The following is a 144,179-nucleotide window of genomic DNA, read 5'->3' on the forward strand; positions in this document are numbered from 1 at the left end:
GCCATCAACACACAGAGAGAAAACAGGAAATGCAAGGTGACAGAGAGGTAATGCCATATGGCAAAATCTAGATGAATATAAATTAGTTCATTTAAGTTGTAAGAGCTAGTTAGTAATAAGCCTGAGCTATTGGGCAAGCATTTATAATTAATACTAAGCCTCTTTGTGGTTATTGGGGAGCGGACTGCTGGGACAGAAAAGTCTACCTACAGGATGGAACCACCTATCCAACTTCAGTCCATGAACCTGAGTCATGACAGCATGAGCTAGAAGGCTTATGACATTCAGCCCTGTCCAGCTCCATATGCAACATGGAAGGTTCCACTCATGAACATTCTGCCTTCAGAATGCTAGAATTAAAGGTGTGCATGCCACCATTTTCTGGCCTCTGCTGTTCTCTTCCCTGACCCCAGATAAGTTTATTAGTGTGCACAATATTTTGGGGAACACAATATCACCACATTTCCCATTTTTTGTCTAAAATTTATAAAAGCTTATAACTAATATAAGAAAAACTATATCAAATAAGTATATACAATATATACAATAAAGAATTACATTAACAATGTCTAGTCCATTAATATTTGACAGATTCAGACAAAAACTCCATTATATATATACAATGTCCAGTCCAGTAACATTTTATAAACTCAGACAAAAAATTTCATTACTTATCCTATTTAAAACAAGTAGTTCCTTTTAAAAAGTAGATTCAATAATTGACCTTTTTATCTTATCATATTCATATTCTCTCTTTTTTCTTTTTATAATAGATTCAATAATCTACCTTTTGTCATTTTTATATCTTCCCCTTTTCTTTTTAGAAATGTTTTAGGCTCTGTCTAGGATTAATGTTTCCCTCACATCCGTCATAGGTGTCTCCAACACCTCAGGCTCAGGAGCGATGACACCAGCTGCCTCCAACGCCTGCACCTGCCTAGAAGCTGACACCACAGTGGCTGCCAAGCACGAAGGACTTCCCACTTCCTAGGCCCACACAAGAGCGCAATACTAGAGCCGAGGGTCCTGCTGTAAGGCCGGCGTGAGAGCCCTAATGCCGGAGAGTGGCACCTGCTGTCGTCACCCCTCCTGCCTGACGACCGCTGCCCACGCCGAGGGCTACAGGAGCCGCCAGAGAGCAGAGCTGGAGGAACTTCTTGACTACCCAGTTTCTCTTCCACAGAACACAAGGACTCTAGCCAGCTGATTGGGAACAGTAGGGCCCAAATATGACCAACCCCAGTTTATATCTGCCGGTTAAGACTTCTCATGGGAGAAGTTGTCACTCAGTGAAGCTGAGGTCAATCAAATAAAAAGCATCAGCAAGCGCTTTCTCACATCACCAAGAGGACCGGAACAACATGGCAGTGAATCCGACCTCTCATCTCGACGAACCTTCCTTTCCGTGATGCTATGGAAAGAGCAGTGTTGTTGTAGCTTATGTGGTGACTTCCCCTGGGTGCTGAACAGACTGTGCCTTTGTATCCTCAGAGAATTGGCCTCCATCTCTTTTTACCCCATGTCAGCCCTCCAGCAGTGTGACATCCAGCAATGTAGAATCTACGTGCAAGAAATGAACAAGACACTAAAATTAAGGATGATCACTTAAAGAAATTCCTTTTGGAGTTTCTTTTTTTCATTCTTCCTTTATTTTTGGATTACTTAGGTACTATTATAAGCCACGGGCCCACGTTGGAATAATTAGGTCAATTAGCCTTCGTACAGTAATTACCATTCTGATGGCTTTAAATACTATCCTTTCAATACAGATGCACCTTGAAAATAGACAAGCGACTTCAGCCTAGTCACGCAGTAGCATCAAGGGACATGCATTTTGCAGTCCTCCTGAAGTGTGGCTTTTGGCTTGGGTGATATTTACTAGGTAGATGAAGCTTAATCTAAGTCTTTGCCTTGATCAGCTGATTATAACCCACCACTGTTAAGAACCACATGGGTGCTTCCTATTCAGAGGGGCTGTTGGTGACCCTGCATGCTCAGCCTGCCCTGCAGCATTCCTCTGTCAACAGCAATCCCCACATCACAGACTCACACTGGCCTCACCTAAGTGCAGCCTCCAACAGCCAGGGCATTTGGAATGGCTAGCTGTCTGCTTCTATTTCTCCTTCATTTCTCAATAGTGGTCACCACACACTGAGCATTTGCTAAGTGTTAGGAATTTATACTCATTGTTCCTGTTTCTTGGGCAGCTCACTCATAATTTTTTGTTGAAATATTTGCTCTAGTAGCTGGAGCTGCAACCAGTTGAAATTCTTATCCTTGGGGACCCAAATTAAAGGAATTAAGTGATTTGTCCAAGGCCCTTCCACATGCAGGTGTGAGCAACAAACCTCTGCCTCTCAAGTCTTACTGATGTAATGTGATAACTCAATTCACTCCATTGGGCTGCTCTGGCTGGTCCATTGGAACTTGGCTTGGTCAGGACATTTGAAATTGCATTCAACTATGTAAGGTACAAGACAACCCAAAGAGTTATAATCTTAAAAAAAATTAATAGTCACTTTAGGAAAGTGTTGAGAAATACAAGCATTTCCCCTGTTAGTAGTTAAAGCCTTTGCCTTTTGAATGCTAGGATTCTGATGGACATAGTGAAAAAACATCGATGTTTTGTGAAGGGAATTCATATAGACAGGATGAAGTTCTAGGCACCTCCTTTCAGTTTTCCTCAATCCCAGATGTTAAGAATGGCTGTAGACAATGCTAAAATGTCCACTGTGCACTGGCATTAACATGTTTCTCAGTCTTTCATTCTACGTAACAATGAACAGAAAGGGTTCTGGGTAAGTGGTTGGTGGCTGAGAACGGGGTATTTGGATGGCTAAGAATATGTAGGTAATTTGGATTTTGATAGTTGTTTTTTCAGGAGGAGGGCTGTGATAGACTGTTACTATGTAGCTGAGGCTGGTCTGGAACTTACCATGTAGCTCAGACTGTCTTTGAGCTTGTGGTGAGTATCCTGCCTCGGTCTCCTGAGTGCTGAGATCACAGGCATGGTTAGTGTATGAGCTGACTTCATGGTATGGTTAAGGGGCAGGTTGTTATTGGAGATGTTAGAGGATGCCAGAGGCATCTGGGCAGAGTCGAGAGCAGAGGAGTCAAGAGCAGAGGGAGAAAAGAGCAGACTGGACCTGGCCATGAGAGAAGCAGGGGCAGAGGTGAGGGAGAGAGGGAGAGTGAGGGGGAGCAGAGAGAGGAGGACAAGGCCAGCCCCACGTTGGGCACCACTTGTTATGTGAACACACAAGAGTCTGTAGAAGGATCTCGGGAATTTATTAAGATATAAAATGGGGATAATACGCTCACAGATACAGAATGAAATAAACACCACCTCTTATCCAGCTGTTGGCCTCCGTTCTGCCCAAGGGGGATGGGAACCAACTGCAAGCTGCTCCATGCTGCCTGACCTGGTCCTCGCTACCCAAGAGAGCTAACGGGCACCACCGATGGCCATTTGTCCCTCCTACTATGAGGGAAATGGCTCCTTTAGTAGATGGTAACTGGCTTCACAAGTTCCTGAGCATGCTGGAGTTTGTCTAACTGCCAGACTTTGGGGAAGTGGAGTTTCCTTTGGACCTTACAGACCGGTCAGTCTGGTTGTTGAGCTTTTGTAACAAGCACTAAAGTCTTTACAACTTGTAAAGTCACAAGTATCATACTAGGAATGTGAAAATGATACATTTATGAATAGTAATTTGATAATTGGTTTCAAAAGAGTAAATGTATGGCTGGGTGGCAAATGTATATAATTTTAGCATTTGGGAGGCTGAGGCATTGCTAGTATGACCTACTGCCTTAGTCACTGTCCTGTTGCTGGGAAGAGACACCATGACGAAGGTGACTCTTATTATGCCGGGCGGTGGTGGTGCATGCCTTTAATCCCAGCACTCGGGAGGCAGAGGCAGGTGGATCTCTGTGAGTTCGAGGCCAGCCTGGTCTACAGAGTGAGATCCAGAACAGGCACTAAAACTACACAGGGAAACCCTGTCTGGAAAAAAAAAAACAATTCAAAACAAAACAACAACAACAACAAAAGAAAACATTACAGTTTCAATGGCTTAGTCAATTTTCATCCTGGCTGAAAGCATGGCTGCAGTGAGCACGGTGGCAGGCAGGCATGGTGCTGGAGAAGTAGCTGAGAGCTACAACCTGATCCACAAGTGGAGAGAGAGAGAGAGAGAGAGAGAGAGAGAGAGAGAGAGAGAGAGAGAGAGAGAATGCTCCGGGCCTGATATGGGCTTTTCAAACCTCAAAGCCCACCCTGAGTGACACACTTCCTCCAACAAGTCATTACCTACTCCCACAAGGCCACACCTCCTAATCCTTCTAATCCTTTCAAACAGTTCCACTCCCTGGTGACTAGGCAGTCAAATGTATGAGCCTATGGGGCCATTCTTATTAAAACCACTACACCTACAAAAAACAAAATGGCAATGTGCATTCCAGCAAAGGAAAAATAAGGTTGTATCTATAACAGTGTCCATAGCAACACTGGTTGTATAAAAATCTCAAGATAATTAAACACAAGTCAATAGGATGGTCAGTAAATTATGCATATCTACAAAAGTACTGCATGAATAATGATTATATGAATACATTCATACTATATTGCTAAATAAAGATTAAATGCAACTTGTATTACTTTATAATGTGTCTCTTTGTGTGTGCATGTGTATCTTGGTGGGTTATGATTATCACCAAGTCCTGGGATCAAGAGTGGTTTTACCTCCTTTGTACATTTCTGTATTGCCTGAAAATTCTTTTATTCTCTTTTATGTCCACTTCCTACCTAGATTACTCAACCCCTACCACACTTTCCCACACATCCACATGGACAACTCTGCTAAGGTGTCTCATGCAGACATCATGGTTTGTGTGTATATGTCGCCCCCATGACTTCCTCATGGACCCTCTGCCACTAGTCTGCCAAGAGGTGAGTTGCTTCACAGTACCGCACATGGACCCAGAAGCCACAGAGCCAAAGGACCATGGACGAACACTCCTGAAACTAAGCCAAAATAAATTCTTCCTCTCTTAGCTGCTTTCTTAGTGACAAAAAAAAAAAAAAAAAAAAAAAAAACAAAAACAAAAACAAAAAACTATCATAGTAGGTGTAGAAAATCCAGGGCAATAAGCAAACATTTCTCCCAGGTAGACTGTGAAGTCTTTGACAGATCCTAGGAGGCAAAAATTTCAAAGGACAAGTTATTTTGGAAGTGGAAAGTAGTGAAATGAACTTATCACAGTGTGCCCTCACTATATATGAAAAATGAAATTAATATCATGTAAAATAAAAGAAACATGACATTATAATGCAAACAAAAATTAAGGAAAATTCCCAACGGGTAGGAAACAGTTGATGGACAGTACAGGAAAATGAATAGACAGAGGAAGTAATAAAATCAATTGGGAAAATCTCAAAGTTTATATATTGAAAGTTCATAATTTCAAACTTAAGAATCTAATAATAACTGCTAATCCCTTTCTTTTTAAAGTTTAATTTAAGGATAAAGTAGAAGTTCAAGAGTAACTTTATTCAGCCATACTCTTCATAACATAGATGTCAAATAGTAACAATTTAAGTTTCGCTTTCAAACTTTTCTTAAGATAATATCATATACCCAGATGAGAGGTCTTAAAAGTCACACATGACTGCACATTGTGAGGAAAAGGTGGTATAGAGTTCCATGTCAAAGCAGACGCTGCCGAAGTGACGTGATGGCAGAGAACACCAGGAAGACCATTTTCTTTTCCTTCCTGCTTACACAGCAGAGAAGCTGTATGACGTAGACGTTGGTAGACGATCCCCGCTTGCCCTCTAAAAGACTTTTTTGTTGATATCCGGCTTCCAAGGTGGCAAGATGTCTCAGTGGGTAAACGTGCTTACCACATGAGCCTGGGACCTCCATTGACCTCTGAGACGCACGTGCTGGAAGAAGAGAACTGACTTCTGCATGTCTGGTGCCCTGCACATGTGCTGTGAATTCCCCACTTCAATAGCACCATCAAGACTAACACACAAGAAAGGTTACATTTAAAATGCTATTTCAAGTCCCCATCGTACTAGATGTTGGGAAACAACCTCAGCCAATTCGAGGCTCCCAGCCTGTGCCAATTATGCTTTCCAAGTCATACTCCAGAAAATTTAAAATGTTGAAATGCTGACACTGGGAATCCTGAAGACTCCAATTCCTCTGGGGGCAGAGGAAGAACAGCTACATGAGGGTGAAAAGCTGGATCCTAGGGAAGAGACTGGTCATCTCTACAACAAAAACTTTGTCTGTCTGCATTGATGTTCCTCTCAGCTGATGAAATTCCAGGAACTTTAAGTAAATTAAAGTAATATTTGTCCAAAGAAGCCAGTGAAGGGTGTTATTTTTTGTCTCAAGTATAGTTCCTGCCAAGTCTGTGGTCTACATTCCAGCACATGCAGAATGGAGTTCTTCACAGCCAAACATGGCCATATGTAAATGCATGCACAGATGGGAAATTCAATATGGAAGTCTCATTTGGTGCAAATGAAATCATTACAGAATTTGAAAGGAGAGGGGTACATAGGAAGAAAATGTGAGTGTGTTCTGCAAGAAGTCACACCCTGAATAAAGAAAAGCAGAGACACAAGGCTCCAAAGTATAGCTGAACCTGGAAGCTGGCCAGCTCTTAACAACACCCTTATTAATGCCCATACCCCATTTGTGTAGCACACTTTTGTTTTCTGAGACACGGTTTCTCTGTGTAGCCCTGGCTGTACTGGGATTCATTGTGTAGACCAGGCTGGCCTCAAACTCACAGAGATCCACCTGCCTCTGCCTCCCGAGTGCTGGGATTAAAGGTGTGCGTCACCACAACCAGCTACACACTTTTTCAGATTTCAGGTTTTTCTTTTAAACTTTGTTCCCACTATTCTGTCAGCATTCATTTTTGTAATTTGCTGTGCTCTGTATTTCACTTTTACACCATTTCTAATACTGGAGGAATGCTGTGAAAGACTTTCAGAGTTTTAATTTACTTCCTTTGCAAATTTGACTCAATAAGAGCATGTTATCACAACAATGATGGCTTTGTGTGTAAGCACTGTTTGCGTACATAAAAATGTAAAAGCGGCCGGGCGGTGGTGGCGCACGCCTTTAATCCCAGCACTCGGGAGGCAGAGCCAGGCGGATCTCTGTGAGTTCGAGGCCAGCCTGGGCTACCAAGTGAGCTCCAGGAAAGGCGCAAAACTACGCAGAGAAACCCTGTCTCGAAAAACCAAAAAAAAAAAAAAAATGTAAAAGCTTAATAAATGAAATAAATGAAGACATGCCCTGTTTTCACACTTGTGGGAGAGGAAATTCCCCAGACCTTGGCTCCATGGAGTTCAGCATGTGCAGTGGTGACTCCTCGGCTTGATGAATCCTATCGGGGTACTGTAGCTGCCCGAGGTATTTCCCAGGGCCACATAAAAGCAGGGTGCACACAGCCACTAAACATACTGATATGCATGTATATTTCATTTTTTGTCCAGTTCCTTTATGAATACTATGAACGTGCTCCTAACAGTTACATCTGTATAGTTATCACAAATACATCTTTGTATTTACACTTGGAAAAACGTAAACTACTATTATTTTATTGTGTAAAGTTGCATCCTGTCATGTTTCTAAGTTTCACAAATAAATCCTCTTCAAAATGTTAATACCTTAAGTATGTCATTTAAATAACTTCAAATTGCTTTTTCCACAATTATTATTTGAGGGTTATGATATTTCTGGGTTTTAGACCTTTGGAATTTTGATCTCTAGATTTCAATGTCTAGGGTTAGGACATTCAGGATGGTATGCTGTGGGATGATCTTTCTGTACGATGTGAATATGTATTGCTACCACTGGTTAATAAAGAAGCTGCTATGGCCTATGGCAAGACAGAATAGAGCCAAGTGGGGAATCCAAGTAAAGATACAGGTGGAAGTTAGGTAGAGTGAGGAGAAGCTGAGCGCTGTCGGGGGAGCAAGGTGTAATGGAACACAGGTAATGCCACAAAGTCATGTGACAAAACATAGATTAATAGAAATGGATTGAGTTAAGTTGGAAGAGCTAGTTAATGATAAGCCTGAGGCATAGACTAACAGTTTTCGAGTAGTGTAAGCCTCTGTGTGTTTCCTTGGGACCAACAGGCTGCAGGACACAGGAAAGCTTCTGGCTGCAATGGTATCTCTCCAGAAATATGGCCTAAACTGCGCATTCCACTGAGATGTCACATACACTCCAGAGCGACCACCTGTCATCATCTGGCTGTGCTACTGTCCACGGAGGTATGTGTTCTAGTTTTGACAGACATTCCCAGAAGTCCACAGGCTTGGTGACCGATGAGTGGGCCATGGAGAGATCTACCCCAGCCCACTCGTAGCATCTGTCTCCTTGTAAATGGCAACTGCACCACTGTGCTCGGGCAGGACACACAGCATTCTACTCGGGCACTGCAGCCCCACCCCTTGAACTCAACAGACCGAGCTCTGTGCTATATCACTCCTACGCCACTCGAGAGCTACAAACTGGAAAAGGCCGGTGTTCATAAACTGGTGAACAGATAATGAAGATGCAGTGTATTTACACAGTGTTACTAAGAAAAATGAAAATTTCAAGTAAATGAATGGAACTAGACAAAGTCATCCTATGGAATTCAAGCCCCAAAAGAAAAATATCATATGTTTTCCCCCCTTAGTGTGATGTTGTTTTAAGTTTTCTATATGTGTGCTACAATACAATCTGAATAACCACAGAGGTTAGGAACCTAATAAGGGACCAGAGAGAAGAGAGGCTCTTCTAAGGAAGGGGAAATAGAATACAGTTTTTCTGGATGATAAAGGGGGAAACTAGGGGGATTAAACTGGGGGGGGGGGAGAAAGGTAAAAGAGGGGACATGAGGGAAAACAAATGCTAAAGGGCATTACTTACTATTATAGAAGCTGCCTAAAATATATGCGTATATGAAAGGAATCTATATGGTTCACCATATAATGGAGAGATGCCCTAACTAAATATCTTTGTCACCAAGTAAAACCTCCAGTTCCAGGGATGGATTACACATTGTTGGCCAAAGGCATTCCATGGGACCTCCTAAACACCATCGGCTCTTGCCAAAGCTGTAGCTGCTAAGATCTGAAGGAAAGGCCCCGCTGCTGAAGACAACACTATGTGTGTCATTGAACATGGAGAAGCTGAGGATCTGCCTAACTAGCAGCTTCTCCCCAACTACGTAAGATAATCACCACTATACCTAGCTATGAACCCACCTGTTATACACGGGTGTAAGCGTGCACCAATAGCGTAATACTGGCATACTGGTGCAACAGTGCACAGATTTCATGGGAGTAACTGACCACCGATTGGTTTAGAGCCAACTCCATGAAATGGAGCCATTCCTGACACTGCTAAAGTGACCCAAACCTGAAACTCGATAGGCCATGGCCTAGGGAAAAACCTAACACTAGTATTCTGCCAAGGAAACAGAGCAATAAAACGACTCCTAAATGATGTTCTGCTTTATTCACAGTGTCTCACTCAGCCCACATGTGAGAGGCTTCTTCTTGCAGCAGGCAGGAACTAACACAGAGACCCACGACTGGACAATGTGCAGAGATGGAGAGATTTTGGAACACCCAGTCCTAAATGGGATCTTCTTTTCATCAAAACCCTCCCCTTAAGGAACAGGGATCTGTACAGAAGAGAAGGCAGAAATGCTGTAAGCCAGAGGTAACGGTTGGTGTTTCCAAGGAACAGTGTCTTCTGAGGCTCATGTGGACTCACTGGCAGCCGGCACAAGACCTACACAGGTTCAAGGCAGACGGGGTCCCAGCTGAGACTGGGACATGGACACAGCCCAGGGTCCCATGCCTAACCAAGAAGAAAATCAGTTCTCTCCCAGAGGATCACTGAGAATACCAATTACACTCCAGGGCAGGCCCCATGGCCAGGATTAGTCCCGACATAAAGAGAACTCCGTGTTTTGCTTCTTAAACTTTCGTTTTAGCATTTCTGTCTTATTGTTCTTTTGCTTGCTTTTTTACTTTTGTCTTTGTGGGTTTTTTAAGAGAAAGTGAGGGAAGGGTTGGGAGAGAGAGAGAGAGATTGAGAGAGAGAGAGAGAGAGAGAGAGAGAAAGTTAGGAGGTGAGGCAGTTTACAAGGAGTTGAGGGAGCAAGGAAAACATGATCAAAATGTATAAAATTTCTTAAATAAAAAGTAAAATTTGCCAGGCGGTGGTGGCGCACGCCTTTAATCCCAGCACTCGGGAGGCAGAGGCAGGTGGATCTCTGTGAGTTCGAGGCCAGCCTGGTCTCCAAAGTGAGTTCCAGGAAAGGCGCAAAGCTACACAGAGAAACCCTGTCTCGAAAAACCAAAAAAAAAAAAAAAAAAAAAAAAAGTAAAATTTTCTTTATACACTTTATATTTATATAATTTTTGCTCAAACTTCAACTATTATTAAACAATGTATTTCCATGATGTACTGCCAGCCTGCTAAATGAGTATGCCTCATTTGTTTTCAGTCTCTTCCCTTATCTGTCAATCTGTCCCTCAGTGACCTCTTGTTCCTATTTACTGTCTTCTAATGCCCCTTTATACTCCATTGTCTAGAGACTATGCAGCTTTGCTACTTGTAAAAACTGGCCATGTCTGTACAGTGTCTTCTTAAGAAGTCCAGACATACCTCTTATAAGAATCTAGAACAAAAACTTTAAATCAGAAAAAAATGGTAATAAAATTTGATGGGCATAATGTCGATTTAAAAAAAAACTCTTAGCCAGGTGGTGGTGGTGCATGCCTTTGATCCCAGTACTCTGGAGGCAGAGGCAGGCGGATCTCTGTGAGTTCAAGGCCAACCTGGTCTACATAGTGAGTCCCAGGACAGCCAGAGCTACACAGAGAAACCCTATCTTGAAAAAACAAAAACAAACTCTTGATAACGTCACCCATATCTTTATCACATTTTGATCAGTCACCTATTACTGATGACCAGGTCATATTCATCTTTCTAGGACTGCAGGGTTCAGCTTGACATAGCTACAGCCATCTTGTTATCAATGCCATTTGACCTTCCAGGTGATCCTGGCACCCACTCCAAACCCTGAAACATAGTTAGCCAGGTCTGGATAGTCTCCTGCCCGGTGTTCGACACATTCACAGTTTTTGAGAAAGCCCAGGTATGCTCTAGCTGGCCAAGTCCCAGATTTGTCTAGCCTAATGTATAGTAGCTGTTTAACTAGTATTTACTGCGTAAAAGAAAAGAAAGATGTTTGTCTGTTTTCAAATAAAGCATATCAAATACATTCAAATATGCATATATATTATATCTGAACCTCAAAGCTGTAAACACAGCTTGGGTTACAGACAAAACTGTGTCTAGAATGGACTTATTACAGGTCACAGGTAGAAAACAATCCCCTCACACATTTAGGACAACACAGCAGAAGAGTTCATTTTACATTTACATTTTACATTTCAGACCGAGTTTGTAAGTGTGAGCATTGAGCTATAAGCCTTACTATTAGGATCTAAGTTAAAAAAGTGTGGAACCAACCTGACTTCCAGTTCTGGCCTACCAGTTATTTGCTAAGAATCCAGGGACAAATAATTTAGTGTTTTGAAGGGTTCTTTCTCACCTAAATTGAAGCTTTGAACTATAGTTTCTGTGTCATTTATGGCACCATTCAATTATTTCCCTTACTTAGAATTATATCAGCTAATGGTAAAAAGAATAAAAATATTTTTATAAGCAAAACTCATTAAAATTAGTTGTTTAAAAATTTTGGTAAGTTTTTTTTTTTAAATAAAAAATAGTAGTAAAATTATTTGGGCTAAAGGGGCTGTTTCTGTTTTGGAGATAAAGCTTGGTGGTACAGAGCCTGCTTGGAAGGCCCAAGGCCCTGGATTAAATCCCCAGGGTAGATGTAAGGGTAAAGTTCTAATTTCTAACTGGTAAAAGGCTTTCAGTTTCCAAACTGATCAAAACAGAAGCTCACAAAACAAAAGAAACCAAAACACAATAGCGTTATTGTATATGCAGTTCCTAAAGGCCTGCAACCATCTTCTGTCATAAAGAGGCAACATAATCAACTATAACTCCTTTATTATTAAAATTAGTATTTTATGTGCATGAGTATTTTGCCTGCACATATGTCTGTGTACCTCACTGCATACCTTCAGAGACCAAAAGAGGGCACTGGATTCCTAGAACTGAAGTCACAGAGGGTTGTGAGCCACCATGTGGGTGCTGGGAACTGAACCCAGGAAGAACAGCCAGTGCACTAAATATCTCTCCAGCACCCTAATTCCTTTTATTAAATAAAAAAAAATTCTAACATGTATGTGCAAATACCAGCTAAAGTACATTTTTTCTAAATCATTTGGAATGAACAAGTATGAGGTTTTTGTTTGTTTCTGTGGTTTTTTGTTTGTTTGTTTGGTTGGTTGGTTTTTCAAGACAGGTTTCTCTGTGTAGCCCTGGCTGTCCTAGAACTTGCTCTGTAGACTAGGCTGCCCTCAAAGCCAGAGATCTGCCTGCCTCTGCCTCCAGAGTGCTGGGATTAAAGGTGTGTACCACCACCACTTGGTGTTTCTATGGGGTTTTGCTGAAATGTGTAAGGCTCACTGAGGGATATATTAGGCTAGGGGAAGGTTTTTAAACTGAAACAAAGATGACTCTTCTGAATTATCTGTTTTTATTAGGCTAATTAAAATAGAACTCTAGAGCCCTTAGAACTTTGAGTACCCCTCAAACTACACACCGAGCTGATGCACGAGAATTTTAAATGTAATTACACAGTTGGTGAAGAATACCTACTCTGAAAGGCAGTTAAACAGAGCTCTGTCATTATACTGTAAGTAGGAAACATAAGCAGGGCATAGTGGTGCACGCCTTTAATCCCAGCACTCGGGAGGCAGAGGCAGGCGGATCTTTGAGTTCAAGGCCAGCCTGTTATAGAGCAAGTTCCAGGACAGCCAGGGCTACATAGTGAGACCCTGCCTCAAAAGAAAATAACAAAGAAGGAAACGTGCAGAAAATAGGAATAATCATCACTCTGAATTATGTCTTTTGGAACAGATTCTCTTAAAATTCTGATATTGCCTCCTTCCTTTCATATATAGGAGTTTCTTACACTTTAAACCTTGTTAACATTCAGATTCTGACTGAGGCCTGGCTTTCCCATCTACTGGCTCCCCTTCATAAAGGGTGTTTGCTTTGCCCTGCTGACCACAGCCTAGGGTGAGTCCCAGCTTGACTATGTTGTTGGATGCTGCGCCCCACTCTTCCTTGCCCTAACTTCTTCGCTGGCACCTTTATATTCCCATGGGAGCAAATGTCTTCATTGCAGACACCGGTTAGAATCCACAACTCCATAGGTAAATATGACCCCACGGCCTCAGGCCTTTCAAAGAGTGTTTCCTACTATGTCTGATGAGGATATTTATTAGAAATAGGCTCAGGACAAAGAAGTGATTCTACTGAGGAGTAAATCAAGCCAAAATTTAGAACAATGAACAATTCAAGTTCTTTGGTTCTAGAATAGAATTTCCAGAACTCTTTTGTAATTACATTTTATTTATGCTAATAATAATGATTTATATGTTGTGATTACACACCAACTAATAGTGTTGATGAGGAGCAGATATGGGTAGTGAGATATGTCTGAAAGGACCAGAAAGTTCAGGAGTGAGGTTTAGGAACAGTATTTTTATATGGAAGATACATTCTTGAAGGTTTGTTTCTCAAGTCCTTATGTAATTCAAAGGAATATTCCACTATCTCCTCCTACCTCACTGCTCAATAGAACATTTAAAATGTTTTTCAGAAACGTGTGTGTGTGCGCGCGCGCGCGCGCGCGCGCGCGCGCGCGCGCAAATAGCTACCACTTACTAAACACAAACTATGCATCCGTTTTTGAACCAGAAGTTTTTATGCAATGACTTATTAAGTTCTTAAAACATACCTGTTAGATGGATGCCATTATGCTAACAAGATGAAAAATATAGCCCACTGAGGAACATCTCAAATGAGAAAACTTTTGAAAACATTTAGCTCTTAAAAGAGATTTTTAATTAATCATTTTTTATGTGTATGGGATTTTTTGCCTGCATGTATATCTGCACACCACATGTGTGCAATACCTGTGGAGGCAGAAGAGGTTGTTGGGTCCCTTGGAACTGCAGTTAGAGGTGGTTGTGAGCTGCCATGTAAGTGCTGGGAACCAAACGTGGGTCCTCTGCAAGAGTAGCCAGGGCTCTTAACCACCAAGCTGTCTCCAGCCCCACAAAGAGATTTTATTAACAGCTCTAACATATGGCTCATTCAATGAATAAACAAAATCTAACTTGTAAATAGGAATATTTAGGATGATTATTCATTTTATGAAAAGAACAGCAGTAACTGGTCTCCTATAAGGGATTAGTATATATGGCCGGTTTTCTGTTGGAATTACACATACTTAACACAGTAACACTTGTCCAGTAAACTTGTAAAATGATGCATGGCTATAACACTGCCAGTTGACATTGGTGTTTATTACTTAAGAATTTAATGTGAGATTTCCCTAACTGACCTAATTCTAAGTATCATTTGTGCCAGGTGATGGTGGCACATGCCTTTAATCCCAGCACTTGGGAGTCAGAAGCAGGCCAGCCTGGTCTACACAGCGAGTTCTTGGACATCCAGGGCTACACAGAGAAACCCTGTCTCTAACCTCTCCCCCCCCCCCCCCCCCCCCCCCCCCCCCCCCCCCCCCCCCCCCCCCGCAAAAAAAAAATCATTTGACATGTTGATTTAATCTACAGGATTCCCTAATCCCTCCACTGAAGGGAATCACTAGATCTCAGGTAAGGTCCGTAAATTTGTATATTTAATATACTACACATGCTTCTTATGATAATGCAAATTTGAGAAACTTAGTCTACTGATTAAACCTAGGCTTCACATTTCAAGACCTGCACAGTCTGGCATTGTTATAGTCTAAACCTCTACAGCATTAACATATGTTAAAAAAAAAACATTGATTCACTATTCTCCAAACAGATACTTTCCTCCTTGGATCTTTGCTTAGACTGTTACCTCTTTCTAGAATATCCATTTCTTATATTTTCCCTCAACAAAGTACCACCCGTTTTTTTTTTTAAGAGTCAAGTTTTACCTTCTCTCTGAAGTCCTCCTTAACTCCATAGCCAAGACCTTGATTACAGTGTGGTCCCTGGACCTTCAGCATAGCGCCTTTAGGGAACTGGTTGGAAATGTAAACCACTTAGGAACACTCCAGACCTAAGTCAGAAACTCTGTGTATGTCACAGAGCATCCTGTCTACAAACAATCCCTCCAAGTGACTGCAATGCACTGCTCCAATGCACTCTGTATGCTCCCTCTATGGGCACACTGCACCTTATTTTCCTTTATTTTATTGTCCTTTGCAGATACTGCATTGCATGTAAGCTAAAGGTGATGCAACCTCACAAGGAGCAATTTATTTGTGCCAGTTTTCCAACAGTTCAGATGATTGTTAGCATTTTTAGCAACAGAGTATTTTTAAATTAAGATACCCACACTGCTTTTAAAGATATTAATGCTATTGCATACATAATAGGCTACAACATAGTATAAACATAACTTTTATACTCACCAGGAAACCAAAAAATTAATACAGCTTGCTTCACTGTGAGATTCACTTTATGCTAGAGGTCTGAGGCATGCCTGCACTTTATTACATCTCTTACTGTCTCTACCAGTGTGTAAACTCTGTAAGAACAGAAACAGTGGCCTCATCCTTTGCAGGACCAAATACAGTGCTTTTCACTTAACAGATCACACTGAAATGAATTGTTATTTCTTTAGTACCAAAGAAGAAGATAAACATGTTTTAGTGTGTCCATTTTTCATTTTAAAAGATCTGAAGAATCTTTAAAGGTTGTGTATGATGGGTTCAGATACAGAGACACCAATCATAAAGGCAGGCAGACTTCCTTAACAGAAGACAGACTTCTTAGCTTTGTTCTAGGCTTTTGAGGGAGGTGTAGTACATATTCCTAATAATGTTTGTTAGTAGTGACAATAATCATTTCACTAACAAGTTCCTCTTCTTTCCTTCTCTGACCTCTAAATCTTTATGCACAGAGACAAATCATTGTTCTAAAATTTAAGTGGTTTCCACTTAACCTATTATTTATACAGTAAATTAGAAACTAGCCTAAATTCTTACTTCTCAATAAGTACACTTGAGATGAGACTTACGGTAAAAAATAGAAACTATCTTTTGCTATAGTAAAGGCAGAATAACAGTTTTTAGATCTCATGGCTCTGCAAAGTCAGGGAACATGACTGGAGAGAGAGAGTGGCGGTTAATAATGCCTCCTGTTCTTGCGGAGAACCCGGGCTCAGTTCCCAGCCCCTACAGGACTGCTCACAACCACCCACCTGTAACTCCAGTTCAGGGGTCCGACACATTCCTCTGTGCACATAAACTCAGGTAGGATCATATACAGACACATAAATAAATAAAATACCGTAAAAAAGAAAAGCAAGGTAAATAAAACAATAATTCATACCAATTAATATGTCATTTATTACTGCTCAAAGTGAAATAACATTTTCAAAAGCTACTGGGTTCTTGAAAACCCAGAAGTGAGAACAACAGAACAGAGCACAGGAGACCGTGTGAATGAGGAAGCTGCAGATTTACGGGCAGCATTATTTTGCTTTCTCAGATACCTTTCTTAAGAAAATAAAAAAAAAAAATCTTAGTTTCTATTAAAATTGGTTTAATAACAAATTACTTATAATAACTTAATTATCAGTTTGCTGAAATAAAACTTTCTTCAAGAAGTTACAAGAGAAATAAAAATGTATCAGTTCATATATTTGTTGTAAGAAAGTCTAGAAGTGAATCGAATTTGAGAAAAATTCTGAATGATTATCAATTATTTTTAAAAACAAAAAGCATTTGGGAGGATTAGATATGTTTATACTTTGCTCATTAGCAAAATAATTGTTTCTTTTTTTTCTTTCTTTTCTTTTTTTAGAAAATGCCATTAAATATTCCCAGAAGAGCCTTCCTTTCTTCAGCTGCATCATCAGGATAATACTTACTGGAGGAAAAAGCAAATGAAAAAGTGATTTTTTTTTTTTTGTAAACTAGCTTATTTTAAAACACAGAGTAAATAATGTAACATTACAGTGTAGGTAAACTTGAAGATTACTGTGAGGCTAATACAAAAAACACACTTAGTATGAAAACCCTGTCTGTGGGTAGTTTACAAGAGACTGTAAACTGATTATTTCTTTAAATATGTTGGAAGTAATGCTACTTAATAAAAAGCATGAGCAGGTTTCTAAGTTTGGACTCTTAAAGGAAAGAAAAACTGCTGCAGAGGTCCCCTCTTAAATGGCCAGCAGTTAGGTAACAAAGAGGACCCTAAGAGAGACACATGGATTTCCCTGGGAAGGGGAAATGGATGAGATCTCCTGGGTAAACTTGGGTGGTGGTGGGGGACATGAGGGAATGGGATGGTCCACTTGGGGTCGGATGAAGGAGGAGAGCAATGAAAGAAGTATCTTGATAGAGGGAGCTATTATGGGGTTAGGGAGAAAACTGGTGCCAGAGAAAATCCCAGGAATCCACAAGGATGACCCCAGCTAAGACTTCTAGCAACAGTGGAGAGGGTGCCTGAACTGGCCTTCCCCTGTTATCAGATTGCTGACTACCCTCCATCCAGTAACTGCTGGAAGCAGATGCAGAGATCCACGGCCAAACACTGGGCTGAACTCCTGGAACCCAGTCGAAGAGAGGAAGGAGTGATCACATGAGCAAGAGGGGTCAAGGTCATGATGGGGAAAACCACAGAGACAGCTGACCTGAGCTAGTGGGAGCCCATGGACTCTGGACTGACAGCCGGGGAACTTGTATGGGACGACGTAGGCCCTCTGCATGTGTTTGACAATTGTGTAGCTTGGTCTGTTTGTGGGGCTCCTAGCAGTGGGATCAGGACCTGTCCCTGGCACACAAGCTGGCTTTTTGGAACCTATCTGCCAAGCAGGGATGCCTTGCCCAGCCTTGACGCAGGGGGAGGAGCTTGGTCCTTCTTCAACATGATATGACATGCTCTGTTGACTCCCATGGGAGGCCTGCTCCTTTCTGAACTGAGGAGGAGTGTATGGGGGGAATAGAAAGGAGGTGGAGGTTGGGAATGGGAAGAGAGGAGGTTGGTATGTAAAATAAATGAAAAATTTAATTAAAAAAAATAGCCAGCAGTGATAGCACTGATTAGATTTATTACGACTGTGACATTGAACCTGTTGAACTGTGAAATAGCTGAACTTCTGTAAGTTAGCTGATGTCATTTGTATTTCCCCAATGACATTACAGCTTATACTGTCAATAAAACATACTGCACTCAAATGAGTAAAAGCAGCTTTATCAACTCAGTGTTTTACAGTTAATAGCATTAAACTATAGGTTTTTTTTTTTTTTTTCTGGTTTTTCGAGACAGGGTTTCTCTGTGTAGCTTTGCGCCTTTCCTGGAACTCACTTGGTAGCCCAGGCTGGCCTCGAACTCACAGAGATCCGCCTGGCTCTGCCTCCCGAGTGCTGGGATTAAAGGCGTGCGCCACCACCGCCCGGCAAACTATAGGTTTTAAAAATTAGTCTATCTACTCTTCATGGCTCTAAGAATCTCAGTTTTCAGGAGATCTAAAATTGCCATGCTTTTAGTAAGTAAAAGGTATCTTTGATTTTTAAAACGAACAAAGAAAGGTCTGGAGAAATAGCTCAGTGGTTAAGAACATGCACTACTTTTCCAAAAGACCTGCATTCAATGCCATCACCCACACCAGACAGTTCACAACTGCCTGTAACCCCAGCCCCAGAAGGACCCAACTCCTGCACTCACTGGCAAACACCCCCCAACACACACACACAAATCTTTAAAATGAACCAAAAAAGAATGTGAATTTCTTTATAAAAATTTTTGCTCATAAAGCCTTGAAATGTTCTTACCTGAGATCAATTTCCTTTTTAGAGTCACTGTTTCCAATAAAAATATCCACTTCCTTAAAACTGAGGGGCTGTTGTGTTTTCTTAGAGTGGGTGAAGCATACCCTCTCAATCACTGGTGAGAGAGTTGGCTGTTTTCTCTCTTGTAAATTCACCTATGTTTTAATGTAAAAAACAGCAACCACTGAAAGTTAAGTATTCAAGCAAAATTTAAAATAAAAACAAAAAGTACATGGCTTACAAGATTTTCGTTTCCAGCTTGTTGAGGTAACTCTGCTACAAGAGATGGACCAGACTTGGACATGGCACAATCTGATGGATAAATATCTGGCTTTTCATGTGATGAAACAAAACTAAAAATTAAAATAAATTATTTATGAAATATGAAAAACAAACTCTTCTACATTAATACTCTATAGAGAATATTAAGCTTATATTTATTACACAAAAGTTGACATTGTTTCCTATACTCTTTGAGAACTTGGTATATTTTCTTTCTTCCTTCTCTTCCTCCTCCTCGTTGTTCTCTTTGAAACAGGGTCTCACTATGAGCCCTGGCTGTCCTGGAACTCACTATGTAGACTAGGCTGGCCTCAACTCACAGAGGTGTGCTAGGACCACACCTGGCCGTTTTCTTTCCTTAAGAACAAATTCAATTTGCATATTCAACATTAGTAGGAGTCCTATTTTAATAAGTAATCACTCAACAATTTTAGGATTCAGTGTAATGCTTAATTTTCTATTACCTAGAAACCTGTAAATCTTTTCTAAACTCCATTGCTTAACCTTGATCCTCCTTTCTGTATTCTGGATTCATATAATTACCATCTTCTTTCATACAACTACGTACTAGAATTCACAACATTTATTAAATTCATAGATTAGAATACATTTATTATTTACTATTATATGACATATATTAGCTAGAAGCTAGATACAAAGTGTTAAACAAGCCAAAAGTGAGGTATTATCTAACACAGAAATAGACCATATGCGAAAATAAAAGTCACAGCTGGAAAAATAGTTGAGTTGATAAAGTGCTTGGATTGTAAGCACTTAGACCTGAGTTTGAGCTCTAGAACCCTGTTAAAAACAGATCAGTGTCATGGTACATGCTTGTAACAGTGTTGGGGAGATGGAGATAGGTGGATTATGGGAGCCAGCCTAGCCTACTTGGAGAGATCCAGACCAGTGAGATAACCTATCTCAAAAAATAAAACATAAAACAACAATAAAAATTCAAAAAAGGTGGGTGGTGGTGGTGATGCACGCCTTTAATCCCAGTACTTGGGAGGTAGAGGCAGGCGGATCCCTGAGTTCAAGGTCAGACTGTCTATAGAACGAGTTCCAGGACAGCCAGGACTACAAACCTGCTTTGAATCCCCTCCCCTCAAAAAACCCCCAAACAAAACAGACCAGAGAGATGGTTCAACATTGAAGCGTGAAGGCTGCACAGTCCCAAGGACTGGAGTTACGATCCCAGCACCCACAGAACAAGCCAGGTGTCCCTCCACACCTGACTCCAGCTCTGAGCAGGGCAGTTGTAGAAGGCTCACAGGTGCTTGCTGACTCCCAGTCTAGCCAAGAAAACATGAGCCTCAGGCTCAGGGAGAGATGCACTTCAAAGAAATAGATGGAGAGTGATAGAGGAGGATACCCAATGCCCTCTTCTGGCCTGTATGTGCTTAACATATTCCTTCCCTATTTGTGCATATATACTCACATAGATACACAGAAATAAATAAATAAACAAACAAATAGAATTATATTAATAATAAAATGATGTACTGCACCGAGGTATGAGACCCAAGATTGTCCTTTGGCTTCCACAGACACACACATACAATGTGTACAAGCACCTGCACACATACATACATTATATGTGTTTATATAGTTATATTCACAATTATAGGTTCTGAAGCTTGTGAGAAAATTGTCTGAGTAATATCATGGGAAACAGCAGTGTGGAAACATATACCTAATTTTGAAAGATGGTCATCCATGCCTTGCTGAGTGGGCGACAATTAAGATGTCATTTAAAGACTAAAATTGATAGCCATGTAATGAGCAAATGAACAGTGCATACAGTAGGAAAAGTCATATAAGCTGACTGTATCTTTGTAGTTTTGATTAACAAGTATTATGTACATAGAAAAGAAGAAAGAGAGTGAAGGGGGCATTAGAGGAAAAGCAAGCAGCCTTGCATCCCAGGTCCTCAGCTCTCATGGGCCTTCTCCCCTGGAGCAACTTCTGATACTGTTTATCACAGGCTTCTTGTGAGCATACATTTTAAACCATTTATCTTCTAAATTATTCCAAAATTATTTGTAGCTTTTTTTTCTAAATGTGTGGGGCAGAAAACAGTTTTCATGCTGTTTTTTTCTTCTATTTCTTTTGCTATTTCTATCTGCTTATTTTATCAGACTCAAACTTAGAATCAATAAATGAAAGGGATAAAGGACAACTTTTTAAAGCTGTTAGATAGTCTGGGAGATCCAAACCCAGAGCATCTTAGGGAGGATAAGCTCCCAGCCCGTGGAGCAGTCTTGGCAGACTTGTGAGAGACTCGCTGGTGTGAGAGCACTGGTCTCAGGCCCCAGTGTCAGAAAAACAGAACAGCATGTGAACAAAGCCAACATCTGCAGGTCTCTGGGACCAATGGTCCTGTAGTACTGATGCTCATAATCAGTAAGTGATTATTTATATAAAATACTGACCCTAAATAAAGGGCTGTTAGCATTTCTTGTTTTTTGGCCAAAATTCCTGTCTTGATTTCTAATCAAGTGCAGTATTTCCAAATGCACTTTGCACTTTGACAAAACTTTTGAATTGAACTTATCTGAGATGATTTTTTTCTTTTCCAAATCTGTGGTTCCTGTATTCTCAGATAATATTTCCATATAACTAGCTGCAATGTATTCTTTCCTCTCCTCCATTATCATATTCTATTAATTATCAAACTGAATGGACTTTATCGCTGAGATTTTAAAAATCTCATCTTTAAAATTAATTTTTTACATTTACTTTGTGTGCGTGTGCGTGTGCGTGTGTGTGTGTGTGTGTGTGTGTGTGTGTGTATACACACGTAGGCACAGGTATGGAGGTCAAAGGACAAGTTGTCGAAGTCGTCTCTGTCCTTCCAATATTTGGATTTTGAAGGTCAAGCTCAGGTCATCTGGCTTGGTGACAAATACTTACTCAGTCAACCATCTCACAGGAACATCTCTGAGATGTGTGAAAAGTCCAACTCTAATCTCTTTTTCCCCATCATCTCTGCCCAGGTTAGGTCTCACCATGTTCTGTCTTCCTTATTGGCCACAATACTTCTGATGGTCCTATCCTCTATGATTTACTCTTCATCTGCTGCTGGAATAATTCTTTTATGATTAAATTGAATGTCTGTATCATCTGTCATGGACGGGAACCACTGGAGACTCCTAAGCTAACTCTAGCCTATAGAGATCCCTGTTGTACTTTGATGGAGGTGATGTCAAGTACACTAATTTCTTTGAACTAGATGCCAAAAATTTAAAATTATGAAATGCCACATAAATGTTACATTCCTAACTTTCCTTGGAAAATCACAATGTCTGCCAACACTAAACCTGTATTTCATATAGCAATAACTAGCTGAAGCTTAGTGTGGTTTCCCTTTTTTTTTTTTTTTTAAGATTTTTATTTATTTATTACGTATACAGTGTTCTGTCTGCAGCCAGAAGAGGGCACCAGATCTCATTACAGATGGTTGTGAGCCACCATGTGGTTGCTGGGAATTGAACTCAGGACCTCTGGAAGAGCAGCTAGTGCTCATAACCACTGAGCCATCTCTCCAGCCCATGGTTTCCCTTTATGGGACAGTTCACAATTAGTCTTGGTCCCTGAATCCTGACGGCCTTGAGTTTGTGAATCTTGTCCTCCTAGATGTCGTACTGACTGCGGCATTCAAGACCCTTACACTCAGACTCAGCAATTTCATCCTTACTCTGCGGCCACACAAAACAGACCTCAATGATCCTTGTGCATGGCCTGCCTTTTAAGCCCTATGTCCTTTTGGTTAAAACAATTTAAACCTAGAGAGAACGTCTATTTGCCTCTTTCTCACTTGTTTTAGAATATGAAGTTCCTGGACTCCACCCCAGAGACCATGACTGCTTAGGTCTGACGTGGGTCAAGAACTCATCGTCTTTAGTAAGCACTGCGGATGGTCTTGATGAAAGTGGTCTGACAGCAGCACTTGGAGAGACCTCTAACGTCAGCAGCGGTTAGGTTGGTTGACGCAGTAATGCTTCTCTGACAGCTAGAGAGTTAAACCCAATTTCCAATTACGTTTCAAGAGAATGCAAAGTTCTAAGACTTATAGACCGAAGTTCTGAAGCTTGCCTGTTTGAGATTTCTCTTTGGAATTTGCTGCTTGACTTTTGGAAGGGTAGCTTACTTCCCCTGGGACTTGAACGACAAGTGTCTCCAAATCCTATGAGAAGAGAGAACATTTTGAAATGAAATGCTAGTTGACAGTTAATGGAAGTGTGGTACAAGTTTTACAGGGATCTCTCAAACTAGGACTAGTTAAGAAAGACGTGAGAGGGCTGCAGAGGTCAGTGGGTGAAGGGTTTTCTACGCAGGAATGAGGACTGCATTCAGCTTTCCTAGAACTCAGAAATCGGGACATGAGCTCACAATCCAGTTGGTGAAGCCATAACAAAGAAAAAAAGAAAAGGATGTCCTAGTTTGCTTTTGATTGCTGTGATGAAACATCAAAAGCAACCTGGAGAGGAAAGGGTTTATTTCAACTTACAGCTTATCATCATGAGGACATCCGGGCAGGAACCTGGGGGTGGGGACTGAAGCACAGACCATGGGGGAGTGCTGCTTACTGGGTTGCTGCCTACGACTTATTCGGTTGGCATTCGCCTTCACAGGGATGGTACTGCCCACAGGATGGCCCGCCCACATCAGTCATTGAGAAAACGCCCCCACAGACTTGTCCAAAGACTAATCCAATGGAAGCTTTTTCTCAACTGAGGATCCCTCTTCCTGGATGACTCTAGTCTGTGTAAAGTTGACAAAAACTAACCAACACAATGGCTAATTCTCAATAATCAAAACTGATTTACAGAGAGAATATAAGGGCCAAAAGCTAAGAAAATAAAACTATGAAACACATAAGTTAGCTTATTAGCCACTGTTTTTAAAGGTCTTAAAGTCAATACTATTTACTTATTTTTTAAAATTCAAGTGTATGACCAAATTGAAACTTATTCAGTATTCTCAATGCTCCACATATAATTGTCTTAAATACTCTACACATGGAGAAAAAGGTATTTACTGAAAATGGTTTTCCCAGTGATGACGCTGTGTCTTCACAAGATTAGGTCACCTCAAAAGGTCAGCATACACCAACTTCTAGCTAGCAGGACTCATCAACAATCAAGTTAGAAATTAGCAGTTATTCAGTGATAGAAGAAATATGCCCAGGGACCCCACATCATAGAGCTCCAGGCCTATTCTGTGCAGGTGATCAAGTTCTGATCTTTCTGAGAAAAGCTTGAGCTCTTTAGGATTCCAAGCCAACAGCATTTGAACTTCTCACTGGTCCTTGTAGTTGTTGCTTTGTGTTCTGACTGTTTAGACAGTCTGAGGCAGAGGACATCAAGAAGCAACTGTGGAGGAAGATGCTCTGTTGGTTGAGGAACTGGTTTCTTCTGTCTGGCCACATGGGGAGAGTATCACCACCTTTTCCTCTAGTCAAATAACTGCTAAGAGTTGCAACTATCTGTTTAGTAAATCAGAACAAGTTTGTCTGTAACCCAAATATGTAAGTCTATGATCTTGGGTTTATTTATGGGTTAAACACACCTTCTAATAAAGCACTAGCCCTTTTTACTTGTTTGTTTGTTGATACCTGAAAAGTGAGCATTTCCACTAGAAATAAAGGTTATTTTCTTGCAAGCAGATGAATACTCTTAAAAACATAGTACTTTTTTATTTCACAGAGCAGTAGACCCCCTGTGAACTCAGAAGGGAGGCCAGGGTACTCTGTTTTGTGAGGGACAACTTAATAAACATAAGGATTTAAACAGGACCTTTCAGAAGAGACAGGAGGGGTAGAGAGATGACTCAGTGGTCAAAAGCACTGGCTGCTCCTCCAGGAGACCTGGGTTTTAGCTTTGATAAAAATTCTAATCTTACTTAAACAAATACATACAAAAAGACAAAAAAAAAAAAAAGCAGTCTCAGGGAACAAAACGAAAATATCCAAAAAATTCCTAATGAATTTATGCAAAAACAGTTTTACCTGATATAGCTGTCTTCTCAGCATCAGATGAAAAACTCATAACTTCTATTAAGCTTTCATCATCAAAGTCATCCCAAACTTCATTTCCCAACTCGAAGTTCACATCCAAAACTTCAGAAGACTTGTTTTCATCTGCAACACTGTGATTTTCAGATGTTTTAGTGTGTCTGCTGAACATCATTGTTTGAGGAGTCTTTTCATTTGAAGTTGTGCAAGAGTTCCATCCAAGAAAATCTGTCACACGTGTACAAGAGTGTAGGCACTCGTTAAACCACATAAGCATTATTTTGAACTGATATATAACACATCTTTCAACTGCCATGCAGAGATCTTGATCCCCAATTTTCAAGAACACATGTTGTCAAGCACTGGTGGATGTTTTCTCCAGACAATTCTGTTTACTGGATCACATGACTGGGAGATCCACTAAACTTCATTTTCAATGGATTAATTTTTTATCATTTTTACTATTGTGTATGTGTGTGTGTGTGTGACATGTGCATGAGGGTGCGCACGCCACGGGACATGGGTGGAGGGCAGAATACAACTTGAGGAGTCAGTTTTCTCCTTCCACCTTTACACGGATCCTGGGGATTGAACTCAGGTCTCTAGACTTGCCACCACGAGCTCCTGTACCCACTGAGCAATCTTGCCAGTCCCACCATTTTAATTGATTTTAATTCCCATAGTAGACAACTTTGTAGCACCACACTCTACAGTATTTTCCTATACAGAAAAAATATTAAGAACACCAATAGTAGTAACATACAGTAGATTAAGAAGTTTTAGATTTTCAGCACGGTCATCTTTGTTTTTAACATAATTCATCTGACTGGAATTTATTTATCATAAAATGTTTAGTATCAAATTTATTAGTACTTTAACAGTGTTTGAAGGATTTCTGACACTTTAACAAGAACTTCTCGTAAGGCAGTGAAGTCTTAGTTAATTTCACTTTAAATATCCTGTCCTCTTCCTCATCTGTTCACACCTGCGTCTTCTGTCAGCTGTGCCCACAATTACAGTCACATTATTACACTTTTGTATGTTGACACACACAGTGTGGTATGCTCTGAAGACAGAAATAGTATTAAATGCCATGGAAATGCAGTGAAAAGAACAACTGGAGCAAAAGACCCCTTTAAGATTAAAAATGTGTGAAAGCACAGTGGTAGCTCCCTCAGCTGTGGAGCAGGCACACTGTTCTATCCAGGAGAACAACACAGAAGAGGTGAGCAGCAGCATGGCAGACAGAGGGCAGGAGCTAGGAGTCTTCAGAACTCAGAGCGCAAAGCAAGAGAAAGAAGGACCCACTGGAACTGCGCAGGCAGGCATGTATCAGATCATGCCAAAAGTAATTTGTCACGATAAGTATTTTCTCTTCTTATCAGCACAGATGACTACTGAAGATGCTTCTTTGAGGAGGTCAGGCGCCTGTTTGATCACTTGGGATATTTATGGATCAGAGGATAATGAGACTGAAGCAGGGGAAATGTAAGAAAGTTATCAAAATAAGGAGAGGAAATGAGCATTAAAGCCTAAGTATCAGTAAAAATCGTAGATGAAGGAACAAATACAGGAGTGGTGTAGGACACAAAACATTAGGTCTTAGTGCTCAGCTACAGGTAGAGTAAGAGGTTAGAATCCTCCTTTCCCTGCCTTCAGCAGCACAGAAGAGGCATGCACTGAGCCGAGGAAAGAGAAGGGATGGAATGCTGCACCAAGACCAGAGCTCAGGTGCAGGAACGGCTAACTTTCTGGCAGCTATACCCAAGAGGGTGGTTATAGGAGTGGATTGTACTTAGAAAAAGACAGACTTAGCAACCACAGAGAGTTAACTGGTGAGTGAAGATATGGCTTAGGAGGTAATGTGTAGAAGTTTTGCAGTAAAAAGAATAACGAGGGAGGAAGGAGGAGATAGGAACAGTAAGCAGAGGAGGGAATGAGGTGAGGAGGGAGACAGACAGGAAAAGAACAGATGGATTCATGTGGAACATCAGCAAGAAGAACAGCCCAACAAAAGTCTGAGAAGTAATCAATAGGATGACTGAACTGGATCCAAAGGAGAGACTTCCCAGAGGAAGGAACAGAAGTGTCAGATCCTCCATAGAAGACTTCACAGAATTGAATACCTTAGTCATTAAATGCCCAAGGAAGAACAGCTTCAAAGTAATGATGAAGAGCCCAAATTTTAATGAGTGAGTAGTAACCAAGATGGAAGAAATAAGTGTGAATCTCTCAGTACTTTTTAGTTTGACAAGAAAGTAAGATATAAATATAGAGAAGATCACAGAATGATGATGAGGATGATGAGGATGATGAGGATGATGATGATCTTTCTGGCTTGCTGAACTTTCTATCAGTAGAAGCACTCTTCTTTTCCTTTGGGGAAAACATGCCTCTGTCATTTAGATAATCCTGATGAGGCCATTGACCATGATACCCTGCTTTCTTGGGGCCAAAGGGACAGAATGACCATCCCCAACAATAGAGATTTATCCAGGATAAATACATTACTCAAAATAGACTAGTTCGAATGAATTCACATCTGTACAACTACAAGTGAAAACTACCTTTCTCTAGTGAGATTATTAAACTGGAAAGATGAAAATTTGGGAGGGTTTGCCATGTGAGAAAGCCTGTTTAACAAGTGGAGCAAATTAACAATAAACATAGCTAAAAGACAGAGAAAGCCAGAGGTATAAGATCATCTGAGTGCCTGGGGCTAGCAAGATTAAAGCTAGATGCCTACTTGGACTTCCAGTTTATAGGAAGATAACCAGTTATCTCTTTTGTGCATAAGTCCCTTTCAAATCACTTACTATCACAAAAGGTCAAGATTAGCTAGATGGAAACTTGTAGCAGCTGAAGAAAGAAAAGACTTAAGCATATTTATATGCTAAAAAGAAAAAGACAATAGAAAGCAGATAGTGTGGGGTGCACACCTGTAATTCAGCATTGGGAGGCAGAGGCAGAAGAATAACAAATTAGAAGGTAGTATGGCCATCATAGTGAGTTCAATGCCAGACAGAGGTCTATGGAGAGACCTTATCTCCAAAAATAAACCAAAACCAAAAAGTAGACAATGAAAATATTGAATAGAGGAGCGAATAACTGGCCTTCTAAATTCCCAGAGAAAGCAAGATTAGAAAGAATTCACATTAAGCCTTGAATAGAAGAAAAAATAATTCTTTTAAGACAATAGAGGGTTAATGATAGATGCAAAGTCAAAGAAATACATCAGTTGGGTGAGCTGGGATGAGATGGCAGAAAGTTGAAAGAGTTCATACACTATAAGTTCAACACTCAATTTTCTACTGATAACTAAAAGTCAATTTCATTTTCTAGAAATGGCATTGGACTGGGAATCAGGAGATATGGAATCTATTTCTGGCCTGCCATTAATTAGGTATGTGATTTTGGGCGAGTCATTTAATCTCTTAGAATCTTGGCTTCCTTTACTGTAAAATGAGAAACTGCACAAAGGTCCCTTCCAAATTAAATTTTATGATTCAAAATGCTTTCTCATATAATTTCTAATACTTTTTTCTTTTTCTCTTCGTGAAACTGGAATACAGATAATAAAATTGCCATGTTTTTCTTACAAGTCTCAACACTTAAAATGTTTTGACAATAAAGACTAATGTGTGGAAACTATAATAAACATACTTAACTGCCATCCCTGAGAACAGCAAATATTACTTTATGAGCTTTATAAGCATTATCTCATTTAGTACTAAAATGTCTGAAATAATCAGGCAGGCGAGTTGAGGTAAGGTCTGTAAGTATACTATGAGGGTGACAGTGAATGGCAGAGTTAGAATATGGACCTCCAAAGACCGTTTTAGATCTTGTCAGCTTCACTACCACATAGACGGTCCTTCCTTACAAAGTCTGAGAGGGGGAGGAAGACCAGGTGGCTCATTCAGTCAAACGAGAACTTTGGGTTAAAGTAGCTAGATAAGGCTTTTACACCACACTATAAATTAGAGTTTGGGTAATGAGTAGAAAAAACGGGAAACAACAAACATACAAGAAGCAGTCAGGGGGAAGTGTAAGCCGTGCATCGGAGGAGTAGAGACTAGTGCAGCAGCATAAGAACAACAAGTCAGAGGGCCGTGGGCTTAAAAAAGATCAAATAAAAAGATCGAAACGTCAGCTGCCTGTTTTATAATGATTAGTTTTGATAAATTTTCTGATTGTCCAAGTGAGATTTGGAAATGTCCCTGATCTCATCTCGGGCCTAATGGATGTCATGATGTCATAAGAGTTAGCAGATCCTCTTAATTATATATCTAGTTATTCATCTAGTTATTTATTTTGAAATGTTGTGATCGAGCCTAGGATGTCATGAGTGCTAGTCAAGCACTGTACCACTAAGCTGCATACACAGCTACTAGTGTCTTAAATTATGACCAAAGGAAACATGAAGTAACATAATGAAGTCAATGCCAAATGTGAAAGTGTTTTCAGGAGACTCCAAAGCTCATCATTTCTTTTACATTTACATACAGCCACTTGAACAAATGACTCACAGGTTAGGGCTATTTCTCATATTTCAATATAACGTGCTATTAATAGAATAAAGTAGGGAAATAACTAATAATATAGGTATTCAAAAATAGTGCTGAAGAATTCCTATGTATTACTTCATTTTTAATGGCAAGACACAGATAAAAGCAAATCTAGACTACAAAATTTCTATGCCTTTCACAGTTTATCATCTCATTGTATCTAGAAATTGTAAGAATCATAGATTTAAGAATGGAAGAAATACTAGTAATCAGCCATTTTGATACTTTCATTTTATTTATTTATTCATTCATTCATTTATACTTTGTTTTTGTTTTGTTTTGAGACAGGGTTTCTTTGTGTAGCCCTGGTTGTCCTTGAACTCACTGTGTAGACCAGGCTGCCCTCGAACTTAAGAGATCCACCTCCCTTTGCCCACTGAGTGCTGGGAATAAAGGTATATGCCACCACTGCCTGGCATGATACTTTATTTTAATATTATTTACATTTATTTGTTTGTGCATGCATGTGTATGTGTGTGCGCGCGCATGCGCACACGCAAGAGTGTGTGTGATTGCACACATGCCATAGTGTGTACGTGGAGATCAAAGGACAACATACAGGAGTGAAATCTCCCCTTCCACCAGTGAGCTCTGGAGAACAGGTCCTCAGGAGCAAGCACTTTGACCCACCCAGCCATCTCACGGGCTCCTAATACTTTCCTTTTAAAGAAGAAACGGAGACCCCAAAAGGTTAAATAATTTCCCCAAGGTCACACAATTAGTTCATGAAACTGGACTAATTTTAAAGTCATTATTTAAATTTCTAAAAAGATATAAAAGTAGTAAATCATCATTTTAATACTTTGTTCACACGAAGATTTCTAATTCTCCTAGTTCTTCCTCATATTGTTGTTTAATAAAATAGTCAACACTTTGTAGGAAAGATACTTTAAAAAAAAACTTTGACACATAAGACAATTTGAAATAACCTAAGGATCTGAAATTGGCTCAAAATTCCAAGAGAAAACTGTTTTCAGTTGATATTTATAATCTTTTTAGATGCTGGGTTTTCACTGAAATGACTTGTTAACCTTAGTGATATCAAACTCCCTTGCCAGTCAATAGCAACAGCAATTTACCTTTGTCATGATACTCAGATGGCTCCTGTTGAACTTTTCCATAGATTTCACGCTGACTCCACTGTTCCAATACTGGTAATTCAGGGATGTTTAAATATTCTGACCTTTATGAAGGTAACAAAAACCATAAAAAAGAAGTATAATGAATTTCGCCTTGGAAACTACTTATTCATATAAATAAAAAAAGCATAGTTTATTCACTGGAAAATTCTGTGACAAATTTATTACCTGGGATAGTAAAGGGTAAAGACAAATGTTGGATGGAAGAGGCCAATATGTAGTCAACTTTACATGCCCCAGCAGATACCTGCCATCATTACAATCTTTAAAAATCTACTGATAAGGCTGCTCTCAGCTAGATAACAGAAGTCAAGATCTCTATAAGTAGTGCTGGGATCTAGACTTCTGATTGGTCGGCTCTTATTCTATATTGGTTGGTAAATAAACAGAATGTCATCTCGGCAGATAGAATTCTACTATCCCTCCTCCTATCTGAGAGACACTGACAGTTCGTGTGGGCTGGAGGGAGGGGTACCACTTTCTTCATCGAGGTAGCCACTGGTAAGTTGCCCATGCTCCAGTAAGTAATCTCCATCAATGCTTACGCAAAGGATCCTAATCACACTCAGTGGATCACATACAGAACAGACAAGACAGTCGGAGTGTGTGCCAGAAAGAAGTGTTTCAGTGGGAAAAGGAAAGTGGGTAAGAGAAAGAAATAGGGAGTGAAGATACTAAAATTCATTATATGCAATATTAAACTGCCAAAGAATAAAAAATTAGTTTAAAATGCAGAAAAGAATATCCTGAATAGGATAAGCTGAATAAGAAATTATATATGCAATATTCTCTTCTCTGAATCATGATATAAGAAAAGAACAATGAATTATCATCTGAGGTCTTCTGCTTATTAACTGGGAATATGAGGTTTGCTTTTTTATTAATAAAATGAGTTAAACATCATGTATTGAGATATACAATTACAATCGCAGCACCTGAGAGGTTACAACAATAGGATTATGAGTTTAAGATCATTCTAGACTATATAATTAATTCAAAGCCAGCCTGGGCTACATACCAAGATGTTTCAAAATACCAACCAGTAAATAAATGTTATAAAATAGCATAAGGTAAAGTAATTTTATGAGCTATGTTGTTATGAAGGTCAAAAGGTATACTGTACAAGCACAATTTCAAGTTATAAAGTATTTTCAAGCCTAAGGCATTATTAGCACGAAGGGAGCACCTGCAGTGAAAATCAGATGGGAAAGACACCAACACAGGCTTCCTTGTAAAGCACAGTGTGTCCTGTCTCTCAGAAGCAGAGAACCAGGGGATGACATAAGGGATGGGTAGTTTCCTAGAAGAGGAGATGCACGGAATGGTAACATATAAGATTGATAGTGTTGCTATATAAGGAAACTAAATGATTACTGTGATGTGATTGAGCAGTCAGTGACTAACTTCCCTTGAAGAAGTGGCTATCTGGAGGGGCAACATTTAAATGAATACTTTACCTTAGATATTCACATTGTATTTGTACCTTGATATGCTGGACAGGGGAGGCCTTGGAGTAAAACCAAACTCTTTCAGGTCCACATTTTGAGATTTGTTCATCTGTATCTGTTAATAAAAAAATGCCATCCAAGTTCAACTACCACTTTTACAAATAAACCAAATAGTAAAGTTACTGCTGGTAAATAAAGCCAGAAATCAATGAATTAGGAAAATGTTAGGCTAGTTCTCAACTCAAATATTTTTCTGAGACCCTTCTGAGATATAGACAGCTTTTATTTTGCTTTTTGGTTTTTTGTTTTAACTTGGCCTTCTCCTCTCATTCTATATGTGATGTTTTCAGAAAAAAAAATATCTTTTGACTTTCATGGCTTAAATTATCATCCTTCTATGGATGACTCTCAAGTCTGTATTTCTATTTCACTTCCCCTTCTGATTTCCAGTTATAGCCAACTGCCTCTAGGACATCTTTATGTGGATATCTTATTTTTTGTGTGTGTGGTGGTGGTTTTGGGAAATTGAACTCAGAATTCAAATGAGAATCTCCCGAGACACACACACTGCCATGGGCTCATGTATGTGAACACCTGGTCTCTAGCTGGTGGCGCTCTTTGGGAAGGTTTATGAAGTATGGCATTGCTGGAGAACAGGTTGCTAGAGGTACACTTTGAGAGTTTAAAGAATTCCACCATTTCAAATTGCTCTCTCTGTTTCACGCTTGCAGTTCAAGATGAGAGCCCTGAGCTTCTGCTCCGGCCACCACGCCTACTGCTTGCTGCCACACCTCCCACCATGATAGATCTTATCCTCTGGAACCACAAACCCAAATAAACTTGTTGTGAGTTGCCTTGGTCATGTTTCATCACATCAAGAGAAAAGTCACTAATACACGTTCTCTAGGCTTGCACTAAACCATTGAGCACTTTACTATTCCCAGCCCTACACCCAGTATTTCTCAAATAGAATCTATTCTGTCTTTATCCCCAAACTTGATTTCCCTTTACTCTCACAGCCCTAGAAGGGCCCAACTTCTCTCCCAGTTGACCAAGCCAGAAAGCTGAACATTGGTTTTGCCTACTACTTCTCCCACCTCACCCCTCACAACCAATGAAGTACCTCTGAAAAAAGTCCAGTCACTGCTCTCCACGGCCTACCACCACTGACCTAGATTGCCATCAGTTTGGTCAATTACACAACCTAAGGACTTCCTATGTTCCTATTTTTTAATCTTCCAATTCCCTTTTTGTCATTGCAGCCAGAATGTCCTTTATAAAACCCAACTCTGATCAGTCCATTAATTAAAGCACTTTAGTATTTTGAAATAGTTTGATAAAATATAACTCTCTAAAAGTAACAAAATGATTTGCATGATCTAATTCCTATTCACTTCTTCAGCCTCATTGCTCTCTATTTACAATTAATCTCCAGACATACTGTGCTACTTCAGCTACTTGGAAGATCTCTTGACCACCACCAAATACTCCAGAACTTCAAAATTTAGTCTATCAGTCTCCATCTTTATTATGGTGCCCATTCTGTATACTTGGATTATCCTTTCAGTCTCAGCCACATCTATTAGGATCCTTTCCTGGCTCATCAAATATGTACTGAGTACACTTTCTATCTAAAACCAAGTGTCTTACACTCCTGTCACAGAACCACTCATCACATTATACTGAAAAGGCCTATTAGCTTATTTGTATTCTCTATTCAACTATCAATTCAATGAGGATTGAGACTAAATTTGTCTTATCACTATAAATGTGGCATACTGGCATATCCTTGATTCTTTAAAAGATGGAAAGAAACAAGAATATAAAAAGAAAAGTAGGAATGAAGGAAGGGAAAGAGGAAAGAAGGGAGGAAGGGAAAACTTAAATTATTTTCATTGTTTTTGTTTTGTTTTTCATTTTTTTGAGACAAGGTTTCTCTGTGTAGCCCTGGATGTCCAGAACTCACTCTGTAGACCAGGCTGGCCTCACACTCAAGAGATCTACCTGCCTCTACTTCCTGAGTGCCGGGATTAAAGACATGTGTCACTGCTGTGGGATGTTCTGTATGGCAAATGTGTTGCTCTGATTGGTCAATAAATAAAATACTGATTGGCCCGTGGCTAGGCAGGAAGTATAGGCAGGACTAACAGAGAGGAGAAAGAAGAGAACAGGAAGGCAGAAGGAGTCACTGCCAGCCGCCGCCATGACAAGCAGCATGTGAAGATGTCGGTAAGCCACAAGCCCCGTGGCAAGGTATAGATTTATGGAAATGGATTAATTTAAGCTATAAGAACAATTAGCAAGAAACCTGCCATGGCCATACAGTTTGTAAGCAATATAAGTCTCTGTGTTTACTTGGTTGGGTCTGAGTGGCTGTGGGACTGGTGGGTGACAGAGATTTGTCCTGACTGTGGGCAAGGCAGGAAAACTCTAGCTACATGCCACCACCACCCTGGCCACAAAATTATATTCTCAGAAGACAAGGGTGATCACGTTATATCTCACGGCTCTCTTTTATATTAGGGTTTCCTAAATATTCCCTTTGTTTAGCCTCCCTGCACTCTGAGTGTAGAAAAGCCTACCTACAAAAGACTTTTCTAGGATGTGATGACTTAGGCTTAAGGAAAGTCTACTTGTGGCTATCCCACCAAGCAACAGACACTCATTTCTTCATCACTTGGAAGGAAAGCTCTTGTTCATTCACACACTGAGGGGCAAGAATCCAAATTAACTTCAGAATTTCCAACCCAGTCCAGCATAAAGCCAAGACATAGGGCAAGACTGTTTAGTTTTAACTGTTGCTGAACTAAGTCAAGCTCAGACTCTTCTCTTTTTCTAGTTCTCTGGCTTGAACACACACTAGCATAAGGTGAGGAAAGGGCTGGACAGTTATGTTCCAAAATAGATGGGGAGATTGATTATAAATAATGATCATATTCCTAGTCAAGCCCATAAATAACTGTAAAGAACACTGTAGATCTCTACCTCCTTAGTGATGCAGGGGACATATGACATTTGCATTCATTTAGTTGCAGAACAAAGGATAAATGCTATTAAAACTAACCTTGAGTCGTTTAACTGGAGGAAGAGAAGAAACAGCATTTCTGCTTTTTAAGTCAGACAAATACGAAGACATTGCTGACTCTTTAACTTCTGGCTTTTGTGGAACTCCAATTTTACCTATTAAAAGAAATTGTAGATTCTCTTCTTGTTTTTGTTTTTTAAGGCAGAATCTTGTTATGTAGCCCAACCTGGCCTTCAAATCACAATCTTCCTGCCTCAGCCTCCCAAGTACTTGATAATAGATTTGACCAACATGGCCAGTGAAATTTTAGAATTTTTTGTATTACATTTTTGGTAATACTAAAAAACAAAAAATTAAATGTCTTTGAAATGTCAAATCTAACGTTTACTTTTTTTCATGTTGTTCTCCCCTACCACAAAGGAAAACTATTGGAAGGGTTTTAATTTGAATGATATAAATATTCACTCAAGATATTTCTTTTTTTAATTACTTTTTATCCTTAGTTATATGTGTGCACATGAGTGCAGGTGCTCTTGGAGGCCAGAAGAGAGTGCTAGAGCCGCTGGAAGTGAGGTTGTAGACAACTGTGGGTGATGGGAACTGAACTCAGGCCCTCTGCAAAAGCAGTCCATGACCACTGAGCCATCTCTTCAGCCATCTTCACCAAAGACATTTCAGTTTTGAAATAATCTCAACAGAACTCACAGCAGTCGTGTCCACACATGTGTTTATTTTTACAATGATGATTGCATTCTCGGTTCCCAGGTTTTTTGCAGGTAGCCATCCCTAAATTAGTATGAGAAAGAAATACATTTGTTATTACCTCCACTATTATAATTTTAGTACAAATACTTTCAATCCACTTTATTTTTCCCCTAGGTAGTAGCAACAATATGACTTTCATACCTCCTCAAATATTAACCTATACAGCAAAAAAAAAAAAAAAGGTATTTCTAACAGCACTCCCTGTCCCACTGTTAGCCCCATCCAGCTTTGCATGCGACATCCTATAAGCTGCTTTCAGTTTCTCGAAGTACAACCAAATACAGCAGAACACCAGCAACAAAGTTTATCCTTATGGAAGTAAGAATGAAGGTGGGGATTTAAAACTTTGTTCCATACTCAAGACTGAGCATTTGGAAACAAGCAAATCTCATATCATTGTGATGATATCTTGACTAGTTAGTAGATAGGACATCATAAATATTTAGTAAGTTATAAATAAATTCTTTAGGGACATAAAATTTACTATAAGAATTCAAAGAAAGAAAAGAATGCTTCCAGGTTAGTGTCTCTAAACTATAACAGATGTATCCAAATATATAATTTATTAATATATTATATATGTATATCATATCCACCTATATGTGGGTACCTATATGTGGGTTTTCTGGGTTTTTTCTTGTTTTGTTTTTTGTTTGTTAACAGTACTAGGGGTTGAGTCCAGGGCTCTGTGTGTGATAAATAAGCACTCTACCACTGAGATGTATATGTCCCCAGCCTGCTTTTCTATATTTTGTTTTGAGGAAGTATCTTACTAATTGCCTATGCTGGCCTTGAACTCATGAGCCTCCTGACTCAGCTCCCCAAACAGAGTTACCCGCCTGCCACATTTACTATGCTTTACATACATTTTTCTTGATCTTAGTTCTGACTAGTAACATTGAGGAGGGGAGAATATTATAATTGTCCTTATAGGATAGACAGGATCTGGGCATAGGAAGGAGACAAGGAGAAGATATTCCAGATAGAGGTCATGATACTCAAGAGCAACAAACCAGATTATGGGAACTAACACCTGCCTGCTTTTGCTGGAACACAAATTTTAAGCAACCTGGAAATACTGAACAGCTCTGAAGACCTTTACAACCGTCCTTGGCATTTTTATTTTCAGTGTCATTGTTCAATCAATCTTTTTCAAGTTAGGGCACAACTAGATGCTTATATCTGTAGCAACCTTGGATAAGTGGATGAGGCTTTTCTCTAGAAAGGCAGGTGTCCGGTCCCTTTGAGGACTGAGGTGGTCAGTATGCTGGACACTACTATGGTTTGGATGTAAAAGGTCTCCCAAAGGCTCAGGGGTTGGTCCCTGATTGTTGATCACAACCACTGCAATGTGACTGATACCTACAGGCTCCCGCCTTCCTCTGTGGACTAATCCATCCATGGTTTTATAGTCTAACACCATTATTACAGGTATTAGGAAGTGGGTCTGTCTCTATAAGCTTGCCCGAGCAATGGCTTTGTAAGACCTGTCCCATCCCTGGATCCTACTTGTTTCTTCCTGCCTCTAGATCCTTCAGGTGAGCAGCTCTGTCCTACTACACCCTTACTCCATGGTGAGCTACCTCACTACAGGCACAGAAATATTGCAGCAGCCAGCATGGACTAAAACCACTGAGCTGAAATAAATCCTTCCTCTGTCATGTTGTCTCGGGTGTCACAGCAATGAAATCTGCCTGGCAGTATATTAGTCACGTGTCTGGTGCTGGGACAAACATCTGACAGCTACAGAGACAGACAGCTCAGTGGTTAAAAGCACGTACTGCTTTTGCAAAGACCCAAGTTCAGTTCACAGAAGCCACACGGAGTGGCTCATAACTGCCTCTAATTCTGGCTACAAGGAGATTCAACACCTCCAGCCTCTGTGGGCACCTGCATTCACGTGCGTATACCCAAACACAATGACATACACTTTTCTGAAACCAGAAATGTGTTTCCCAGGTGAAGGTAAACCCAGTCAAGTTCACAGTGAAGAATAACCATCACACACAGTTGCTGATAAAGTAATAATAATAATATAAAAAATCTGTAGCATCTGAAAGTAGAAAGTTACACCACAGTGTTCCCAACTAAGCCTGACTTTTAAAATACAAACAACACTAAGATAAAGCCATTGTTGACCACAGTGGAAGACATATAAGACCTTCTGTGTAATTATTTCTGAAACTAGAGATAAGAATGCTCGAGAACCACAACTATAATGGAACATCCCCATCTTCTGGCTAATACAGATGACTACTAACCTTACAAATCTACTTTAAAAATAAAAGTGTTAAGACGGGGTGTGGTGGCCTACACCTTTACTCCCAGCACCTGGGAGGCAGAAGCAGGCAGCTCTGAGTTCGAGGTCAGCCTGGTCTACAAAGTGAGTTCTAGGACACCCAGGGCTAAACATGAAACGCTGTCTAGAAAAACAAAACGGTGTGTGTGTGTGTGTGTGTGTGTGTGTGTGTGTGTGTGTGTGTGTGTGTACACAACTTGCCTGCGCTGCTTCTTTCCTGCCCTGTGGATCCCATGGACCACACTCCGCTCTCCGGCTGGCAGCAAGAGCTCTCACCACTGAGCTGTTCTGCCTTTCTTCACGGTCTTTTGAAATGCTGCAATGATGCCTCATTAGCAGATTTTCTTTCATCCATCCTAACAGGAAGTGCTCTTTTCTGATGGGCAGATTTATACCTCATGGTAGGTCTCAAAACTTTTCTCCACTTTTCCCTCTGATTTTGTTTTGTTTTCTTTTTTAGAACACTTATTCAACTCTAGGCTCCTGGGTTGTCTCTGTCCGTTTCCTTGGTCTCTGTTTTGCTTTCACATAGCTTGTACTTTGTCTCCCATGTGTGCATCTAATCACAGATTTGACTTCTATGTGCCTATTCTTGTTCTTTTCGGTTATGACCTGTTAGTACATTTTATAGTAGCAATATGTTGCTTAATTTCTAGGAGGTTGCTGTTTTAATATTTTATTACGTTCTGGGATTATCCCATTGCTCTTTTGTCCGCTTTTGTTTACTTTGGGATTTTTACCTGTTCCACATTTTCCTCCACTATCTGATCATCCTTAGCTGTCTTCTACTGTACATCCACTGTGCATGTGAGGACCTATCTCACAGCAGATGCAGAGTATATGCTCAAACTGTGGGCTTAATACACAGAAAATGGGGAGATTCTGATCTCTGTTGCCAACTCCCAGACCTTGTCTCTTGACCATCCCACCTCCTGAATCATATTAGCAGTGTTGATTCTCCCCCCAAAAGTTCACTTACTTCACTTAAAGATGCGATGACTAGGAGGAAAGGCCATGTAAATGGTTTTGGGTCATAAAGCCTCTTAATCAGTCTTTTGAAAGCTGCACTTTGAAACAGTGCCACAAGATGGTGCACCAGGACAGTGTATGCTCCTGCAGCCCCCCTCAGCAGAAATTAACAGAGGTCTAGAAGCCTGACAGGAATCCTGCGAGCTCCCCAGTATTTCAAGGTAGGTTTACAAGGTCTTGCCAGGAGTGAAGTAATTTTGTAGATATCTGTTAAGCCCTGTTGACTGGTAATATGATTCTTTTTTTTAAGTTCCTTTGCTGTGTTTTAGTTTGAAAGGCCTCTCTGGATATGAGAGTGAGTTAGGGAAGTCTCCTACTATCACTGTGTCAGGACCTACGTGACCTTTGATGTTGTTACTGTTTGTTTCAAGAAACTGTGGGCCCCAAGATCCAGTCCATAAATATGTGTAATGGTTATATCCTCTTGATGAATGGTTCCCTTTATTAATATGTGGTTAAAATGTTTCTGTGGTGGTATTCTAATTGTACTGAAATGTGATTTTGATTGTATGTTAATAAATAAAGTTGCCCAGGGGTCAGAGCTATTAGAGCCATAGACAGAGTGTGGCGGTGGTGGCACACGCCTTTAATCCCATAGATCTCTGTGTGTTCAGGGATACAGCCAGCATTGGAGACATATGCCTTTAAGACCTGGGGGGCTGTACATACAGACAGTGACGAGGCAGTCACGTGTTTGGGTTTACAACCAATGAGAAGGCAGAATGACTATGAAATGACTTACACACAGGGAAATAGCTCTTTTTCGGGAAGGGGACCACCGCAGGAGGAAGGGTGAGATTTTAGCTCTGAGCTCTGACCTCTTGGCTTTCTCTTTTACATTGGTTCTGTGTTTCTTATTTAATAAGAGAGTTGGTTACATCTACATGTTTCTGAGTGATTTTGGTTTGAAGTCTACTTATCAGTATGAGAATTACTAATCCAGCCTGTCTATGGCTTCTACTTGCTTGGTAAGTTTATTTCTAACCTTTGACTCCATAAATTTTTAGTTGTCTTTTCTAGTTCTGTGAGTCTCCCCTTCTTTTCTAACGTGACTGTTCCTCACTGGGTTGTCTTCCCTTGGATTTATGTTCAGGAGAACACTTGATGAAGTAATAATTGTGATGGTTATTGCCAGCAGTCCTGGTGTTGCTTAGCTCTGTCCATTGGGATACAGCAACAAGTTCCACTACAAGCTTCCTGGGATTCAAATAGCTACCCCTATTGGGGCACAGTATGAAAACTGCTGAAATGACTAGAGGCAAGCCAAAAGGATTCAGGGGACAACATGGTACACCTAGGTAATATCAAGATAGTATATTCCTTATATGGCTATGAAACAGTAATTTGAACACTGACTCAGTAATGGATGGCATTAATTTTTATGTATAAAATATAGCCTTAAAAACTTTGCCATTTACAAGCTTATAATGAAACATTTACATTGGAATGGTGTGCTAGTTGGTATTTGTTTCAGATTATAAAAAGAGAAAACTGAAACAAGGTATTGGGTACACAGTAAAAGCTATGAGTTGATTCTTATTTAAGGTGACTAGTGAGTATCTAGGAATTCTTTACACACTTCTGTATGTTTAAAATTAATCACAATAAAAAGTTAGATCCACTTTTACTCTGGTCTGCTTTACCAAGAATGTGGATTCCCACACATCGCCATCTCCCCAGAGAATGGTCCTAAAAGTGAAGTGCATATGAAAAGGGATAATGCATGTAAAAACCAATCAAATAATTTGTTACCCAACTAATATACCAAATTAAAAATATTAAGATCAGAGATAATTCCTACTACATATTACTAGTATAATACGTTATTATTAAATGAAACCTAAATATTTAATTCCAGAGACCAACAATTTGAGTGAAGTCATCCTGTAGAAACACTCCTCCTAGGCCACATTGACGTTTTTATAGAAAGCAGAAATTAATAGTGCTATTACCTTTACTGGATCCTGCTATAGTAGCTCTATCTGAGAGTTTAGGATGAGAAATATCTGTTTCTAGTCTTCCTTGCATAACTGTTTGATTTACAAACCTCCTGGGTCCTAAGTAAAAGACTGTAAATTTCTGCTGAATATCAAGACCAACTGGAAAGAGAAAAATATGTATGCAAATGCTTATTAAAATCATATTCAGTCTTTACATGAGGCTATTTATTTCATTTTATATATCTTATTATAGCACTAGAGCTAAGAAGTATGGGAAATTCAAATATTTTTGAAAAGATTAAAATAATGACAAATGAAAATGTGTTTATCTTAATATTTTTTAATTCTATAATTAAAATTTAACTATTTTAGAAAACAGAAATCTATTAGTGAACAAACAAAATTGAATTATGTTATTTATATATATGAAATTTTCCTTAATGTTTACTCATATACGTATATTATCTTTATTATTTTTCTGTACCAGCTAGCATAAAGGAAATAATTTTTAAATGCTGTCACATTTTTATATTGATATCTTCATTACTTCGACTAACTTACCATAATCAGAACTAATTAGATTTATGCTAAGATCTTCAGATGTAAGAGCTCTCTTCACATCAATTTTTTTAGCCCAATTTCCACTTTTTAACAAAACAGAATCCCTGAAAAACAGTAATGTATAATTTAACATGATCCAAACCCTAAATGAACTAATATATTGATTTCAAGGATGAGCTTTTCTTAAGATGAGTCTTCAATAGTAGTAAACAATACTGAAAACTACTTTCACCAGATTGTGAGGAGAAAGAATGAAGTGTGCATGGAGATTTTCTGCTTGTTGTTTGCCCCTCAAACCTACTACGTAACCACGAATACCCTGGAACTACTGGTCCTCTTGCCGTCACCTGATTGAGGCAATGAGATTATGGCATATGCTACCACCCACATGGAGCTAATTATTTTAGCAGTAGTTGATCCCAAGCTGCACTGGCTCACTTGAAGTCAAACAGAAATATACAGTTATTATTAATAAGACATGAGCTGTTTCTGAGTCAATACCACTTTAATGTGGTTTGCACAAGTTCTATTTCTTTGTGAGAAACAACTTCACCAATCTTTTAAATTGAGTGTGAAAGAGTTTGTGTCCAATGCTGACACAGACAAGAAAAAATCACTGAGCGCATTTCATCCTCATGCCCCAGGAACATGGATTTGCACAATGGTGTGTCTCGCTAAGTGTGCCGGGCTAGTTGTAGGAGAGCAGGGACTGTGAGAAGAGCATCCTGGTGCTGCAGCTCCTTTAGAAATCTCCCTGTATCCGCCTGTATCCTGACAATTAGCAGATTCCAGCTGTAGAGTCTCTGCCATTCCTAAACTCAGCACTGCTGTGGGATGTTCTGTATGTCCTGTGGGAGACCGTTCTCGGGTTCCTCGTGGCTTTACCCAGCAGGTCTGCACAGAGGATGATTAGGACCACAAGCCTGAGTGCAGGTGTCTGAGATGGTCTGCACTTGGCTGTGCTGTGGGATGGTCTGTATGTTAAATTGCTCTGATTGGTCAATAAATAAAACACTGATTGGCCGTGGCTAGGCAGGAAGTATAGGCAGGACTAAGAGAGGAGAAATAAAAGAACAGGAAGGCAGGAGTCACTGCCTGCAGCAGCCACCAGGACAAGGAAGATGTAAAGTACTGGTGAGCCACGTGGCAAGGTATAGATTTGTGGAAATGGATTAATTTAAGCTATAAGAACAGTTAGCAAGAAGCCTGCCACGGCCGTACAGTTTGTAAAGCAATATAATTCTCTGTGTTTACTTGGTTGGGTCTGAGCAGCTGTGGGACTGGCGGGTGACAAAGATTTGTCCTGACTGTGGGCCAGGCAGGAAAACTCTAGCTACACAGCACTGTATTAATGGAGCGAATGCAGGCTCTGGCCTGAGGACGTTAGCATCAATGTAGCCTTTGTTATCAACTAGCTACATGATGTTGGCATATGTGACTAAGACCTGTTTCAATTTCTTCCTCTACAAAATGTACATTATGGTAGCACCTATCTTATACAAATATTAAGGAACTCAGTATTTTGAGTATTAAGTACTAAAAAAGAACTAGCAATCACAGAAACTGGTATCTTGAAAGTTTACTTATGGCATTGTGAGGAAAAAAATATCTAGAAAACACTGAAGTAAAACTTATAAAAGGCACTTTAGAGAACAGATATATCTTCCTTGTATGGTTGATCTGACTGCCTGTATCCTACAAAGGAGTTACAGTAGCTGTTTACATGTTAATTTAGAAACAGGATTTGGAGATAGAGGGTATAATCTGAATTGAGTACTGTATTCAAAGCGTACTGTATTCAAAGAGTAGTAAGGCCATAAAAGAAGAAAAACAGAAAAATCGGAAGGCCCAGAAGCCATCTGTTCTCTTGTCACAAGTCTGGTGCTGATCTTTAGTTGGCAGCTGTTCAGAGTTTCTTAGTGGTGACAGATTTTATACTATCTCCATCTAATTCTAAAGAGAATGACCTAGAGCAACACACCCAGAGTTCGTATCACCCCTCCTGAACAGACAAGTGGAAAACCTGCCCCATTATTACACCAGGGAACTGTAATTTAATTGATTATGTGGTGATCTAATTATTGTATCTTATAGTAAAATTTTCATATACAAACACTTAAAAATAAAATCAAATAGGTATTTCATAATTACTCACATAATTTTGTGCTTAAAAACGACTTGATTATCTGCATCACCTATGATTAAGGTAACATAGTGAGAGTCTGGTGCTGTTCTTTTAGTTTGCAGCTGTTCAAAGTTTCTTAATATAATGGTCACCAGTATTTCCGCCTTGGTATCACTATATCTTGCAATCTTAAAAAAAAAAAGAATAAGTATAAAATGCTTTAAAATGATCTTACTGTTCATTCTCGGCTTCAGTTGTAGTCATGGAAAGCTTTACTTTTAAAAAGACAGATTATTTAAGAAAGAGGGGGCTGGGGATTTAGCTCAGTGACAGAGTGCTTGCCTAGCAAGCTCAAGGCCCTGGGTTTGGTCCTCAGCTCCGGGGAAAAAAAAAGAAAGAAAAGAAAAAGAAAGAGAATACTCACCTGCTCCACTTCAAGTTCATACTTTGGTAGATACATCACAGCTTCTTTTATCTGGGTTCCGAAAGGCGGATGTCTGCTTAAAATCTAAACATATTTTATCATTATACTCTTGAAACTCTCATTGAAATACTTCTTAGAATCTATACATTTCACTAGGTTTGTCACTCCAGGCATCGGTAGTTGAAATACTTTTGACTGTCACCACTGGCTGTCTTCCTCCACTGCTCACCACCTTGGTCTTCAGGAGACAGGGTCCTCACTGTACCTGGTGCCCACTGGCTCCTCTAGAATACATGGCCTGCAAGTCATGTATCTTCCTGCGCTCACCTCTGAAGTGCTGGGTTATAGGTGTGTGCTTCTAGGTCCAGTTTCTGATGTGGTGCTGAGCTCTGAACTTGGATCACAGGCTTGTGTGACATGGACTTTACCGACAGAGCCACCTCCCACATCCAAACAGTTTTAACAGAAATGAAGACATACAGAGTGGGGTTCGGAATTCAAATAGAATTCAGTAACACTGGGAACAGAGAATACTACATACCAGTTCAATTTCTCTTGCATTTGCTTCTTCTATTTTTTTAAAAGAAGTCAAACCTGCATTTACCATGGTATTTGACAATGATATGCCTGTGGAAAATTAACCAAAGAGTAATTTTAAGCCATTTTAGATGGAATCAAAATGTAAGCAACTACACTAATAAAAACCCTTTCAGCTGGGTACGTACTTGGTGGTAGAGCACATGTGAGACCCTAGTGCCGATCCTGAGGGCCACAACAATCCATCCTTAATTAACCCTTAAAACAGTCAGTCAAATATCTAATGCTGCAGTTTGTGTGCTGTTGAGTGTGTCCTCCAAAGGACTGTGTGCTGAAGTTCTTTTCCCTCAATGTGGCAGGGATAAGCAGGTGGAAGATTTAGAAGGTCCTATTGGAAGGTAATCAGGTCACTGGGGTTCTACCCTCCTAAATGGATTAATGCTAATGCTTTGGAACTGCTTGGGGCTGAACAAAGCGAGCAGATTCAAATAAAAAAAATGGGTTGTTGCATAAAGAAGAACCCAGGCATCTCCCCCATCCTTTTGATTCCTGTCTTTCCATGTATCTCGTCCACATGAACATCCTGCCATCTTGATGCCACCCACCACAAGACCCTCACTAGTGAGAACTGGATGGCAATGCCACACTCTTGAACGTCCAGAAATGCAAGATAAATTACTACTTTCCTTTAGAAGTCCCCAGCTTCCAATGTCTTGTTATAGGAACATAAAACTAACTAGTTTATTTTTAAGATTCAGACTTCTAATGCATATATACATATATAAACACACAATCTTCCTGGTCTATATAATGACTCAACCCTCAGTTTTACTGAATGTAAAGTATGACACACCTATTTCCGTACCAAATTTTCAACTCTCCTTGGGAAATTCCCACACTCATTCCTTAGACACAGTCACCTCGGTGGTGAAGGGGGTTCACTGCCAAGCCTAACGACTTCAGTTTGACGCCTGGGACCCACATGGTAGGAGAGAACCAACTCCATCAAGTTGTCCTCTGACCTCCACATACGCAGTGTGGCGTGTGTGTAAACACTCACACTCACATACACAAATAAGTGTAATTTTTTTGAAGACAACCTCTGGTATTTACAACTCCTTAATATTCATTTCTTAACATGGCAAACATCAACAGGAAAACATACTCATACCTGAATCATAAACAAAGGCGACATGATTCAAGATAGGAATGTTCATGAAGCTATAACTCACTGAGCATTTCTGTCTTAAAAATAAAGCTCACTGTTTCTGTACCCAGCCTACATAGTAACAGTTTATGTCTCTGCCTAGAACTTCGGATGCATTTGGATGAAGTGTCAACATTGTTTCTGTAGCTGAATTCTCCTAGCTGTCTGACTTGACCTAGCCTAACTGCTTCCATCTAATTTCCTGCCCTCTCCTCTGACTGAGGACTCCTCAGTCATGTTCACTTTTATTTTGTTCCTTAAATACATCAAATTCACTTTACTTTTGGACTACTCTATTTGTTTACACTTTCAGAATCTATCATATGTTTTATGATAAATTTGTGCAAATCCTGTTTAGAGGGTACTTTAAGAACTGTGTAATTCCAAACAAGGCCTCCTCATCTAGAATGTGCATCACTGGTGACATCTCACTCCTTACTCTCTTTCAGGCACACTTTCTAGTATGAACAACTCCTTCATATTCCTTGTTTATCTCAAGTTTGGTCTTTAGAACTACTTCCTCTTTTATGTTCAGCGGTACTGAGTCATGTGTGAAAGCAGACTGCTGCTTCATACATCTGGAAAGACAGAATCCAACAGACACTCAGACTAACAGCACTCTAGAAAGCAAGAAGAGTAACTGAAGCAGAACAAAGCTGATGTCATTTAGCTAATTTGTCTATAAAACGCCATTTTATAAATGTTGTACGGAACCTCCTTTCCCAGTTTAGAGTGCCTGCCTTTACCCGTGACTGAGACATTTAGTTTGCTAGGCCTTCAGTGTGACAGTAATCTTCACCGTTATTGGCTAGATTAGAAGTCACCAGGAGGAGCCGCAGCAAGGGCTCTTCCGGAGGTTCAAGCCTCAGCACCTGCGTGGCTGCTCCCAGGGGACCCAGCACCCTCCTCTGGCCTCCAGCAGGCAAAACACCCTGAACACAAAAATAAAATAAAAACCACCCAGGGGACATATCTATGGGCGTGTCCATGAGAGTAACTCCAGAGAGGTTTAACTGAAGAAGGAAGCCCCACTCTGAAAGCAGTGGTACTGTCCCACAGGCCAGGGTCCTAAGCAAATAAAAAGGGAAAAAGCAAGCTAGGCAGCGGCATTCCCCGTCTCCTGACTGAGATGCAGGGGAGCAGCCACACCACCCTCCTGCTGCCAGGCCTTGCCCCTTTGCGAGTTCATGCCATCAAACCAAAACACTCTTCCCTTCTTAAACTGTCATCCTCGATTATTTGGACACAGCAATGAGATAATGTACTGAACCTTTCCAGGAGGAATTTCTACTCTATTTTTATCTTACTTTCACCACTATCCCAGTTTCCAGGGATTTTTGGCCAGTTCTGTCACCCTCATTGACTTTGAATTCATAGAAATTAGAAAGCAGGACTTGCAGAGCGTGGTGGCCCACACTTTTAACCCAGCACTGAAGAGGCAGAGGCAGGCAGGTTTCTGTGAGTCAGAGGCCAGCCTGGTCAATGTAGTGAGGCACACATCAGCTAGAGCGTTAGCATAAGAGCTTGTTTCAAAAAACAAAACAAAACACAGTGGTATTAAAAAGATCAGCTGGAGATCTTCATTGGACAACAGAGCTGTGGCTAGAGGGATGGTTCAGTGGTTAAGAGAACGGACTGCTCTTCCAGAGGACCTGGGTTTGTTCTCTAGCACTCATGTCGGACAGCTCATAACTGCCTGTAACTCCAGTTCTAAGGAATCTGGCACTCTCTTCTGTAATCTTTGGCTATGCAGGCACGCGCGCGCACACACACACACACACACACACACACACTAAAATATATAGAAAATATTATTTTTTTAAAAAAAGCTTTGTGATAGTGAATGCTTATAATTCCAACCCTCAGGAGACTGAGCCAGAAGGATCACAAATTCCCCAAAGTAGACTGAGCTATAATAGCCAGATCCTATTGCAAAAAACGGGATGAGGTGTTGGGGCTGTAGTTCAGTGGTAGAATGCTTGTGCAGCTTGTACAAGGACCTTGGTCTGATCTATAGCTCCTCTCCCCCGCTGAAAAAAAGAACCCAAACCAGCTAAATGATAATCCCTAAAGATTCATCACATAATTTATTGTTTGGTTGCCCCACCTGTACTTCCTGCCTGGCCAATTAGTGTTTCATTAAACCAATTCAAGTGACAAATGTTTACAGTGTACAGAGGATTATTCCACAGCATCTCCCCCTTTTGTCTAATTTAAAAGGAAGGGTTTAACTTTAACATAGTGAGATTATATACAACAAAAACAGTTACTAAGTGAGAATTACAGTAACACTATCTAATCCATTTGCATTTGGCAAAATTAGAAAAAATACTTAATTATCTACCTTATCTTGGAGAGTCTCAAGTTTTGTATCTGATTTACTTTCTCCTATAACTAAGGAAAACTGTAACTATTTAGACTTCAACTCCATCAAAGACCACAGAAGAGTGGAATGTTACCTAATGACAGGGACATCAGGCTGCCTGGACAGTCACCCAGAGTTCTTCTGCAATGTTGGGTCATCCAACTCTGGCCTACAGGCCTAGAATGTCTGACAGACTTTCCCGTGAAGCAGGAATTCTGAAGGACTGTCCTACCTTGTCTTGGCAAAGTTTGGCAGCAGCCTTTCTTGTGTCCTGCTGGTCCAGTTTGGACAGTAACTGTCAGCAAGTGAGGCAAGGGCAGTTTCTTTGCCCACATGGCTAGCTTTTGCCATAAAGAAAACAAACTCCATATGGAGTTTCTTCAATTCCCATCAGTTAGGGTTTTTTGGGGGGTGTGATGCTTTTCTAGATAAGGTTACTCTGTATGGCCCTGGCTGTCCTGGAACTCCTTCCTAAATCAGGATGGCCTCAAACTCAGAAAACTGCCTGTCTCTGCCAACGAGGATTAAAGGCATTCACCACAATGCCCAGCTCTTTGGTTGGTTTTGAGACAGGGTCTCACCTATTAATAGTCCAGGCTGTCCTTAAACTTACTACATAATCAATGTTGGCCTTGAACTCCTGATTCTTTGGCCTCTGTATCCTGAGTGCTGGGATTATAGGAGTGTACTACCACACCCAGATTCCATTATATACCTTTTAATTTTCCCAAGACACATATAAAGTCACAAAACTAATGAGGCTGTCAATCTTGGGATAATAACTCTTTTTATAATATTACTTATTTAGGAAGTAGGGTAACAAAGTCAAGGTAAGAAACTGGAAAAACATTAGAATTCTTCAGTCTGATCCAGTTTTTATTTTTTTTTTATTTTTTTTTTGGTTTTTCGAGACAGGGTTTCTCTGTGTAACTTTGCGCCTTTCCTGGGACTCACTTGGTAGCCCAGGCTGGCCTCGAACTCACAGAGATCCGCCTGCCTCTGCCTCCCAAGTGCTGGGATTAAAGGCGTGCGCCACCACCGCCCGGCTTGATCCAGTTTTTATGACTGGCATGCTGTAGTATTTTAAAGTGTACCCTACACTGGGTCCTAACAGAAAGTCAGGAACAAGCTTCTGTCTGCAGAAACACTAAAATGGGCACTGATATCCTGCTATTATTGAAAACAGAAATAATCAGGATACATCTGATCTTGAAAGTTTTATATCTTGTCACTAGTGACACAGTAAATTATTGATCACAGAAGTAATAGATATTCCAGTTACATAATTACTAAAACAAAGTCAATTAAAGAACAAGTTTCAAACTGAGAACTTTAAAATTAGATTTCTCGTGTATTTTTGCACTTAATTTAATTATTCAGATGGTTTATAACAGTTGGTTGTTTTGCATTCATTTATTTACTTGTGTGTGTGAAACACACAGGGGAGGTCAGAGGAGCAGGCTCTCGTTTTGCAGCATGTGGGTCTGAAGGACTGAACTCAGGTCATCAGGCTAGGCAGCAAGCAGCTTTACCCACAGAACCATCTCACCATCTCTTATTGGGAATTATTTAAGCAAGAACAAATAAAACTCTGGTTTTTCAAATATAAGCATAGTATTCTACAAAGGCATATTTTCCTTAAAAGTACATAATCATCATAAAATAATATTATTAATAGTAAAATATAAAAGAAATTGCAGACAATGACAGATGTCTGTCTTGAGTACCTACCAATTTTATCCAGCTGTTTGGATACATGCCGAGAGTTTTCCCAGAGTTTACACTTAAAACATTTAGCTAAAATCACACTGTTTAAAAGCACAACAAATTTCTTTTCCTGGGAAGCCACAAAATCTGACAACCCTGAAAAAAAGGTTTCCAATATTAAATATACTATATTAATTTACTGGAAAAAATGAAGATCCATTAATGATTTAACATACATCTTGCAATTCGTGAGCCATTTTTGAAAATTTTCGAGGTATCTTGTGTCAAAGCAAAATCTTGGATAGGAATGCATCCCAGCTGTGCCTGAATAAGACTGGAGAAAACATACTTCATTATTTCCTTTTAAAGATCACTATCACACAGGACTTGGCATGACTGATTGAAGTATTCCTTAGAATTTCTCTCCCCTTTGGTCTACATGGTACTGAGAGTCTGTTTATTTAATTATTGTTGCAGGTCACTTTTGACTTCCCTTTCCCAACCTGCAAAATAACGTATTATCTAACTTAAGGCAGGGTTGGTAAGCACTTCAAATACAAACAAAGTATTCTACAGATGTCTGTGAAAAAAAATCTTGACTTGACTTAGTAGTTGATACGAGAGAGTATACTGGGAACAAACACGAAATTAAGAGTTCTAGCTGTAGCTTCGTTTCCCACATAGCAACACACTTGGCCAAGCCACTGCTTATCTGAATGTCATCTCATCTGTGCGATAACAAGATTGGGTCATATGACTTCTAAGGTCTCCAAAGCTGTTTGAATTGCTGCAGAAATATAGTTAATAAAACATATTAACTTCTGCTCCAAGCCATAGATCTGTATGAAGAATTGCAGTGAGAAGACTGTTTTTATGAATATCTGGGAGATAAAATTGAAAAATATCCTAAAGAAAGAATAACTTCCTCTAGCTAAAGAAAAAAAAAATCCTGTGTTAACTGGCTTCACTGAGCTAAGTTTAAAAAGTCATTTTACTGGCCAGGCATGGTGGCACACACCTTTTATTCTAGCACTTGGGAGGCTGAGGCAGGTAGCTCTCTGTAGGTACGAGGCCAGCCTGGTCTAACTAGCAAGTTCCAGGACAGCCAAGGCTACATGGAGGGAGGGACTTAGTCTCAAAACAAAAACAAAAGAAAACAAAAAAATTTTTACTTTGAATCACGTCATTTAAATCAAAAGACCTAAGTATCAAGGCCTAAATATCCAAGAAATCACTTTTCATGTCAGAAAAGTAAATCTTTGCATTTGCAGTTACAAACGGGGCAAAAGTCAGAGGTCACAGTCTACCTTAGTTTATAAACCCAGCAGTTCTTCTATATAAACTCTCCATTCCTGACAGAATGGTTATCCACTCACATGTGCATTCACGCACTTGGGGTTTGTTTGTGGGGGTTTGTTTTGTGGTTTTTTTGTTTGTTTGTTTGTTTTACTACTTTTCTTTCCTAGAATTCCATGACTATTGGATTGGTGCTTATTAGTTATGTTTTAATGATGCCAGTTATTTCCACGCATGTTTCGTTCATGCTGACTTGGAAGCATAAGTACACTGTATTCCTTTCGTCTACTTTGCCTCCACAGAATATACTGCCAACAATTAAAATTTTAAATTTTAATTAAAATGCTCTTTCATCTCTTTCTTTACACCTCTGCCTTTCCTCCCCTTCTTTTCTCTCCCTTCCTCCCTTCCATAGTAGTGGGGCTGAAGGCAGGGCCCTGTGCATAACTAGGCAAGCACTCTACCACTGAGTGTCACCCCCAGACTCACAATTTATTTTAACTAAAGTCTAAAAGTTCTTGGAAATTAATTTCACATATAAATTCTGATTCCTTATTTTTCTATAAACACATTATTTTTAAATTAAAGAAAAATATATTTTAAAACTGAAGAAGAAACTGGCATGGTAGCTCACATCAGCAGTCCTGGCACACAGGAGGCTATGGTCGTTTAAACTGTGAGATCTGACAACAGCTGGAACTATATATGGAGATTTCTGTCTCATAAAAGGGGGGGACCCTCATACATATGAATCATGAATGTATATGCAGTATTTTAGGATGTTAAAAAAATAAATTTTCATTACCAGTTCACTTTCATTTCTCTTGTTTTAATTTTCCCATCCATTGGAAATCTGTAAATAAAACACATGGAAAGTGTTTTATTATTTAACTAAATATAACCTCTGAAGTTATAGAAAGCATATATAATTTCTATACCTGATCGTTATCCGGTTTGGGTCTCTGTTTAAAGCATTCAATGCTCTCTTTTCATTTATCCTCAGCTGCACATCTAGAAACTCATTGCAGCTGGCTATCATTGAAATCTATAAAATTTAAGCATTTATCAATTTAACAAATTGCATTTTAAACTTTTTTCTTACCCCCTTTCTCTGAATTTACTTATTTTTCATGCTGCCCAGGGGCACTCTGGCTTTATTCGTTAGCAAAGCAGAATTTAAAGACGGCTTTATACATTTTATTTCTTTAAATATTCTATCACTGACAAATCCTTAGAAGTTTCTATATGCTAGACATCGTGAGATATAATGTGATCAGCCATTAGGATAATATCAGTAAGACTGTAGCCATGAACAAGGTCAAATGTTCCATTTAGTGCAGAGAGAGACACTCAGTGCATGCTGATCTTCTTATTAACTGTAATGGCTGCTCTTCATCCTTTTGTAGTTTACAAATCACCATCCCAATGACTTAGTAAAGGGAAGATGTTTTACATACTAAGAAATTTGGATTTGTAGACTAGCTCTGGGAGATAGAACTAAGTGTTCTAAATCTCTCACACAATAAACTCAGCCAGATGGTGCTGACACTGAATATTTGTTAATCTTGACTTCTTCTTCTTAGAGAAAACTAATATTTACACAGAAATACAAACCAAGTTTACTCACATGACTCCTTAACAATAACCAGAATTTTTACTGTGCAGCCTTTAATATAATAACCTTATTGTGGTAATTAATTGATAATTAAAATAGGGATGCAGACTAAGGGCACTGCAGCAACATGTTGTCATGTTATGACTCAGTCATTCATTCATGGCACACTTTGCTAATATATCATGATATACTCTCTTGGAATCCTTCTCACATATTATATTTGGAGGCACTCCTGAGGCAAGCATCATTACCAAGTAAATTGTAAGTTGTAAAATAGTAGCCACACCTATTTGTATATAAATTTTCTTAGCTTTGATAAGAAACACAAATGAAAATATAATGTATTCCTTGGAGTTATATTCCCTATCTCATGATCAAAGGCAGACATGCTGTGGGATGGTCTGTATGTCAAATTGCTCTGATTGGTCAATAAATAAAACACTGATTGGCCAGTGGCGAGGCAGGAAGTATAAGCGGGATTAACAGAGAGGAGAAGAGAATAGGAAGGCAGAAGGAGACACTGCCAGCTGCCACCAGGATAAGTAGCATGTGAAGACGCAGGTAAGCCACAAGCCCCGTGGCAAGGTATAGATTTATGGAAATGGATTAATTTAAGCTATAAGAACAGTTAGCAAGAAACCTGCCACGGCCATACATTTTGTAAGCAATATAAGTCTCTGTGTTTACTTGGTTGGGTCTGAGCGGCTGTGGGACTGGTGGGTGACAAAGATTTGTCCTGACTGTGGGCAAGGCAGGAAAACTCTAGCTACAGAGACATAACCATTAAAATGATTTTCCTTTCTGCTCATTCCATTTTAAATTATAGGAGATATATAAATCAGTTGTCTCTCCAATATTATTTTTATTCTACAATTATTAATTTCTAATGAAAACTTACTAAATCGGATAAAGTTTCTTTTCCACTGATTGTACAAAATTTCTTCACTGTCTCAAATGTAATATAATACCAAGCCATTAGTCTTCCTGCCTCTGTTAGAAAAGATGGAAAAATAAACATTTCCATATTAGCTGATACAACATGCTTTTTAAGAAATCAGTTAAACAAGCATTTTCTTACCATCTACTTAATGGGCACTGTGTGCTTGTAATGACCCCTGAGCAAAGACACCCCACAAACCTAGAAAACACAACCTGTGGACCTTACGGTTGATGTAAGCACAGGTAAGCTAGAGAACAAAGTACACTGAACAGTAATGTTTATATACAAGCTGAAGAAGGGAAGAAATTAACACCAAGAGAACTGTCAGTATGGGATGACCTAATAGAAAAAAAAATGAGTTTTACGCAGTGATTGATATGACTTGGCAGAGAGGAAACAAAGCCATTATGACCTTGGAGAGAATCAAGGTTGATTTATCAAAACAGAAAAATTAAGAAGACTATCTTTAGACTACTTTAGAAAGCGATATGGCTTGATGATCACTGTGAGTTCCAGTCAGCTGACCTAATCTGAATCTTCACTTAGTACATGGCAGAAGATCATGTGTACATGTCTTAATATATCAGGAAAATAGAAATACATGCCTCAAAGTTTGGTTGTAGCACCTAATACTTTGTAAGTACTGCCTAATTTTTAAAATGAAGAAATGATGACTAATAAACTAGAGGGCCCCAGGGAGCTTCTAAGGCCATTCAAAGGAGTTCAGAATGTGGATCAGATTTGTAAAAAAAAAAAAAAAAACAAAAAAAACAAAAAAAACAGGGCCACTTACAATGCTTGAGCAATATTTTTAGTTAAATTGGAGTTTCAAAAAAATTGTTTTGAAAAATAAAATAGCAGGGAGGTTGGGAGGGAGGATGAGTGAAACAGGGATGAGGAACGGATGGAATAAAACTTACTTCAGAGCCTACTGGATCTAATTGTTAATTGTCCAAAAGTATCTCGAAGAATTCTAGTCCTAACAAACATACACAGAAAACAGCTGGGAAAAGCAAAGTGGCAAACCTGGTCTTAAGGGAACAGTTAGTATTACATGTGAACCACAGGTTTTCTCAAAGAAGAGAATATTTTTGGCATGTCAACAGAGTGACAGGCATTGAGGACATTGTAAAATGGACAGAATTAACAAATAGAGCTTGAGAAGGAGCTAGACCAGCTCAGAGTCACTGTCCTAACTAGGAGCCTGCTGAGAATGCAAATGAAAATGCAGGTAATGCAATGTCAGGAAGGGGGCTTCTGAAAGACCAATGTGACGACAAGAATAAGGTTATTTTGGGAATATATTTAAAAATGGTCCTTTCACCATCTGTCCAAAAATTAATATAAAGTATCTCCCGAATACAAAATATAAAAAAACTTAAGAAAAACATATATTTGTTGCTTTGTTAATTGGAATGAAGCTTCTTAGGTAAAATAATCATCATCATCATCATCATCAGAGAAGAAACCATGAAAAAAAAAAAAGCCAAAGTTGAAGGATGGGAACAAAGTGGAAAGAGGCTTTGGAGTAAACAGGAGTGCAAAGCAAACTTGCTAATATAGTTATCAGTGGATAGACGTTCTCACAGCAGTGAGTCCAGAGTCCAGAGTAGAGTGTGCAGGGCAGAGGCAGGGGAGCTGTGAGAATGCACCTCTCAGATGTCTTACTGCACGGAATATTACTGACCAACAGTTCCACTTGTACAAATCCATCCATCGCCATGAAGTTAACACTAAAGTCCCACTTTCACAAGAGCCTCCCAGCTGGTGCACTGACACAATGAGCAGGCGTACAGGTAAGAGACCGCCCCAACAGACAACTTTATCTTCAACTCAGCTCCCATCATTTTGGCCAACTGAGCCTAGGATTACAATGCAAGCTAAAATTTGCCCTCCTGGCATTCTTTCCTTTTATTTCCTCCCTCCACAGATGATCTCCATCCCAACTGAATGACTGCCAAGCTTCTTACAGATACCAGCTGTTTTTAAATGACTAATCTCTCTTAAAATAGGAAAAAAACCTTGTTAAGCTAACAGATAAAACTATCCAAATATCTGAGTATTGTGACCACAAATTAGAAAACAAAAACTCTATGAAGCACATTATTAGAATATACAGATAAAATTTATATATAAAATAATAAACTCTAGCAGATAAAATGAGATATTAGTAACATGAAGGAACAAGAATTCATAAAAAAAAAACCCTGTAATTTCAGCATTCAAAACAAAACAATTTAAAAACCCAAAGAAACTAGTTAGAAACAGCAGCTAGGGACCGCTATCTACATTAATGGCAGTCTAAATAATTAGGAAATAGCAGTCTGCCAAAGTCAACTAAACCAGTTAACAGAAATACAGCTATCATTTATAAACTCTCAGAGAACTAATAGAATATCTTACCTGGGTAGGGCTGAAATCCAAAAGATTCCTTTGATTCTTGTGACCTGTGAGACTACCCTATGACTTATCTTACCAAAAAGGAAGAAAAATAGGAGGGAAAAAGTTCCTTAGAAATCTTTTCAACAAGCTCTGGTGGTGCACACCTTTAATCCCAGCAGAGGAAGGCAGAGGCAGAGGCTGGGGATCTTTGAAACCAGCCAGATACACAGAGTGAGTTCTAGGACAGTCAAGACTACACAGAGAAATCCTGTCTTGAAAAACCAAAACCAAAAAAAAGAAAAAAATCTTTTCAACAAAGTAACAAAAGACACTTAAGTGAGACTCTCTTTGAGGAACACATGTCCACGTATTATGCGTATTATCCTTTCTCTTTCCCTTAATGTCATGTCTAAACCTATGTAACAACTGTTGTCCTGATATCCTCTTCTGTAGTAAAAGTCAACAACACTGCTTTGTCTGAGCAGAAAGGTCTCTGGGAGCTCCTTGAGCTGCTGCACACGGCAGCACAGAGCCACGTTTCCTGTCCAGCTTTGCTGCTGCCAACACACAAAACTGCAATTCTTAATGACTTATATAAAGTAATCATAAGGCGTCTGTGAAGGTGAATTGTATTTAAAAAGAATGGAAGCATAAACTGAAACAGATCCCAGTCTGAAGCCTCCACAAGCAGAAAGGTCAAGAAGGCACTGTTAGAATCAGGAGAACAGACACAGCAGTGTCCAGGAGATAAAGTCAGGTAGCATTCACTGATCACTGAGGAAGAAAAATATTACGTGATCATTTATTAGATGTGTTTAATAGCAAAAAGGATGGTTTCAGTGGTGTCGAGGGACACTGTGAGAAGCTAGGCATGCGATCTCAGCATTCAGAAGGACCGGCTGGATGACTGCTTCAAGCTCTAGGCTGGCCTAGTCAACAGAGTGAGTTCCAGTTCCTGTCTCAAAAGAACTCAGATAATGATAACAATAAAACAGAAAAATGATAGTGAGAACATGAATTTTTTATGATAGTAAAATATCGAAGAGTAGGCAGGGAAGTTACATTAGAAATTCTCATGGTCCCTCTGATTAGACACTCAAGAACACAGAAGCCAATAAAGGCCCAGAAAAAAAAAATAGGAAAGGGTTAAAACACAAGGCTGAGACTCAGCAGTAAACTCTAACTTTACACTGGCTATAAATGAAGCATGACACAAACTCTACATCCTAGAATATGGCCACAAATATGTAAAATGTTCATCAAAAATAGAAGGATACATACCAAAAGTCAATAATTATGAATTTTATTAAAAATTCCATATACTTTTAATTACAATGATTAATTTAAATAATGAAGTCAATATATTCCTCCAAAATCAGTTCTAACTCTAAATCCTAAAAACTATGAAACACTTTCCCTCTTTAATTCTTTTTCTAAACAAAACTAAGCTGAGAAAAAAGGGAAAGGCAGAGAGAAGGAGACTGGAGAGGGAGTGAGTGAGAAGCCAGGGAGGGAGGGAGCTCAGGAAAGCATGGCATCTGGGCAGGGCTCAGTGCTCCACATTGAGAAACAGCATCGCAAGAAGGGCTGGTGACCGTCCCACAGACTGTCATGACACCCCATGCCTCCCCCTCTTAAAACATTAAAAGTATTTCTTTTCATAATTTAACTGTATTTTTATAAGAGCATAAATTTTGTAAATAAAGAAACATTTTGTAACATGTAAGTCTCACATCTGAGGTGTTTTAAGGCTGTGAGTGTTGCATGGGGTGACATCATGGGCTGTGCAATGTGCATGTGTGTCTTTAGAATCAAGGCTGTAGTGAAATCACACAGTGCACCACGGGCAAGCACTGCAGAAGCAGAGAGGTACCTTCCTGTGCCTGGAGGACAAAGGACTCCAGCTTACACACAGCTCACAGCCCTGTCAACAAACCTCCATGGGCAGAAGGGGATGTTACTTTCCTGCACAGAGGAACCTACATAGCCACTCAGATAATCATGGTTGAGCATTCAAATAGCAAAGGTTATTTGTACTAGTTATAACCAGCCTAAAGACTTCAAACCCTCTGCCGAGAATTACCAGAATCAGTGAGGTCTTGTGTCAAGAAGCTGTAGTTTCAAAAGGGACTCCTATGAACTGACGCTTTACAGCTAAAAATGATGATATGCTATTGAAAACGAAGATCACAATCTAGTTTTACTGTTGTCTAAATTTTAGTAAAACAAAATTTTAGTCTTAGCAAGCATTTAACTCAGTGACATCATAAGGAAAAATACCTGTTGGTTTGAAAAAAACATCTTCATCCATTTTTATCAAGTCTAGTGATGACAAATCTTTCAGATTCTTCAAACATAATTCTGTTCAATTATAGAAAACACATTTTAAGTTTAGTAAAATAAGGAAGAAATGAAAATAGAGATTTACTATTAGATATGTTAAAGATATGTGCTATAGCATAACTTTTCTGGAAGAACTGAGTCTTTTAAAAACCAAGAAAAAAACTTGAAATGCATGTAAAAAAAAAAAAAAACCAACACCCATACACATTAAAAAAAACTTGAAATATAACATTCAATTAATATGCTAAATACCATTCAACACTTGGAACATTTGAAATTTTATATATATAAATTATATATACTTATATATATATAAATTATATATATAAATTATAATATATATTACTTTTGTTACTTCTAACAATTATAAAATAAAGTATGAGAAAATATTACTTCCATATACACATTAGGAAACTAGAGAAGTGAAGTTGAATGACTTGTTCCAGGTCTGAGGAACTGTTTTACTATCTGTTCTCCATTATGACTTGTTTCTTTCCATTAAACTTTGTTTTTCAAGACAGGGTTTCTCTGTGTAGCCTTGGCTGTCCTGGAACTCACTCTGTAGACCAGGCTGGTCTTGAAAAGATTCCCCTGCCTCTGCCTCCCGAGTGCTGGGATTATAGGTATGTGCCACCACCATCTGGCTACTCCTTTAAACTTTTATCAAAGATAGAATAACACAAAAACAAAATACTGGCTGATACCAGGATTAAAAGGGCACCTCCTGAGTAGTTCCAGGTCCTTCTGCTCCAGATCAAAGAAGTGCACAGAGCCATGTAGATAGGTGTGGGGCGTTTACCCATCAACCCCATAGCTCCCCAGAGTTTTCTTGAGTGTGAGCAGCAGGAAATATTAGATAGAAGGATTTATAGTGGAGAATCTTGCAGAGATAAACAGGTAGAAAATAAAGGATAGCCTCGAGAGGGCCTGGAACCTATTCCAACGGGCCCCGACTATCTCTGCCCCAGGGTTTTTATAGAGATGCCAAGGGGTGGAGCAAAAGACCTCCTCCCCAGCACAGCCAAGTGCAGACCATCTCAGACACCTGCACTCAGGCCCGTGGTCCTAATCATCCTCTATGCGAAACTGCTGGGTAAAGCTACGAGGAACCCTAGAATGGGCTCCCACAGATAAGAGCAAGAAAAGCAACAGAACTTAAGTAAAGACATACTTCAAGGACGAAGCAGGCTGGAGAGGGAGAAAGTGTAGCAGCTCCATTGCCTAACTTCACAGAGGCTTAGGGCTGTCTGCCTCATTTGCAGAGTGGAACCCAGGGCATGCTCTATCTGTTGCACACAGTTCTACATACTACTTCATTCATGGCATGTCTCATTAACATCTTAACTTTCAGCATCATGAGCCATAGGTTGCTTGCTGTGGGATGGTCTGTATGTCAAATCTGTTGCTCTGATTGGTCAACAAATAAAACACTGATTGGCCAATGGCCAGTCAGGAAGTATAGGTGGGACTAACAGAGAGGAGAATTGAGAGAACAGGAAGGTGGGGGGAGACACTGCCAGCCACCACCATGACAAGCAGCATGTGAAGATGCCGGTAAGCCACAAGCCACGTGGCAAGGTATAGATTTATAGAAATGGATTAATTTAAGATGTAAGAACTAGATAGCTAGAAGCCTGAGCCATTAGGTCAAACAGTTTAAACAATATAAGTCTCTGTGTTTACTTGGTTGGGTCTGAGCGGCTGTGGGACTGGCAGGTGACAGAGATTTGTCCTGACTATGGGACAGGCAGGAAAACTCTAGCTACAGTTGCTCTCTACACTTCTTGAGTGCCTCTGAGCCAGGAACAATGATTTGAGGTGACTCCAGCTGGCCTTAGCAGAAGAGGCCATTACTGCCTTCCTCCTTGCCAGCCTAAGTTTTCATAGCTGCCTTTATAAGGTTTTGTGTGCTGTTTATGGACCTCACTCACTGCCCATTCTCTTGCTTCAGAAGTATAGAGTCAAAGAGTTCAGTGAAGTTTGCTCTCAAACTCACCAGTCTTCCCTCCCTCTCTTCCTGTTTGCCACTTTATTGAAACAATCACTTATTTTTTTTTCTAGCTGATGCTTTTAGTTATTTACTTCTATTTCTCTGGAGAAGCTGCCATGTGTACCTGAAGAAATCTCTAAATAGGAAGCTGCAATTAATTGATGGGAACCAGTAAATTATTTCTAATTATAGCCTACCACTTACTGTTCTCACTGTCCCATGCAACAGCCCAGAAGGGAGGCAGCTCAGAGCAGAGTGAGCAATGCCCAGTCCTAAATAAAGGGACAACTCATAAGAAGCCCTTACATCCCTTACAAAGATTAGTGTCATGTAGACAACTTGACACACTTTAACACATCTGATAACTATGGCTTTTCAAATATTTTTAATTCTCTTAGTTATCCATATTAAGTTAAAATTAGTTCACTACTCACTAATTAGTCACTCAATCAAGGAAGATTCTTACTGTCCTATATGCTGAGCCCCACTCTCAGGTTTAAGTTTATAGAAGTGGACGGTAATGATCCCATATGGAGAACTTGCATTTTAGTGAAAAAAATCAATACACAAATAATACAGTTTTGGTATTGAAAACTACTATGAGGAAAACTAAAGCTGAGAAAGGTTTTAAAAATAATGTTTTTTAAGTTCTTACCTAAAGTCTGTATGCATTTTTATTTAGCAATATAATTTCTGTATAAAATAAAGATATCCCTAATCTTCACAATAAAGACATCTTCTCCAAGAACAAGAAAGATAGTAACAAGCACAATATGAAAGTCATTTCATCTTTAAGTAAAGATAGATTTAAATAAAGCAATAAGGAAGAGCTCTCTGACAACTGATATTTGAATAGAGACTTAAATAAGTAAGATACAAGCCATGTAAAACACTTGACAATGTTCTGAGGGCAAGGAACAGACAGAGAAAAAAAGCCTGAGTGAGAATGAGCATGGTGTAATTAACAAAGAAGGGCCAGTTTGGACACAGAAAGATAAACTGGGCAAAGCGACAGGAGCAGAAGTCAGAGGAACAGACAAGGGCTCTCATGCTGTTTCTGCAGGCTCTGTGAAACTGCGTTTTATTCTAAGCTTCTGTACAGTTCCTAGAGGCGACTGACCAAGACACATAACCATTTAGGAAACAGCATACCCTGTGCTACTGGCCATCCTAAGAGATTTAAGGCAGACCTCCAAGGGAAATGTCAGGACTCAGAAAACACTAAGTCCCAGCCTCAGAACAGTTAATCAGACATTCCACTGCCTTTCTGTGGAAAGCACAGTCACAGAGCAGCCTCTGTCCTAACCCACATTCCTAAGAGAAGTTCCTAAAACCTTCATTCCAGAGGAGTCCGACGCCATATCCAGGGGGAAGAAACGGTACACAGGGAGGCCAAGAGAACTCGAAGGGCACAGGGCATGCTGTGTTCCTCATGCTCATGTGCATAGACGACAGCCTTTTATTCAGTCATGTAACATCACAGCTATCCACTTCTTTATCAAGCAGCAGTTCTTGAGGGCTTCATCTCCAAAGGCTCCCACGACAGGTAAGACTTTGATTAAATATTTACTATGTTTCAACCTTTTGTTATAGGGGTGTGGTCCATGGGCCTTGCAATGAATGAGAAACAAAAACCTATTTTCCTCTCCTATAACCACGGCGTTTTATTAATGTATAAAATAAACAGATACCCTTCTACATAGACAAAACTCATTGTATCAATTAATAATGGAAAATAAGGCAAACATGAACAGTGATTATGCTAACTTAACAGAAAATTAAACATTAAAGTTGTCAGACTAGAGCAAGATATAATTTTACCTATCTGATTTCTTATGTGCAATTTATCATTATCATAAATGTACTATTTAATTCAAAATTTTCAATTACAAAATGGTTCAAGAGAATAATATAACTATTTTATAAATATATTTTAACACCATGTTCAATAACATATTTATTCTTTTTTTGTTGTTTTGAGATAGGGTCTCACTATGTAGGCCTGTCTGTCTGGAACTCACTATTGAGCAGGCAGGCCTCACACTCACCATCATCCTTCTGCATCTTCTTCTTGAATAAAAGATTATATGCCACCACACCCAGCAACATATTTATTCTTCAAGTGAGCAATTTATTACTTTACCCTTATCTCTGTATTTTTATTTGCCATATATAAATATTCAGAGAACAAATTAAAATTAACATTTTTAGTAGATTCAAAATTCATTGTTTTTACTGAAAGTCTCAACACAATGAAAACATAATAATGTTTAATTATAATAAGTGCTTATTGAATTTTTATAATTAAAGACAGGTAATGAAATACATTAAAGTTAAATCTTAAAAAGTTAAAATTTGAAAAGGAAATATTGCACAGATCGGGATGAGAACCCCACAATAAATCTAGGATTATATTTTCAATTAAAATTAAGCTTAAAAAGGAAAATAAAGTGTTTATTAGTAATGCTTTCAAAGATCAGAGTCATTTTAAAAACAAAACCCAAACTAACCAAGTTAACATACTATATAAGGGCAAATATTCTGACAGAATTAATCAATACATCTAACCTTGTAATTTTGCTTCGATTCCATCTTTGTTCAATCCAGATACAAAACCTGTGAAGTCATAAAACTTTATTTAAAAAATCAGAGTGTATTTAATCAGCCTTTATAGGTTCAATTTAAACTTCACATAAAGAAGAGCATCTATATTTCATATATATTAATAACAGTCTAATGAGCTCAAAGAGGCTTAACTATTCATGCAACACAACCACTATTTTGAAATCTTTTCAATATCAACTGGCTATATTTTGTTTTTTAAAATGGTATTAAGTAATCAGAATTACAATATTTCAACAAAAACTGCTATGTAGAATCAGCTTTAAAGATCTATTTTTATTATTTTAATTATGTGCATGTGGATTTGTGTAGGGACAAATGCACTTGAGGCAGGTGTACATAGTCAAAATTTGTAAATGATCTATTTTTCTATCCACAAAATAGTTGATTAAACTGTGGTATATTGATACAATCTGGGGTTGCACTATAATAACAAAATTATTACTAATAGACTCAATTTTATGAAGCAACCTCATGAATACTATGAATTTAAAGGAACTGAAGACACACTGGGCAGTGGTGGCACACACCTTTAATCCCAGCACTAAGGAGCAGAGGCAGGCGGATCTCTGAGTTCAAGGCCAGCCTGGTCTACAGAACAGAACGAGTTCCAGGACAGGCTCCAAAAAAAAAAAAAAAAAAAAAAAGAAGGAGGGAAAGTGAAGAAAAGAACAAATACTTCCATTTACCTCAGGTTCAAGATCCAATGAAACACAAGGGGACTTGTGGAAAACATTCTATATACTGAACTGGATTGTGATTATATGTGGGTGTCTGTGTCTATATGTGTATATTTAATTGACTTTTATACCTAAGATTTGTGCAATTTACTGTGATAATGCAATATAAAAATTCTCTATAAAAATAAATTACTCATGAGGAGAAACAAGTGCAAATTAAGAATAAATGACACTGGTAAGAAGACACAGTGTATACCCGCAGGGTTTATGTGAATGCAGTACACTCAACCACTGTTGACAGCTGTGTACGCCATTACGGGCAGCAACCTAGCAACAGCTATTACATACATAAGATGTATGTACCTTCTGACCGGGAACTTCATTTCTAAGAACTTAGCATGCAAATGGGTCTGCACAGGTGAAAACACATTGCTGATACCAGCAGATCATTTTTAGGATGAGCATGCGCATCAACTGAACTGCTTAGAGATGACCTGGGGCTGGTTAAGAAATGGCTGCTCTTGCAGAGGGTCTGGTTTGGGTCCCAGCACTCAGGTCAGCATTCACAATGGCCCGAACCCTTGCTCCAGGGGATCTGATGCCCTCTTCTGGGCTCTGTGGGCACCTGCACTCCTGTGAGCATACAACCCATGCCCCACACACAGACATAAAATAATATGCAGATAAAAGAGAGTATTATTAGCTACTTTTCAAACCTGACAAGTCAGTGTGGAAGTTCCTCAAAAAACAAAGGGGCTAGAGAGTTGTCTCTTCAGTTAAGAATGCTTGCTGGCCAGGAGGTGGTGACACACACCTTTAATCCCAGCACTCGGCGGCAGAGGCAGGTGGATCTCTGTGAGTTCAAAGCCAGCCTAGTCTACAGAGTGAGTTACAGGACACCGAGAGCTACACAGAGAAACTCTTGTCTCAAAAATCAAAACAAGAACAAATCAAAATAACAACAACAACAAAAGAATGCTTGCTGTTCAGTCAAGAGACTGGAATTTGGGTCCCGGTATCTACCTAACAAGCTGAGCATCCTATACATGCTCATAAACACAGCTCCAAGAGAGGTGGGAACAGGAAGATGACTGGGGCTGAGAAAGCATGAGCTGCAAGTTCAGTTAGAGACCCTACCCCGAAGGAGTACAAAGAGTGACGGAGGAGGCCATCTGACGCTCTTCAGCTTCCACTCACGAGACAGGTGCACTCATCCCTACCCACATATACATGTGCACTCACACAGACACATATACAGACATATGTAGACAGACGAATGGATAAAGAAAGCATGGTAATCTACACGCTGGATTTTTCCAGCCATGAAGGAAAATGAAATCATGACATTGGCAGGAAAATGAATGGAACTGGAGATCATTATGTTAAGTGAAATAAGCAAAACTCAGAAAGACAAAGACCACATCTGATACCATGTATGTAATCCAGATTTAAGTGTGTGTATGTGTGAAGAGAGTAGACTATGAGAAGGAGAGCTTTTAAGAATGATGGGAGAAGGTAATGGATCAGTGACATGAAGCAGAAGGGAGGACCATTTGTGGGGATCTAGAGGTCCAGTCACGGGGGCTGTGGAAGTAGGGAGGGCTGGAGGAGGGAGAAAAGCAAGAACACAATGACAGAAAAGCATGACAATGTCATAGTGAAGCCCATCACTTTCTATGCTGGCCTAAAAATTAATCAATCAGAAAGTTTCCAGGACATATTAGGGAAAACTAGAAAAACAGTGCAGAACAGCAGAACAGTAGCAGTTAAAATACACTCAAAGGTGACGGCAGTGGCACGCAGCTCTACATGTTGAGTGGCGAAGGCAGGAGATTTCTGTGATTCATGGTTTGCCAGGCTACATAGCAAGAACTCATCTCTTTAAAAAATGTTCATAACAATTTTGATACTCTTGCCTCCAAAAAGTGAATTCCTTAATTCCTCTCCCCTTCATGTGGCTAGGACTACTAACTTGTTTTTAAAATAAGTGATAATGTGTGACCAAGGTTACAAATAAGGAAATTCAGTGTTTTATTCAGTCAGTCTCTTATATTATTCATCCTGCAGGAAGAGAGATGCAGGAAAGTCCACACTGAATAAACTAAGCCTCCAAACAGGAGCTCTAGGAGACAGCCTTCTTGGATGAGAATCCTCAGGCCTGCCGTAGCCTTCACTTAACTTCTGCCTTCAACATGTTGGCAACACTCAAGAGACTGACCCAGAGCTACTGGCTGACTCTTGGCTTCATAGACTGCACGAGAGAATAAATGTTGGCTGTTCCAAGATGTTATGTTTTAAGTAATTTGTTAGAAAACTAATACAACAGAACATTGTTTGTATTAAAAATGGAAAATAAAATTACACCTTATTTGCTTTTATTATTTGCTTTGTGTTCTTATAAATTGAAAAATGAATAGCCACAAATTTAGAACAAGAGAGCAGCTAAATGATAACATGAACAAGATTCAAAACTATAAAGCTTTAACTTACTTTAAATTAGTTTAGGTACTTAAGGTTTTTTTTTTTCATTGAGTCTATTTTTAACAGTGTTCATTTAAAAATATCAAAAGACTAGGTGTAGAACAGACAGTGTGTTCTCATTTTTGTACACTCTTGCCTCTGAATACATTGGTGACTGGTACTATTTTTCCTGTTGCTTATTAGTTTCTGTAAACTATTCTGTAACAGTATAAATACAAATCCCACTGGTTTGAAAAAAAAAATCACTATATTTCCAGGTCAGAGTAACAAACCATAATGAGATGGGTTTTTCAGAGCTCTGATATACAGCAGGGTTGATCGGATCCAATCCAGAGCAATGCTCACATCTGTGATGGTGTGCAGTACTATCTCTGCATTTAAATGGTCAATAAGATGTCTGTGCAAACTAATGGGGAAAAAACTCTGTGTTACTAATGTGAATTTCAAGAACATAAATCTTATTTTCTAAACTTTAATAATATATAGTATATTAGTTGCTACTTTAATAATTCATGAAAAGCAATTTTAAAAAATATGAGAGAAAGTCTTAAAGTCAGTTCAACACCTTAAAAATTGAGATTTCTCCTTACTTCATAGTTCTAGAAGATACATTTTTGTATAAGAAAGTCAGAACAGTGGTAGTAGTGTAGATAATGCCCTATCTTCCCCAAAGAGGAGTGCTTATGACATACTGAAAACAATCCCAGCAGTCATATTCTCTCATCATAAAACAAAAGTTTAAGGTGTGAAAATATTTCTCTTACTAAAAGTGAGTAATTACAAAATTAATACTCATAAATTATAAGGCAGTGATAATTAGTAAAGGACTTTACAACAAAGATATGTACTTTTGTGTGCTAACAACTGTTACTTAATTGTCAGCGTTATTGACCAGGTACAAGAAAACACGAGGTACAACGGAACCCACTCTAAGAGTTGTTACCAGGGAGGGGAAGGGTGGAGGTGGGTGGGCCTACCTCAAAGAAAGGAGCAGAGAGGGAGAGAGAGTGGGGAGCGAGTAGCGCCTGCGTTTACAGTCACCTTGGGCATGCGTCCTTGGGCTTACGTAGCTACGCCATGCATGCGGTAGATTACATGATTACGCTGTGCAGACTGCGTGACCACACTGCACATGGATTATAGGACGCCAGGCCCTGGAGTGACTAAGCATCCTGCCTGACTGCTGACAGCACAGGAGCAGTCATGTGACTCCAGAAGTGGCCAGGATTAATACCAAGCACCATCACCAAGTAAAACTGTTGTCTTTAAATAAATCTATTTAATTCCTAAAATGACAAATGCTTTATAGAAAATCTCCAAACCAAACTTCCTTCCCACATATTAAGGAAAAAACAACAAGCAATATTAGTTTTTCTCTTTGAGCTGTTCTTTGTTACCTGCTTTCTACAGTGTCGTTGCAAGCTAACATCTGAATGTACTTCTCTCTCGTACTTAATCGGGTCATAATAACGGCAGTAGCTGTAGTGTCAAACTGGAAGGTAACCAAAGCACAGAGATTAGCAGAGCCCAGACCACATTACAGGGGCAACCCTTGCCTCAGAACCTTCAGTTCACACTGAATGGTTCTTTGTCTTAAATAGTGGGCCAAGCGGACTAAAAACTGCTTCTGAATTTTAATATTAACAAAAAGTTTCATTTAAAAAATTCTCAAGAGTATAACTGTAAATATCACTTTTGCTTCATATAACATAATTTTGACGATGTTAATGTCAAATCTTCTAAACTGAATTAAAAACTTACGACTTAGTGTAGTTTCCATAAATGCTGGCTAGTTTTATGTCAACTTGACACAAGTTAAAGTCATCTGAGAGGAGGGAGTCTCAGCTGGGAAAATGCCTCCATCAGACCGGGCTGTAGGCAATCCTGCAGGGCATTTTCTTAATTGGTGATTGATGTAGAAGAATCTAGCCCATTTTGAGTGGGGCCATCCCAGGGCTGTGGCGGTCCTGGGTTCTATAAGGAAGCAGGCTGAGCAAACCAGTAAGCAGCACTCTCCACAGCCTCTGCATCAGCTCCTGCCTCCAGGATCCTGTCCTGCTGAGTTCCTGTCCTGACTCCTGATGATAGACCTTGATGTGGAATGTACCACAAATAAGTCCTTTCCTCACCAAGTTGCTTTTGGTCATGGTGTTTTATCACAGCAACAGAAACCCTAACTAGGACACCACATAATTTGATATATTTAATTTATCCTCTAAAATTAAAAACTTGTGTGACATAACATACTTTGAAAATGATTTTTTTCCTGAATTTTCTCTTAGTATCTAAATGAATGACTCCCTCATTCAAACACTTGTCAGACATATTTTGAGAAAGATATGGGCTGACTTTTAATTGTAACATTAGTGCTACAACCCTGGGATGTTACATGTTCCATAATGCACAACAACCCTTTTCAATGAAAAACTGCTCATCCAAAATGGCAAGACTAGACATGTGGCATATGCCAGCAATGTTAGTATTTAGGAGGCAAAAATAGAAAGATGGCAACTTCAAGTTCAGCCTAGGCTACATATAGAGATCCAGTTTCTAAAATAAACACACATAAAAATGACAAAACATATCTATTCAGAATAAAAATAAGATGAAAAATCCCTTTAAAATTCCTTTACCAGTACACTTATTTACACATCCACCCTTTCATTCAGAGAGTAGTTGGAATGGGAAGAGTACATTATACTCTTATAATCTCAGTTAGTGAGTCTTGTCTATGTTTATTCCTCCATTAAAGCTGATTTTTAAATGACATTATTTTTCAATCTCATTATAAAAAGCAAATTAAAAACACACAAGCCCTTTCTTGGCTACATTTAGAATGTTCAAATGAAAAGCCATTGTCCCTCACCTGAGGTCTGCCGGCTCTCCCGATCATCTGCAGAATGTCCGTCTCGCTGTACTCCTCAAACATGCCTCCACTGTAGTGCATTGTGGACTTTATCACTACCAGGTGAGCCGGCAGGTTCACTCCCATAGCCAGAGTACTGGTAGTGACTGCCAGAGTGAAGAATAATCAAGCCATATAACTTTATTATCCTGGGAAGACATTTGCTTATAAAAGATATAGTGATCTAAATGGAATAAAACCTTTAAGAAATTTAGAAAAAGGAATAGCAGACTTTATAATCTAAAATAATAGTGTACCTTAAAAATAAAATAGCTAATAAGATCTTTTCAAATTGTACTAAGTTGAATGAAATGATAAAGAATTAAACTTTGCCAAAGAATTTAGTATAATACATATATTCACAATTCTTTTTTAGATCTTGAAGAAATGAATCAGAATACTTAAGCTTTTTTCTCTTAAAAATAAATTTCCAAAATACTTTAATATACACAAGAACTATGTTTTACTTACAAAGAACTGGGAGATCTCCAGAAGTAAAGAGTCCTTCAACCAGTTTCCTATCTGAGAGCTCCATCCCAGCATGGTGGTAACCAACACCACACACCAAGACATCTACAGCAGGGATACACCACCTGTCAGCCACTGCTACCCAGGATGATGACCAACACCACACACCAAGACATCTACAGCAGGGATACACCACCTGTCAGCCATTGCTACCCAGGATGATGACCAACACCACACACTAAAACCTGTCAGCCCCTGTTACTACTTCATCATCCATCCCAGCATGATGATAACCAGCACCCACACCAAGACATCTTCCACAGGAATACACCACCTGTCAACGAGTGCTGCCACTCCACCAGCACGGACCCTCCTGTCTATATTTACACAGGCTATTCAAAAGTTTTCTCTAGACTGGAGACGTGGTACTGTGGTAGAATGTTTGGCTTGGCATGCCTGAGGCTCCAAGTTCAGTTTCCAGAACAAAAAAGAAAATTGTCTTTAAACCTACCTTTTAATTTTGAATCCCTTATAGAATATGCAGACTTCTGTAACCTATTAAATATAAAATTAATAAGCTATACCCTGTAACATCAGGAAATTCTGAAATAGTTTATTTTAAAAATAAAGAAATCTTCACAATGCCATTATCTGAAAGCTATCTTTAAAAACAAACAAACAGAAAACCACAAGCTCTGACAGGTTTTATTAAAGGAAAACTTTCCCCATATCCTTTCTATGAGTCTGTCCTGGCATGCTTCCAACAGTAAGGGACTGCCCTGGGCAGGGGCAGCTACTCTGTAGCAGTGGAAGTCCTGCAGCTGTCTTAAAGGCAGGGACTGGCTCAGGGAGAAGTGGGGGAGGGGAGGCAGGGGTGTGGGGAGAGACAGAAACAGAGCACACCATATGAAATGCCCTTACAAATACGTGCCAACAGGGATAGCACAGGATATCTAGCTCTCCCATTCAGAATGTATTAGCTGTTAACATTTAAGCTCACTTCTCAAGCACAAATTTAGAAAAACGAACATCTCATTTTCCACACATGGTTACTGTGTGCACGGAGTCAGAACTAGAAAGCTAGCCCATAATTTGTCTAGTAGTGCTTTTAAGAAATAAGGAGTTTCAAGCCCGTCCTGGTGACAGCGCGGAAGATGGAGGCGGAGGCCTGCATGTACAAGCAGTGCCCGTCCACGCTGCAAAATAAAAGCGAAGGCAGGGCCGGAGGCAGTCAGGAGTAACGCCTTGCCTTCCACACACGGCCCACCTGACTTCAATTCCCACTGTCAACTTTTAATATACTACATCACTAGTAAGTGAAACAACTTTGTATTGCATTGTACGTTTCTCCCTGCCACTGGCATCTATTCATAAAGACATTTTTACTTTGTAAAGAAAATAAGTTAAAGGGGAGAAGGAAGTTCTGAAAGAGCTTTGATAACTTTGGAAAGGATCTGGGTACTCTCAGGGATGTAGACAGTTGGTAAGCTTGGTTCTTAAGTATGTGTAAGAAAACCATGTTGTTTTCTATTTTCTTATTGCAGATATGAAACTATGAGGTATAATTTTCTCATAGTCATAATACTCTTTAAGGATTCACAACAAAATGAACAGTAGGCAAAAAGACATGCCATGTAACTAGTAACATAAACTGTCTACACACAGGAACTTTAGAAATGTTGCCTTCTGTGATTATCAAATTACGATAAGGTAGTTTATTCTCATACTGAGTCCTAGTGAAGATACTGAAGCTAACTGATGCCAAGAATGGTGGTATACGCCTGTAATTCCAGCACTCGGGACACAGAGGCAAGATTGCAAATTTGAGGCCAGCCAGGGCTACCTAGTCAGACTCTGTTTCAAAAATAAATCATTGAAGCTGGAGGCTGAGTATATAACTCCTGACAGCCTGCTTGCATGTATGAACAAGGCCCTAGGTTTCATCTACAGTGCTGAAAAAAATTAATGCAAAAAAGAAAGAAAAGAGAAAGTGACATGAATTGAAGTTGAGAGAAACAATGTGCCCGATGGCACACAGGTGGACAGTGGAGTGCTGTAACTTAAATCTGTCTCTAGTGTCACACTACTCCAGTTCTGGCATTTCATTGCTGACAAAACGTCAAAACTATAAAAAGAAATAAAGATTAAAAAGTGGTGGGATCTGGGTGGGTGGTGGCACATGCCTTTAGTCTCAGCACTCGGGAGGCAGAGAGACAGGAGGATCTCAGCAAGTTCAAGGCCAGCCTGGTCTACAGAGTGAGTTTCAGGACAGCCAGAGCTGTTACACAGAGAAACTCTGTCTCAGAAAACCAAAAAAAAAAAAAAAAAAAAAGAAGGAAGGAAAGAAGGAAGAAAGAAAGGGATGGGAAGTGAAGAAAAGATCAAAAGGAACTTTCCTTAGGGGATGAGGTGAGAAGTGAGAATGGGAAGAGGAATTAAAATACTGCATACACTTCTGTTCAAGGAAAAGATTATCTGAAACAAAGGAACAAAGGAATCCACTGTGTACAGCAGACAGACAGGAGGCACGTGACATGTGACCTGGCACTAAGGGAGCCTACAGCCTGTGTATTTCACCTCACAGCAGTTAGTGTTTGCCTGAGAGGACAAGAGTCTATGCAAATGAATCTCCCATAGCACAAGAATTCCACACATCTTCCAAAACTGCTTTCAGAATTAGTCTGCGAGCAAGGAGACAAGGTTCTTAGTGGTCAGGTCATACTTCTGACTACAGGTGACATTGCACAGCTTGGTCACTGTGTTCACGCCCAACAAGCAAAGGGCTCCGAACTACTGACAACTCCTTATGGCCTCCTCTCCTGTACCTATACCTATAATTCCACTTTTACATTTCCTCAGCCGACCCGTAAAGCCGCCGCTGTTTTCATTGTACAGGTAACAAGCTAGGCTTGAAGCTGTCCAGTAACCTGCCCAAGGCTAGGGGAGGAGGCACTTTCTCATTTCACCCAACTGGTCCCCAAAAGTACGCCTACTCTCGAGAAGAAGTTAGAGCACATACCTCAGTTTCTGGTCCACTGTGATAATAAATTTAGCATCTTTTACAAGAACAGAAGCAGCCTGCTGCACACCTTTCCTTGTGGCACAAAACTGAAAAGGAATTAGTGAACTCTGTATCAATCAGGTTAAAAACGGAACACCACACACAAAGCCAGCAACTAATAACCCTTACCACAAGTGTGGGCTTCTGATCCGAGTATGTTCGTATAACACTGTACACTTTATAGTTGAGGGCTAAGTCAAACTTGAATTCAGTTTGGTTACTACTACAGGGGAAACCCAGGACCACTTTCTGAAGTTTCACAGGTCTATGGCTCTCATCCATTTTCAGACATACAGCAGGTCTCTCGCCATCCGAAAGCCATTCTGCGATCTGAGAAAAACAGACGCGTGTGCGTTACATTCTTTTCTAGTGAAGTTCTATAGCTAAAAACACAATTCTAGACCACGTTCAAGTCAAGTTCTGAGAGTGTTTAATCAAAGCATCTTTTTCAACATTACAGATTTCACTGACACTGCTCTATAGATATGTTAGTAAATGCTACCAGTACTAGTGTTTCAAGACCATAAACACTTTCTCGTGGTAAATTCTGACTAGTTATTAGTATTTTGTTTGACATTCCCGCATTAGAGCCCAAACTAGAATTAAAATCAATTTGGTCATAAAAATCAAAGTTCCCATGGCACCACAGTGCTGGTTATTGTTCAGAACTATTCCTGGAAATGACGGAAACATTTGCACTTCCCTAAACACTAGCAGCATAGTAGCAGAGGTTGGTCTTCTAACCAAAGAACAAATAAGCTTTTTTAAAAATAAATAAATAGTAAGTTAAAAATAAATAAATGGTAAAAATTATTTATTTATTTATTTATTTATTTATTTATTTATTTATTTATTTATTTATTTGTGTGTGTGTGTGTATATCTGCTATGAGTGTGTGGGTTCCTGAGGGGGCCAGAAAAGAACATCAGATCCCTTGGAGCTGGAGTCAGTGAGGTTCCCAACCTGAGTGCTATGACTCAACTGTGGTCCTCTGAAGATCAGCAAGTGCTCTTAACCTCTGACCCATTTCTCCAGACCCCAAATAAACTCTTGAGAGATGGTAGCAATTCAGACCCAGTATTAGAATTACTAACCAGTGCCTGATTCTGTGGTAAGAGGTCCTCATCCTTCCTTGCTCTAGTTAGTAACTGGGCTCCAGGCCTTGCCATGAAACTGCCTCTTGTCGGGGAAAGGTTTCTTGTTGGACAGGCAGGAATATGGAAATAGTTGCAAGATTATTATGGGACAGGATCTGAACACACAGGAATTTGCATTTCTAGCGGGGTGGAGTGGTTGGCCAAGAATAAGGATTATTATTTTAGAGGAATATTGAGGGAAAGGACAAGAAAAACAAAAAGAAACCAGTGTTCACAGATCCAGTGATTATCACAATGAAGAAAGTTTCAATAATGTGATGGTATTTTTATAAGAATTGCTGTAAACCAGTAAAATGAAAAAAGAAAAGGGCATCACTGACTTGGTTAAAAAAATTTATGTAGTTGACAAATATATTAAAATACTCTAGTCAGTAAAAAAAATCAGTGAAGTAAAAATCTTTAAAATAAGTATGTACATTTGAGAAAAATTTATTACTATAAAAATAATTTCAAAGCCAGGTGGTGGTGGTGGTGGCGGCGGCGGCGGCGGCGGCAGCGCACGCCTTTAATCCCAGCACTCGGGAGGCAGAGGCAAGAGGATCTCTGTGAGTTCGAGGCCAGCCTGGTCTCCAAAGCGAGTTCCAGGAAAGGCGCAAAGCTACACAGAGAAACCCTGTCTCGAAAAACCAAAAAAAAAAAAAAAATAATAATAATAATAATAATAATTTCATTATTTTGTTATCTAATGTTAGGATACAAAAAAATGGCTGCTAACAGGGAATAGAGAAATGACTTCTTAAATAAACGAATATAACTTTTATTGAAGGCAGTGTCCCCTGAAGGTTTAAACTAGCATTTCACTTACTTCATAGTATGCTAAGAAAATGAGTATGAATATTTTCAAAGATATATTAACTTCAGCACTGTTTATAACAGAGAAATGGAAATAACACTATATTATGAGATTAGATAAAAACAAACTACAAAAAGTAAAGAATATTTGATAACATGGAAATTCTTACAGGTAAAACAACAAAAAATATGTATGATTCCACGCTGCTATGGTTAAGATGTACTTTGTAAATGTCTCCCAAGGGTTTATATGCTAGAACCTGGTCCCAGTGTAGCAACAATGCAGAGGGAATCTTTCAAGAACAGAATCTAGTGCAAGGTGAGCATGTCATGGAGGACGCTGCCCCTGGAGGAGAGTAACACTGGCCTTACAGAGTAGGTTTCTTGAGAGTGGGTTGTTAGAAAAGGGTGAGTCTGGGTAGGTCTGGTGCTGCAGGCCTGCAATCCCAGCTCTGATAAAACCTGGACTTTTTAATTTGGCCTGATCTGATTTACTGCATTGGCAGAGAGGTTTAATGTCGAGGTACAGAAACTTTTCATCTGGTGCAGTGGCCCCTGGCCACGTGGGAAAACCACTCCACTACTTACACATCTCTCTGCCAGACCAGATCGGCTCTCAGCCTGGAGAGTTGCCCCTTCTAAGTCGCTGCCTTTAGGGGTCCAGGACGCTCCTCCTCCCAATTTTGGGGTACCCTTGCCAAGACGTGGCTGCGCCTGGGACATCCCACCTGTTCCCACTCAATGCGATCCTCCCTGGATGTCTGGGATGCTGGGACATCCAGGCCTTGGATCTTCCTCTACACAACCCAGAAGCCTATCCCAACCAACACATTGCACTTTTGACTTCAGGTCTGGAAAAGGCTTGTGAACCGTTGCTTACGGGTTAAGTTTGATCCCCAATGGCTACAAAACTTATCCAAAGTAGCTCCCTCATCCAGGTTTGGGAGCACTGCACTCCTGTCCCCTCCCCGTCTCACTGCCCCTTCTCTCTGGAGCTGCCCTCTCCAGACCTCACCCAAAGAAAGCCGACCAAGCAGCAGTCCTCCCCCAGAGGGTATTTAAGGTCTGCCCTACAGCCTTCCCCTAGTGGTTCCCCTCCTAGCTTCTCCTCTTTCCCAGGACTGCCCGGGAATGTTTTGCTCAGATTAAACCTGGACTTATTAATTTGGCCTGATTTGATTGACTGCATCGGTGGAGAGGCTTAATAACGAGGTACAGAAACTTTTCAATAAGAATGAGTTTTATGGCCTAGAAATAATGCTCAAGATTTAGGGAGAAAGGGTCTGGGATAAGCAAAACAAATCCTGGGGGATATGGGCGGAACCTGGCTCAACAGATAACAAAGAATCACCAGGTTATAAACTCCATTCTTCTAAAGCATTCCTGGAGAAACAGCTAAGCAGCTCATTCCTTTGAAGAGAGAATCTGTGTGCTTAACTTTTCCTGGCTTCTCCAGTGCTTGTCTCTGTGCACAGGAATTTTTGCCATCTATACCTTGTCTATATGTTTAAAAGAATAAAAATTCTATATTGTTCTTGAACATGAACAAAACCAGTTGTAATTTTAGAAGAAATTTAGAGATAAAAACAAAATTTGTTATTGAAACAGACAATATAGCAACTATTTACAAAAATAATTTCTAAGTAGTACCAAAAAACAAATAAACAGGCTGACAAGTAAACAGGAGTGAGGAAGAATAAGACTATATATTTGTTTTTAAGAAGTTTGCTTAGGGGCTTGAGAGATGGCTCACAGGTTCAGAGCACTGGCTGGTCCTCTGGAGGACCTGGGTTCAATTCCCAGCAACTCAACTCACAAGCATCTGTAACTCCAGGTCTCATTTTTTTTTTCTTTCCTGAGACAGGGTTTCTCATTGTAACAGCCCTAGCTGTCCTAGAACTCACTCTGTGGACCAGGCTGGCTTGGAGCTCACAGAGATTCACCTGCCTCTGCCTCCTGAGTGCTGGGATTAAAGGCGTGCACCACCATTGCCTAGTGTAACTCCAATTCTAAATGATCCAACACCTTCTGACCTCCAAGAGCACCAAGCACATATAAACATATATGCAGGCAAAACACTCATATATGGATAATAAAATAAAAGAAAAAGAAGTTTGCTTAGGGATTAAAGAAAAAGTCATATATTATTACAGAAAGTATAATACTCCAAACAACTGTCGGCCTGCACATTCATGTCCCAATAACCATGAAATCATCCTTATGGTTATACTAAGGACAAGTCCACATACCTGCATTTTAGAAATAGTCACTAGTGCTTACCACAATACAGACACACAGAACTGAGGGAAAGTGGGTGGTCACCCCAGCCACTGTTTGGTTTTCTCCACCACACTGTTATACAATTAAGAGTCAGCTCATCTAGCAGGCGGCGGTACACCTTTGGACACAGCACTGGGGAGGCAGAGGCAAGGCAGAGCTCCATGAGTTCAAGGCCAGCCTGGTCTACAGGAGTTACAGGACAGCCAGAGCAGTTACACAGAGAAACTCTGTCTCAAAAACCAATAAATAAGAGTCAGCAGTGGTATTGTGTTCCCCGAAATACTGGGGTCAGAGACAGGGGTAGCACACGCCTTTAATCTTAGCATTCCAGAGGCAGAAATCCATGTGTTCAAGCATACAGCTAAGCGTGGTGACTCATCGAGCCTTTAATCCCAGGGAGTGGTGGTAGAAAGCAGAAAGGTATATAAGGTGTGAGGACCGGAAACTAGAAGTATTTGGCCTGGTTAAGCATTTGGCTGATTAAGCTTTCAGGCTTTGGAGCAGCACAGTTCAGCTGAGATTCATTGGGATGAGGACACAGAAGCTTCCAGTCTGAGGAAACAAGACCAGCTGAGAAGTTGGCCAGGTGAGGTTAGCTGTGGATTGTTCTGTCTCTCTGATCTTCCAGTTCACCCCAATACCTAGCTCAGGTTTGATTTTATTAATAAGAACTTTTACGATTCATGCTACAGTCAGCTCATCCAATGATCATGACACATTACTAACTAAGTAACAAAGTGTCTGAAATAAGTGAAAACTATGAATTTTAAATAAAAGCAAATAGCAGAAATCTAGCACTAACTTTCTACATATACTAAATTTATTAAGTGACTGATAGAAAATGCCTTCTTCTCTGAGATCAAATTGATTAAACAGTCCATAAATAATAAAAAATCAAGCAAGTGAAGATTGTGACTTACATCCTCAGTATTGGGAATTGTTGCAGATACAGCTACAAATCTCATAGGAACAGGGCTGGCATTTTTTAAGGCCCTGGATAAAGACTGTACAGTTTTCATTCTGCTAACTACAACCTCAAGAGTTGGACCACGGTTTTCATCTTTTATAATATGCACCTAGGTAAGAAATCAAGAGAGAATCATTAGGTATAAAACAAAAAATCTATTTAATCAATTAAAATATACAACATTAATATTTTTACTTAGAAAAATAAGCATTTTCCAATTTGAAAGACTAAAAACATTATTTTACTTAAAATGTCATTTCTTTCCATCCATTTTAAATATCATTTTGTGTCTGTCTCTGAAGGTGAATGCCTTCATTACCTCATCAATGAGAAACAGTCGAACCAGCTGGACTAAAGAGTTGTCTCTCCACTTCCTAGTCATGGTGTCCCACTTTTCCTACAGGAAAAAATGCAAGTGGTTTATTCTACTAAGGAATCACAAGCATTGTTTAAGATACTGATAAACCTTATCAGACCTGTTACAAACAAGGGCAACATTTCAGTTGATTCTTTAAAATCTCCCCGAAGAGTTGAGGATTAAAAGTTACTTAAATGATTTTAGGAGTCCTAAAACACAAGGTCTTCAATCTTTGAAATAATCACAAGTCAAAATTGAATCACACTCTTCATGTTTGATGTGTGTGGACGTTCTGCTTGCATTTGTGTCTGTGCAACATCTGCACATAGGTCCTGTGAAGACCAGAAAAGGACATCACATCTCCTGAGACTGGGGGGTGCTGGGAATCAAACTCAGGTCCTCCAGAAGAGTAACCCAGCCTCTTAACCACTGGACCATCTCTCCAGCCCACTAATTATATACTTTAAGCCCTATCAAGGCATCACTTCTATAACATATGCTTGGACAAATGAATATAAGGAAAAAACATGGTTATAGATTGTCCACAATTACAAACTGGTTTGTTTTACTCGTTGTTCATATATGTGATAATTTCTCTTCCACTTTTTTATCTATGGATATTCTCTCCATATCCTGAATAATAGTACTTTTATGGTAATTAGTTTACATTGCAAATACATGCCTGTACTTTGTATTTTTCTAACGATCTTTCTTAATGAAGATAAACAAATATTTTCAAGTAAATAATGAAACATAAATAATACTTACTGGAGTTGTCATAATTATATTGGCATGCTGGATCTCAAATAGGTCATCCATTACTGTATCTCCAGTAAGTTCTTTACAACTCAAGCCTATTGGTCCAAATTTTTCTTTCCAATCATCAAACCGCTGACTACAAAGGGCTTTTATTGGTGCCACTAAAAGAATATATTTATTTTAAACACCAGTGTAATTTTAAAATTGTTTTCTCAAGGTCTAGTTAATAAAATTAGTCTAAAAACACATGCTTATTGCTGTGTAATACTGATAAAGTGAAAGCTAAAAATACAAACATAGGGAGCTATTAAAGCAGTCACCAGGAAGAACTAAAAACTGAAACGGAAGTGATTGCTGAGGGAATCTAAAAACGGGGAGAGATGGAACAAGTGATTATTGATTTTTTCATAAGAAGTCTTTTGTGATTAGTCATTTCTTTTAAACTGTGTACATACAGCACTTCATGGAGTTTTATGAAATATACATCCCAAAAAATGAGAACAGATGTTTCTATGTAAAATTCTAGAATTGTAAAATATATGATTATTTGTTCATTTTGACTGTCCTCTTTTTTTAAATGTAAAGTTCAAATCCTTAATTCAAATACATTATTTTCTATTTACAACTCTGGGAAAATGTGTTTCAAATTTAATGTAACAGATGAAACCAATTGTGGCATGTCTTTACTACACTGCACAGAGGGCTAGGGTTACAGCTAAGTGGTGGAGCTCTCACCTAGTGTATGCAAGGCCCTCCCAGAGCTCAGTGTCTAGCACCACATACACACATGAGCAAAAACGGGAGACTGTAGGTTAGTAGTGCTCGGTGGCATAGTACTTGTCTATAGGTTCTGTCACAGCACCACAACTAAATAAATTAATAATGTTTTTAATGTATGAGCTACCAAGCTACCAAATAATAATCTCTGCTCTGAATTTAATTGACTTCATGTCTGCTTCGCTCTTTGACTACACTTAATCAACATTTTTACAATATATACTTACTGTAAACAATTTTCATGTTGAGCCATGGCAATGGTACTTCCATTAACAATCTTGTTATCGCAAGTTCAAACACTACAGTTTTCCCAGAACCAGTGGGGGCACAAATCACAAAATTCCTATCTGTGTAAAGAAGCTAAGAGATAAAAAGTCAACTGATTATTAATATATAGAATTTTTATATACATTCTCAATTTTCTAGAAAATGTACTTTAAGAAGATTGGGGGGGGGTGGAGAGATGGCTCAGAGGTTAAGAGCACTTCTTGCTCTTCCTAAAGGTCCTGAGTTCAATTCCCAGCACCCACATGGTGACTCACAACCATCTGTAATGAGATCTGGTGCCCTCTTCTGGCCTGCAGGGATACATGCAGACAGAACACTGTATACATAATAAATAAATCTTTAAAAAAAAAAAGATTAGGAATATAGCTTCAAATGTGTTTACCTCTACAATTCCTAAGTGCAGCCCTGCTCTAGACATTTCAACCTGAATAACAACACATTTTGTCATATTATACTATTTTGTCAAAATGAATGCTAGATCTAAGAGAAAATTATCCTTTACCCTTAAAAGAACTTCTTATAAATTTATAAGATACTTACATCATCAAAGGCTTTGGATTGTATGTAGTTGAAGTAAGGGAATTCTTTGAATATACTTCTAAATTTTGCCGCTTAGAATAACATTAAGGAGTTAAATGTTTCAGAATTTTAAAAAATGTTTACTTTTAATTTAAAAATTCAGTTTTAATTCTATTGACTCTCACAGTATCCAACGATAAGGTTGTAACATTTGCTATTTTAGCATCTAAGAACTAATGGAAGGGAGCTGGAGGGATGACCAGGCAGTTAAGAACACTTGTTCTTGCAGAGACCCTGGGTTTGAGTCCTAGCACCTCCACGGTGGTTCATACAAGGTACACAGAATCTGATGCCTTCTCCTGCCATTGTCAGGCACCAGGTATACATGTGGTACAACATACACACATGCAGGCAAAACACACATACAAATAAAATACAATTTTTTTAAATAAAAAAGATAATGGAAATGATTCTACTCTGCTTCCACATTCCTTATTCTAAAAATAACTGATAAAATCTCTGTGGGAAAACAAAGTTACATAAGGAATATAACTTGCAAGTTAAATATGATGAAGGAGATCTGAATATATAGAGACATGCCTAAGAGCTATTTTTAGTCTGTTTTTCTTACTTGTCTTGACTAAGACATTTTCATATTGTCTTTAACTTTCAAATTTTCACTTATTAACTGATTTTGACAGTTTCATTTCATTAATAGAAGTGTTCTTCTCGTCAGTTAATCTTGAATCTCTGCATTTTTAAATATTATTTGTGTTGTTTAATTATCAGCATATTTGCTCAGTAAAATGAACTTGGATTATACTTCTTCCCCTGTTAGAAAGTTTAAAAATATTAATAGGATAGTAAATCACCCCATTCTCTAAAGTGAGACTCTATTGCCAGATTCAGGAATATTAACGGCACTCTTCTTAGGAAGTTGCAATTGGCCAACTACATTTATTAGCGCCATATGCAAATGCATTACTAGATCTAAGTCACTCCAAAAAAAATGAGTTCCTACAAGTGAGGCCTTTAGGATTTATTAGTGGGCAGGAACAATGGCTCAGTAGTTAAGAGTACTTGCAGCTCTTGCAGAGAACTGGAATTCTGTCCTAATACCAACATCATGTAGCTCACAAACACCTGTGATCCTGTTCCAGGGGATCCATTGCCCTCTTTTGGATTTCATAGTCACCTTCATGCAGGTAGTGCATATATAGACAAGCAGGTACAGACCCATACACACAAATGAAAATTAATAAAAACTTTAAAATATATATTTCAAAGAACATAGTTGTCTAAAAACCTTATTTTTATGATGTACTTAAATACTCATGGGTTGTTGTAGTAATGCTTTTTAAACTTTAAAATTGGATTATATGACTTTTCTGTCTAAATTTCCCCCTTTCCCTTCAAGAAAATGGCTACAAGGCCCCTCATCCTATCTCCCAACTCTCCCTCCAATCTTCCACCAGCCTTTATTGCTCTGACTTCAGATCCTCTGTTCTTTTAACCTCAGACTCTTCTCCTCTAGTTACAATGGGCTCTACTATTCAGAACGTCAGCCATGACGTACCTGCCATGACATCTCCCCATCTCTCCTCTGTCTTCATGCCTCATTCTACTCTCACGTCTCCTTTGTTCTTCCATCCATTGCTTGTGTCTCAATCTTAAGGAGGTTTGCCCTGTTTACTTTATTGAATGCTGTATCTGGAGCCTTCAATTCCAGCAGTCTCAATTTAATTCTCTTTTACCTGTTCTACGTTTTCTTTCCCCGTGGTACTCATCTCCTTCTAAAATATCATCTGACCCAATTTTTACAGTTACTGTTCAGATCTACCTCAGCCCATCTTCCACTGCAAGATTAGCAGTAACTCAAGGACAAGGACTCATTACCTCTTTTCTTAATTGGCATATCCACAAGTTCAGAACAGTGCCTAACTTAATGTAGGTTTGCACTTACTAAACCATATGGTTAATTTCTAAATCTCCACTTGACTTTCAGCATGTCATAATATTGTCATAATATATACAGACAAGCACACACACAAGTGAAAATAAAAACTTTAAAAAAAATATTTTAATTATGTGACAAAATAAAAACAAAATTTAGAGTTAGTCAGAGTCCACCAGCTTTTTAAAGAACCGCATTTTCCCTCAAGGAATGTTTTTCCATATAAAATATTTATTTATAACAAGCCTAGAAGTGGCCTATCATGCTGGTTTTTCTCCCATTAGCTAGGTCTGCATCAATTTATATTCACAAAAATGAGTGTTTGATTCCGAGTACAGGCAGATCCAGTCTCCCAGTGCACGACAAACTCCGCCGTTAATGCATCATCTATCATCACTGTGAACACTCAGAATCAAGTTTTCCTTTTGTCCGTGACTCCCAGCAGCACCGCTGCAATTGTCTGCTACACTGGGGCATCTGCACAACTGAGGAGGCAGTGCCACAGCAATCTGACCAAACTTGGGACGTCCTGAAGATTCAGCTAGAGAAACACACCGAGAAAGACCCCACAAGGACCCACGTCTAAGCAGTCCACAAACGCTGTCTTTTACTTTGAACACATTCAAATAACGAAGTACACAGATCAGCGAATTTGACAATATATGAAACTGTTAAAAAACAGACCAATGGATACAAGTATAGACATCTATCTTTGTAGCTCTACTGAAGTGTGAAGCACACTGAAGGGTGCTGTAACATGAAAAGTCTTTAAAACTTTTCAAAGGCTAGTATTAAATTATGAAGATTTTTCTAACAAAAGAAGAACATCCCATTATACAAATAACCTGTTGTGTGATATTTTGATTGTGTTCTGACAAATAAAGCTTGCTTGGAGTCAGAGGGTGGAGCTAGCCACTAGCTGACCATAGAGGTTTGGAGGACTGTAGCGAGAGGAGATAGAAAGTGGTAAGGCAGGGCTGGGAGAGGATCTCAGACCTTTTGGTGGGAGGAATCGGAAAGGTAGGAAGTGACTATGGCTGCTCCCCTGCTTCTCTGATCTCTCAGGTTTTTATCCCAATATCTGAATCCTGATTTTTTATTAATAAGATTAATTAGATTTATGATTCAATAACCAGATAATATTTTAATTATACTTTTGAGATATAATTACATTTCTCCCTCCAAACCCTCTCCCTGTCCCCCTTCAAATTCATGGCCTCTTTTTCAATGTTACTGTATGCATATATGCTTGTATATATACTAGAATAGAATAGAACATAACAGAAAATAATAGAACATAATATATTTTTCTAAATATAACCTTCTCAGTCTGTATAATGTTATTTATATGTATGTTTTCAGGGCTGGTTAGCACTGAACAACCAAGGGGAGAGACCACCTCTCCCGCTCCCAGCGTTCCTCAGTTGTCTATAGTTCTTTGGGCAGGGTTGAGGTTTCCTGGACTTTTCCCCGTCCACTTGGCCATGTCCATTGGTGCCGTCCTTGTTCAGCTCACGTTTGGGTGGTCATGTTCCCCAAACTTTATGAGTATAGTTTCCAACGTTACTAGGAGTCACACTCACACAGGAAGCTCCCTGGTCCTTTTGGCTCTTACAATTGTTATCCCTCCTGTCCTGCAATATTCTTTGAGTCTCAGGGATGATGCTGCTTTGGTAAAGTGATGGCTGCAGGTTCTTCTCTGAGATCCATGAATTCACTAACACTGAGATGGGAGCTAAATTTCCAGTACCAGCATGGCCTCCCTCTTACTGAGTTGGTCTTCAGTCCAATTAGAGAGCTGTTGGGTACCACCAAGGTACATGTGCCATTACTGCACCCTTATGATTATTGTACCATGCTGGTTATTGATGTGGTTCATAGACATCATAGCTGATCAGTTGGTTGCTCCCTCTTTTGGAAGCTTGCATGTACTTTCTGGTCCTATGAAAGCTAGTCCTCAGAGATGGGATATTTAGGTCTAACTAGACAATAGTTAATTGCCTACTACTAAACTGTTTCTTATTTTCCCCTTCTACTGGTGCAAATACATATGTGTGTCTTAGTTAGGGTTTCTATTGTTGTGAAGAGATACCATGGCCGTGGCAACTCTTATAAAGGAAAAACATTTAACTGGGGTGGCTTACATTTTCAGAGGTTCTATCCATTATCATCATGGTGGCATGGAGGCAGACATGCCACTGGAGCTGAGAGTCCTACATCTTGTTTCACAGGCTACAGGAAGTGGTCTGTGACACTGGGAGTAGCTTGAGCATGGAGACCGCAAAGCCCCCCCCCCAGTTCCTCCAACAAAGCCACACCTCCTACTAGTGCCACTCCCTTGGGGGCCGTTTCCTTTCACACCCCCACAACGTGGCACCCCAGAAGTTGACCTCGGGTGTTTTTTCTTAGCTCTCTACTTCATACATTGAGGCAGGCTCTCTTGCTAAAACTAGAGCTTGCTGTTCCAGGCTATTCAAGCCAGTCAGCTTGCTCTGGTGATTCTGTCTCCACCTCTCTAGTTCCATGACAGGCTGCTGTGCCAATCCAGCTTTTACTGGATTCTGAGATCTGTTCCCTGTTTGTGGAACTGTAGAGGATGGATTAGGTGTTGTGGCCTTGTTAGAGCAGATGTGTCACTGGGAGTGGGCTTTGGCCATTCTCAGGCTCTCTCTCTGCCTTCCACATGCTGATCCAGATGTGAGCTCTCAGATGCTTCAACCAACATGCCTGCCGCTTTTTGCCACTCTGCCCTGCCATGATGGACTTAGCTCTCTGAAGCTGGGAGCCCAATTAAACGCTTTCTTTTATAAACTGCTTTGGTCATGGTGTTTGATCACAGCAATAGAAAAGCAACCAAGACACTGCTCGGTATCTGAAATTCACTTTCTGCTTTTCAGATGTAAAAGGGATATCACCACCAGAATATTCTGAATACACTCAAGTATTTACATCAGAAATACTCAAACATGCAAACTTGACTATTCCTTTCTTTTTTGTTTTGTTTTGTTTTGTTTTTCAAGACAGGGTTAATCCATGTAGTTTTGGTGCCTGTCCTGGATCTCCTTCTGTAGACCAGGCTGACCTCGAACTCACAGAGATCCACCTGGCTCTGCCTCCCTAGTGCTGGGATTAAAGGTGTGTACCACCATCGACCAGCCCATTCAAAACCTTCAAATGAAGCTCCTTCTAAAATAGTAAAAATGTCCTCAAATCCACAAAATGTCCAATTTGCTTTGAGTTCTCCTATTTGATTTAATACAGTATCTCTATTCTTGTTCCACCAAAAGAAATTTTTTATACATAAGTAAATTTCTGTGTTTAAATTGTCAGAATGAAACAGTTCTCAAACTGGACCAGCCTGCAGACCACACTTGAAGTAGCACTGACTATCATACAATGTATCTCTTAACATCACCCAAAAGATTTACTTTTCCATCTTTTTCTATGCTAACTAAAATAAACACACAGGAGTTGAATGAAACAAAACATTTTAAATATATAATTTCATAAAAATGAAGGATACGGATTTCTGTGACAGCCTTCAAGGAACTTAAGCCATTTGGGGTTATACCTAAAAACAAAAGATACTACATATTTATATGGATATTTTTAACCATTTCCATAAAACAGCTCCAATAAATTTTGTATAACATTTTACTGAGAAGTTAAAATATAAAGATACAGCTACAAAATAATGCAATATAATAAATGCATCAATTCCACATGGAGAGAGAACTTACTCTATTTTGTATTCTCCATTATGCTAATAAATGCAAATTAGTTTGTATTTTCACAAAAAGCAACTGAATAAAAAATTACCTTGAATGTCATGAGGCTGAGACGCAATGGAAAAGGATGGCACTTTGAATATGTTTTCTCCAGTTTCAGAAGCAGAAAAAGCATCATTTGCTTTCAATTTATTTGTAGAATATTGGAGTTTCTGCTTCCTATTGCTACTGTTCCATGATTTCTCTTTGTTTATTTTTGTTTGGGCTAGTTTCACTGGGCTAATATGAGAATCCAAGTTTATATTTTCATTAGCATAATCACATTCATGTATATTGTCACATGTTCTAAATAATCTGGAAAAAAAAAACACCATGGTTTCTGCTTCTAATATTTGCTTAAAAACTAGCACAAGATATCCACTTAAAAACATCCAAAACTACAGTTTATCACAGATTTATGTCTCTTCATTTTCCTAAAACTCATCTAAGATTTTTGTGGCAGCTTGTCTCCAAGATGGCTCCCATGATCCTTGTCTCCAAGTAGTCACAGCTTTGATGATCTACAAACTGTGTCACTACATCAGAACTGAACCATGTAAATGGTAGAGCACCCTAGTATGTAGTGCTGAAGTGACTTCGAGGCTAAGTCACAGAGACACTCTCCCTTCCCACAGGGGTTTTGGATAGCTCATGCTGCGGAGAGTTAATTAGCATACCATGGAAACATTTAAAAACCCTGGAGAGGCCCATGTGGAGAGGTACTGAAGACTCCGGCCAACTGAGTCAACACCAACTGACAGACAAAATGAGTAGTTGACAAAAACAGACCAAGAGTCCTTGGGAAGTGTCAGGTAACCACATACAACATGGCATTTTGTTTGTGGCCCCTTGCAAAACCCCAATTATGCTTTTTCATGGGAGACCCCAGACTCAAACTACTAATTAACTTGATCCTAACTCATAAAAAAAAAAAAACTAACAAAGCTTACTGTTGTTTTAAACCATTAAGTTTTGAAATAATTTGTTCACAGCAATAGATATCTAATTAAACTGATGGAAATCAGCTAAGTGCTGAGGTGGGACGCCCACTAAATAAACTATAATAACAGCAGTTTCTCTAATCAGGTTACTGTAGGATGCAAAGGTCCTCTTGTAGGGTCCTGGCCTAGTAGATAAAAGGATTCAGAAGGAGCGCAGAAGGGAATCTGATGATTTATTGGAGAGAATAATAAGGCAGCCAAAAATGTTGTCTGCACAACTGTGAGGAAGGATCTAGAAAGAGGAGCAACACTTTCTGAGCTTGAAGTTAGAAAGCAGACAAGTTCACTGGCAGGTCTGTGAACAGCTGCATGGATGGAGGGGCTTCTGTTCTATGTCAGTGGTGACCCCCAACCATACAATTATTTTCATTGCTACTTCATAACTGCAAATGTGTTGTTATGAACTGTAATGTAATACCTGTATTTTCTGATGGCCTTAGGCCACCCCGGTGAAAGGGTCATTCGACCCCTAGAAGGGTCATGACCCACAGGTTGAAAACCAATGCTCTAAGGGGACAGTTTTTCCTCCCATTTTTATAAATTGCTTTCAGTCATATTTCTTTTCATTTTTCAGCCTTAGGTTGAAACAGGATTTTAGGTTAATAAAACAGGATTTTATCTTTAACACAGTCGTGTGTGTGTGTGTGTGTGTGTGTGTGTGTGTGTGTGTGTGTGTGTTTTCTCTGGAGAGATTCCCCAGCCATGACCAGACACAGAAGGTGTCTGTTATCTACATTTGTAAAGGGTATTACTGACAAGCAAAACTTGTCATTTGTAAAGCACATAACTATCAATCATGCCATTTGTGCCAGAAGATGCTGATACATACATTAATACGTGTAGTTCCTGGTCAACCAAATCTGTGTTGTATACCCAATTTACCTTCCCTACAAATGGAAAAGAAGTAAACTAAGTTTATTTATTCTTATTTTTTTATTTAAAGAATTTTTGATATTTTTAAATTTTTTATATGTGCAGGCATCTTGCCAACATGTATATCTGTGTGGTGTGGTGTGGTGTGTGTGTGTGTGTGTGTGTGTGTGTGTGTGTGTGTGTGTGTGTGTGTGTGTGTGCATGCCCATGGAGGCCAGAAGAAATCCCCTGAAATGAGAGTTATTGATGGTTGTTAGCTACCATATGGGTGCTGGGAGTTGAACCAGGTCCCCTGGAAGAGCAGCCAGTGCTCACACCCACTGAGCCATCTCTCCAGCTCCATGAACTAAGTCTATTAACAAACCAAACTACCCAAATATTACTGTGAATTGAATGAGAAACGTCCCCATAGACTCTGATATTTGAACCCTTGGTTCCCAGCTCATGGAACTGTTTGGAGAGGTTTAGATGATGTAGCCTTGTTGGAGCCTGGCACTTCAGGTTTCTCTTTCTACTTTGTGCTTGCATTTGAAGACGTTCGCTCTCAGGATGCATTCTTATTCTTCTGGAACTAGGGGCCAAAATATACTTTATGTATGTTGCCTTGGTCATGGCATTTTATTACCCAACAGAAAAATAACTGATACACACATCCATATTTCTTCATAAAATTCTTCAAAACAAGGAGACACCATCTTCACAACTATTCTTTGTCATGTAACTGACAAAATAGTTTGTTCATGATAGCCTTAACATGAAGTAAACATCAGGATTCCTAATGCGATACTCACAACTTAGAGAGACTGTCTGGAGTAAGAATTGAGGAAAGAATGAAATAACAGTGCTTCCCAATTGTCCAAAGTAAATACGGCCAACACGACTTTGGAATATGCACTTGTAAATGTCAAAATTCTTTTTGTTGTTTTCTAAAGCTTTTCACTAAAGTTTTATCATACTTAGCCAGGTGGTGGTGGCACACAACTCTAATCCCAGCACTCAGGAGGCAGAGACAGGCAGATTTCTGAATTTTAAATCTGTGTTCTACACAACACAGTAAAACCCTGTCTTGAAAAACAAAAAATTTCATACAAAAAAAAATCTATAGGGAATAAATACAAAGGAGCCCTGTGCAAAGACAGAATTTTTTAAATTTTTAATTTTTGTACTTAGTCTTGATATATTTTTGTGTAAGAAAAAAAACTAAATCTTTCAAAAAAATCTACACAAAAATTGAGAATAAACTTTGTGAAATTTCATACTCAACTGCTGACAATTCTATCACTGAAGACAGAAAATTCAAATACAGATAGGTGATAAACAGAATCCATTATAAAATGATCCTGGGAATGAGAAATAACTTATGCCCTAGAGTGACTCCATACACCACACCGTGATATTGGTTAAAATCAATGACTGGAACCAGGCAAATCTGGACTTAAGTACAAACCTCATCCATTTTTTTAGGTGGGTGATTTTAAAGTTATTATGAGTTTTAAATAAGTTTAATAAACTATATAGGTATTATTTAGATTCCAGTTACCAACATTCTATGGAGCTTTCTAGTCCCCTGAAAATGCCTCTCCATGAAGTCCTTTATGTCTTCAACTTCACTGATACTTTATTTTCTCCAGTCTTAAAAAACATGGCTCTGCGGCTGGGCATTGGTGGCGCACGCCTTTAATCCCAGTACTCGGGAGGCAGAGCCAGGCGGATCTCTGTGAGTTCGAGGCCAGCCTGGACTACAGAGTGAGTTCCAGGAAAGGCGCAAAGCTACACAGAGAAACCCTGTCTCAAAAAACCAAAAAAAAACAAAACAAAACAAACAAACAAAAAAAAAAACATGGCTCTGCCCTGAAAGCTCTTGCCTCTTAAAAATCCTTAGTTCTTTCAGTTCTCAGGTACTTGGAGGTTGAGACTTGTTTTCTTTATTCTAAATCTAGATCATTAATCTGCTTTAACCATAGTGTCTATACTATCTATAAATATCAGTATCTTTAGTGTTTTGCCACTTATCAGTTTCTGGTTACTTTAGAATCTTGTTTCTTCATGCTATAATCTGTCATCATCCCATTACTTCAAAATTCATGCAGACACATTCAAAATATATCTCTCATTTTCTTAGGCAATTAATTTCCAATCCATCCTCTTTCACATGGCTTCAGTGACATGTTGTCACTTAATTTGCTTAATATAATTACCTCCAGCAGAATCCATTTTTCTTCAAATGGCATTTCATTTTTCTTAATAGCTAAAAACAAAAACACTGTGTATATACACCACCTTTTAAACATCTAGTCCTCTGTTGGTAAACACTTAGGTTTGTTCCATTAAGAGCCATTATGAGCAGTGTAACTATCTCTTTGATATGTTAACTTGGGCATTTGTTCAATGGCTGACAGCTTCCATTCACACCAGCAGAGTATAAGGTTTCCCCTTTGTTCACATCTTCACCAGCATTTCAGCATTTGCTTTTTTTTTTCCTTTTGGTTTTTTCAGACAGGGTTTCTCTGTATAGCCCTGGCTGTCCTCGAACTCATAGAGATCCGCCTGCCTCTACCTCCCAAGCGCTGGAACTAAAGGCATGTGTCACCGCTTGTTGTTTTCTTCATGACTGCCTTTCTGACTGGGGTGAGATAAAATCTCAATATAGTTTTATTTGCAATTCTCTGATGGCTAGTATTGTACACTTTTTCTGTGTTTATTACACAGTTGTACTTTTCTGAAAACTACTCATTTCATTAGCCCATTTGTTGAGTGAATGGAGTGTTCCAAAGAATTGGATTAAGTTCTTTTTTTTTTTTTTTTTTTTTTTTTTTTTTTGGTTTTTCGAGACAGGGTTTCTCTGTGTAGCTTTGCGCCTTTCCTCGAACTCACTTGGTAGTCCAGGCTGGCCTCGAACTCACAGAGATCCACCTGGCTCTGCCTCCTGAGTGCTGGGATTAAAGGCGTGCGCTGCCGCTGCCGCCGCCGCTGCCGCCGCCACCACCACCGCCGCCACCACCGCCCGGCTTTAAGTTCTTTATATATTCTAGCTATTAATCTGGTCAGGTATATAGCTAGCAAAAATTTCCCATTCTGTAAGCTGCATCTTTTGATTGTTTCCTCTGTATCAATTACATTAGCATAATTTCATGAGCAACTGGACTTTTCAGAAAGTGTATACTTTTGCTGACATCATAAAGTGCTTTTCCTACTTTTTCCTTTAATAGTTTCAGAGTCTAACATTAAAGTGTTTATCTATTTGGAGTTGGATTTCATATGTGGTAAGAGATACTTAGTTTCATTCTTTCATAGGCAGAAATCCTGTTTGCCCAGCATCATTTGTTTAATAAGGAGTTTTTTTCTCCAATGTGTATTTTTAGTGTCTTTGTAAAACATCAGGTGGCTACAGCTATACAGGTTTGAAATTTAAAATTTTATTATTAATTCTATGAAGGGTGATACTGGAAGTCTGATAGGGATTACACCAAATCTTGCTTTTGGGTGTATAGCGATCTTCAGTGTTAACTCTGATCTGTGAGTGTGGGAGGTCTTTCCATCGCCTAGTGTCTCCCTCAGTTTCTTCTTCAGTATTTTCGACTTTTCACTGCAGACATCTTCCACTTCTTTGGCTAAACTTATTCTAAGGTATTTAATTTTTTGAGGCAGTTGTAAATGGATTTCCCCCCCTTGATTTCATTACCGATAATATATTTATTGGTGGTATACAAGAAGGCAAGCAACTTTTGTACACTGCTTTTGTATCCTGCTACTTTTCTGAAAGTATTTATTAGATCTAAGAGTTTTCTGGTGGGGTTCTCAGAGTCATAGAGAATCATATCACCTGCAAATAACATTTTGATGACTTCCTTTCCTATTTGTATCCTTTTATCTCCTTCTCTTGTCTTATTGCCCTAGCTAAGGCTTTAAGCACTATTTTGAATAAGAGTTGAGAAAGTGAGGGACTGGAGAGATGACTCAGAGGTTAAAAGCATTCTTACTCTTCCAGAGGACCAGAATTAGATTCTTAGCACCCAACGTAAGGTGGCTTACAACTGATGGGTGATGTCACTCTGCATGCTGTGAATGTGTTGTTCCCACTGGTTGATAAATAAAATGCTGATTGGCCAGTAGCCAGGCAGAAAGTATAGGCAGGATAAACAGACAAGGAGAATTCTGGGAAGAGGAAGGCTGAGTCAGGAGTCACCAGCCAGACACAGAGGAGATGCTGCCAGCCACTGCCATGAGAAGCAAGATGAAAAAGTACTGGTAAGCCACAAGCCATGTGGCAACTTACAGATTAATAGAAACGGGTTAATTTAAGACATAAGAACTAGATAGCAAGAAGCCTGCCATGGCCATACAGTTTATAAGTAATATAAGCCTCTGTGTGTTTACTTGGGTCTGAGTGGCTGCAGGAGCCGAGTGGATACAGGAAAACTTCAGCTACACATAATCACCTGTAGCTCCAGCCCCTGGGGATCTGTTTTCTCTGGCCTCTACAGGTACCTACACCCATTATATACACTCACACACATCACAAGATTTAAAACAAAATAAACTTGCACCATTAATCCCCGCACTAGGGAGACAGAAGCAGATGGATCTCTATGAGTTTGGGGCCAGCCTGATCTACAAAGTGAGTTCCAGGACAGCCAGAGCTATAAATAGAAATCTTATCTCAAAAAAAAAAACAATAATAACAATAATAATAATAATGAATATTTTTTAAAGTGGAAAAGATGAACACCATTGTCTTGATTCTGATTTTAGTAGAAATTCTTTGAGGTTTTTCCCAATTAGTATAATACTAGCTACCAGTTTGTCATGTATAACCTTCATTATGATGAGATAGTCTATTCTAATTTCTTTGGGTTTTCATCATAGAGGTTAGATTTAGCTGAAAACCCTCCTCTGCATTCAATGAGAGGATGGTAATTTATGTCTGTGAGTCCATTTATGTGATGCATTACACATAAGGCCTGTAGATACAACTGACCTATGCTCTTTTGTTCTTGTCGTGTCTTTGGTTTTGGTATCAGGGAACTACTGGTTTTGTTAAGAGTTTGGTAGCATCCTTCCTTTCTATTTTATGAACTGGATTGAGAAGTACTGGTGTTAGCTCTTCTTTAAAGGTCTGGTAGAATTCAGCAGAGATTCCATCTGGACCTGAACTCTCTTTAACTGATTTTGTTTACTACTGTTTCAATATCATTGCTTATTATAGATCTGTTTGTCTCATTTTGGTTTAACTTTGGTAGATTATATGCATCTAGAAATTCATCAATTTCTTTTATATTTTCTAGTTTACCAAAATATAAGTTTTTAAGGTATGTTCTAATTATTTTCTGAATTCTATTTGTATCTGTGGTAATGTCCCTCTTTCAAGGTCCAATTTTATTAGTTTGGGTGTCTCCCTTTTTCTTTTGGCTAGTTTGATTAGGGATTGATTATTTATTTATTTATTTATTTATTTATTTATTTATTTATTTATTTGTTTGTTTTTCGAGACAAGGTTTCTACAAAGGTAGCTTTGTAGACCAGGCTGGCCTTGAACTCACAGAGATCTACCTGCCTCTGCCTTCTGAGTGCTGGGATTACAGGCATGCGCCACCACCCCCGGCTATTTATTTATTTATTAAAGAACTAACTCTAATTGATTCTAAGAATGAATGTTGTTGCTTATTCTTCTGCCCTGATATTTCTTTCCAGATATTGATGTTGACTTTGGCTTGCTTTTCCAAGGACCTAGGGTTCATCACTGTTTACTTGAAATATGGTTTTCATCTATTTATTTTTGAGATATGGTCTCACTGTGTAGCCCTGGTTAGCTTAGAGCTTGCTCTGTAGAGTATGTGGTGAGTCTCTTGCCTTTGCCTCTTGACTGCTCATATTACAGGGTATGTCACTTAGTGCCTGTTATCTTTGTTTTTGTTTGTTCTCTTTTATGTAGGCATCTGAAGCATAAACTTCCCTCTTATTGGCCACTTTCACTGTATTAAATAAGGTTTGGGTATGTTGTATTTTCATTTCACTTGATTTAAGAATATTTTGTTTTCATTTGATTCAGGAATGTTTTGTCTGTTGTTCAATCTCCATGAGTTTGTGTGTGTTCTTTAGTTTCTTTTGCTATTAATTTGTAGTTCTGTTCTATAATGGTCAGATTGAATATAAGAAATTATTTCAGTTTTTATACATTTGTTAGATGTGCTTTCTTTCCTACTACAGAAAATGTTCCATTAGGTGCTGACAATGTGTATTCAGCAGTGTTTGGATGGAATTTCTGTAGATGTTTGTGAGGTCTTTGATCTTTGATGCTATTTAATTCATGTTGTTTCTAACTAAGTCTCTATTGTTCTATTTTATCAAATAAAGACTTGGGAGCCAGAGGCACAGAAAGCCCAGCTGCTTCCTCCTCCACCATCATCCCTATAGCCTTATGGATATGTTTATGTTTCTCTATATCCAGAGAATTCCTTCAAGTATCATATATAGTGCTGACTAAGTGGTATGAATTCTTTAGTTTGTTTTTGTTGTGGAAAGTCTTTCTCCTTTAATTATGGCAGACAATTTTTCTGGATATAGTAATCTGTATTGGCAGTTAGTGACTTTGAGAGATCAAAATGATTCATTCCATGCTTTCTGGCTTTTAAGTTTGTATTGAGAAATCTGCTACTATTCTGATAGGTTTATCTTTATGCCTTTGTTTTTATGATTAGTATTTTAAATAAAATGTCACAGGGAGTCAAAGCACAGCCTCCATATGAAAATATAGTAATCATCAATGAAAAAGAATCTTCTCAACTCCAATCATTGTAGGAAATAGAGAAACACTGATAGTACTGTGTTTATTAAGATAGAAGCTACTTGGGTATGAGAAATAAAAGAGAAAACAAGTAGTTAATATTAGGGTTATAGAAAGAGAAATAGAGGAGGTAAAAGTAAACAGCAACAGATAACAAAAGGAACAAGGTTGTAGCTCTGGCTAAAGGCAGACTGAAAGAAAAAAGCATAAAGAAATATACAAATTGGATCTGACCCAAAATCCTCCTCCCCCAGGACTAGCTTTCCTGGTACCAGAAGATGCCATACAAACTCCCATAGGAGGGAAGAAATGTGGAGGCTCACAGCGGCTTCCTAGTAAGACCTTACTCAGGGTCAGAGAATCTGGGTTTGCTTTACCCAGCAGGGCTGAATAATGGGATGATTTGGCCACAGGTGTGGTTATCAGGTGTTTTGAAGGGTCTACACTTGGCTGTATGGTGTGCTTTGATCTTGAAAGGGGGAGGTTTTTTGCCTTGCCGCTCAGCATTATATAAAAAGCCCTTTGGAATAAACCTCAAGGAGGCTGGGTATTGACCCAGGTGTCTCCCAAAGCTATCCTGTGTCTCTGTCTTTCTTGTCCTCTCTGCCTATATTTCTATCTAATACTTACTCATTCCTCTCTCCTCCCGACAAGAACCTTTTGACAGGTCAGAGATGGACTCTGACAAGGGAACCGTCAGTCCTACCCAGCTATGACATCTATTAACCCCAACAACACCAGCATGGCATGATAACGGTGATGATACACTGTGTATACTAACAAAATTTGCCTGAAGATCAGAGAACAGAATAAGCCACTAGATTAAACATAGAGGGCAGGCAGGGGTGGCACACACCTTTAATCCTAGCACTTGGGAGGCAGAGATCCATCTGGATCTCTGTGAGTTCAAAGCCAGCCTGGAATGAGATTGACTCAGTCTAGGAGAGAAACAGAGCCAGGCAGTCATGGCACACACCTTTAATCCCAGCACTAGGAAGGAAGTGAAACAGCTGGGCAGAGAAAGGTATATAAGGTATGAGGAGGAACAAAGGCTTTTTCAGGCTGAGGAATCCTAGAGGTAAGAGGTGGCTATGGCTTGTTCCTTTGTCTCTCTGATCTTTCAACATTTACCCCAATATCTAGCTCCAGGTTTTTTATAAGACCATTTTAGAATTCATACAACAGATAACCCTAAGGGTGCATTAGTGGCACTCATACTTGGTGAGTCTTACATTTCTAATTGGATGTTAAGACTTGCTCAGCAGAAGAGATATCATCTTGTTACAGGAAACCAACCAACTACCCAGGGCTAGTGAAGTCATGGATCTTGATGGAGAACCACTACTTTACTAAATCAACATAATCTCTAACATCATTCAAAACACTTGTTGGTCCTTATACCCACAGAAAACATATAATCTTCATTCTTCATCAAAAAAACTCAGCCGGGCGGTGGTGGTGCACACCTTTAATCACAGTACATGGGAGGCAGAGCCAGGTGGATCTTTGTGAGTTCAAGGCCAGCCTACTCTACAGAGTGAGATCCAGGAAAGGCGCAAAGCTACACAGAGCAACCCTATCTCAAAACAAAACAAAAACAAAAAAACAAAAAGAAAACTTCTCTTTGCAACAGACTGAGACCATTACAGAAAAGTCTAACTAATCAAAATGCAGAGTTGTGGAGCCTAATTTCAATGGATAAATCTGCAAAACACTCCCAAACCCAGGTATCAGGGAATCCAGTGGAAGAGGGGAAGAAAGATTGTAAGAGCCAGAAGGTCAGGGAGTTTGTTGTGAGATTGTGTTTCCTAGGAATGTCAGAAGCTACAACCCGTAAAGCCCCCCAATATGACTGCTAAAACGTGAGCTGAATAAGGACAACAGACATGCTCAGAGGGATATGGGAGCAAGGAACCCCAGGAGGCCTCAATCCTATACAAAGAACTACAGGCAACTAAGGAATACTGAGAAGAGGAGAAACAGTCTTCCCCAGACAAGGGCAAACCAACTGGCCAATACTATCTGAATACTAACTGGCCAGCTCTGAAAACATACATACAAGTAACATAATCAGACTGAACAGGTTGTATGTAGAATATTATTTTAAGGTGTGTTAAATTTGTTTATACTGTGGAACACTTGTTTTAATGATGCAAAGATGTGTTGCATTTGTTTAACTCTGTGAGGCTGTGTGATTTTGCCTGTCTAAAACACCTGATGGTCTAATAAAAAGCAGGAGAAGGAATGGGTGGGGCTGGCAAGCAGAGAGAATAAATAGAAGAAACCTGAGAGAAAAAGGATCAAGGAGCAAGAGGAAAGAGGAGGACACCAGGGACCAGTCACCCAACTACACAGCAGCCATGGAGTAAGAAGGAAAGAAAAGGTATTCAGAAATAGAGAAAGGTAAAAGCCCAGAGGCAAAAGGTAGATGGGATAATTTAAGAAAAACTGGCTAGAAACAAGCCAAGATAAGGCCAAGCATTTACGATTGCCTCTGTGTGTGATTGGGGAGTTGGGTGGCAGTCCCCCCCCAAAAAAGAGCAAAAACAACAACAGTTGTATTTATGTATTTAGGAAAATACATATACATCTATGCATATACATCTGTACATACAACATTTAATGAAAATAGAGACTATGCTTTTTGAAAGAGTAAGGAGTAAAGGCAAGGTTTAGAGGGAGGAAAGAAAGGAGAAATGATGTAACTTATTATAATCTCAAAAAATAAAACGTTGCATGAATCCTAAATGGTCTTATAATAAAAAACCTGGAGCCAGATATTGGGGTAAATGCTGAAAGATCAGAGAGACAAAGGAACAAGCCACTAGAGAAACTTCTCACCACTACCAAATCCTCAGACCAAATGGAAGGTGAGATCCTATCTCCACAAATCCTCTGATTTAAAGCCTCTGAATCCTCAGCTGAAAAACTCTAGTTCCTGTTTCCTCATGCCTTCTATACCTTTCTCCACCCAGCCATTTCATTTCCTTCATAGTGCTGGAATTAACAGTGTGTGTGCTTCCCAAATACTGGTAGCAAAGACATGAGATCTCAAGTACTGGATTAAAGGTGTGTGCCATCACTGCCTGGCTCTGCTTCTCTCCTAGACTGAATCAATTTCATGCAGTCCAGTGTAGCTTTGATCACTGGATCTCTGCCTCTGCCTCCTTGAGTGATAGGATTAAGGGTGTGTGCCACCACTGCCTGGCCTCTATGTTTTATCTAGTGGCTAGCTCTGATCCTCAGGCAAGCTTTATTTGACACAAATATATCACCACAATAAAAGATATAACTTTAAAAAGAAAGAAATACAATCAAAAATATAATCTAGAATAACTCCAGCTCTCAGGAGGCTAAGCCAGAGAAACTACCCAAATCAAGAGAGACCAAGAGCAAAGTAGGACAAAAGTGGTCTGCTAAAGTAAATTGTTTCTGTTTTCACGTTGTTTTCTCCTGTATGTTAAAAGCAGTAGGACACTAACACATGTGAGATCATACAATATACATACTTAGTCTCTGTCCCTGGTTTGCAACATTACTTTTAATCTATTCATCCACTGATTTGTGAAAAGGGTCATTTTGGAGTATAGACAAAAATATATCGTTTAGAACCAAACATGGTAGCACATGCCTTGAATGCTGGTACTCAGGAGGTGACGACAAGAAGATGTCTATATTTTTGAACTCACCTGTGTCTACAGAGTGAATTCCATTTCACCTACACAATGAGATCCTGACTCAAAATAAAACAACCAGTGTGTGTGTGTGTGTGTGAGTGTGTGTGTGTGTAGGGTTAACTAGAAGCAGGTTTCACACTGTTTTAAAATGAACTATAACATATTTTAGCTTTCAGTTATAACTTTCAGTATGGCTAAGTATTAACAGATATAATAACCCACCTAAAGAAAACTGAGATTCCTCAGTTCATTTTAAGTATTAAAGGGCACCAATAAGAAAAGTTTGAGAATCTTTGCTCTAATCATGTATGTTGTTAAAATAACTGTCACACTACGAAACATTCAGTGAGTTAGTTTTAGCAGCTCATTATCCTTGCCTTTATGGTAAGTTTTAAGTTCTGAAAGACGAGAACTGAAGACTCCTGTGCACAGAACCCCAGGCCTGGCAATGTCTGGCACATAAACTACTGTTGCTACTGTTTTTCTCAACAACCTATTAAATTTAATTCTTTTCCGTGTTCACCTAATACTCAGATTTGCTCAGCGTATTATGTAACTAGTTAGTTACCCTTTTTTGAATGCTGATGTGTACTTTCCTCTATCTTCTGCAGCGTTAGGGAATTTCAGATCCCCAGGACCACTCTTTGCAGGTGGATTCTCAGTGCCCATGTGATCTTTATACTTCTGAGAAGAGCCATAGAACAGTGTGCCAGCAATATGGGATGAGTCATTGTTACTTGATCCTCCTAATTTCAGGTGATCCTGTTTATGCACATTACAGGGAAAATGGAATTTTTGTATTGGTGAAATACAACTTTTGTCTTCATTAATGATCTTCAGATTTGATGCTATCATTTTTGGCATCTTTCCTTGGCCTAGGATAAAAGAAATACACTAATTATTATTACATATTACATGTTCTTTGTGAAAAGAATTTTCTAAATAATGACAGAAAATTTCAATTAAGAGTTTCTAGCCGGGTGGTGGTGGCGCATGCCTTTAATCCTAGCACTTGGGAGGCAGAGCCAGGCGGATCTCTGTGAGTTCGAGGCCAGCCTGGGCTACCAAGTGAATCCCAGGAAAGGCGCAAAGCTACACAGAGAAACCCTGTCTCGGAAAACCAAAAAAAAAAAAAAAAAAAAAAAGGAGTTTCTAAAGAGGGCCAGTGACATGGTTTAGTGGGTAAAGTATCTGCCATCAAGCCCGAGAACCTGAGTTCTGTCCCGAGGACCCACATGGTGGACGGAGAGAACTTACTCCCACAAGTTGTCCTCTGACTTCACAAACACTGTGGTAGTACCCCCATAAACACAGACACTAAGTAAACATAACAAAATTAAAAATTTTCTAAGAAGCTTACTAGATAAATACAAAAATTAAAAGAATCAATACAATAATAAGATAATCTGTACTACTGTAGTCATGAAATAAAGATGGTTGTTTCTGGAGGCAGACACAGACAGACCTCTGTGAGTTAGAGGCCAGCCTCATCTGCATAGTGAGTTTCAGGCTAGCCAAGGCTACACAGTGAGGCCCTGCATAAAAAAATATTATTATACAAATTCATATGCAAGCATATGTAAATTATGAGTCATAATAAAACATTAAAAATTTGAATATTATCATATAAGAAACATACATTGTTTGAACATGCTTGTTTGGGGGAAAATTTTTTTGTAGTATTGGGAAAGACTGAGGCCCTCCTATATGATAAGCTCATGTTCTGCTACATCATTAGCTTAACAATGTTTAAAATAATCTATTATACATAACCTTCTGCATCTTGGTGTTTTTCACTGAGAACACTTCAGAGATCTGGCTCTCAGAAAATTGTACTTTTTGTAAAGAACAAGACAAAACAGAATTGCATTAGCAAGTTTTAGTATTCATAGAGCAGCAGCACAAACAAGTACGTGATAGTGTATTATGCACTGTGTGAATGTGTTTGTAGAGAAGGTGAATGTTCTAGACCTTGAGATTTGATGCACAAGCAAAAAAGGAATTAATACTTCAATACATTAGTAAATTTTTTTTTATACTGACATAAACTACATGAGTTTGGCTTCACAAGAAACATGACAACTTACTTAATAGTTTATAACTTTCAATTTCTTCCTCTAACTCCTGAGTATCTGGAATTTCTGAAATCAGTGGAGCTGGAGGGAGAAACCAATCCAGTGATTTTTCCTTAACTGGAAGGCTATACAGAAAAATGTAAATATGTTAATAAGGACAGGCTATCAAAAACCATCTATTTATTAAACATTACTCAAATACAAACTCTTAGACAGACACTCCATAAACGAACTGTCACAGACTTGCTTTGTCCCTGTATGTATGGCAATGCTCTCAACATCTTGCCCTGTGTGTCACAGGACGGATGCACACTGCTGTATGAGGACCGCTGGCTGAATGATAGCTGTGAGGCTACTTCATTTTCTCCTCACTCAAATGTTAGCATTTCAAGTACTGCATACAACAAATTACTTGTGACATATTGCACCTAAAACCATGGGCTATCAACATGTAAATGTCACCATTACTATATTCTAGATTATTCCTGTAACTATTAAGAATTAGAAGTCCCTAAAATTATAAAACTGAAAATAATACATTAGATAACCCTCCTTTCAGGCACACTTACTTTTCAGTTTCATCTGGGCTACTGAAAAATAAATTATCCATGGAAAAAAAGCAATTGCTTGATTTCAGCATTGTTGAAAACCAGACTTTGTCTGAAATCTACAAGAAAAAAAAAGGCAGTTTATATTCATTTACAGGAATGTAAAAAACAATTTCTGGACAAGTAAATGAGAATCATTAATTTCCCAGAATGTTTTCTAAAATATAATCACAGACAACTATTTAGCTTTGTCTTTCGAAAGTTCTTTGAAAACGCCTCATTATTCTCCGTTCATTCATGTTTTCCCACATGCATCCCTCCCTATACTGCACTAATGTTTAGAATGTACTTCCATTCTTCTCCTGGCAAATTCTAATACATCCTTCAGTGTGTAGGTCACCATTGTTAAAAGCATACATTGCTCCTTTTTCATTTCAATTATCACCCCCTGCACATCAAAACTATATCTCATTTTTCTAAATTCTGAAACATAATGAAGTGTTCTATAGGTCAAAGCAAGAAATTAGATGCACGAATCATAAAACATAAATTACATTTCCCTATTTTTAAGATTTATTTATTTATTATGTATACAGTGTTCTGCCTGCATGTATGTAGGCACACCAGAAGAGGGCACCAGATCTCATTACAGGTGGTTGTGAGCCACCATGTGGGTGCTGGGAATTGAACTCAGGACCTCTGGAAGAGCAGTCAGTGTTCTTAACCGCTGAGCCATCTCTCCAGCCCACATTTCCATTTCTTATGTGATAGTCAATACACTGGAAATTTGTCCTCAGGACAGAAATTCAAATTTTAAAACTACATGAGCACCATCTCATAGCAAAAGTGCATTACCAAGTTAGAATCTACGTTACCAAATTAGAGAGTTCTCTAGTAAAAACATAAAACACATGTAGGGTGAGGTTAGGAGGAAGGCCATTTCCAGTGTAGCTCTTGACAAAATGCCACAAGAGGCTAAATCCTGCACACATTTTAGGACAGTTCTTACTGAACCAGAATACTGTGGGTTTTTCATTGTTTTAGTTATTTGGGTTATATTTACTTTTAATACTCTTCTCAATTTATTAATCACCCAGTCACCAACAAAAAGAAGTAGCCCAAACTAAAACAAGTAAATATAATTCTATAAACATCTAAAACAATTTGACTGCATGATAAACAGAAGCCAAGGAAAACTGGGCAGAAAGTACAAGGGAATCATTCTGAAACACACTAACAGATCTTCACGTCTACTTATGAAACAATTTCAGAACTTGAAAACAGTTATCTGAAAAACCCATGCTAATCAACTTTGTATTTATTGTCCAAGAAGCTGCAAAATGCTTCCTGTCTAGTGTCAGAACTATATTTTAATCAACAAAAGGTTAATAAAGTAAAACCCATCAAGCGGGGTTTACAGGGCTCTACTACCTCAGAGTTTAAGTAGAAAAGCTCATTACTAACATGTATGATCAAGTTCTTTATTCTAAAAGAAAGTGGAAATAAGACAACAAAACAGATTTAAACTAACTTTAAATGTTACACTATACAAAAAGACCTCCCATATACACAGAAAATACTGTCACAAGAACATTTTTTCTAGTTCTAGTACAAAAGGTGGTATAACTTATTTTAGTACAGAATAAAAAGATTGTGTGTGTGTGTGTGTGTGTTTATAATTTTCTTTTATAATTTTCTATCCCCCAATCCTGCATTATTTTTCTTTATAACACTCATCTATAATTGGAACTTTGTATTTAGTTGTTTATCTTTCTCCCTGCAAAGCAAAGAAGGGATTTTTTTTCTTATATGTTTCAATAACCTAGAACAGTTCCTGACAGAGTAGATAATCAATAAAAATTCAATGTAGAAGCCAGGCGGTGGTGGTGTGGTGCACACCATTAATCCCAGCACTTGAGAGGCAGAGCCAGGCGGATCTTTTTGAGTTCAAGGCCAGCCTGGTCTACAGAGCGAGATCCAAGAAAGGCACCAAAACTACACAGAGAAACCCTGTCTCGAAAAACCAAAAAAGAAAAAGAAAAAGTCAATGTAGAATGAATGCACTAGCAATTAGCTATAATTCTAAATAAAACAATTTCAGTTAATTGGTTACCCACAGTTAATGTTAAGTTTAAATTTTTGAATTTTTCTTCTAGCTCAAGATTCATGAATCACACCATTAAGGATCTAAAAGATTGTAAATTTGGAACTTTCATCTTGTAAATAAATCTTTAAAAAAAACAAAAAACAAAAACCATAGTATCTAGCCAGGTGGTAACCCCAGCACTTGGGAGACAGAGCCTGGAAGATCTCTGTGAGTTCGAGGCCAGCCTGGTCTACAGAGCAAGATCCAGGACAGGCACCAAAACTACACAAAGAAACTCTGTCTCAAAAAACCAAAAACCAAAACCAAAAAACAAACAAACGAAAAATAGTATCTAAAATAAACCTTGTTACATTTGATGTAAGATGATAAATTTTTAATTAAAGTTTTAGGTTTAGATTGAGATATTTTAAATTTATCACAAAGTTCTTATTTCAGAGCTGGGCATGGTAGTAGAAGTCTAAAATCCAGCCCTGGGAAAGTGGAGGCAGGAGGATCAGTTCGAGGCTGGTCTCAGCTGAGGTCAGCCTGGGCTACAACAAAAAACAGGTTTCACCACAAAATACAGTGCAAAACTCAGTAAGTACTCAGTCACGAAGTAGTTTTACTTCGTGAGTGCAGTGTGTTGCTTGTAGAAGTGAGCACACACCTCTCTCTAATTCCGTCGGCAACTTTACTATCCTATTCTCCGTAATCATCTACTTATGTATAAACTGCGGGTTGTGGGCTCTCATTCTCACACTGAAGAACGCACACGTCGACGGGAGGGATCCCGGACAGGAACTCCCACCGAAGGCGGTGGAAGAGCAGAACCAGGACGGGCTGCCCAGTGACTCCGGGATAGCCTGGGCTAGCCGTGGGGAGCCTGTTACACACACACAACAGTGACTCGCAGGAAAGCACCGGTCAGGAAAGCAGCCCAGACCCGGGGCCAAGCACCAGATGACCACGGCCCCACAGGGACTGGAGAACCAGGTCGCCCGCCCGCCCGCCCGCCCGCCGCCCGCCTGTCGGCATCGCGTCCCCAGGGGAGGGAAAATGGACCTGGTGAGCTGGGAGGCGGCGCCCGCCCTGATCCCAGCACTCGGGAGGCAGAGGCGGGCGGATCTCTGTGAGTTCCGGGCCAGCCTGGGCTACAGAGTGAGTTCCGGGCCAGCCTGGGCTACAGAGCGAGTTCCGGGACAGGCTCCAAAACTACACAGAGAAACCCTGCCTCGAAACCCCGTCCCCCCCCCAAAAAAAAAGGGCTCAGCGGCTCCCGGTTAGCGGCTGACGCGGTGCACGTGGGGACCCCGGCCCCCTCACCCCGGGCCCCCAGGGCAGCTCCTCCTCAGGCCCCTCTGACAGGAACGCGGAGGAGCCGCGCGCCCTCGCCCGCCTGCCCAGCAGATGGCGCCCGGGCCAAGCCGCGCCGCCGGGCGGCCGCGCCCCCTCCCCGCCCGCCCGCGCCCCCTCCACACCCGCCCGCGCCCCCTCCACGCCCGCCCGCGCCCCCTCCCCGCCCGCCCGCGCCCCCTCCACGCCCGCCCGCGCCCCCTCCACACCCACCCGCGTCGCTCCCCGGTCCCCACGCCGATGCCGACGACGCGCGCCCAGGCCCAGGCCGCGGCCACTCACCGACCCTCACGCCGAGCGCCGATCCATCGATTGCAGACCCACCGATTGCCGATCCACCGATTGCCGATCCCCAGGCCTGCAAGCCCCGCTCAAACTCCAAGCGCTCCACCGCATCTGCACAGCCCAGGCTGCCATAGCATTCGCGCTGGGACCCCAACTTCTCATGACCTAAAAAGTATGTTAAGTGTCCGATTAAAACGACAACCATCAGGTCACCATTACCGTCACAACTTTACTTTTAAAAGTGGTGGCGCACGCCTGTAATCCCAGCACCTCGGGAGGCAGAGGCAGGTGGGTCTCTGTGAGTTCAAAACCAGCCTGGTCTACAGAGTGAGTTCCAGGACAGCCATAGTGAGATCCTGTCTCAAAAAAACAAAATCAATCAATCAATCAAATAAAAATTTAAAAAGTCGCAGTGCATTTGAATTGATTAAAGATGAATGACAAAGTCAAGAATGGTATGTTCTTACCCTGCAAACTCAATTACAAATGTAATTTACCTTTTTAAATGTCTTTAGCAAAGTTGTCCTCTGACCACTGGTAAGGGATATTTTCATAGGAAATCTTGCAGCTGGTAAAATATCAGCGATTCACTGACACTTTTCTCCCAGAGATATTTAGACTTTAAAAAAATTCCTCTTCCTCTGTCCACTAGGATCCACACAATTCTTCTGACTTACTCCTTTTTTTTTTCTTTTCTTTTCTTTACGACTCCACTGCTTAACAGCTATATAACCTATAACCTGAACCTTTTTTGGGAAAAAACTTGAACTTTGTCATCCTCAATGACATTAATTCCTAACTCATATTCTTGCAAAGATTCAATACATTAAAAAATGCTCAATAATATCAATTTCTTTCAACTCTCTTGGACTATAAAAATCAATCCTTGTAAGTTGAGAAACCTACTCATAACCTTTTTTTCTTTTCCCCAGATAGGGTTTCTCTATGTAGCCCAGGCTGTCCTGGAACTCACTCTGTAGACTAGGCCAGCCTTTAATTCAGAGATCCACCTGCCTCTGCCTCTGGAATGCTGTGATAAAAGGCATGTGCCATCATGCCTGGCCTGACTATTTCTTTTGAGTAAAAAACTTGACTCCATGGACAGTTCATAGTAGTTGGCACATCACGAGCTCCCCATAGATTAAACCTAAACATAGAAGAAAACATTGGAGAAAAATCTTCCTTTGATTTTGTTTGAGATGGGCCTGTCCTTAGCACTAATCAAGAGAAGAAGATATGATTTCCAGAAAGAACAGGGAAATTTAAAAGATGAATAATAGGCATCAGAACAAGACAATATTTTAGCTTCATGTAACAGGAGGGGTAAATTTCTACCAGGGGGAAAAATTAAATATGAGTACAATAGTCTTATGCAATATCATTCAGCAGTGAAACTTTTCTGAATCATTTCTAATCTATGTCTATTTTCTTGGTTACATAATTACTACATCTTAACAAGTATCCCTTGACTTGTACTTCATTCCATCATCCCTTTGGTATTTAAGGACCTACTAAATGTATAGGTAGCTTTGGGCTCCTCCATATAGAAATATGATAACTCTGAACTTTTCTCTACTCCCAAGAACCCCTTCTGTGGTAGTTTGAATATAAATGGCCCCCATTAATTTCATATAGAGTGACATTATTAGGAGGGGTGGTTTTGTTGGAGTGGGTGTGACCTTGTTGGAGGAAGTGTTACTGTGGGGGTGGGCTTTGAAGTTTCCTATGCTCAGAATACTGCCCAGTGTCTTCCTGTTGCCTGCAAGATGTAGGGCTGTCCGCTCTTCCTCCAGCACCACGTCTGTTGTGGAATATTTGTTTACACTATCAAATGTGTCTTTGCCAAGGTGCCTTCTGATTGGTTTAATAAAGAGTTGAATGGCCAATAGCTAAGTAGGAAGAGGTTAGATGGGACTTGCTTAGAAATATCATACATTGAGATATAGACAGAAGAACATAAGAAATTCCATGAAGATGCAAGTACAATACATTCGCCTGGAAGTCTTTCCAAGAAGAGAGGAGGGCAGTGGGAGATGCTATTACAACTAACATAATTCTCACTTATGATTTATGTTGAGTTACAATGTATTTAAGCATGAGTTATCTCATGTTTAATTTTGTCACAGCATGGAGAAAGTGCAGTGCCTAAAATAGCAGACATTTTAACATTTTGGGTGAGCCTTGGAGCACAGCTGAAGTTCTGTGTCCTTATCTTCGAGGAGTGTAAGTCTAGCACAAGGGAAGTAGACTATTTCTCTCTCAGACAGCTGCCAGCATTGGTCACCACCAGAGAAAGGAAAGAACTACGTTTGGAAAGGGTCTCTGCAAGTTCTGGCTGTCCATGGCTCACACCGGACCCAAGAACACAAGCTAGCTTCTTTGAGGAAGGCGTCTGGTACAGGCACACAAAACAAAGGCAGCTCAGGAATCCTAAGGAAGAAGCACTAGGAAGCTGCAGGCTTAGGAGACGGTAAGAGACGATGCAGTGTCAACGGTGGGCTTTCTTTCAGCTTCCGCTACTGAAACTTCCAAAGTCAAGTTCTGTGAAGAAGAAAACCACTGCCTCAGAAAACACTCCTGAAGCAAAGGCTGTGGTACAGGCAGATGAACGGTTACCATGACAACAGGCAGGTGATGAACGGTCACCGTGACAACAGGCAGGTGATGAACGGTCACCATGACGACAGGCAGGTGACGAACGGTCACCATGACGACAGGCAGGTGACGAACGGTCACATGACGACAGGCAGGTGACGAACAGTCACCATGACAACAGGCAGGTGATGAACGGTCACCGTGACAACAGGCAGGTGATGAATGGTCACATGACGACAGGCAGCTGATGAACGGTCACCATGATGACAGGCAGGTGATGAACGGTCACCGTGATAACAGGCGGGTGATGAACAGTCACCATGATGACAGGCAGGTGATGAACGGTCACATGACAACAGGCAGCTGATGAACGGTCACCGTCCATATTAGTTCATTTTGCCCTGCTGTGACCTTCGCAGACAACTTACAAGGATGAAGGGGCTACTGCGGCTGACGGTTTCAGAAGACCTTATGTACCAGCGGGGCAGGAAACAGACTGAGCTGTGATGGGGTAGAGATGGTCCACCCCAAAGACCCACACCCAGCGGTTTACTTCTTCCAGCTAGGAAACTTATCTCTCAAAGTTTCTAGAACCTCTCTAGAAGTCCCTCCATCTAAACCATGTGCCTCGGAAATATTATGCATTCAACCCTTAACATGGTGAGTGCAGTGCAGCTTAAAAAGTGGGACCTGTGAAATCAACCGGGGAGATGCCGCTGGCTTATGGAAGCAGATGCTATTTATGATGGACAGAAAGACAGGCTGCAGGAGTCAAGAGCACATCAAGCCCTTCCCCTGGGGGGTATCTGGAAACCTAGGGGTCCTGTCTTTGGGGATCAGCGCCAGAGAATTTAGGATTTCAACAAGTGAGGGGCATGGTTCCATAGTAATAGCTGGTTTCTTTGTCTCTGGTGAGCAAAAGACTTAACCCCACTGTTAACCGGCTTTATCTACTTCAGATCGGTGGCCTAGAAGACACCTTAGAATTCTTATAAATGGTGTGTGTACTTGCTGAGTGATGGGTAAGAAAGCAGATGTATTAAACCACAGCAGGGGAGGGAGAGGGGTTTGAACCGAATAGACAGAGAATGGGTTTGTACCCAAGCAGAAAGACTAACACAAGCCAAGGTAAGAATGGCCCTCAACACACCCCAAAGGACAGAGGAAGACTTCGAGGAAACTAAACATTCCACGTGAAATAAGTCCACAGATGTCCAGGGAAATGTAAAAGAGACTAGAAAATGTGAAAGCTCAATAATTCAATGTACATTAGGGGGAAAGTTGGCCAACCATGGTGAATGCCCTCAAATTATAGAGTATTATCAGTAATTTATTCATCAATATCCTGTTTTTGTAATTAATTGTACTCTTAAAATATCTTAGAAAAAATTACAACATTAACTGAAGAGAAGCTTTGCCATGTGGGGAAACGTGTGTTCACACTTCCTATTCTACTCACACAGGCAACTGAGAGCCTTCCAGTAAAACACTGTGGATCATAAGTCCCTGAGCAGGTTCGGACTAAAGTTAATTTGTTCTGCTGGCCGTGGTGGCACTTACTTTTGATCCCTGAACTCAGGTGGCAAAGGCAGGCTTGTCTCCAGAGTGGGCCCCAGGCCAGCCAGGACTGTACAGCAAGACCCTGTCTCAAGCGAAGAAAGATGGGCCTGAAGAGATGGCTCAGTGGAGAAGAGCACTGGCTATTCTTCCAGAGGACCTGGGTTCAATTCCCAGCACCCACATAGTGGCTCACAGCTGTCTGTAACTCCTGTCCCATGGGATCTGGCACCTTCACATAGACATACAGACAGGCAAAAAACTAATAAACATAAAATAAATCTTTAAAACAAACAAACAAAGCAAAATAAAGAAGTGACTTTGTTTCTTGTAAGCTACTCGGCTGAGTTTAAACATTTTATCCAGAGGTAAGTTAGGAAATAAATATTTGGTAATTGAAGCTGGGTAGTGGTGGCACACGCCTTTAATACTAGCGTGTGGGATGCAGAAGCAGGAGGATCTCTGTCAGTTTGAGGCTAGCCTGGTCTACAGGGCAAGTTCCAGGTCAGCCAAGGCTACACAGAGAAACCCTGTCTCAAAAAACAAAACAAAACAAAACAAAACAAAAAAGTTTAAAAAAATTTGAACAGATTTCCACTATACTTGCAACATCTGCTGTTATTTAGGGCAGATTTAAATATACAAAGTGCTTTTCTCCCTTGACTTTATTCCTAAGTGGCAGCTTTGCTCACCATACAAGTCATATGCAGATCACATAAAACATGTATGTGGCACAGCAGCCTCTGAAATTTGTTAATGTTTTATTTTCCACAGCCAGCCAGCCAAGCCACCATATGCTTTAAGTCTTCCCTTCCACGGAGACTGCTTTGCAGTCCTCAGTATAAAGCACCAGGTCATGGCTTCTTGGCCTCTGCAGCAAGGCTAAGAGCAGCGAGCTGCTGGGAAGTCAGGCTCCAAGAGGCAGGAGCTGTGACGCAAATGAGGAATGCACACCTCTGCAGGTCACACAAGGCTAAACAACCCTTCTCAAGCCACAAAACCAGTGTTTAGGCCTCCTTTATAAACAGCTTATCTTCCTAAATGAGGAGATTTCTCAGAACTTTCTTATCTACTTTCATTTCTGGATTCTAAAATGGAGTAAAAACTTAAGCCAGATAAATAACTAAAACTCCTTCATTATACTGCAAATTCTATAATAATTAATTTCTTTAAGATGAAAAAATTAGGACCTGGAGAGATAGCTCAATGGTTAAGAGCACTGGCTGCTCTTCCAAAGGACTCAGGCTTGATTCCCAGCACCCATGGGGTAGCTCACAACTGTCTATTACTCCAGTTCAGAGAGTCCTATGCCCTTTTCTGGCCTCTGCTGAAATGAGGCATGCACATGATGCACAGGTATACATGTAGACAAAAAGCCCATACACATAAAATATTAAAATAAAGTTATTATAAAGACTAAAAAGAGTAGTCATGGGCAGAGCCAGAAAACCACATTTTTTATCCAGTCCCAGCTCTTCCGTTGCTTCTCTCCTTGAGCAAAACTCAGCAGGTAATTCCCAGAGTGTTGCCTGGGTGAGTCGTTCTATAAGGACTGTTGGCAAACTACCATGGGAAAATAGGAAAGCTAGGCAGCCCAAGGCTTAAAGAATATCTGAAACCCAGGCTGGGAGGACAAAATCCAGCAGTATATAATACAGAGAAGGAAAGACTCAGGAAATAGCTGACTTCTTTCCAGTGTTCAAGGAGCTCTTGTAGCAGCATAAACATTCTTTGGCCATGCTTTCATAGGCATAATTTCTGAAAGCAGACCCAGAACCACTGAGTCAAAACCAAGGCTGAATGAGAAATAGATTGCAGCCCAGAAGAGTAATGAACAAGGCCTTTCTGTTTTTTAATCATAAAATTTATGGATAGATAATTTATGTACCTTAAACTATATCCATTTAAAAGTACAACTCAATGAATTACAACAGCTGTATATATTCAAGAAGTCACCACCTTAACAGAAAACACCACAGAGCATTTCCAGGACCCCTGAGATCTTCCTCCCCTTCAGTCAGTCGCCCTGTCTGCCTTGGGCCCCCAGCAACCCGTGATCTGCTTCTTATCCATGAGGAGCACTTTTTATTCTCTATCAGTGGGATCTGTGTCTTGGGTCTGGTTTCTTTCATTCTGTCTAGTTGTTTTCTGCTTCGTCCCTATTGTTTGTATACTGGCATCTCATTCCTCTGGATGACTGCTGTTCTGTGTTGTTCATTTTACTACTGCTGACCAGAACAGTCCTCGTGTGGATACACTGGTGTGTTTGTCCATTTACCGATAGGTATGTTTCCAGTTTGGGCTTATTATGAATAAAGCTGTAAAGGTTTCTTTTTAAAAAAATTTTTGCTCCATTTTTATTAATTTATTTTGTGCATGTGCGGGGCTGGGGGATGATGAACACATGTCCCTGAACGTGTATGAAGACAGATCAGAGAAGAGCTTGCAGGGCTCTGTTCTCTCCTTCTACCACCATGTGAGTCTGAGGGATTAAACTCAGATAAGTCAGACTCGATGGCAAGTGTCCATACCCACTAGTCATCACCCCAGCCCTCTGTGAAGGTATTTACATGCCCATATGTTTCCATTTTTCTTATGTTTATATTGGACTAGAATGAATGATTGTACAGTCGTGTGTGCTTTGCTTTTTAAGAAAGTTCTACATTGTTTTCCAAAGTGGTCGTGCCATTTTATATTCCTGACTCAAGTGTGAAACATTCCAGTTAATCTTCAGCCGTGTGGCGGTCTGAGTAAGAATAGCTCCCATGGGCTCATGCTTGCATGCTTAGTCCCTAGTTGATAAAGTGTTTGAGAAGGATTGAGAGGCGTGGCCTTGCTGGATGAGGTATTGCCGGGGAAGGGGGGTGGGGGGTGGAGGGGTGGGCTTTGAGGTTTCAAGAGCTCACGCGAGGCCCAGGATCAAAATTAATGGACTAACCCTCTGAAGCAACAAGCACACATACAACCCCCACCCCCCAATTAAATGCTTCCTTTGATAAGAGTTGCCTTGGTCATGGTGTGTCTGCACGGCAATAGAACAGTAACTAAGACAAACTAATAAACATTTCTTGTGTCAAGCTTTTTTTTTTTTTTCCAAGACAGTGTTTCTCTGTGTAGCTTTGCACCTGTAAGAGCTAGCTAAAAACAAGCCTAAGCTTTTGGCTGAGATTTCATAACTAATAAGAAGTCTCCATGTGGTTATTTGGGAGCTTGCAAGTGGGACAGAAAAATCCAGCTACAAAATAGCTTAGGCTTGTTTCTAACTAGCTCTAATAACTTAAATTAACTCATACTTTTTATTAATCTATCTTTGTGTTTTTTACCTCTATCCCATTTTGGGTGTTTAACTTGTTCCACATCTGGCTGGCTTCTCCACTCTTCTTCTTCCCAGCATCCTCTCTGCCCCCAAAATCCTGCCTAGCTATTGACCATTCAGCCTTTTATGAAACCAATCAGAGTGACACATATTCACAGTGTACAAAAAGATTATTCCATAACACACACACACACACACACACACACACACACACACACATTATATTTGAGACAGGGTCTCACTATGTAACCTTGGCTGACCTGGCCTGGAGAGTGTAGACCAGGCTGACCTCTAACTCACAGAGATCCCCTGACTCTGCCTCTCAAATGCTTTGATAGAGGCATGCACCATCACCCCCTTTTCTATATATTTGGTAAATTCCTTATACAATGGCGTCAATTTTGCTTCCAAAAAAATCATGTATGCTTTAGAAGAACTCACAGAAAACTCAGTTTTCTAAATTTCCCCACGTATTCAGCATTTTTCCTGCTCCTTATTTCTCCCCCATAGTCAAGGTTTTGTGCTTCTACTTGAGGTTTCCTTTACTAGTTCTTGTACCACAGGTTGGAAGAGAATTTTCCCTAGGGTTCATCAACTGAAAATACATTTATTCTAACCTCTTTTCAAATTATTATTATTATATTGCTGTTTTTTGAGACGGAGTTGCTCTGTAGCTAGCCTTGAATTCACTGTAATCCTGTCTCGGCCTCCAAAGCATTTTCTCTGGATATAGAGTTCTCAGGTTTTGTTCTATTAGCACTTTGAAGATGTTTGTGTTGGTCCATTTAATGTCAACTTGACACAGGCTAGAGTCATCTGAGAGGAGGGAACCTCAACTGAGAAAATGCCTCTACAAGATCCAGCTGTAAGGCATTTTCTGAATTAGTGATTGACGTGGGAGGGCCCAGCCCATGGTGGGTGGTTCCATCCTGGGCTGGTGGTCCCGGGTGCTATAAAAAAGCCAGCTGAGCAAGCCATGATGAGCAAAGCAGTAAGCACCACCCCTCCACGGCCTCTGCATCAGCTCCTGCCTCCAGGCTCCTGCCCTGCTTGAGTTCCTGTCCTGATTCCTTCAGTGATGAGCAGCAGTGTAGAAGTGTAAATAAACCCTTTCCTCCCCAGCTTGCTTTTTTTTATCACGGTGTCTCATCACAGCGATGGTAACCTTGACTAAGACTGTGTTAGTGTGTTATGTTGTGGCCACTGTGGTTTCTGACAAGAAATCTTTGATGTCTGAACCATGTTTGTTGCAGAATATCTGTATACTGTGTGAAGATGTGTTGCTGTGATTGGTGTAATAAAAAGCTGAATGGCCAATAGCTAGGCAGGAGAGATAGGCGGGACTTTCGGGCAGAGAGAGGAGGAGAGAAATGCCCTCAAGATGCAGAATGAGTTGGACACACAGAATGGGAGAAAGGTAAAAACCAAATGGTAGAATATAGATTAATAAAAACATGGGTCAATTTAAGTTATAAGAGCCAGTGGGACAAGCCTAAGCTACAGACCAAGCTTTCATAATAAATAAGAAATCTCCATGTCATTGTTTGTGAGCTGACTGGCAGGATAGAAAAAAGACTTGTTACAATTGTTGCCTTATCCTGAATGTGTCTGTCTCCTCTGGGGTAAGAGATTCCTCTTTGGTTTTTAGCATTTTAGGCTTGGATTTCTCCAAGTTTATCCTGTCGGGCTCTACCAGACTTCAGAGTCTAACATTCCTCAGGTTTTCAAGCTGAGATGCTATCCATGTTGTTTCTTCACATCCATCTGCTGCTCTAGCTCTTCTTCCTCTGGAAACTCCCACTGATGTGTCTTTGACCTTTTGTTTTTGCCCAATAGATACAGCAATGGTCTAGTCATTTTTTTCTAGGTAAGACCCTGCCCTGGTTGGGCCTGGGCCACTATTGCCATCATTATCATCATCATCATCATCATCATCATCATCATCATCATCATCATCATTGCCAGCAGCACTGCCGTTTGGGGGCTGCCCTAGGATCTAACAATTTCTTAGTAGTCAGTGGGATACCTCCATATTCTCTCTTAATTTTTTGATACAGGTCTTCCTGGATAAGCCAGGCTGATGTCAAACTCACTATGTAGCCAAGACTGGTTTTGACCTCACTGTGTAGCCCAGCCTGGTTCAAATTCACGACAGTCCTCTGGCCTTAGGCCCTCAGACTCTGAATTTACAGGCATGTGTCACCACACTCAACTCTGATTTTCTTTATATTATCCACACCTCTTACAAAATTCAAACGTTTGCTTATTTACCCTAAAGATTTGATTTAGGATAGGATGAGACATGAAATTAAAGTTCTAGATTTATAAACCCTAGCTATTTAAAGAGAAATGGGAATTGTATTGATGTAACCAACCGTCTTATTAAATAAGAAACACAGAAACAATGTAAAAGAGAAAGCCGAGAGGTCAGAGCTCAGAGCTAAAATCTCACCCTTCCTCCTGCTGTCCCAGCTTCGTGAAAAGAGACCTACTTCCTGTCGGTTCGTTTTTTTATAGTATGTTGTTCTGCCTTCTCATTGGTTGTAAACCCAAACACATGACTGCCTCGTCACTGTCTGAATGTACAGCCCCCTAGGTCTTAAAGGCATATGTCTCCAATGCTGACTATATCCCTGAACACAGAGATCTTATGGGATTAAAGGCGTGTGCCACCACCGCCACACTCTTGCTATGGCTCTAATAGCTCTGACCCCCGGACAACTTTATTTATTAACATACAATCAAAATAATAATTCAGTACAATTAGATTACCACCACAGAATTGGGAATAAAAATTTTCTGAATTTTGTAAAATTCATTATTAGTGTCAGATATTAGTTTTCAAATTTTGAGAGTATTTTATAGCAAATGATTTATACATACCTCCAGTATAAATAAAGTTTATCTCAGTGGTGTGTGTGTGTGTGTGTGTGTGTGTACATATGTGGTACTGGGGATCAAACCCAGGACTTTGAGCAAGTGTTCTACATGGAACTATACTATATACCATACCCGGAGTAGCTATATATTGTTTTAACAATAGATGTAATCTATCTTACCGGTTCTGTTTACTCCTCTATCCTCCCCAAGTGACTATTGCCGAATAGTCACTAAGATCCACTTTCTCATCTTCCATACAGAGAGGTTATGACTGGGCTCACCATGCCAGGGATGGGATGAGGGGCTCCGATGTGCCTGAACTCCTGCCAGTTAAATCGGATGAAAGTGGAGTGTGCTGCGTCTGACTCAGACATTAAGATGCACCCAGTTTCTACCAGCTAGATCCTACAGTGACCCCACATGTCTGTGCAGAGGGCAACAATGCCTTCAGGGAAAGATAAAAGCAGACAATAACAGTACAGCAGTATGGGTAGTCCAAGCTAGAACAGAGCCATGTCCAGGCTCCACAGGGTCACAGGGGAGGGAAGCCTCCTGAGTCTGAGGCAGAATGTAGCATTAAAGGCTGTATCAGATACACAGTATAGTTGCCAGCACAAAGTGTCAATGAATTCTTCTATAATCTATACAAACAGAAAAAGTATAATACTTATAACTTTTGTATGAGAGAGTCATACCATAAACAATAGCACATCTGAAAAGGTCATGAAGTAATGGTTATTTACATCTAATCTCTTTGAAACTTGTGGCCTCAACAAATCTTTTTTTTTTTTTTTAATTCTAAAATATGTCTTGCACAACTCTGTCTGAGAGATATCTGAAGGGGAACCAACAAGCCCGAGTTTTCTGTGATTCTGTAGCCCTTTAATCATAGTGTTCCCAGAGCAGAAGAACAGGACAGGATAAAACTGCTTCGGGGAGCGGCTGCTTTGGTGCGCTAAAGCACAGGCCTGGAGCGAAGTCTGTTTTCACAATAGCTGCAGAGTCCTTCCTAAAGCACTGCATCAGCGTTAATATTTTAAGCTCAACACCTTAGGAGATGGGTGGGTTACTCTGCTCCCTCTGGACGACTCCTGCTTTGATGGGTTGCTTTAGGTCCCGGGGTCTCAGCTCATTGTCTGTTGGGTTCACAGAAACATTTCATATGTGCTGCCAGGATCTATGTACACTTCTATGAAACTCTTGGATTTGGGTTTTCTCTCAGTGTGCTTTCTTTCATCTCAGGGTTTAAAATAATTTTCTTGTAAGTCCTCAGACCATTTTTTGTTATTGGAAGTGGATGAAAAACAAGTAGAAATCTTATTATACTTCACTTTTGACCAAAGCACTACAATAGACCTTTTGAAATCTATAATCTTTATGACTGAAAAGTTCATAGATTTTGATTTCTTACAAAAGAAAGTCAAGTGAAACAAAATCTGCTATGGAGAACTTACAACCTGAAATTTTCCAAAATGTGCACACAGTAGATGATTAACAAATTCATGTTAATAAACTTCCTCTGAGATCATAAGGAAGTTCCTCCTTCTCCTCACAGAAGCATCAGTGTGTTTAGATTATCCTTGAATGCTTATGGACTTGGAGTAATGCTTAGTGGGCAAATGATTTGTTTTAACTCATCACCGAGATTGTGACTGGAGATGGGCTGTGGGGAGAAACAGGCTGTGACTGAAGAGTGTGGGCTCTGGCGATGCCTAGACCATGTTGGAACTCATTGCTCCTAGAAGCCACTGTGTCCAATTTCTTCACCTATGAAACAGAAGAAGCAATACCTACCTCAAACAATGTGGATAAACTGCAATTACCCAACTAGAGTCTGGCACAGTAACTTACATTGTGAGGGTGGTTATGTAATTAATTGCATTATTATCAAATATTTGAAGTATTACATGTTCAAAGTGAAAACTTAGGCTTTACTGTAGATATGAAGGTGTCTTTATTCATTGATGTATACTAAAGGAGTTCTACATGTGACATGAACATGAGAAAGCTGTTGTTTTCTTTTTCCATTTTCGTGTGTGTGTTATTCATGTGTGTGTGTTTTGCATATGTATGGGAGCATGAGTGTGTATACATGCACATGGAGTCCTGACATTGATGTTGAAAAATCATCCACAATCACTTGTCCACCTTATTCATTGAGCCAGGGTCTCTCAACCAAACCCTGGCAAACGTGCATCTTCCCTTCAATAACTGTGCTTATGAGTACTCAGCTAAACACTTGAAAGGGTCCTTTATACATCTCTCTCTCTCTCTCTCTCTCTCTCTCTCTCTCTCTCTCTCTCTTCCTCCCTCCCTCCCTCCCTCTCCCCACCTCTCTCATACCCCCACCATGTCATTTCTCTCTGAAACTCTTTCCAGTGAAGCTTAACTTACACTCTCAGTTTCCATCTAAGTCTTGCCTCCCTGTGCTGGGATTCAGAACTCTCACGGTGCACACACCACCCAAGCCATGGGGTACCAAGAAAAGAGCCTGAGTGTCCGAGGCACTCACAAAGCAGGTAAACTGAATCTCCTTCTTCAGGTGGATGCTTTCCTAGGCAAGGTCTCATTAGTCCACTCTGCAACTACATGAATCAACTGATGGACACAGAGAGATGTTGTTCACAAAGGCATAACAAGAATGCATGTTTCACCAGGCAGTGGTGTTGTATGCCTTTAATCCCAGCACTCGAGAGGCAGAGACAGGCGGATCTCTGTGAGTTCGAGGCCAGCCTGGTCTACAGAGTGAGTTTCAGGATGGCCTGGGCTGTTTCACAGAGAAAACTTGTCTGGAAAAAAAAAAAAGAATACATGTTTCCCAAGGATGAAATTTAAGAGTGCAGAAGGACTAGAGTGGTGCTGTGGGTATCCCTGCTAGATGGCTGTGAAGGGATGCCAGCAGTAAGGGGCAGGATATTACAATTCTCATGAGGGTCTTCCAGTCGTTAGGAACCTGCTGCAGAGCGGGCACAGATGCCCTGGAGACAGTTTTGAGAGGAGCAGTCATGCACAGGATTTTCAGCAATGGGTTCAACCAAGTAAAAAGAATAATGCCTTTTCTGCTTCGTCTCTCCTCCCTGCCCTCAAGCCCAGAAACCTGGAAGAGGATGAGGGAGCAGACGGCGGAGTTAATGAAGCTCTTGCTTCTCTGACCTTGTTGTTGAGTTACGAGCAAGCTGAGGTTTTATAAGCAAAATAATAATAATAATAATAATAATAATAATAATAATAATAATAATAAAAAGACTGGTGTTTAAGATGACTAGGCCAAATGTTTGATACAACAAGCCTATGCCTCTGTCATAGACGCCATTGAGAAAGCAAGGGTAAAGGGAAAATAAAACCACTGCATGTCTACCAGCCACTGAGTTTAGACTATTTGCTAAGTGCTTATATTTCTGTCCCCAGCACTGAGTAACCAGTGTTTAACAGTTATTTGATCAATATTCAATTAATAAATCTTGGATATTTGGAATTATGTTTTTTCGGTTGGTATGTATAAATCAAAATTTTATATCTGTTACACTAAAACTTAACCATTATAAAGCAACTTGCATGCTTTAACATTTAGTTTAATCAAAAAAACTCTTATATAGTCTACTATATAAAGCTCGTGTGTGTGTGTGTGTGTGTGTGTGTGTGTGTGTGTGTGTACATGTGCATGTGCATGAGTGCCCATGGCACCAGTAGCCAACACTGTAAGTCTTCTTCACTCACTCTCACCTGTTTTTTGAGGGGCCCTCACTGATCCTGGAGCTCCCCATTCTGCTGGATGGGCTGGTCAGGGAGCCTTTAGGATCTTCCTGTCTGTGCCTCTCTGGTGCTGGGTCCCAGCCTCATCTGGAAATCAGAATTTGGGTCCTCGTACTGTGCAACATGTGAGTAACTGAATAAGCCATTTTTCTTCCCCAAGAAATGCTATTATTTTTTAAATATTTATTTTTATTTGTGTGTGTGTGTTCTATTATTCATTCTATTATATTTTTCTCTTCACTAAAAATCAAAATTATATTCCAAAAATTTTTATTTTAATAATTTTCACCATTCATATTATCACATAATTTTTAAAGCTTATTTACTTCTAGATTCTAAAATCTCTAATCATAGAATATTGATCATCATTGTATTTAATTCTATAATCATCATGCATACAAAGTAGGACTTGGTAGCATGTAGTACCAACCAAATTTCTAAAATAGATACTGCATCAACTTTCAGGAAATGCTGGCTCAGGTCTTGGAGTGGTGGTAGCTGTCTTTGAAACTTCTAAACCTCAATTCTTACCTTTTCAGAAATCAGAGTCAAACTCTATAAAGATCCTTCAAATTTTATATTTAAGGTTCATTGATGCTATCTATGATTCCATTAAAACAACAACAAATGAAACAAAAAAGAAAGTATATTAGCCAGATTGGGCACATTCATGGTGGTATGGCCACAGACCAAGAAAGTATCAAAAACAGCTGTGCCAGGCTGGAGAGCTGGCGCAGCAGGTATGGGAGCTTGCCAGCAAGCCTGATAGCTTGGTTTCTTTTTTAAAATTCTATTTCATTTTTATTTATGTATGTACACATGTCCGTATGTGTGTACACCACATGTGTATGGGGGAGCCTGCAGTGGCCAGAAAGAGATCACTGGGTTCTCTGGAGCTGTAGTTACAGGCGGTTGTGAGATGCTTGGCAGTGGGTGCTGGGAACTGAACTCAGGTCTTCTGGGAGAGCAGCAGATGTTTCACTGATGAGCCATCTCTCCAGCCCCGTGACAACTTGATTTCTACCCCCAGATTCACACGGTGGAAAGAGAAGACCAACTCCCACAAGTTGTCCTTTGATCTCATGTCATTTCAAGCATGCCACCCAGACACAATAAATAAAAAAAAAAAAAAATAGCTTTTTTTTTTTTTTTTTTTTGGTTTTTCGAGACAGGGTTTCTTTGTGTAGTTTTGGTACCTGTCCTGGATCTCACTCTGTAGACCAGGTTGGCCTCGAACTCACAGAGATCCGCCTGGCTCTGTCTCCCAAGTACTGGGATTAACAGCGTGCACTACCACTGCCCAGCTTTTTAGCTGTTCTTAATTGTGGTAATTTCATAAATAAGTTCCAGACCAGCCAGAGCTACATAGTGAGAACTGTCTTGAGAGAGAGAGAGAGAGAGAGAGAGAGAGAGAGAGAGAGAGAGAGAGAGAGAGAGACTCTATGGGATATCTACAGTTATTATAGTCTGTGTTGAGTGTTGGGATTACTGTCTAAAGAGAAATTCTCCTCTCTACTCTGAGGAAGAAATACTTACTAACCTGTTGTTCTTTGTTTTCTCTTTACCTGGTCCTCACTGAATAGCACCTCTGGAAATTTTCAAGTTAATTTATTCCCAGAGGAAATGCTATGGAGTAGAATGCTTCAATGACCTTGCTTGCCAGTTCAAGCCCAGAAAGCCGGATCTGGACAGCAGTGGTGTGGAGCGTGTGCCAAGTGCGGCACATGGTCCCTTAATTTTATTGGTGTTCCATGCTGCACACGGAGATTGTCAAATGACATCTTTAGTGTGTGTTCAATATTACCCAGTTTTAAACTTTGACTTTAATTTATTCAGGAGAATCAGGATGCAGTGACTCACTTTAAAGCGATGGTCTCTGAGGTCCTCTACTGTCATTGTTCCAAATTGTTTGCCTTGGACATCAAATAGTTCCAGAAAACAGTCTAGTATCTCTAGACTTAACCTTTAGAGTGATTAATGATCCACTGTTTTAAAGAGCAAATTCTACTTTACACATTAGAGTTCCTACGGCTAAATTAGAAAGTAACTTCGTACAGGGTATTTTTATGGGATGTCGGGGTTTCCTTTGGTAAAATGCCTGTGGCTCCAGCTTCACAACCTAAGTGTGATCTTTCAGGGCTGGAGAAGGAGCAGGAGGGTCTCTGGGGTTAGTTAGCAGGCCAGTCTAGCCAGCTGGTGAGTCCTGGGTTCAATGAGAGACCTTGTCTCAAAAGATAGGGTGGAGAGTGATTCAGAAGACACCAGCTTCCCCATGCACACTCATGCGTGTTTATGATACCTCCATACACAACCACCACACACACTTCACACAACACACACACACATACACACACAATTCAGAAGACACCAGCTTCCCCATGCACACTCATGCGTGTTTACTCAAATGATACCTCCATACACAACCACCACACACACTTCACACAACACACACACACACACACACACACACACGATTCAGAAGACACCAGCTTCTCCATGCACACTCATGCGTGTTTACTCAAATGATACCTCCATATACACACACCTCACACAACACACACACACACACTATGAATAAATAATATGATTGGATAATAATATATAAAGGGTATTTTGAGTCAGTCATGGTAATGCACACCCATGAGCCCAGCACCAAGGAGGCAAAGACAGGAAGGGCTGTGAGTTCAGCGGCAGCCTGATCTACATAGTGTGCTCAAGGCCACCCTAGACTACAAGCCAAGACCCTTCCGCACCAACTTCCACCCATCAAAAGGGTATTGTGCAGCACTCTGATTTAGTCCCCCAACACACACACTCTTCAGTAACAAACACTGGACTCTGTCTCTCTGACATGCACTCGTGCAAGCACACATGTGCTTCTTTCTTCGAGGCAAGCCTTGGTCTTCTCGTTAGCACATCACTGCTGCTGATGCTCCTTGCAAGGTCACCACCGGCAACATCTCTTTCTGTTGTTGCTCTTTTGTTGCTAATCCTGTTAAGTCCCTCCTCTTATGTGTGTAGCAAATAACTGAAGTGGCCTCCATTGTAGAGGGCAGATGCATCACAGTGCAGCGGACAGCATTGTCTGGTCTATAACAGTGGCTGGTGTGCTAAACCCGGGACACTCTATTCGTGGCAGTACCTGGGTATTGCTGTGTACTCAGAACTTATGTCCATTCGAAACACCTATACACTTTTGTAAATAGTCTCAGACCTTTGTTTCCATGAAAGCAGATTTGTTGGTTACTCTGTCTTAGTCTCTTACGTCTGCTTCTCATTTTCTACCCAAAAGTTAAACGTCAGGAGCTCGGAACCATGCCTTCTACTCTTTGTTTTCTGTGTATTCCCCTGAGGAAAACATGATGGCCTCCTCTATCAACCCCTATGACTTCAGTCATGTATATGCTGACAAATCCCAAATTTTTGTCTCTGGCACAGCTCCCAATTCTGAGTAACAGGTCTGCACAGAGAACTGCCTCCACTACAGTTCAATTTGGAAATATCAAAGGCACCCCTATATCACTCTGTGTCCAAAATTGGACCCACAGTCTTATTGCTACATAAATAAAATGGCTCTGTTATGCGTTCAAATATTTAGTCATCAAGTAACTGGGAGAGGACATCTTTAATTCCTGCCTCTACCTCAATCTCCTGGACCCAATTATTGAGTCAACTTCTTAGATATGATTTATTATTGTCATCATCCAAGAGAGAGAGTACCCTTGGACACAGATGCAAGAGCCTTGTCCATGGAATGGATAAATCTCCATTACAGATGATCCATCGCCAAATACTGAACTGAAGAAAGACCATCACTTCTGGAATGGACCTACCATAGAGGGTCGTTTGTTGCCAGTTTCCCCAGCAATAATGTCAGCTGAAGGTTATGTGCAGTTCCTGGAATTAACTCTACCTCCCCTCTCCATGGATGTTATAACACACAGGCTTTCCTTACTCTTATCTTTGCTGAATATGATGTTCCATCAAGCATTCCAGTCTTCAGGAACGCTACTAATATATAGATATACTGGCTTTTTCTATCAGTCTTTGAGAGCTGATTAATGTATACCAGTAATGACAAATAGATCTGCTATGTTGATAAAATCCAGTTTCTAAAATCTAAATCTATAGGCTGAGAACCAGAGCATGGGCTGTGATAAATCCACCAAGATAATTTATCTTGTAGAGTCTCTTGGAAGGCAGCCAATTGATCTTGCCTGGAGTTATCCATGTGCTTTCCATTTGAAATATTTCTGAGGGAAAAAAAAAACTTGTTGACTTAAATAAAAGACATGCACAGGCTTACTGCAGTTGATCGAGATTATTAACGAAGATATGTGGGACTCTGGAGCAGCAGAGGGAATTGCTTCTGAGGCCATTCAGAGAACCTGGCTTCAGTGCTCCAAAGCCAGGGAGATGCAGTGGCTGCTTGAAGAATGTTGTATTTGCCATGATAAGCCAACTGCAAGTAAGCCATTCTTCTAACGTGTTATCCTTCCCTAAAAGAAGACTGGCCTCAATGGGGTCAGGGTCAAGACAAACAACCCCTGAGGCGGCTTAGCCCAAGGCACCTGGTCCAGCCAGCTATGACTGTGACACTGGGTTGAGCTCACAGAATTCCTTCTCTAAAGTGGCTGGAGGGTGCACAGAGAGAAAAAGGAGGCAGGCATTTCAATGCTTCAGGGCCTCTTCCTACAGCTCACTCAGCAGAGGCCACACACAGCCTTAGGAAGCCATGGGAGCAATAAGAAGAAAGTATGGAGAGATTTCCAGGAAGAAGGATCCAACTCTGAACACAAGGGGAGAACAGACCAAAAAGTTAAGCCATGAAGACAAAAGCAGGCTTGGATGAGCCCAGCTTCGAGAGAGCATGAAGTACAGATCAGGCCACAGTTGGGAAAACATTTTAAGGAAGAGTTAGAAAACCAAGTCACAGGAAGCGTCAGTGCTGGATTTTTGGAGGGCCAGGCAAACCAGAAGAAGGAGTTTAATTTTGATATAATCAGAAAGAAGTTTTACATCGAAGACTAGTTAGAGCATGGAGACTAGAAATCAGGAAGACTTAGTGAGTTTGCCACTGTCATAACCAGGGCCTGGGGATGTGAACGAAGTTGGTTGCTGTATGAAGAGACATTCTGGCTAGGATGTAGCTCAGCGGTAGAGTGCTCTTCCAGCACAGGTGAGGCTCTGGGTTCCACACCCAGCACAACTGAAATAAAGAATTAAGCAAAAGTATTGAAAGACATTATCTTGTTTAGTTTTAACTGTCAACTTGACACAACCTAGAGTCACCTAGGAAGAGTCTGAATGAGGTTATGTCAGGCTGGCCTGTGGGTGCCCATCTGTGGGGACAGTCTTGACTGTTCACTTACGGAGGAAGACTGAGCCCATGGTGAGCAGCGCTGTTCCCTAGGCAGGGGTCCTGAACCTGTCAGAGTAGAGGAAGCAGCCAAGTAGAAAGTAAGCAGGCAGCCAGCAGGGGGCCATGTGTGTCTCTCTGCTCTTGTCTGTGGATATCATGTGACTGACTCGTTCTGAACGGAAAACTGTCGAGTGGAAACTAGCTGACTCCGTGGGTACAATCAGCTCCACGCAGAGTGGACACTATGCCCAGTGAAGTCCCTCCACTGGGTTCATCAAGCACCCACTTTCAACACACAAACCCTGACTCAACTGTATGGAATATTTTTACTATTTCTATCTCTTCTTCCAAAAGAACTGTCCACGGGCTTCTACAAATGATTTCTGTCCGCAGAGCAAAGGGTTTATTCAGGATCATTCCTCTCTTTTTATCTTTTCTATTTAATCAGCCGCCACCCACTGCAGACCCCACACTGACCTTGCACCTGCCTTCTCCCCCCACCACACCTCTCCTCCCACTGCTGTCCTGGGGTTCCTACCAAAGGCTTGTAGCAGGGAACCATTTTCTAATCTCTCTCCCACCTGTCCTGTACAAGGCACTGTCATCTTTGCGAAGCGGAAGTCTGAGATGTCGGTCTCCACATTCAAATGTCCAGAGACGCCCTGCTGGTGTGTTTAGGAAGTGTACTGTCTTTATCTCCACATACAAGTCATTATTTGACTTGGATGTTGCAAGCGGATGTGTTCTATCAGGCTCCATGATTCTTTAATAATTGGGGAGGTTCTCGCACCTGCAGGTTTAGCCTTCCCTGGGAAAACCACAAAAGGAATCTGACAGTTTTGGAGCCAATGGCGGCGGCGGGCTGGAATGAGAAGCAGTTGTCCATTTGGACAGCAGATGTGTTCTCTGGTTTGCCACAGTAGAGCTCTGTTGTAATTAGTTCAGACTGCTTTGGTTGCTGGCCTCATCTGGATAGCCTCTCTCAATGGTTTTGTTGTGGCCTGTGAATCCGCTTGTACAACCTCCCGAACTTCTTCCAACGCACCCCAAACTGACTGACCTGCTTATAGTTCACCAAACGGTAACAGAGCTTCAGCGAGTGTCACTCTGTCTTCATTCCAGCCCTTCCTGCCTTTATTTCATCCCGACCTTCCTTGAAGAATTCAGTACAAGATCTCCTTCTCTAAGATTCTCTTAGTTTTCAAGTTGATTTTTAAACAACACACACACACACACACACACACACACACACACACACACACACACACCCTTTTATATTCTGACTTTTCTGGTCCAGCCCACTCTGAGCCTACCCTTTCACAGTCCTACCATACTATGCCATAATTAATGACTGGTATGTCTTCCGTACTAGACCGTAGTTTTGGATAGATTTATGTTTTCGTTACTTAACATAGTATCTAGCATATAATAAAGACAGAATAAACATTTGTTATTAGAACATTGGAGAAGTTAATTTAGAAATAGGAATGAGTAGACAGTATAAAGAACAGTGTAAAGCAAGATGGAAAGAGGAGCCGGGGAAGAAAAGAGGAGGGTCATAGTGAGCCATGGTGACACAGACTGCAATCCCAGCATACCCCAGTGCACAGGAGGTGGAGGCAAGATCAGGAGCCTCAGCTACATCGGGAGTTCAAGGATGGTCTGGGCTGCATGAAACCATACAAAATAAATAAACAAACAAACACGCAAACAAATAAATAAATAAACCTAAAAACCAGAGAACCAATCCGAAAGAGAATCTGGCATATATGTGGTCTAAGAAGCAGAGGAAAGCGAGTTACAAGTTTCAGAGGAGGAAGACTCAGCTACTCAATGCCGGAGGAACCAGAACCTGCTTCCAGAACGCTCTGATAAGAATGAAGTTTTGGGGTTGAAGAGATGGCTCAGAGGTTAAGAACACTGGCTGTTCTTCCAGAGGCCCTGAGTTCAATTCCCAGCAACCACATGGTGGCTCACAACCATCTGTAATGAGATCTGGTGCCCTCTTCTGACCTGCAGGGATACATGCAAACAGAACATTGTAGTATACATAATAAATAAATAAATCTTTAAAAAAAAAAAAAAGAATGAAGTCTTACGCTTTCTTTGCCTTCATGAACTTTCTCTTAAATTCTCAAACCAAAGACCAGGCTTCCTCTCCCATCTCATGGACTGACCTGAGTATAGTTGGGGCCCTCAAGGTCCGCTGTGGTTGAAGAGCTGATTCTGGGGTGGCACCACTGTAAGGTGGTGGCCCCTTTAAGAGTTCAGACCATGGAATGGGGGTGAGGGATTTCTCACGCAGCTCCTTTGATTCTTCTTGGAAAGGGTTGTGATAAGAGGATTAAGCCTGGGCCGTCTACTCTCTAACCTGATTGCTATTAAGAATATAATGACTCGGTTCTATAAAAGAACATTTAAAAGATAAAAAGAATCGTATTTCCTAACAACACAGCTGAAAATAGCATTCTCTATACAAAACTAAAGATTTTTAACAAGGTCAGGCAATGGAATCTTCTAAAATTTGTGCTGAAACTTAATCTCAAATGTAACAACATCAAGAGTCGGTGCCTTTAGAAGATTAAACCATGAGGGATCCTCCCTCGGGGATGAGACTGAGATCCTTATCATCTCTGGCCTTCTCATTCCTTCACCATGTGAGGATACAGCATTTATCTTCTCTCCCAAAAACACAGTCAGGGAGTTGGACTCTCAGATACAGCGCCTGCAGTGTACACACACATGTACAAACCCAAGACTGGCACATGTGAATTCGGTCATTTGCTAGGATCCGTGTTAGTGAGAGACCACGTCAGTGGTGGAAAGGGGCAATTGTTATCAAGGAAGGGTCTGTTTCACTTTACCACAGACAGTGAGAATTCCAAACTGAAAGACTGAAACACGCAGCAGGAGACAACTGATGAAATTTTAAACCACCGCAAAAACCAACGTAATGAGTGACGGCTTGCGGTGGCAGCGACCACCTTTAAAACCACACTCAGGAGGCAGAGGGCAGAGGCAGGCAGGTCTTTGGGAGTTTGAGACCAGTTTTCTCTCTGTAGCAAGTTCTAGGTCAGCCATGAGATCCTGTCTCAAATAAATAAATAATGATGATGCAAAAGACAGGGGGCTAAATGGCATACTTTTATTTGTTTATACTGAAAATATTATTTATATAGCTGACTTATATAAATATTTTTCATTTACTTCACTACGTGTGGGGAAAAATTCTTGGAAATTAAGACTTTTTTTAGCAATGGCATTTTTCTCATTTGCTCTCCATCTTATTTTCTGAGAACCACCACCTCTGAATCTGGCACTGGCTGGGCTGGCTGGCCAGCGAGCTCCTGGAATCTGTCTGTCTCCACTCCCAGTGCTGGGGTACAGAAACATGTCAGCACTGTTTTATGTGGGTGCTGGAGATCTGGACTCAGGTCCTAATGTTTGCAGGACCAACATTTCACTGACTGAGCCTTCTCTCAAGCTTTGAACAGGGTTGTATAACCTAGAAGCAGAGAGACTCGCTGTCTAATCCATGGTGGTTTGAGATGGCACTGACCAGGTGGCTCACGGGAAAAGGAAAAAGCCAGTGCTGTCCTGGTAAACAGGGTGAAGGTTCCCTCTGGTCCAGCCAGACACAGGTGTCATCTTAGCTTCCAGGGGTGTTTCCTAGTTTGAGTGCTGGACCACCCCATGGCCCTAAGTCAGTACTGACTTCCTCTAATGCAAAGACCGGCGCTTTCTTGTTTTCGAGGGATGACTTCACTAGCGACATTCTACCCTGCCATGTTCAGCATCAACAAGTCAAACAGCGGCCAGACTGTCAACTGCAGAAAAGATTAAAGAGATTGTCCGTCATATAGACCGAAAACACCTGTGAAGAATTAATATACTGGTTTTCTTTGGGACCTCCCCCTCCCCGTTAGCACTTCCCATCTTTCATGAGCTTTGAGCTCCAAACTCTAGTCCCTGGGGGAACTGAGCAGACCTACAGCAACTGGAAACAGAGAGAGGCAAACAAAGAAATAAACACAGGAATCTGGCTTCAGGCCTGGAAACTCGGGGAGGGAGAGATAAGGGGGAGGTCATGAGAGTTAGGTGCTCGGTCCTTGAGAAAAGGGGGCCTGGACTTCCTTTTCACATTGGTCAGGTGGAATTGAGACTTAGTGAGGGGTCCACAGACACTCTGACTGCATTTAGAGGGCCAAAGACTAACCAGAGTGTGCTACTCAACTGTGATCCCAGGAAGAGGCAGGCGGATGCAGAGAACAAAGCCATTATTGGCCACAGAATGAATTTTAAGCCAGCATGTCACAGATCACCTGACTAAGCTGTAGAAAAACGGATCGCTGCATACCTCTGAGAAGAGGCCTTAACCAAATGGGCTTTGCAGTGAGCCTGAAGGTCATAGCAGGACCAGAGGGTGTTAGCCTGGCTAGACCATGCCAAGGAGCTAATCTACAACCCCAAAAGTATTCGCTGGCAATCCTGGAACATAAGTACATGCATAGCAATAGTAAAGGGAATTTAACGGACGTTTTTGCCTCCTGTGAGGGCTGATCCCGGTTGTCATCTGGAATCAACTTAAACCCAGGCAGCTGGACACATCTGTGAGCCACTTTTCTTGATTGCATCATTTGAGGTGGGAAGACCAACCCTAAATGCAGGCCACACCTGATGGCAGCCCTCATAAAGGACATGAAAGAAGGAAGCTTTTCTTCTATACCTGCTGATTCTCACCCTCACGGGCAGTTCATCCATCCTGCTGCTGGACATTCCTTCACCAATATTAGTACCTATTTCTTTGCAATTCCAACATCCTGAAGTCCTGATACCCAGCCTTGTGGACTGAACAACTTGGATTCTTGGCTTTTTATCAGGAGACAGCCATTGTTGGACTACTCGGACCACAGCCTGTAAACCACTCTAATAATCTCCTTTTAATATCTCTAGATTCATCCTATCAGTTCTGTTCCTCTAAAGAACTCTGACTAATATCACCCAAGGAAAAGTTATAAACAACAATAACAATATCTGAATCTAGCAAGAGAAAAACTTGCAATATTGTGCACATCTGTCTTTGTGGATGAGATGTAAACTCAGGACACACAGAAAGTTCAAGCAAGATGATAGTCATTGTATGACTTACTCAAAAAGAGGTATGGAAAAGACCACAAACCAGGACAGTTTTGAGTAGAGTCCCACAGTCACCCAGTAAATTGAAATAGCTCCCCTGAGCCTACTGCCTCCCTCCCTCCCTCCCTCCCTCCCTCCCTCCCTCCCTCCCTCCCTTCCTTCCTTGCCTTCCTCATAGGGTCTCACTGCATAACCCAAGCAGACCTCAAACTCCAGATTCCTCTGCCTCTGAGTCCTAAGCTAAGATGACAGGTGTGTGCCGCCACGGCCCCGATATGTTCTCTAACAATGAACCAAGAACCGAGCCCTCTTTTTCTTTTGGTTTTTCGAGTCAGGGTTTCTCTGTGTAGCTTTGTGCCTTTCCTGGAACTCACTCTGTAGACCAGGCTGGCCTTGAACTCACAGAGATCCGCCTGGCTCTGCCTCCCAGTGCTGAGATTAAAGGCGTGTGCCACCACTGCCCGGCCTAGCCCTCTTTTTCTTTTAAGATGTTCAATAAACCAGATAATTCTTTTTAAAAGTTAGATTCCTTTATCTTATGTTTATGTTTATAAACGTTTGCCTGCATGCATGCGCACCATGTAAATCCCTGGTGGCTGCGGAGGTCAGAAGAAGTGTTGGATCCCCTGGAACTGGAGTTATGGGTAGTTATGGGTAGTTCATTGCTGGGAACTAAATCCAGGTCCTCTGCAATATCAACACATGCTTTTAACTGCCAATCCGTCTCTCCAGTCCCCCAGGTTTTTGTTTTACTTAGTTTAAGACAAAGTCTCAGATTTGAACTCCCACGGTACCCAGAAGCCCTGTGTCACAGGAAGGCCTGGTGAGGTCCTGTGTCACAGGAAGGCCTGGTGAAGTCCTGTGTCACAGGAAGGCCTGGTGAAGTCCTGTGTCACAGGAAGGCCTGGTGAAGTCCTGTGTCACAGGAAGGCCTGGTGAGGCTTCTGCCCGGGCTCTCCAGGAGCTGGAGTTACAGGTGTGAACCACCAGTCCATGCTCTCCATCCCTCTAAAGCCACCGTAATCAGCTCAGTTCCGGTCCTTTCAATTCCACCCCTTGAAGTCCTCCCCTTCTTTCCAAACTCACTGTCGTCGCCTTATCCCAGATTCTCATCGGTTCTAATCTACAGACGATGTAAGATAACATATTGGCTCTCATAATAGAGCGGGCACTGCAGTGTTTGTAATAGTTCATTAACTCTTGTCGAATTTCACTGGACCTACAAGGTCTGTAATATTTTTATCTTGATTGCACAGTTAAGAAAGCCAAGACGGCCAGGCAGTGGTGGCACACGCCTTTAATCTCAGCACTGGGAGGCAGAGGCAGGCGGATCTCTGTGAGTTCGAGGCCAGCCTGGGCTACAAAGTGAGATCCAGGAAAGGTGCAAAGCTACACAGAGAAACCCTGTCTCAAAAAACCAAAAAAAAATAAAAAATAAAAAATAAAAAAAAAAGAAAGCCAAGACATAAACAGACTAAACCAGTTGTCTGTTACCATGTGCCATAAAATAGTTAAGCCAGGAAACCTGGACCTGATGGGAAGACTTTCACAGTCTTTCAGTGATTCCCTCTCACATTTGGTACGGGTAAGATTTCACGGTCTGCTTTCTAGTCCCATCTCCTGGGCAGATTTCCCTGACAGTCCCTCCTTCTTATGAATGAACCAGATCTTCCCACCCCCACCTGTTGCTGGAGGGCTTCTCTCCAGGTTCCCCAAGCCCTGCAGTCCCACAATCCACTTATAAATAATCACTCAGACGCTTATATCACTTATAAACTGTATGGCCATGGCAGGCTTCTTGCTAACTGTTCTTATATCTTAAATTAACCCATTTTTATAAATCTATACCTTGCCATGTGGCTGGTGGCTTACCGGCGTCTTTACATGCTGCTGGTCATGGCAGCAGCTGCAGTGTCTCCCTCCTCAGCCTTCTGCTTCCAAGAATTCTCCTCTCTCCTTGCCCACCTACTTCCTGCCTGGCAACCTACTTCCTGCCTGGTCACTGGCCATCAGTGTTTTATTTATATAGAGCAATATCCACAGCACTTCCCCTTTTTTTCTTTTTTTAAAAAGGAAGGTTTTAACTTTAACATGGTAATATTACATATAATAATTACCGAGCAAGAATTATAGTTACAATATTAAAGAAGATGTCCTATCTATCTTATATTTGTGAGTTTAAGGTTTTATATCTAACTTATCTTTTATCATAACTGAGGAAATTACAACTATTTAGTTTTCAACCACATCAAAGACCTGAGAAGGAACATAATGCTACCTGAGAAATGGTAGATGGATGCAAGCAACTTTCGGGAATCTTGCAAAAGTAGACAGAGACAGCTGGCAGCCTGGACAGTCACCTAATGTTTCTCAGCATTGTTGGTGCATTTAAATTGGCTACAGGCCTAGAGTATCTGACAGACCATTTTTAGAAGCAGGAATTCTGAGAGACCATCTTACCCTGTCTTGGCAAAGTACAGTGGTCACTTTCCTTGTGTCCCGCTTGTCCAGAAAGGACAGCATTGCATTTGTACTGTCAGCTGTCAAGGCAAGGGCAGTTCTTTGCCCAGTAGGCCATTTTGTGCCAAAAAGACAAACTTCCAAATGGAAATGTCTTAGAAGCCCAACATTCTCTCGGGATCAATTGGTTCAGCCAGGAGCAATTGTGTCTCACGTCAACAGAATTTTAAGTTATTTAAATGCCATATTCTCTAGGTCTGTGAAGTGTTTGAAGATTACCTATCTATCTGAAATATATCTATGTATACCTAGAAGACTTAACTAACATGGCTACAGATATAATTATCATAGATGACTAATTATTAATCTGTTTTTTAATTATCCATTACAATTTTAAATGAGTTACATAAACATAATACCTCAAACAAGAATAGAAATATATATATACAGTATAACAAAATTAACTTTAAGTTTGTATCAATAAACTAAAATTTATACCAATGTAAAACATTTTAAACAAGTTGTTCTTTAAAAGTAGGTTCATTAATCTACCCTTTTATCTTATCATCTCCATATCCTCCTATATATCTATATCATATACCCTTTTCTTTTTTAGAAAGAGATCACATTTATAATCAACCTGTTTTAAATAAAAATATTGGTTTTTCTCTGTCCCACACCAGAGGGCTCTTGTGATTTGGGACACAAGAATCTCTTAACCATTTTTTTTTAAAGCAATATGTCTGGGTTTAGAGGGGGAGTGAGCCAATTCCACCTCTAAAGCCAGCTTGGTATGTTTGGAAATTTGAGTTATAGTTACAACTTAGTATATATAATATCTTAGATAAAACATTTTAAGTATTAGATTCAGGTTCTTTAGGATAGGACACCTTTGAATGATCTTTATAACATGCTGTTTACCTATGCTCTATACTTCTCTGGATTTTAGTATGTGTTTCTTGTTTGATATTGTTTGCATTGGTTGTAGTTACATCTTATCTAGGTCATTATCCCTCATTATTTCTGGACAATATTTGATAACCATTCCTTTGTATATAGTCTTGTATTAGTTTAGAACCTTCTTATTTAGACAAAAAGGGGGAGATGTAGTGGGTAGCCATTCCAGCTTGGATCTGGAAGTTCCAACCCCCATTGAGACTCTGGCAACTGTCACGCCTACGAGGCGGGGCGAGGGGAGGTGCTGGAAACCTGAGAGCTGGATGGGCCAGCGCTCGCTCTGTGCGCGCTCTGTGCCTGGACCCTGGACGGTGGAGATTGACCGAGCAGAGCTCCAGAGAACACCGCTGGATTGCGATACACCTTCCCCAGACCCCCACAACCTATCTATTCCTCCATTTGTAAGTCATCCACTAAATAAATCTAAATCTTCCTTTTAACTACGTGGAGTGGCCTTTATATTTTCCCCAATACCCACCTCCCACCACACACACACACACACACACACACACACACACACACACACACACATTCACCACACATACACGTGAGCGAGACACACACACATACTGATCTCTCTTCCCAATTGCCATTTCTCTTTTTATTTTTATTTTTTCTTTAATGCTGAGGATAGAAATCAAGGCCATGTACACACTAGGGAAACACTCCATGACCAAGCTCCCCACTGTTTTTCAGAGTGCATTGAAGGTGGGTATGATAGCTTACTCCAGTACTGGTGAGACTCTTTTAAAAATAAATAAATAAATAAATAAATAAATAAATAAATAAATAAATAAATAAATAAATAAACAAGAGTACACATCCTCAGCACTGAACTAATTATATAATGCCCATTCTGGTTTTAGAAATACCCTTTTTAAGAAGTATCCTGTCCTAAAATATGTAACATTAAATTCTGATTAAAAATAATCTGATCAGTGTTTTTTTAAAGCAGTTTTCTCTACGCTGTGAGCATCCTAATATTGTGCTTTTTTGAGACAGAACATCCTCTCAAAACCAAGTCAGCATATGTTTCCAAACTCAGTTATCCCAGCAATATTGTACGACAACACAACATGACCATTCCAGTTTAAAGACAAGGAAAACTTCATCTGGCATTCCACACGTAGAATAAAACAATGTCGTAACACAATGAATGTCTTGAGAATTAAAGATAAAACAATGCCAGCATGGTGGCACAGGCTAAGGCAGGAGAATTACCATGTGTTCATAATGAGAACCTACCTCAAATAAACAAAAAACCATCAACAACAAACCATTAAGTCCCAAGCCTCTGGCCCTGGACATAGTAAGTCTAACCAGTGACCCTTACTGACCAGTGCTAAGTGCCAGACATCTCTGCTGGCCTAGACACACACAGCTGCTCTGAACTGTACAGAAATGGATTTTCTTCTTTCCCTACAACCACACCTCCTTTCTTCCGTGTTCACTCTAACCCTTGGAGCAACTCCTTGGTTCCCACGAGGCCCAGGCTTCTAACTTCTAGAGGACTTTTCACAAAACGAGACAGGGCTTCCCTCTGGGGACTTCGCAGCCCTGTTCCAGAGAATGCATTCTTACATTTTCCCAGCGTTTTAAAGGAATTTCCTTCCTGGCCTTCGGATCTCCATGCCCACTTCTTGTCGTTTGGGAGTTGACGGTTTGCAGTCCTGCCTTCGTCGGGTCAAGCCAGCACAGCTCTCGAGGACCCTGGAAGACCAGCTGGCTCTTTTCAGACGAACCAAGCAGGACTCCCTCAGCTCAGCGTCGAGTTCCAGCCTCTCTCAACTGCGCCTCACTGTTTACACTCTCTGAGGGAGGAACATCCTGTGAAGGGATGGCACTGTTTTTCAGGAGGCCATGCCTCACTGTGCCCAGCTCTGACTGTACTGTCTCTCCCAGGATTTACACAACTTTGTGGTGATATTGTGTTCCCCAAAATATTGTGTACCTTAATAAACTTATCTGGGGTCAGAGAACAGAAAAGTCACTTAGTTAGGCAGTGATAGCACACACCTTTAATCCTAGCATTCCAGAGATAGAAATCCCTCTGGATCTCTGTGAGTTCAAGGCCACATTGGAAAAAGCCAAGCATGGTGACACACACCTTTAATCCCAGAAAGCAAGCCTTTAATCCCAGAGAGTGATGGCAGACAGCAGAAAGATATATAAGGCGTGAGGACCAGAAACTAGCAGCATTTGGCTGGTTAAGCATGTGGCTGGTTAAGCTTTTAGGCTTTTGAGCAGCACAGTTCAGCTGAGATTCATTCTGGATGAGGACCCAGAAGCTTCCAGTCTGAGGAAACAGGACCAGCTGAGGATTTGGCAAGGTGAGATAGCTGTGGCTTGTTCTGTCTCTCTGATCTACCAGCATTGACCCCAATAACTGGCCTCTGGTTTGATTTTATTAATAAGAACTTTGAAGATTCATGCTACACAACTTCTTGGGGATTTTGGTGAGAAGAAAGGGACAAGAGGAAATCAGAGTAGGAAGAAAAGCCAGGAGACCCCAGACAAGCGCATTCTCAGAAAAGAAGCCCTGGAGCAATGGTTCCCAATCTTCCCAGCGTTGTGACCCTTTAATACAGTTCCTCATGTGGCGGTGACCCCCGGCCATAAAATTATTTCCTTGCTACTTCATAACTGTGGTTTTGCTACTGATATGAAGAGCAATGTAAATATCTGATATGCAAGATGTTTGATCCCCAAAGGGGTCAGGACCCACCGGTTGAGTACTGCAGGTCTAGATGAGAAGATGCATGTGTTAGCAGAGCATGTGTTAGCATGCATTCTTTCACTTCATTCCTCGTAATAATAATGTTAGATGGTAGGGGAGACAGAATAATGTCTCACACCAAGATGTCCATCTCCTAATCCCCCCAAACTATGGCAGATATGTTTGTTATCTTATGGATCAAAGGAAAGTATGCAGATATAATTAGGCTCAGAAGTTTAAGATGAGGACATCAGCCTAGATTATCCAGGTTAGAATGAGCATGGGAGAGTCAGGAAAGAGGGAGATATATAACTGGACACAGACGCAGAGAGCATGGACGCACACTTAGAAAGCCGAGTGCCTTTGGATGCAGAGAAGAAAGAGCTCCTGCCGAATGCAGGTGGACTCTAGAAAAGAAAAAAAGTGCAATTACCTGGCCCCTTAGCGAAGATTCAGTGTAGAAAATTTTAAAAAAGCAAAACCAAAAATACAGCTTCTGTCACCCTCTCTGGACTTGTGACTTCTAGAACCACAAGGCAATAGGTCTGGTTTGTTTAAATCACTGTTTGTGATACATTAGTTTAATCCCAGCACCCAAGAAGCAGAGACAGTCAGATCTCTGAGTTCAAGGCCAGCCTGGTCTACAGAGTGAGTTCCAGGACAGCCAAGGCCACACAGAGAAACCCTGTCTTGAAAAACAACAAAATATCACAACAGTAGAAAACCAGTGTGTGTGTGGGGGGGGGACTGTTCATCATGTTACACATTATTTTACATATTTCCTGAGGTCAGACAGCCAGTTCTATAGAGGCCGAGTGTATAGAATCTGGGTGCTTCATTGTGCTGTATGGCGCTGGTGCAAAAACCAAGAGATTAAGAAGAGTGGATAGGGAGAAAGATTACCCTGGGATCAGGAAGAGGGGAACGGATATCAGAAGAGGTATAAATACAAATGAAGTCTGGAAAAGAGTTCCAACAATCCTTTCTCTAAAGCCAAGAAACAGGAAGATGTGAAGCAACAAGAAAACCTCAATGTAAACTGGTCCACGGGTCAGTAGCGGGTTATGGCCTCCTTTCCCCAAAACAGCTCTGGAGCAGAGTGAGCCGTACCGTGTTTAACTAACAAATCCACTGGATGTGCTGCTCTGTTCTCCCTTGTTGTTGGAAGACTACTAACATTTGGAGGAAAAGGACTCCATCCAGGAACTCTTCCTCCTTTACCTCAGGACCTCCATGTCAGTTAGGATCCATATGACCTCGAGGTCTTTGATACTAATGAATAAACACAAACCACAACAGGCGGAGGCCCTGGTCAAACCTTGTTCCCTTCTCATACTGCAAAGTGGTTTCTTGGAATGCATGGGGTGGGCCCTCCTGGGCCTGACCTACCTTACAAATTGTTGCCCTACACTTCTATCACTATCCTTGAAGGAGGCTTGCTAGAATATTACAGGAAGAAGAGTGAACTAGAGCTTGACTCATACCAGGCCCAGATAACATTCTGAGTGTTTGATGAGTTACTGATGCATCCGTACTGAGACTGAGGGGTCTAGGGCCAACGGCCTGGGATTCCGGGTTCTTATAGCATGTGACAGCTTTGCAGGGCCCCGGCAGCTGAATAGCTCTTCTATTGCCTTTGTTCAAAGGATTTCCTAATCTCATACTGTGGAAGAGCAAATATACAACTATAACCAGGAAAAACACCACCAAGAGGGAAGAGGGCAGATCACAAGAACACATTGGTTAAAAGAAGAAAAAAAAATAACTTGTAATGCCAGTTCTTAGACCCTTATTTCCCACTTTTTCCCAAGCACCGCCTGAGGTTGGAGGGAATTTACCCCTCATTTTTAATATTCATGGAGACTGTTCAAGGGGAAACAGCGGCAGTGTGACAGAAGGAGGGCCCTGCCAGAGGTGTTGCTACAAGCAGCTACCTTGTAAAGTTAACTTGCTTTGACAAGTTCCAGATGTGACTCACATGACCAGAAACTCTGAGATCGTGAAGCCTAACACCGTTCCAGAGATGTAATCTCTGTGAGAGAGAAGAGTGTTTGGACAATCCTTGTCTCTTTCTAGGTCCGAAAACCAGAATGTATTTTGGTTTCTAATTTTAATTTTAAGGCTGACATATGAGATGTTCTGCTTTATACACTGTCTCTAAGAAGGCACTAATAACTCTCACTTGTGGGCCTCTGTTTTCTCCTCTGGCTTTGGTCCCCACATACAGCTACGTAATGACTACAAGAAGTCATTATATTCTTTTGTAGCTTGGGCTAGAGAGATTGCTCAGTGGGTAAAGTCCTTGTCCTACAAGAGGAAGAACCTGAACTGGATCCCAAGAACCCACATTCAAAAGAGGGGGATTGTGTTGGGAGTTTGTGATCCCGACACCAGGAAGACAGAGAGGAAGGTGGATCCAGCAGGCCTGGCCCAGCTGGTGAGTTCAAGGTCAGTGAAAGGCCCAGTCTCACCAAAACAAAGTGTAGACGGAACTGGAGAAATGATGAACCCTGAGGATGGCCTCCAGCCTCCACCCACACGCACACTAATGTGTGCCCTCCCACACACATGTGCAGACACTCACATACAAAGTACTTAACTCAAGATCTTCCAGGAGACCCTGACCCCAACTGGCTCCCTTATATACAGCAGTTTCTCTGAGCTCGAAGTCACTGTTTTGGAGGAATAGTCACATGCGGGTAATTCTAGCAGCAAATGTCTAATCGTAGCTTTGTCGTATGCAGAGCAGCTTCTGGTATGGTAAAGGGGCATCATAATTTAGCTCCAATGTCAGATCATGTGACATTCCAATTTCTACTTGACCAGAGGGATGAGAATGTATTAGAAGGCATCAGAAACAGGGCTAGAGAGACAGCTCTGTGGGAAATAGCACTCGTTGTTCTTACAGAAGGCCCGGGTTTGATTCCCAGCACTCACACAGCCGCTCACAGCCATCTGTAACTCCCGTTCCGGGGTTCTGACTCCCTCTTCTGGCCTCCATGGTCACTGAACTGCGTGCGGCATGGGGGACAAAGACATACATTTAGGCAAAACACTCACACACATAAAGTCACTATCACAGAAGAAAAGCAACAGTGTAGGGTTTGACTTGTTAACGTTTAGAATCGTCGCTATTGAAGCAATCTACCGGCTGCAGCATTTGCTCCCAGCTGCACAGGCAGCCGCAAGGGAAGGCTCAGTGTGTCTTTGCCCCGACTTCCGATAGACAGGGGCACTGAATCCAGGCTTGCCGGTGCTCTCTGTAATTCCAGCACGTGGGACTGAGCACAGGAGGAGGGAGGGGGAAGCCAAGGTTAGCCTCGGCTACTTGGTGAGTCTCGGGCAAGCCTGAGTCCCGTGAGACCCACGTGCTAGTTACTTTCCATTGCTGTAATAAAACATCATGACCAGGGCAGCTATGGGAGGGAGGGGTTACCTAGATTTACAGTTCCGGTCTGTTAAGAGTCCATCACCCTCACCGTGCATACCAGCAAGCACCAGCCTGGCAGCAGGAATAACTGGGAGCTCACTTCTTAAATCCCAAGCAGTAAACAGAGAGTAAACCGGCAACGGCAGGTAGCTTTGAAACCTCAAAGCACGCCTTCTAAACCTACCCAAACAGAGCTACCAACTGGGGACAGAATGTTCAAAATCAAAGTATTCTGAATGGGGACATCCTCATGCAAACCACCACACTGTCTCAAAAAAAAAAAAAAAAAAAAAAAAAAGAACAGAAAGAAGGGGGAAGGGGAGAAGGGAGAGAGAGGAAGGAAGGAAGGAAAGAAGGAAGGAAATGACAAACTCTCAGAAAACACTAATTGCAATTCTGTATTAAAATGCTAAAGTAAAAAATAAAAATTTGTGACCTTTCTCCACATTAACTGACTTAATGCATGGTGATAATGTGTCTATACTCCTTTGTGATATTCATTTACTATGTATGCCTTTACACACACAAGCACACCTGCGTGTCATGTGCACATGGACTATAGCATGAAAACTGCAATCGTGATATTTCAGGAGCCAGTAAAAATTTTCCACGGAAGGCCAGAGAGTAGGACTGGGGGTAGACAGCTCGGTTAATAAAGTGCCGGGTGGTCTGAATGAGAATGGCCCACAGGCGCATGTGCTGTGGGACGGTCTGTATGGCAAATCTGTTGCTCTGATTGGTCAATAAATAAAACACTGATTGGCCAGTGGCTAGACAGGAAGTATAGGCAGGACTAACAGAGAGGAGAAAAGAAAGAACAGGAAGGCAGAAGGAGTCACTGCCAGCTACCGCCATGACAAGCAGCATGTGAAGACGCGGGTAAGCCATGAGCCACATGGCAAGGTATAGATTTATGGAAATGGATTAATTTAAGCTATAAGAACAGTTAACAAGAAGCCTGCCACGGCCATACAGTTTGTAAGCAATATAAGTCTCTGTGTTTACTTGGTTGGGTCTGAGCAGCTGTGGGACTGGCGGGTGACAGAGATTTGTCCTGACTGTGGGCCAGGCAGGAAAACTAACTACATTCATGTATTTATACAGTCTCCAGTTGGTGAACAAAAGGATTAGAAGGGTGGCTTTATTGGAGCAGATGTGGCCTTGTTGGAGGAAGTGTGTCTCTGGGGGTGGGCTTTGAGGTTTCACATGCCAAGCCCAGTCTCTCTCTCTCTCTCTCTCTCTCTCTCTCTCTCTCTCTCTCTCTCTCTCTCTCTCTCTCTGCCTGCCTGTAGGTCAGGATGTAAAGCTCTCAGCTACTGCTCCCTCCAGCACCATACTTCCCGCCATGATAATAATGGACTAAGCCTCTGAAACTGTAAGAAAGCCCCCGATAAATTCTTTTATAAGAATTGCCTTGGTCATGGTGTCTCTTCATAGCAATAGAAACCTAAGGCAGTACTTGCTTTACAAGCATGAGGATCTGAATTTAATTATCATAACCCATATTTTAAAAAGAAAAAGTTAGGCAGGTGTCACATGCTTATAATCCAGCTTCTGGGGGAAGGGCCTGGCAAATCCCTGGGGCTCAGTGGCCAACCACTCTTGCCTAATTGGCAAGCCCAAGGCCAATGATAGACCTTGTCCCAAAAACAAAGTTGATGGCACCCAAGGAAGGCCATCCTTAGATGTCCTCTGTCTTCCATGACCATGAGCATAAATGTACCCACAGACATGTATACCTGTAGACGAATTTCTAAATAGTCTTTATTAAATAAAAAACAGGGAGCCCAATATAGGGGTGAAAGCCTTAGAGATCAGGGAAATTAGGGAAAGTCACCAGCTAACCTCACCTCACCAACTCTGCAGCTCCCAAATGTGGGCTACTTCCTGTCTACCCACACTTTTATTGCCTTGCTGTTCTGCCCTCTCATTGCCTATCTTAGCCCAGTTACCTCACTTCCTTGTCACTGCCTGTCTGTACAGACCTCCAGGTCTCTATGGTTGGTACTGGGATTAAAGGCGTGTGTCACATTTGTCTCTGTTCCCTAGTATGACCATGAACACACAGAGCCCCTGCCTGCTAAGTGATCAAATTAAGGGCGTGTGCTGCCTGACTTTGTTTACTTAAAATGGCTGGCCTTTCCCCCCTATCTCCAGGCAAGCTTAATTTATCAAAGCACAAATAAAATATCACCACATATACCCACACACAAAAGGCCAAATAGTAACTAACTATGAATTTGATATTAAATAGACCACCCAATTCTATAACAAGCAATCAACTCAACTACTGAAGGGTGAAAGTGGTCATAGGAATTATGTACGACAAATGTGTGTGGCTGTGTTCCAGTAAAACTTTATGGATATTAAAGGTTGGATTTCAAAAGATTTTAATACGGGCCTGGAGAGATGGCTCAGCGGTTAAGAGCATCTGTCTGCTCTTCCAGAGGTCCTGAGTTCAATTTCCGACAACCACGTGGTAGCTCACAACCATCTGTAACAAGATTTGGTGCCCTCTTCTGGTGTGCAGGCATACATGCAGACAGAACACTGTATATATAATAAATAAATTAAATCTTAAAAAAAGATTTTAATGCAACACAAAATATTATATAAAAATTCAATCATTTAAAACTTCAACCATTGAAAATGTGCATTCTTACCTGCAGTGTGCACAGAAGCAGGCAGCAACCTGGGAATGCCCTGGAAGAATGCGGTCTAATCCTCAGAGCCCTGTGCCTCTGTGGCACCGGTGACAAACTAAAGAGAATTATCTCTGTGTAAAGCTTCAGAGTGAGTTTTACCCTGTCTTCATTTCATATCCAATACTAGTGTTTTGGAGGCAGACATTTACAGACTAACTCCTTTGGGGAAAATTTTCATTTTCAAAAGCTAAAACCAAGAAGATAATTGTTCTATTTCTGGGAGACACTATCTATATGCCTCAGTGAACGTTATTGTACAAATCTGTGTTTCAATAAGTTGCCTTAATAAACAGGCACCCACATGTTTAAATTTTATAAGTTAAAGTTAGCTAGAATTTGAAAACACACAATAATCTTAAAAGTTTAATACAATATTTGATATGCTTAAAAAGATGTGCCCTCAAGGCATATTTCTTTCAGCAAAGGGGCACCATCACCTCAGAGTTTTTAGGAATATTTAAAGACTTAAACAATCCCTTCTAAAGATGCCAAGCACTCTGGAAGTGAAGCCATCGTGAGTTCACTGCAGTGGGTACTGTTGTACCGCACTAAGGACTGAACTGAAACTGTCAGTCTGTGTCAGAACCGGCCAGAGAAACAACTTTCAGTCCCTGGGAACATGGGAAGGAGGCCGGCCACTCCAGATCTTGATGCTTGGCCTCTGAGCGCGAGGAACAGTCTTGAACCCCAGCCTCCAACTTCACATGTTTACATTTGAGTATTTAAATGTGAATTTGATCACATCTCTAAATTTTAGTAATGATAACATAATTTTTCCAGTGTTTGAGATATTTGTTTTTTGGGGGAGCATTCTATTTTTAGTCTGTGAACTACAGTTACCTTCAATGCAGTCACAGTATTGTTTTTCTTTACTTTTCTTTTCCTGCATTGCTAGATTTCCAGATGTTTCTCTCAGAACTTCCCAGTCTTCATGTTTTTAATTTTTGAAACTGGGTCACATCTACCCACAGATGTCACATAAAAGGATAGATAAACAAACAAGGCAGACAGATAATTTTTATAATAAGCGGACTTCCTTCTAACAAGTTGTTTTGAACTTAATCCTGAGATTTGTATCTCTTTCAACCATGTTATAGAACAATAAGACAAAAATGAGTATCCTCTTCTAACTATAGAGAATGAAGTTACTTGTATATTTAACAGAATTTAAGGTAAGCATTTTGATACCTACCTATGTTGAAAAAACAAACAAACAAAAATATTGGTGAGTGTACTGGTAAAACTGAATAAGTACAGACAAAAGAATAGTGCTTTTTAAAAAGAACAAGATTAGACCCTTATCTAACATATGTAAAAATTGACTCAAGAGCTGTAGACGGACTCAGTGGTTAAGAACACTTGCTGCTCTTGCAGAGGACTAAGGTTTGGATCCCAGTACCTACACAAAAGCTCACAATCGCTTGTGACTCCAGTTGTAGGGGATCAGATACCCCCTTCTGACCTCCCTGGGCACTAGGCATGCACACGATGATCATACATGCATTCAGGCAAACCCTCATATAAATGAAACAAAAAGTAAGCCGTTTTTGCTGTTAGATGATTTTTTAATTTTTAATGCTGTTGGCCATCTTTCTCTTGTTTCTTAGCTGGAATGGAAAGTCCACTACACCACTGTTGTCTTACGGGATGCCATGAAGTGGTGGCCGCACAATGCTGCCTGTGAACCGTTCAGGGTGCCCAGTGTCTCCTGAATGAAAGTTCTCCGGCTGAAGCCCAGGGCTGCGTCTGTTGGGCGGTGCTGGAAACTC

At 40.4% G+C, this 144,179-nt stretch overlaps 1 protein-coding gene across 2 annotated transcripts; it reads right to left on the reverse strand.

The window, feature by feature from the left end:
* Nucleotides 1–16,592: 16,592 nt before the first annotated feature.
* Nucleotides 16,593–105,756, reverse strand: Hfm1 (helicase for meiosis 1). Of its 2 annotated transcripts, none has more exons than XM_037209270.1 (39): nucleotides 105,541–105,756; nucleotides 101,841–101,938; nucleotides 101,284–101,396; nucleotides 99,765–100,071; nucleotides 86,914–87,176; nucleotides 86,618–86,665; nucleotides 81,162–81,232; nucleotides 80,561–80,693; nucleotides 79,566–79,717; nucleotides 78,759–78,836; nucleotides 78,393–78,548; nucleotides 73,373–73,573; nucleotides 73,202–73,290; nucleotides 70,694–70,737; nucleotides 70,186–70,287; nucleotides 69,676–69,821; nucleotides 68,207–68,301; nucleotides 67,082–67,215; nucleotides 63,595–63,642; nucleotides 58,974–59,054; nucleotides 54,270–54,361; nucleotides 52,695–52,801; nucleotides 52,562–52,609; nucleotides 50,697–50,794; nucleotides 50,485–50,616; nucleotides 45,186–45,271; nucleotides 44,645–44,728; nucleotides 44,251–44,408; nucleotides 42,096–42,199; nucleotides 41,547–41,693; nucleotides 36,207–36,287; nucleotides 35,541–35,656; nucleotides 32,512–32,591; nucleotides 30,969–31,072; nucleotides 25,316–25,549; nucleotides 23,401–23,491; nucleotides 19,262–19,373; nucleotides 19,024–19,175; nucleotides 16,593–17,116 (listed from the first exon to the last, which is right to left on the reverse strand). In XM_037209270.1, exons 2-39 carry the CDS (start codon nucleotides 101,909–101,911, stop codon nucleotides 17,047–17,049), a joined length of 4,428 nt encoding a protein of 1,475 aa, XP_037065165.1. In that variant the 5' UTR covers nucleotides 101,912–101,938; nucleotides 105,541–105,756; the 3' UTR covers nucleotides 16,593–17,046. The 2 variants fall into 2 exon arrangements, with proteins under 2 accessions (XP_037065165.1, XP_028723199.1); XM_028867366.2 differs by lacking the exon at nucleotides 105,541–105,756 and adding an exon at nucleotides 105,472–105,535.
* Between the last annotated feature and the right edge of the window lie 38,423 nt (nucleotides 105,757–144,179).

Source organism: Peromyscus leucopus, chromosome 10 (assembly GCF_004664715.2).
Source record: "Peromyscus leucopus breed LL Stock chromosome 10, UCI_PerLeu_2.1, whole genome shotgun sequence".
In the NCBI taxonomy this organism is placed as follows: Eukaryota; Metazoa; Chordata; class Mammalia; order Rodentia; family Cricetidae; genus Peromyscus; species Peromyscus leucopus.

What these genes read in the sequence shown, in the direction of transcription:
- Hfm1 (XM_037209270.1), bottom strand. Translation starts at nt 101,911, where the DNA reads ATGCTGAAATCAAGCAATTGCTTTTTTTCCATGGATAATTTATTTTTC. An exon ending in AATCGAAGCAAAATTACAAG is followed by an intron (nt 59,055 to 63,594) that starts GTTAGATGTATT and finishes ATAATTGAACAG; the next exon opens with AATTATGTTTGAAGAATCTG. An exon ending in CATGTGTGGACACGACTGCT is followed by an intron (nt 35,657 to 36,206) that starts GTGAGTTCTGTT and finishes TTCTTTTAATAG; the next exon opens with GTAAAATTGGAGTTCCACAA.